The sequence below is a fragment of the Schistocerca gregaria genome, chromosome 5 (assembly GCF_023897955.1).
Source record: "Schistocerca gregaria isolate iqSchGreg1 chromosome 5, iqSchGreg1.2, whole genome shotgun sequence".
NCBI lineage: Eukaryota > Metazoa > Arthropoda > Insecta > Orthoptera > Acrididae > Schistocerca > Schistocerca gregaria.
This window is the reverse complement of record NC_064924.1, coordinates 192399963-192544141: the sequence shown is the minus strand read 5'-3', so window position 1 is coordinate 192544141 and position 144179 is coordinate 192399963.

The window sequence follows — 144179 nt, the reverse complement described above, 5'->3', positions numbered from 1 at the left end:
CGCGGGATTGAACCGCCGCCCTCCCGAATGAGAGTTCAGTGTGGTAACCACAGCACCACCACGTTCGGTACAGTTTCAAATCAGCCATCGTTTTTTTTCCCTAGACACAGTCCACATCTCTAACCTCCTATGAATTCATAGAAAATCGTTATTAGTGAGTCAATGATTTTTCAGAGAGTGATTTGCAAACAAACTGGGTTAAGTTAGTCAGTGTGGGACTACGCATTCTACTGTAAGTTTCGTGAGCCACATAATTTTGCTAGGTCACCACCCAACTCAAATAAATCGGGAAAATTTAATGTAAGAATTGAGTTAATCACTGAATTGTTAAGCATACCTAACGTGTTAATATTAATAAAAAGATCCAACTGAATATATGGATTGAGCATATGGGAAAAACTGAAGTACAAACGTTAACTCAAATACACTCCTGGAAATTGAAATAAGAACACCGTGAATTCATTGTCCCAGGAAGGGGAAACTTTATTGACACATTCCTGGGGTCAGATACATCACATGATCACACTGACAGAACCACAGGCACATAGACACAGGCAACAGAGCATGCACAATGTCGGCACTAGTACAGTGTATATCCACCTTTCGCAGCAATGCAGCCTGCTATTCTCCCATGGAGACGATCGTAGAGATGCTGGATGTAGTCCTGTGGAACGGCTTGCCATGCCATTTCCACCTGGCGCCTCAGTTGGACCAGCGTTCGTGCTCGACCTGCAGACCGCGTGCGACGACGCTTCATCCAGAGCCAAACATTCTCAATGGGGGACAGATCCGGAGATCTTGCTGGCCAGGGTAGTTGACTTACACCTTCTAGAGCACGTTGGGTGGCACGGGATACATGCAGACGTGCATTGTCCTGTTGGAACAGCAAGTTCCCATGCCGGTCTAGGAATGGTAGAACGATGGGTTCGATGACGGTTTGGATGTACCGTGGACTATTCAGTTTCCCCTCGACGATCACCAGAGGTGTACGGCCAGTGTAGGAGATCGCTCCTCACACCATGATGCCGGGTGTTGGCCCTGTGTGCCTCGGTCGTATGCAGTCCTGATTGTGGCGCTCACCCGCACGGCGCCAAACACGCATACGACCATCATTGGCACCAAGGCAGAAGCGACTCTCATCGCTGAAGACGACACGTCTCCATTCGTCCCTCCATTCACGCCTGTCGCGACACCACTGGAGGCAGGTTGCACGATGTTGGAGTGTGAGCGGAAGACGGCCTAACGGTGTGCGGGACCGTAGCCCAGCTTCATGGAGACGGTTGCGAATGGTCCTCGCCGATACCCCAGGAGCAACAGTGTCCCTAATTTGCTGGAAAGTGGCGGTGCGGTCCCCTACGGCACTGCGTAGGATCCTACGGTCTTGGCATGCATCCGTGCGTCGCTGCGGTTCGGTCCCAGGTCGACGGGCACGTGCACCTTCCGCAGACCACTGGCGACAACATCGATGTACTGTGGAGACCTCACGCCCCACGTGTTGAGCAATTCGGCAGTACGTCCACCTGGCCTCCCGCATGCCCACTATACGCCCTCGCTCAAAGTCCGTCAACTGCACATACGGTTCACGTCCACGCTGTCGCGGCATGCTACCAGTGTTAAAGACTGCGATGGAGCTCCGTATGCCACGGCAAACTGGCTGACACTGACAGCGGCGGTGCACAAATGCTGCGCAGCTAGCGTCATTCGACGGCCAACACCGCGGTTCCTGGTGTGTCCGCTGTGCCGTGCGTGTGATCATTGCTTGTACAGCCCTCTCGCAGTGTCCGGAGCAAGTATGGTGGGTCTGACACACCGGTGTCAATGTGATCTTTTTTCCATTTCCAGGAGTGTATTTATTGTTAGGAATCAGAATTTGGTGACAATACACATCAAACTTCTCCATGTCCTATTTGTCTACGTAGTCCCCATCACGTTCTATGGCCGTACGACAGCGTTTTATAAGAGACTGTATTTCTTGCTGGTAAATTGTCTTGTATGGTAGGCATAGCCATGTTTTCGCTGCATGACTGACACTATCGTCATCTTCAAAGTGTGTTCCCCGTAGAGAATCTTTAAGCAGCCCAAAGGGATGGAAGACCATGGGTGCCAGGTCTCGACTGTAGGGTGGATGAGACAGTGATACCCATCCCAATATGGCGGTGCTTCCCCGGCTTCTCAGACTTGTCTGTGGTCGTGTATTATCGTGCTGGTGCAAGATTTATTCTGGATTCTTGTCCGATCGAACATTTCATAAACAGTTCTTTAGTTGAGAGTCCTCAGGTATTCTCTTGAGTTGATCGTTGACCCTCTTGGCATCACTTCCACGAGAATGACGCCATCAAAATCCCAGAAGACTTTTCCGACATAGGAAGTTGTCTTCAATTTCTTTTTTTGTGGTGGATGAGGATGATGCCACTCCATGGGCTGAGCTTCGTTTTCGGCACAACGTTATGCACCCAGCTTTCGTCCCCTGTAACGATCCGTTAAAAAAAAGGCCGCTCCGCCGGTCTCAAAACGCTTCCAAAATTCTGATGAAATGGTTTTTTAATATCCGGAAGTCTCCATCAATGGTGACGCACTTCCAGTGCTGACCGACAACGTTAGAACCTACTGTTGTGATCCGGTCGGCACGAATAATGGCATCCGCACGATTCAGCATGTCTGGAGCAGTGGCTGTGACAGGACGTCCCGACCGTGGCTGATCATGGAGCTCTGTTTCTGCATTTCCTGAGACCGTAACTTTCGTTGCTCCATCAACTGCAGCATCGCCATACACTGGACACAAACGTTTGTGGATGATCACCACGGTTTCTTTTTCTGCACATAAGAATTCAATAACAGCACGATGCTTATCATGTGAGTCGTACTTAGACGCCATTTTGACGCTGTACTATGGCTCTGCCAACTGCAAGAACGGTTCGAAACTTCAACAGCGCACAGAATAATCATCAAATGTGAAGCACCGAAAAGGACATTTCTTTATATATACTTACTGAACGACCCTCGTATGTTCTGTCTATGCCAGTTACTTAATTAATCAATTCACTTATATTATTATTGTTGTCATTATATTAAGTGCTGAAGTACATTGCAGTGATAAAAGAAAAGAAAATCTTAGGCGCGCATGGGAAAAGTTCACACGAAGTTACTAGTTTCACACACAACCAAGAATAGAGATAAAAAGAATTCTGCCGTTGTAATAAGTCAAAGTCTCAGGTGTTCGCCCTTATCATTATCTGGATATGAGCGCTATGAAACAGTTTCCGACAAAGAAATTTATTTGTATCACCTTGCACATGAAACTAAGCTACGCTGGCGTGAAAAACCCGCAAAAGGCCGAAGAATACTCATGAACAAGGCAAAATTACTAAGACTCGTGAAAACTTCAAGAATACAAATATAAACCCTATAGAAACAAATAGCAATAAAATGTCGCTCGGGATTAAGAATAAAACATAGTCAGGACGGTACTGAAATTACACGAGATGATATCACCACCACGTGGTTTGAAAAAAGATACACCATCTTAAAACTGAAACGAAATAAAGGTTGAATAAATAAAACACATGCACACAAGAGAAGTCCACATATATACTCCAGTTAAAAGAGAAGTTAGACAACGGGATTTTAAACCCGTGGTGGAGTAACGAACTTCCTACATTACGTAGTCTATTTACATAAAGCAAGAACCGGAAAACTTACAACATACAGATAAATTTACTCCCTACCACACTCTGAAAAATATAAGAATTCGACTACCCAACATGGCAATGAACTAACTGTCCTGTACATTAGCTGGAATAGCTACACACCCATCACACACTAACACACACACACACACATTCACACACAGACACACACACACACACACACACACACACACACACACACACACACACACACACACACACCAGCATCAGGTCGCTCTTAACAATCCCAAGTGCCGGGAGCATGTTCTCCATGAAACGAAGTCTCTCCGCTATCCGGAAGAGACCACAGGGGTCCTTTCTACCACCAATCTAACTACTGTCGAATGATTACCGAAACGGTACAAAATCTCTTTGCTTCGGCAGATAATCCTACGTCGCCTAGACTGTAACTATTAAAGCAGAGAGCCAAATGCTGTACTTCTACCATGTAAAAAACGAATTCACATAAACACTTACCCGCACTTTCATACAGATAAAAAGAGAGAAAGGAAATTTGGAAGCACAAAGCTTAGGTCATGTACATAGGATTATGTGCTTACTGGAAAAACTGATACTTTAATTATGGGGACAAACACGAACTACAAAAGTAAATTACACATGATTGAGAGTGACAGGGCGAAATACAAGTTAAAGTATGAAACGAGTGTAACAGAGATGTTTAAATGATGCTTAAAACAAATGGGTATAATTTTTAACAAATTTATATCGCAAGTACATAGTGGTTTCATTTCTAACCCACCCTTAACAGCACCACTACGAACTCAAATTTACGTTACAATAACATCAGGTTACCCTTTGTTTCAGTGTTAATGATCTCCTCCTCATCGTGAGGAATACAAAGAAAATCCACATGTTACACATCTACAAACATCTCATAGCATTATCTCCGCGCCGACTGTTGCTTTGAACGTTGTAACTGCTACAATGCACTACATTCGTAGAAGTACCTCAGTCTACCACTAGATGCATGTGTCTAGCAATGGCATTGCTTGTTTAATGCAAAAGACGCTGGGAACTCAAAAAGTTAAGAAGATGATGGTTCCCAGCAGAAACTGCTGGTACTCAAAGGGTTAAACGTGGATGGAAGAATGAATCGCCTATGCAGACGCGTCTGTATTCGTCAGGGACATTGAGCTAAATTCGTTATGTCGGCCAGTAAGAGCTGCAACGGAAATCCTTTGAATTACGGACTGTAACAGGAGCTACCCAAAGTCGCACAAAGATTACATAAGCGGCATTGCAACTGTATGAGTGTGGTTACACAAATAGGCGGGCGAAAAGCGGGATGCGATGTACCACGATACACCCATCTGATATTTATCAAACTTCGTTAAGGTGCTCCTCACATACAGATATATATCTGGTGATGAAATTTCACCCATCATCAGCATCAGTATAAGCTGTGACTCCAAGGGATAAGAATTCACTCACGCTTTCGTTGTGACATGGAAAGAAGCTGCTTCCGAACGTCATGTACAGTAATTTCTTGCCTTACCTCAAACACGTGTTGTCAGCTCACGAAGACCGCTGATAGGGGGATTTTATGAAACTATACGTCTTCTCGTCATATCCTACACTTTCCCTACTTTTGACAAACCAGGGCGCCGATGAGAACTGCATTGCGGGGTCTTGGCCTAACCTGTTGGAATACTGAATTTGCTTCTCTGGTCATGAAGCGTAAGGCGAATAGGGTTTATCAGTGTTGTCACTTATTGGCTACTATTTAATATCTCTTAAACAGTCATAAAGCATATGAGTAAGCAGTCTCACAGAAAATCAGAAAGCTAGTGACATACGGCAGTTTTCTAATAAGTTTTAGTTTGTCATGTATCTAATTTGTATTACGTTCATTTCCTTTGCACATATTTTCATTTTTGTAGGAGTCATAAAAAACAGTGGGTTAAATGTGAAGAATCAGAACCTTTTAAATGATTTAGTCCAGAAAAAATGAAGTTTGTTCCTCTGTTCCGAAAGCCGTAAGAATATCAGGATCAGTTTAGAGTCACAGTTACCCGTAGGAGCTGCTAAACTAAAATAGAACGTAAAATTTTTTAAACCTATTTTTTTTACTTCCATGTAATATTTAATGGCAATATCTAATGGAAGTTCATCTCACTAATATAAGCACACAAAATGCAATGAACTGTGATTTTCAGACTATTTATGATTAACACAATAAACATTCGTCAGTGCACTACAACTACCCATTACTGTTGACGTTTATTAGCTCCATTGACACACCAAGGAATAACTAATGTTTAGAAAAGTAAGCAGAAACGTATAGTCCACTTGTTCGTGTCCCTTCTCAACACTTAGATTGTACGCTTTCTGACGTGGCTATGTAGTGAAGTGTCAAGAACGTCAAATCCTAGTACGATGAGCTATCTCGATGAATTACAATCACTTCTACTGCTCAACACTGTTGCCGATTTCATGCACTGATTGGCTGGATTAGCGCTATACGAACGAAAATATAAGTACACAGTGTATAGTTTGACCACATTCTCTTTCCAAGCATTTATCCCGACTGGCAGGGTCTGCTGTTATGTTTAACCAGACTTATCGTGTTAATTTTAAGTGATGGCCAGATGCCCTTCCTGTCGCCACTCCATACTCAACTCCCCCCCCCCCCCCCCCCCCCCCCCAGGACAGAATGTGTGTGTCTGCATCTTGAGTAATCTATGGAACAGTGCGGGTCGTGTAACTGAGGTGGGGTGTGAGGACCAGAATGGTATTTACCTAGCAGGATGTGGAAAACGGCCTAAAAACTTCATCCTGGCTGGCCGGTACATCAGCCCTCGTCGTTAGTCCGCCAGGCGGATTCGATCCAGAGCCGGCGCGCACACCCGAGTTCAGGAAGCAGCACGGTAGGGCTCTCGGCTACCCTGGCGGGTTGTAGTCTGAACACGTATAATCAAATATATTTCGACCTTCATACATTCTACATATGCAAATTTTTTTGCAGCACTGAAAGCTGAAGTGATATCTTGAGAGTCCTTATGTCTTCGCTTTCGTTCTTTATCCGTGACATTCACTCATCATGATGATGACAGTGATATGATTGACCCCATAAAACACAATATCTGACAAGCACTAGAGATTTATATGTAACCAGAAATCATTTCTTCTGGCTAAGTCCTTCTATGTCATAGATATTTTTTGAAGCTTGGTAGCGTTACAAAACAAAATCAATAGCTTTATGTGTAATTACATGAATATGACTGAAAAGTAATATGTCCATTAATGTTTAGGTCACTACGTCGTTTACCAACTTGTAAACCTCCAACAAGAGGCGGTCCACTGAAACTAATCACATATACATATCCATACGATACATCGTTACCATAAATAAATTCATTTCCAATGATCTGTGGGAGATTTAACTCACTAACCCAACTGAAATAACTAGATGACACACCTGGTGAATCTTTTCCGACGTGCTCTGGGTCTAATGAAGTAACGTCTCGCTGCGGAGAGCAAAATGAAATACGACTGTACGTAAGTATCGAAAACGTCGTGCATGGGAATTGTGCCAGATGTGGCTATGCGGCAAGAATGCGTTATTAACGCGGAGAAAAGGATAGTTACGCACTCCGTTTACAGGTGAGAAGAATGTAGCACCGTGTGTAACCCTGTGTTAGAGAGCCGTAAAAGGTTTCTGCTGTGACGCAGCGCGGCTCCGCGTGACGTCATAACGAGCGACCACGGGGCTAAGTGCTGTCTGGGCCTGGAGGGGAGGCCGTTAAGTACCCTGGGCAAGCGGTTTAGATTGCTTCTCGCCCGCCGTTGCTTGGAGACCAATTAAATTCGCTGCCGTGCAGCACGGGGGCTCCAACAGGATATCTCCAATTTGCATGTTTATTACTCTGCTCCTTTGTAATTATATTAAGAGCTTCTCCACGTTGGACGGAAAGTGACCTGAAATTAGACTAGCGTGTAAGTGATCACTTTGAAGAGGTAACTTTCCCGTGTCCCTCGCCACAAAAACGTGAGATGAGCATTACCGCCCATAGCGTCTTCTTTAATTGCGGTGCTAAAATCATGGACACTGTCCAAGAGCCTCAAAAGTATAAGCTGATATGGGTTCGACAAAATTAATGATATGATTCTATAAAGTAATGTTCTAGTCTCTTGAGTAACACCGCAGTAATAAAACAACTAACTTAAAGAGCGAGAGCAGCAGCGTTTGAGTACAGTTGTTTCTGCTACGACACAAGCAACGTTGCGTGAAATAACAGTAGAAATCAATGTTGGACGTACAGTTCATTAGAAATCTGGTGTTAATGGCCAATGGCAGCAGACGATCGAGGAGAGTGCCTTTGCTAACAGCACGACATTTTCTGCAGCGCCTCTCTGGGGCTCGTGACCATATTGGTTGGACTGTACACGGCTGCAAATTCCTAATCTGATCATATGAGTCCCGATCTTAGTTGGTACGAGGCAACGATAGTGCACTAATGTGGCGCAAACCCTACGCAGCTGTCGACCAGGGTTGTCATTAAAGCACTGTAAAAGACGATTTATTATTTTTTTCTTATTTTATTGATTTATTTACTCTGGCAAGATTAGGGCCATCAGGCCCTCTCTTACATCTAACCAGGCATTCTATTTATTTTACATTCATATGTTTTATCAGGCATGTTAAACTACATCTACTACAAGTACAATTGAAATAAACAATTACAAAGGCACACTTGGAAAAATACATTCATATAGAGTTTATATTCGTAGATGATAAGTGCTGTTATAATTAGACATTATAAAAGAGACAAATGGTTCAAATGGCTCTGAGCACTATGGGACTCAGCATCTATCATCATCAGTCCCCTAGGACTTAGAACTACTTAAACCTAACTTAACCTAAGGACATCACACAGCACCCAGTCATCACGAGGCAGAGAAAATCATTAACCCCGCCGAGAATTGAACCCGGGAACCCGGGTGAGGGAATCGAGAACGCTACCGCACGACTACGAGCTGCGGACTAAAAGAGACAGATTTTAGATAGGAGTGTTAGCAGCAGGGAGTATGAGGGATACTGGTAGTAAAGGGAGGAGAAGAATAGAGAGATGACGAAACATAATTAAGGAAATATAAAGGAAAAGAAGATTGCGTGGCTAACAGAAATAGACGAAGAGGAAGAAGAGAGAGGAGCAAGATTGGAGACACCAGCTTTGCTATTTGAGAGAGGAGAGGCTGGCCTTGTACATTAGTTTTGTGGTAAACATTATGAGGATGATACCAGCAACAGTGGATTTAATTTTGCGAAAGGTAAGGGGCAGTTTGTTCCAGAGGCGGACAGCGGTAACTGAGAAGGAGATTGCAAAAGTTTTTGTTTTGTGAGTGGGCACATTTAGGATACCAAATAAGATTGACCTCGTATTATGATTTTGATGGCATGAAACGTATTTAATCTCTGAAGGAAGGTACTGGGGTGCTTGCGCGACGAAAAGTCGGTGAAGTAGACATAGAGAGTGGTAGTCACGCAATTTGTCCAGCTGCAGCCACCATATCTGGGAGTATGAAGCACTAACATGATCATATCGGCGAATGTTGCAGGTGTAACGCACACAGGCATTCATGGTTAGTTCTAGACGTCTTTTGTTTTCACTACTCATGCCTTGTTGAATTACATCACAATAATGGAGGTTTGGTAGAACGAGTGCTTGCACGAGCTGGCGTTTCAAGTCCTGTGGAAATATGTTCCCAAACTTTTTGAGAGCATAGAGGCAAGCGGACGTCTTGCGGCACATTGTGACTGTATTCTCCGCCCAAGTGAGATCCTCATCCAAATGTACACCCAGGTTCTTAACTGTTTTCTGACATGGTATTGGAATATCGTCTAGCGGGATAGGAACAGCCGTTCGCGGAATTCTGAACTTATTAATTTCTGATGGGCTGTTAAGATTACTTGTGGTTTTTTTGCATTTAGTTTAAGCCCCAGGTTTTCGCCCATGTCATTACTGAAGATAGATCATTATTGATCTGAGCGACTGCAGTGCTTATATGTTCAGGTCTGATGCTTAGGTAGAGCCGGAGGTCGTCGGCATAGAAATGATATTTACAGGAAGACAGAATAGTCGACATATCGTTGACATACAAATAAAACAAAAGTGGTCCTAAGACTGATCCTTGTGACACGCCCAGGGAGACATGTTTCCAGGATTATTTTTCATTTACGCAGACAACACATTGCTGTCAGTCTTTTAAATAGCTTTCAAACCATCTCATTGAACTATCTGAGAAATTAAGCTGTTGCTTAAGGTGATGGTAGCTCCGTAATGATGTGGTCTGTGTTTACATGAAATGTACTGGGTCCTCTGGTCGAACAGAACCCCTCATTGACTGCAACTAGTTACGTTCTGCTTGGAGGCCAGTGGCAGCCATCCATGGATGGAATTTATTTGGGTGACAGTGCGCCATGTCACAGTGATTCAATTGTTCGCGATTGGTTTGAAGAACTTTCTGGACTATTCGAGCACAGGATTTGGCTTCCAGATGGCCCAACATGAATCCTACCGATCATTTATGGGACATAGTCGGGGGTCTGTTCGTGTACAAAATCCTGCACTGGTTACACTGCCCAATTATGAGCGGCTGTACAGGCATCATGGCTCAGTATTTCTGCAGGCCAGTTCCAACGACTTGTTGAGTCCTTGCCAAGTCGAGATGCTGCACTATGCTCGGCAAAAGGACGACCGAAACGATATTAGGAAGTATCCCACGATTTCGACCTCAGTGTAGTAGCTGTACAAATATCTGTGTTTTAAAATGCAAAAAGTTCAGTTTATAAGCAATAAAACATCAACGAACAGAAACTATTTTGACGTAAGCGAGGAATATGTTGAGTTCCTTCTGAAATTCTATTCGATAAGTCACGTTTTGATTTTAATTTCACATATGGTTCATTTAGTAAATCTAAAATAAATGACACACTGTCTGCATCAACAATGCATGTACCTACCAAATCTTTGATTGCAGGTCCTTTGTAGTAACTGCTCCGTACTGACTAGCGAATTCGGGCATGGTCGCTGGATTACAAGTACTTTGCTGGAAGATAAAGTGTACATTTATTTCACGAAACAAATTCTGTGATTAACGAAAGTGGTAGAAATAGAAGGATAGGGAATCAGAAGAAGGAAACGGAGAATTACTTTCAGGTACACACCTTTAGAGACAGAAGTATAAAACTGGTTTGAATTGAACTACCGTAGGGAATTTAGTTAATACTGTGAAGAAACACGGAAACACAATACCAGAACCAGGACCAGGTCAAATATCTCCTGACTACTGGCTAAACACTGTAAGACTTGTTCACAAAAACATTACTTTCCTCAGAAATGGTGTTTATTTTAAAACAAATGAAATGTCTTGTGTAGATTATAGATTACATTTCATTCAAATCATTGCAAAAAATGTTGTCACCATTTATATTTAAACAAATGGGAACATAAAGTTCTTTCGGTGAAACTATCCACGTTAAGAAATTTGTGTTCGAAAGAAAACTCTCTACTGAAAAACTACTTTTTTTATAATAACTGATATCTACGAACTTCAACCTAGTCAACAAACGAGGTCTGTTTAGACACAGCTGAATAGTAACGAAGTGGGAACGAAACTTCGGATTTTGACTACTACGCCATATAATAGATACGTACTTCCTAAGAATAATAATCTGAGGAGGGTTAAGTAGGAAAAGCTCAGTAGCCAAGATGGCAATATACGGCATCCCCTGAAATCAGTTTCGCTGCCGCTCTATTCGAGCAGAAAAGGGGATATTCTCTGAAAAGAGGACTCAAGGGTAAAAAATCTCAGATGGTACAAAATGTATTCTTTCGATTGATTCTTGACACTCAAATATTGCTAAAAAATTAAAAATTTAAGAAAAAATTTAAATCTATGCCTATCTAGAGACGACTAAGGAAAATACAATGAGACTTCTCCACAAGTAGCGGAATATGTGTCGAAATTTTTGAAATCGAATGCTGCCAGTTGTGGTACCGACTTTTTAAAATTATCCATGTAACTGGAAGGAGCTTTCGAAGAGAATCACTGACATCACACATAAGGATCTAGGACATAAAGTAACAAGCTAAAAGCATTGCAAAGCACTATCATACCGTCAGGAGATAAGTCCCCACAAGTCCAGTTAGTTCTTTCCACCATTATAGGACCTGACGTGGGTGTATTCTAAGGCCTCTGTTGCTTCAACCAAACAAGCTACACATTCTCTAAGGCTTCGTGAATAATCATTCGCAAAACATTTTCTTTCTGGATCGAAACGACTACATTCAAACATTGCCATAATTGGATCTCTCTCTCTCTTCTCTCTCTCTCTCTCTCTCTCTTCTCTCTCTTTCTCTCTCTCACTTTCACAAAGTAAAGATCGCAATGATAGCCTCTTTACAGATTTCCGGTTTTGACATACGTTTCCGAACAAGTGCATTAAGTAGCTACATATCGGTTTTAAGCGAAATGGCTGCTTAATTGTGCCTCAAATTCTCTGTCATAGATAGTAAAAAGGTGCAGTACCTTTGCTCAAAATAAGGAACACAAAATAGTATTTACAAAAGAAAGTCAAATATCGATACAACCTCACGGGTATCGCAACAGAGTCGCAAGCTTCCTTCTGATGCCGATAGCCGTCAAGCGGGATCTGGCGGACCACTGGGATGTGCCCCCAGAGAAATAACTCCAGTGGCTCTCGAATATGATCGCCCTCTGCTGCTGCAGTACTGGACAGTCGGTGGTAACCGAAAACTTGGACAGCCTTCACTACAAGACTATTGTTCGTGCTGAGTAGATCCAGCCTCATGCTTGTTGACCATGTAATGGCTAGACTCTTACTTGTAATGAGTCTTCTTACACTTAAAGTCATATAAGCGAAGTAAGGCTTCTGGTTACTGTGCTATCTCGTCTGCTAAACATTTCTGCTCCTGTCCAGCTTTCCTACAGCGACAGTGGCGGCACCACTCTGTATTTTGTGTTGTGTCGCAAAGCTGTCACACCGGGCAGTCAAGAAGCTGGAAGTCGGTACCCCTCTTCTCTGTTCATGTTGCCGGTTCGCTTGGCTACTTCTATAGCCTCTCCAATCTTACTCCTCAAACTAAACGGCTGTTTCGCTAGTACGCGGGCTTCTCAAAATTCGATCTTCAGCCTGCACTTTTCCCGGCGTTCTGCCACCGCTGATTTGTTTTATTGTTTGAGGGGTATATATCTCTCGTGTTCAGTTAACCTTGTGCTTAGTGGAGGTCCAGTAAAGTACTACTGCACACAAAACGTGGAAACTTGTGGTAATTGGCGATGCGCTTGACACTACAGATAACATGTAGGAGATGGAGTGAGAACCCGTTGTTTGATGCGCCTTTGAAGGGCAAGACGCCATCGAATGTTTACTTTACAAAATCTAAATATTAACGCAGTGTAAGCATTCCCAAGACTGGCTAATATACAGGAGGTTAGATGACGAAACTCGACTGTGTCGGCAGTGACCCACCTCACTGACAACATATGGAGAGAGAGAGAGAGAGAGAAAAAGAGCGAGATGGTATTTTTCAGCACCAGATGGCAGGAGGTGCGTTACTGGTTAACCACCCGAAGAAGAATTCAGTGAAAGAAACCAGCATTTCCTACGGAATATTTTTAGAGGTCCGTGCTCAGAAGAACCGTACGCCAGCAAACCTGAACAGAGTAAATAGCGCGAAACGCATAAATACCAGTTTTCCTTGTAGCAGGCATTCGGCGGAAAAGTACTTGACGAGATGCCTCCACCGCCAGATATTTCCTACGCCATAGTATGACGCCGCTGAAACAGATGAGCTCAGGGACGTAGATATCACACTGATACTAGCCGTTGGAGAGAGTTATTTATGTGCCAGCAATAACTGATTGTGCTGCCATTTCAGCCTCCACCTACAGTTCAGTGTGGTGTGGTCAAGCCCCAAACGCGAGATGATGAGTAGGGGCAGTAAAGTGACTTGAAGCTCCACTTGTAAGATTTACATTCTGTGTAAAATAGATTCTGTTTAAAATGGATATCCCACGCATTCTCTTCTTTCGTAGTAGCTACTAACATAATGACAATCACGGTACAACTTCGAAAGCGCAATTGTTTCATTTATGCGATCTTACTACATATCATCTTCCCAGATGTACTAAGTTACGCTTGTCAAATGTTTGAAGGTTGAATTTAATGGAATAAATCGAATTAACTGTAATTCTTGCTTAATTTAGTTGACACTGGATTCCAGTTATGTGTTTTGGAGCTCTGCCCCCTTACATTTCCTCGGTATCATTCAAAAATTAACTTTTGTTTATAATTTTGAAATGTACCTATTTAGTATTTAATAGTAAATTTAATTAGTAACGTTGTTGTAACCAAAGATACAAAGATTTAAGAGTGAATATGGTTACAACCCACAAAATTTTTCTGGATGTAAAGTGAGGAACTCTAATGTATATAATACATTTCCAGTGAGTCTCGATCGAGAAGCTGTTGCTACGTTCGCTGACTTGGTAAAAACGAACTCCATACTACACTTACTTTCTTTGATCTACTCTCAAAACGTGGAAAGTGGGCACAACAGTAAGAATTGGCCACGGACGGATGTTCGCCTGGATCGTTGGCAGATGGGGAGCACAATAAGAGCAAATAACATTGCCGCCGTGTAGAGAGAGAACGTGAGATAGGAAATATTTAATTATTTCCGTTCAGAGCTGACAACTCACGCGTTCGCACACCTCGAACCGGTCAGCAGCCGCGTATAAACTACAATACGAGTAACAAGGTTTGGTGAAATCATTTCTAGAGGCCTTTGTGTTCAGACAAACACGTGTTACTATTTGTTTCTGAACTGATAGACACAAGACACAATTGATTATATAGAATTAAATGGCGGTATATCCATAATATATTACTAGAATAATTACCATTAGTTGATTACTAGTAATTAATTGCCCACTCGTAGGGGAAGACAGTTGCAGTTCAGATGGCGCGCTGACAGTCGTATTCAGATAAGTCGCACCAAAAATGTGTTAACATTGTGTTCCAGGTTTTGATAAGATGCGAGTTCGGAAGCTTTCCGTCGAATAACAGAGAAAGGGTGAGTAATTAATCTCTTGATTCGTGGACGGTGTGTTTAATTGTAAACGAAATCGGCGTACGAATCAGCATCCTCGTTCTAAGCCAGTAGCACCCTTGGCAGGATATTTTGTTGCCTGAACCATAATTAAGGCTTTCATGAACCGTTGTAACACAGTAGTTTAATTTGGAAATGGAATATGGTACACTTCGGTGTTAAAGTAGAACTCAGTTTGATTGCTCATATGTGCATGGTTGAATCCAGCCATTTTTCGTCTGACCGTTACTTATGGATTCAATAAACTATGTAAATCATATGGACTGTTATCCTTCCAAAGCATACTTTTCACATAAAATCCCTGAGTTTCAATATTCCTGATGAAAAGAGACACGTTTCGGGTTTAGGCGAAACGCCAGGTGTAGTACAGTCTGTGGTCTCTCTCTTAACCTTGCCTTAGCCAAATCCGATCGCAGCAAAGAAAATTGTTTCAAACAAGAAACAGCATATTACAGCAAGAGGCAGTCACAGTGTGTAACGGCTATTGTTTTCCATCGAAATGTCTGAACATAGGTTTGACAGTGCATAGGAGACGTGTAAGGGAAAACCAAGGCTGAGCACATAATTTTTCCTTAAGAAATCACAAATTTATTTCCAAATAAGGTAACAGTCAGAATGACAAATAAAACCCCATTCTCTTGCACCTCATACATAACAGTGAACAGCAAGTTTCTTTTACATAACTAGTCTTTAACACGAGAGAAGTATCAGTTTGAACAAGCTTCACTTACACAAGTAAATTTGAAGTGGGGAAACAATAATTGAAATAATCAGTAGTTACCAAAATAAGTAGGCCGAAGCCACGCTTACCCCCACAGGGGCGACTCTTATAAATTAGTAGAAAACACATAAAAATCACCCAAAATTTTAAGCGCTCGTTAGGCCACGAAATAAAACCCATGCAAATATAAGAGTGACATTAACTAAAGGTTACTAAATTAAACCACACAACAACGAAGAACAATAATCAATCCTCCAAGGAAATGGTCAAATGTACAACTTTAACTCTTGTAATCTTACAATGAGTGAAAAAAATGTGCAGCCAAATTAAGTCAATCTATCAAGAGCAGGTAGTTACAGATGGAATTTATACTTCCAAAATCTGATGTACTCACAGTAAATGTTCGTAAACTCATCTACAGAAAATAGACTCTTGGCTTCGTTACATTAGACACAAGACAAGAGAAACTTGAAAAGGCAATAACTTAAAACCACCCATTAAATAAATACCCGTGAAACTTATCTTGTTCAGCAGCTGCAGCTAAAATAATATCTCCAGCGAAGTTAACGGCCACCGGAGACGCCGTCGGGGTACATGCAGAGGCCGAAATACAGAATATATGAACACGCGGGCAAGCGCCTCGTCAGTTAAGATGTTACGGCTCAGAGGGCAAGGTTCTCAACTATTTTCATACGTACTACGGCACCAAAGACAAAAGATCCGGTAATGTGTTCAGGTTTTTCAAGAATTAATAAAGTCCTTAAGTAACGTAACGTTCGTTAACCAATTACCAAACCCTGTTGTTGTGGTCTTCAGTCTTGAGACTGGTTTGATGCAGCTCTCCATGCTACTCTATCCTTCTGAATCTGCTTAGTGTATTCATCTCTTGGTGTCTCATTTCCTAATCTAATTCCCTCCGCATCACCCAACTTAATTCGCCTACATTCCATTACCATTGTTTTGCTTTTGTTGACGTTCATCTTATATCACCCCTTCAAGACACTATCCATTCTGTTCAACTGCTCTTCCAAGTCTTTTGCTGTCTCTGACAGAATTACAATTTCATCACGTGCTGGGATAAGTGGAGGAAAATTTGTTATAGCGGAAGGCGGGAATTTATAAAATACCTTGTCAGTGTGGTATGGTTTATATAGGACAAACAACACCCACAGCAGGACAACGTTACATAGACTATAAACATTGCACTCGGCTTTGGCAACCAAGCAAGTCTGAAATTGCGGGACATTTTCTCTCCAACGGACATTCAATAGATTGTGCCAAAACTTAAACCTTGGCCACAGCAACATATTTTTAGGGCTCCATTACAAAAAATTCCGTTAAAATACGCATAATGGAAAATCTAGTTAACCGTGACAGCGGCTACCACGTGGATAGTCCATGGAATCCCTTCATCTCCGAGACCTGCTCCAGACAAAGGCACCAGAATGCATGGATGGCTGCGGCGACCGGCAACGCTGAAGATAGCTGATCTTCCACCAGCGAGGGCGCTGCCGGCGGCAGGGTGGTCAAACCGTCACAAAAACTCCGACGCTTGCGCGGCAGTCAGCGACCTACATAGGGCGAGCTGAAATCATCTTCGTCAGTTTTCTACAGCTCACCTGAAGATGACTGAAAGGTGCCTAGTCGAAATAGCGCGGCATGAAGTTCACACGACCGGCTGCAATCCCGAAATCTCTTCGAACCTGTAACTTCGGTTCATGATCGTATGGCGCAATCATACATTGTATTAGGTACATTAATGACCAACAGGTGGCTATGGAATTCCACAGTAAATGGTTAACGCAGGAGATGTCTTTCTGGGATTTTGTCAGAATAAATTTATTTTTTCACCTACCTCGTGATTCTAATGCGTCAGATTCGAATTGTCTCTCCAGAAAGAAAATGTTTTCGCCACATCCTCTGTGAATATGAATACGACTAATCAGAAGAGAAATATTTAAATATTAACAGAGAACAATATACAAATTTAAATGTGGGAATATAGAAATTTTTCATATATTTGGTTCACAAGGTTAATGTAGAAATTATCAGTGATTACTTGATTTTTTGTAACGTGTAAGAAGGATGCACTATGCTTCTAGGAAAACACAAGCTATACTTCCACGGCAAAAGTTATCGTCTCTTTTCATGCCGGAGAATCAGTTTCCACACCCTGCACTGATTGCTGTTTCAGGACCGTTCTTTCTACATTCCCCCATTTAAATTTGTATACCGTTATCTCTTAATGCTGATATACTTGTCTTCTGTTTGCTATTCGCATTCATATTCACAGATAATGTAGCGAAAACCTCTTCTTTCTGGAGGGACAATTCGAATCTGGCGCGTTACAATCAAGAGCTAGAAAAGAAAATAAATTTAGTCTCACCAAACACCTGAAATACATCTCCTGCCGTAACCATTTACTGTGGAATTTCGTGGACTTGCTTTATGTCCACAGGGGCCAGAAAAATGAATTGATCTGTTTTTAAAAATGACCAGATACAGATGAAAAAATGATTTTCGATTTTATCTTAATGAACTATTCAACATCTGGAAGAGTCTTGTTCTCAATGCTTTCTAACGGACTATTCTTCACGTATATTGTCCCGCACCATTTCTCCTGATAGCCTTTGGCATTATGTATTTGATACGCCTTAAATAACTGAAACCTCTAACACGGCAGTCGCTTATTACAAAGTAGTTAGTTTTGATGCTTTTAAACGCTTAAATTCAGTTATTTGTGACCTGCTACTTCATTATAATGTGTTGTGGTTACCTCGACGCAACAAATTATCAGTCCCACGAAAAACGAGGCAGTCGTTTACAGAAACAATGGTTGATATCATTCCTTGGAAGGATTATAGGCGTTGCTTATTACATAGTGACTTATTTACAACCCTATATGTTTCTATATGTCTAAACGTTACCAGTCTCAAATAAATTATCCGGGTGAGCAATGTTGGGAAGCCCTTGCGTGTGTTACCTTCAAGATAAAGCGGTTGTGTTCTGCTTGTGTACTGACTGTTGAAAATGAAGCCGCGGAGACATCATACACATTCGCCACATTTGATTAAATTTCAGTTGATGATCAACCTCTAAAAACATAAAAATTTATAACGGTATTCCAGTCATATTCATTCGAATAAATCACACACAACGCGATTACTAAAGAAAAACCTTATAACGCTATTCTGTAGATCATACTGCTACTAGAGATGTTGATGCACCACAAATACTAGTAAAACAGGAGTACAATGACATACGTTCGAACGGCATCAGTCCAGTCCGCAAGAATTCATCTTGCCAATATACGTACTTTCTCTGGTAAATTGCTACAGTATTATTTTATGTGGTTACACAGTCACAAAAATTGAGCTGTAGGGGAACACTATGGTTCGTTATCTATAGCAGAACATGGCTCCTTCCCTGAGGAATAGAACCGTAGCTATACTGTAAGAACGCTTAAGGCTATTCCAAGGAAACTTGTTTATTCGTGAATGAGGATGGTGGGAAGACAATTTAGGACACCTATAATCGTCTAGTTTGAAACACATTGACAAACTGCGAGGGTCTTGTATCATTCTATTGCATGAAAAATACATTAAATGAAATAGTTCGGAACTGAGCTGTGAATAGAATTTTTGTAGACTAATGTGACATGGAACAAATCATACCGATAGTGACAGCAGATGTGGAGGTGGGAAGGTAGTTTAATCTGGACCGCAAAGGACAAAACAAGACGTAGCCAGAATATTTCTATTTGCTCCAAAGAATGCTACAGCTAAGGAAGCCTGCAGTGGCATGTTTAAATGTTCATTGGCTTTGGACTTTGTATCTAACTGCCCACGAGCAAAATGTGAAAAAAGACTAGAGTAGCAAGGCTTTTTTAAATTCTCTTGTTAACAACAGATACTTTAGATATACGTATGCAGCTTGTAAGCACATACAGACATTTTTATGCTTTTTGTTGTAATATCAGTAATTATTGATAATGTTCTAAACTTGATGTTTGTTTCATTTTGATTGTAAGACAAAGCTGGTTTTTAAGTACTGTTGGTTTTAGTGTTGTAGTACTTTATTTCTGGAATATATTTAATGGCAGAGTAAATAAGAGATGAATTACATATGCTTTGTGTACTCAGAAGCAATAACTTATAATAGAAACTTAAGAATAACAGTTAGTATGCATTCTTCGCATTAAGTTTGAAATCGTACAGTTTTAGTAGAGTATGACCAATACAGGTGATAGTTTGTTTACTGAGGACATGGTTTCATTACAGTCCGCATGTACCTATGAATATTTGATACTTCCTGGCAAAATGGAAGGAGCCGGCCGCGGTGGTCTCGCGGTTCTAGGCGCGCAGTCCGGAACCATGCGACTACTACGGTCGCAGGTTCGAATCCTGCCTCGGGCATGGATGTGTGTGATGTCCTTAGGTTAGTTCGGTTTAAGTAGTTCTAAGTTCTAGGGGACTAATGACCACAGCAGTTGAGTCCCATAGTGCTCAGAGCCATTTGAACCATTTTTTGAAAATGGAAGGACATTTGAAAGCAACAGCCACTTTTCAACGAACGGCATGATAAACGGACTTGTAGCAAGACACCTTCATTGAATGGGACACTGAGCAAAGACTGCCATTAATGAAGTGTTTTAATGTTCTCGAAAATCTATTACAACTTTGAGATAAATATTTTACATTTTTAACTGTGTACTGCACTGATAACGAAACTATTTCGCCTTCAGACTGTGCATTTCTGTACTACTGAAAGTTGGTGAAATATTGTCCTGTAGGCCAAGATATGAAATGTGGACTTCACTTATACTTGTAACATTAGTCAATTAATAAAATATGCAAATTTCTCTGGACACGATTAAACACTAGATATCTATCATAAAGTATATTCAGTTACAAATGTTTTGTTAGTATGTGGAAGGTGGCCGTTTTCCCACATGTCTGCTTTCTGTATGATGGCCCCACCATGCTACTAAATGATCAAATGCATGACACATATGGCCATAGTGTCACCACAAAGATACTTGCCAGAAATCAGTGCAGCGAATCAAATCACAAGTTACCACAATGCTATTGACTATATCTGAGGCGCTGCTGAGCGATGTGCTGGCACCTTGCAGATGTGGTGGTGCCAAAAACATTATAATCGTAATTAATAATAATTACATGATTACTTGATGGGATTTTCATTTCAATTACACATTCAGTAATTGCTCAAAGTATTCACCGTTGCGGAGTTGTTAAATACTGGTGGGGTCGATAATGATGTCAAATTGTCGCGGGCCTCAGCTGCAAACAAGTGTTAACCCATAAGCCGTCGCCACACCGAACGAGGCCAACTTCGACGTGTACGCAGACGGGATATGCGACCTCACGAGAGACAACGCCGTCTCCCACACGGGACGATCTGCGTAACGTGATTTGCGCTATCAGCACTGTCCAGCGTGCGTTGTCGATTTTATTTGGCGACCAAACCCTACATTTTTTTTACGAAAATGACCGCGCTGAATATAGCTGGTTAATTCTGTTGTCTGGAAACAGCGAAGAAAATCTGGAAGAAGATTCTGGACTCGTCGATGGCTTGAACAGGGAGCTGCTGGTAGAGAATCACTGTACAACAATTTCAGATATATATAAGGAGAAGTTATTCGTTAACTCAATCGAATTTTCTTCCCATTTTCGGTTTTAAGTAGAAAATGGTTGAGATATTGTGTCTAATATCAGTTTGTGCATGCATGAGTTTCATATTCTCGATGTAACATTAACCACCAACCCTCTTAAGTAACGTGGTTGATCACATAGATTTCAAGATCGAGATTTGTTTTATAATTTCGTTCGAATAGAGGCGAAGATATTGTCGAAGCTGCTCATCATCATTGAATAAGATGTTTACCAGCAAGATTCAAACATGAGTCAGTGCATAAACCCAGAGGTGAGTAGAAACATTTCACATAAAGTTCCATAATAACAAAAACTTCCAATGTGTAACGCGGGTTGATCTGCAGACGTAGACTAATAGTTCAGATTATGCCCAGTGGGGTAGCATTCCAGTCGATGGCGTTAACAATAAGAAATGGCTCATTATAATAAAGACATCGACTTTACAGACAATACTTTTACTAAATGAATGAAATAGACTCGGAATCTTTTAGAAAGCAAAAGGTTACAAAAAGTTTCGAAGGAGATCAGTTCGGTCATGTGCAAGAAAATCGTTGTCTCATTGTTTCCCTCCTCAACTGTCACACTGCTTGGTACCTTTCTTGAAATGTGATCTTGTCAGAGACGGTTGCTACTCAAATCTGAATCTGTATCTCGGTGGCAAGATGCGAGTAATAATATTGTCGAAGAAATAAGTTTAGCCTGTCGTTCGAGGGGATCGACCAGAAAATCTGGCGAGGATACTGTATGGAATCTTCAGCAACGTAATTGGAGGTACTACTATGGGTTAGGGGTTAGATGGTCACTCTATGGTGGTCTTCGATGACTCGTTGTATACGACAGCCATGTTCCACAGCGTATTAGGTTTAATAGTGTCTGCTTTATTGTTGTCTTGTTGATTGCCGGTTGCTGCACGAAAGTGGGTGAGCTTAATTTAGCGATAGCCTTGTCCTGCCCTGTGTTTACTTCGAGTACTCTCTTGGTAAATTTCTTATTTGTAGTCCTCTACCACATACATGTCAGCGGATTTCTGTTAGGCCGAAAACGTGTTCTGATCAGCGTGTTGCTGGAGAATTGCCGTTGTGTGTTTTAGTTGGTTCTAAGGCAGTATGTCATTGTCTACTGAGTTTTGTGAATTTTAGGTGACTTTAATCTCAGCAACATTACCAAGTGAGCCCTCTAGCATAAGTAGTTGTGGATATAGTTTAGAGAGCGGGAGCGGCTATGCCCCCAAACATCTAGTGACTGTTATTATTAAAAGGGCACGTGAAAAAATCATGTGTAACCTCTTGATTGTGAATGTTAGTTTCTGAGCCACTGCGCAAGTTTCCAGAATGAGATTTTCACTCTGCAGCCGAGTGTGCACTGATTTGAAACTTCCTGCCAGGTTAAAACTGTGTGCCGGACCGACGCTCGAACTCAGTACCTTTGCCTTTCGCGAGCAAATGCTCTACCAACTGAGCTCCGCAAGCACGACTCAAGGCCGGTCCCCACACCTTCAATTCTGCCAGTACATGCCCGTGAAAGTCAAAGGTCCCGAGTTCGAGCGTCGATGCGCCACACACTTTTAATCTGCCAGGAAGTTTCACTCCGCAAGTTGCTATCACGTTTCTTTATTGAATGCCATTCCAATTAAGTTTTAGGAAAATGCTGAACAGCATGTTTTGGTATGATTTTAAATGTCGTCAGCCAGTGATGTTCTTGTCTGATGTGAGATTAAGTCACTAACTCAGATCTGTTTTCCGTTCATCCTATACTCTCAGAAGGTAATGGATCCGTACTGTCGTTGTTAGCGACGCAGCGCTAGACGAGATAAGGGGGGGAAGCGAGGAGGGGAGGGAGTAAGTTCTTCCATGTGGTGACAACCTCTCGCTAAAAACGTCAGGTGCCTCGAATAGGAGTGGGATCTGAAGATGTTTTTAAACAAACTTGAGTTAAATAAAGGATGCAAAAATAATTTACAGTCGCAAACAACCCGCTGCTCCTCTCTCCAACCATATTCTGGGCCGTTTCAGGGCAGTGCGCCATTTCACGTAAATATCGATGAACATGAGGTCAGTTAAGAAGGCCTAACGTAACTGACTCACAAGTACTGCATATCTTCGAACGTACCACTAATTGTACACAGAACCAATAACGGGCTGAATGGTTTTAGAACAATGCTGAGGAAATGTGGAAGAGGAGAGTGGGAGGGAGACACTGTCTTTAAGTGTGTACGCGCGTACATGTAATTGGAAGAGAAGTACCTGGCTATTTTAAGCAAATATCTTTCACATTGACGCCTAATCAAGTTGACGTTACGCTTTTATTCGAAAATACTGAGTATCTTTGAACTTGGCACTAATTCAAATAAAAGTTGGGTAATTTCACAGCTAGTTCCTTATTTCTTGTCTCATTTTAATACATCACTTTCACTCTTTGAAGAGGAGGAGGGATGAGGAGGCGATGGAAGGGAAGGCTAAGGGGACGCAAAGCATAGCTGGGGTAGCTGGGCCACCTTACTTTTTTTTAATTTCCTGCCAATGCTTTTTGATGGGGCATGCATTAAAGGTCATTGCCCCTGACACTGCATGTAGGCAACTTGCACAAGCCCATGCAATCTTGAAGATCGTTTAATTTGCGAAATGATGAAAGTAGTATCTTGATATACTACTTCTTCAAATATCACTTTTACATATTACTTGTAAGTTACAGAAAAACACACCCTATCCGAAACATCTTCAAGGGCAATCCGAAAGTAATAAAAAAATGTAATTAACGTCTTTTTCCTTCAACCATACGTATTTTACATGCTTAAGATAAAATATGTAATAGATTAACGTAATTGTAAAGCAATCAGATTTGTAAAATTGTTTTATACGTGAGAGTTCGATTCTTTAAAGAACATGGAATGGGATTACTGAGCCGGCCTGTGTAGCTGAGCGGTTCTAGGTGCTTCCTGTAACTGCAAGACTGCTACGGCCGCTGGTTCGAATCCTGCCTCGGACACGATGTGTGTGATGCCCTTAGGTTAGTTAGGTTTAAGTAGTTCTATGTTCTAGGGGACTGATGACCTCAGAAGTTAAGTCCTATAGTGCTCAGAGCCATTTGAACCATTTTTTGGGGGTTACTGGAAACAATTAGTCCTAAACTAATAGTTTATGTCGCCGAGTAAACTATTACAATAACAGGATGCCAATAACAGAGGTTCCCGGGAACGTTTTATGAGTACAGGGAAATGGAAAACGATACAACTATTTCATTACATACCTAGCTAGATGACAGGTGATATTTCTAATACACAAGGACTGAGTTACATGGGTATGACGGCTAGATGTAACACAGAGATGGCATGCAACACCGCCAGGTATTTGTCCTTGCGGGGTGTACATCGAGTCACCTATTTTTTTTTTAATTCCTGGTGTACTTCACATTAAGAAATTCTATGACGATTTTAGTGTAGTGACAACAGTGGTAGCACCCCACTTCCTTAGACAGTGCCCTCTTCTCCTTAAGTGACAGGGCTGAGTTTAGATTTCTGTCAGTATGCATAGGTGTCGGTGATTCAGGCTCCGCTGTTTTCTGTCGTAGGTTATGACGATGTCCGCGGGTATTGCTACTGCGAATTTAGTGCGTGCACACTGATAATTACACACGTAAACATGGAAATATGGGACAGATGTAGAGCGCCACAAACACATATTCGGACACTGGACGCTCTGCGGGAATCACGCCCAGGGTGTTTTGTGTGAGGGTGGGGGTGGGGGTGGAGGGCTGGTGAGGGGTGAGTCAGCGCAGCTGGTGATAAAAACCCCGATTGCCGCACCTTCCGCGCTGCCGCCCCATGGCGCGACCGCATTACGAGCCGCTGTTAAAAATGTATCAGGCGCGGGGGGGGGGGGGGGGATGGTGGCATGGTGAGGGGGGGGGGAGGGAAGGGCAGAATCCCCTCCGTAATTTCCGCTACGTAATAATTCTTCCTTGCGGTGCCCGAGGCCGATTTAACGCCTACTAATTCGTTCGTCCAAATCCCCAGAGACGAAAAAAAGAAGACGCTCCCATTGTAAAGACTTAGCGCATTCTTTGTCGCTTTAGGCCTACAACAAGAAAATTTAACTCGGGAGGCAGGCGAAGAGGCATGCAACACGAGTCTGCTGCCACTTTCATCATTTCCTGTTTTACTATGCCTGTGAGGTGTAGTGTACAAGCGACGTACCACTGGATTTCGCTGTCACTTCACGCTTGTTTTATTTTAGAGATAAATCCTATCATTTTTACTAACGATAAGCGAGGAGAAAACTAGTAAGCCCTGTTTGCAATAATGATCTTCTCGGTATTCAAATTTTAGGACACACTACAATCCTGGTGTAAGTACACTACCGGAAAATAATTGTACGCCTCTTTAGTGGTCTCCAGTTCACTCAAGATTCAGAGTTGCAACGGAGAATGAATGTTTACATTTATAGATCAATAGCACAAGTGGTTCTGAAGTACCAGGTATCGACCCAAAATGCAAACCCCATATTAGTACGTGGTGTAGCCCTCATAGAAATCCAATAGATCGCAAAGGCGGGGATACATTATGTTACGCTGGCTCAGCAGGTTCGCATTGCTCTGAAAGAGTGGTCACTTAATGGCCACACGAGTCAGTTTTTCCAACATATAGCCATAGATGTTGCTGTACGTCTTGCACAGCGCAGTGAGTTTCAGGGGCAGTGTGTGGGCGGTCTTTATCCTGATGGAACAACACTTCACCTTTATGTTGGAAGAACGGTAGAAGACCAAATCTAACAGCATTCTACACAACCGTGCGCTGGTTAATGTCCCCTCCTGAGACACCGAAGGTTGGTTCAAACGGCTCTAAGCACTATGGGGCTTAACATCTGAACTCATCCGGCTCCCTAGACTTAGGACTACTGAAACCTAACTAACCTAAGGACATCATACACATCCATGCGCGATTCAGGATTCGAACCTGTGACGGTAGCCGCAGCGCGGTACCGGACTGAAGCGCCTAGAACCGCTCGGCTATAACGGCCGGCGACACTGAAGGTGAACGACAGTTATAGCTTATCGCACCCCAGACGATAAGGCCTGCGGTGAGGCCAGTGTGTCTTGGACAAAGGCACGCTACAGGACAGCGCTCAGCAAGTATACGTCGTACGCGCAGACGACCATCGCTTGCGTGCAGACTAAATCTGACTTCATCGCTGAAGACCACGGTGCGCCGTTCCAACTTCCAAGTGATCCTCTGACGGCACTAGTCGCGCCGTGCAGATCGATGCTGTGGTGCGACTGGAAGACGGACTAGAGATGTGCATGCCCGCTGTCGCACTGCTAATAACTGGTTCTCCACAGTTCGTGTTGACACGACTGGACTTCAAGCCCTCTTATCTCTGCTGTAGTAGTTGTACGGCCTACTATTGCTGCTCTTATAATTCGACGGTCCTGGCGGACGTCACTACTGGATGGATGTCTACGGGTGTCCACGTCAGCGCTGACATTCGCATCTTTGCACAGCCGACGCAGAACTTCCCGCTTGTGTGGCAATTCTCCGAAAGGATCATCCCGCCATTCCGGAGGCCACAATTTATCCCGTTTGTAACTAAATCAGTTGCCTGTAGAAAGCACGAGTGTATCTCCGGGGCATAGTTGTCTGCTTGCTTCACATGTTTGGACCACCATTCTGGCAGCTACGCCTCTACGCGGATGACGTTGACACTATTATTATTACAAATGGGGCCGTGAAAGAATCTTACGAGAACATTACATAGCATGGGAACACGTGTTTTTTTTGGTTCCTCTTGGACGGATACTCATCCGGTGTGCAAAAGTTCAGGACGAAAATGACTTTCGCATGAGGTGCCATTGCCAAAAAAACATAGCTCGATGATCTTTGGACCAATCACAGAACGAGCTGCTGCAGTATAGTAGGATTGGATTGGACTGTTTTGGGGAAGAGACCAAACGGCGAGGTCATCGGTCTCTTCAGAGTAGGGAAGGAAAGGACGGGGAAGGAAGTCTGCCGTGCCCTTTCAAAGGAACCATCCCGGCAGTTGCCTGGATTGATTTAGGGAAATCACGGAAAATCTAAATCAGGAAGGCAGGACGCGGGATGGAACCGTCGTCCTCCCGATTGCGAGTCCAGTGTGCTAACCACCGCACCACCTCCCTCGGTCGCAGTATAGTAGATTACCGTACGAAAGGTAAGAGGAAGGAATACCCGTGGACAGGAACAGAAGTGAAATTTTAATTCAATGACAAGAATGAAACTGCTTCGGAATTGATTAAGAACAACTGAAACTTGCAAAGGAGAAGTAGCAAATTGCTACAGAACAACCGGCAGTTGCTACGGAAAACCCAGCCAACGATAGAAAAAGGAAATATGGAGGGCACGACTTGTTAATTGCTACTGAGCATGTGCGCGGACGCTCTACAAGCAAACAGTCCATGCCGTACGATGCTTCACGAAGGTTGTTATGGCGACATCCCATGTGGTACGGAGATGTATCTGTCTACGATATTGAACGAGTAGTTGCAGGGCTCCAATCTGGCGGCAGTGTCAGTACTGAGGCGACAGAAATTCGTGTGTCCAGAATTGTCGTCTCGCGATTTGAAAGGGCGCTGGAGGTAAAAATGCAATGCAAACGCATGCTGGCAGCCATAGACGGGCAACCACACATCGCAAGGGGATCTGTATGTTGCAGTATTCTCAAAAATGGACGTTACATCTAGGACCATCGCTGCAGACGCTGCAACCACTATCGGCACACGTATCACCGACAAAACCATTACACGACCATTAAATAAGGCTGGCTTGTCTGCTCGGTAGGTTTTTAAAAGCGTCCGAGTTCAGTCACGCAATCTTCGAGGATGTGTTGGTTGGGGTCAACAACAGTGGTTCGTTGTGATGTTCTCTGACAAATCCTGTTTCACTGTGCCAAGTGGTTCTAGCCACCAATTAAGTGGAAAGTGTGGAGAACATATTACACGGTATAGAAAGTTTTTGATCGTCACCAGTATGGTCTAGGCACTATGGTATGAGCACGAATTTGGACAACGGCCGAAGACTGCGTCTATTGTCCTGTGGTGGTGTAGTGGTTAGCATTTTGGCTATCAAGCAAGAAGACTTGGGTTCAAATCCGGGCTGCAGTACAAATTTTAGTTCACTTCTTCTGCTTCGAGAGACTTAAATTTAGCAGGGAAACATTTCATTATAAGATCTATAAGATCTCCTATGGTTCAGGAATTTTCAACGCTGGGGTGCTATTCCAATGTCGTAGAGCCCTGGTAGTTGTGACTACAAAGGGAAAATAAGCAGAAGATATGAATTGGACTGTGTGTTGGGGCCGGCCGGAGTGGCCGTGCGATTGTACGCGCTGCAGTCTGGAGCCGAGCGACCGCTACCGTCGCAGGTTCGAATCCTGCCTCGGGCATGGATGTCTGTGATGCCCTTAGGTTAGTTAGGTTTAATTACTTATAAGTTCTAGGCGACTGATGATTCAGAAGTTAAGTCGCATAGTGCTCAGAGCCATTTGAGCCTGTGTGTGGGGAAGGCACTCAATTTCAGTAATTCAAGAAGGGATGTTGGCGATTGTACTGTGGTGGTGTAATGGTTAACATTTCTGCCTAGTAAACCAGAAGACACGGGTTCTAGTCCCGGTTGCAACACAAATTTCAATTCATTTCTTCTGCTTCGATAATTATCGTTTAAACAGTGTATTCGCGTTTACGAAACGAAACCGTTTGCTGGACTCAGTTATTGTTTCTCCTCTCTCATTCCTACTACCAAACTCATATTCCCCTGTAAGACTATTTCTTCTGCTATAACCATATTCCAGTCTCCCATTACTACTAGATTTTCATCTCTCCTTACGTACCGAACTACGCGGTCGTTATCCTTATATCATTTTCCGAGCGTCCTTAATCCGAGTTAGTGATTCGTTTCTAATGATCTCCTGCTGGGACGTTAACCACTGATATTCCTTGCGTCCTTCTACTTCTCAAGTAAATGATCTCTCTTTTCTTTCAGAGAAGAAACTGGGCTTCTATACCCCTGGAGGATTTACTTAAGTAGTGGTAAAGATACTCTAAAAGTGACTTAGCACGTATCATATATCATAAGTAATCTACTCCCGTTTGGAATGTCTAAACTGTGCTCGCCTAATTAAATCCGTTGACTAGCAAAAAGACCCCTGATGTAGGGATAACACCAGTGTAGAATTTTCAAAATATCATTTTATATTGGCTCAAAAGATGCTTTTAACGTTTAAAAACGTGAGGCAAAATGTCTAATCTCTGTAAAAGAAATAGTTCTGTCGATTTACAAACTCCTCTTCTATAGCCTCGGATGACCCTGAAAGGAGCCCTACCCGTGCTAACTCCAAACCCCTGTAGTGTCTGGGAGTAGTTGGAAGCATTTTAAAACAATAATTTGTCAACTTGGCTCAGCTAGTTTCAGTACGTGTACAAAAAAGACAATTATTTCTCTCAGAATCTCAATTTTAGTGTGCAAATTGAGTTTTGACAATTTGTAATCTCATTGCACTGATTTTTTTCTCTCAAGTAAAAATAAGTGTTAAGGAAGTCTATTCGGAAAGAACAGCTACGAAACTACGAATACATCGTGTCCAAGGAGGTGTCAAAGCTGTATGTCATCAAAGCGTCCAAAGAGCAGAGAGAGGATGGGGATGATTCAGAAGGAGTCAGTGACAATGCGAAGAAATTGGAAGATACTGACCAGGAGTTTGATGTGAATTATGGACTGAAACATAAGTTTATTATTTCAGTATATGTGCTCAATAATTACCCCAAGTTTTATTTCTCTACGCCCATTCCTTCTGCCCGAAACCGTCAATAAAACGCTTTTGTAGGCTGTTACAATGGTGTTCCCCTTTAATTACAGTTGTTGAAGAACAAACATATCGTTCAACATCAATGGGAAATATGCATATTAGTTAAAATGTACATACGGAAAATGAAGTAGATCGCCATCGGTGGCCTTTTGAAATCAGAAGAGACAAAATGAAACAGCGTTAAATGAATAATTACTTAAATACGCAGAATCATTCAATAATTGCTACGAGCAACACGTGTGAAACCGATATTCGTGTTTGAATGGATTGGGATATATTAGTAATTAGTCGTTGTAATAATAATTGCGGCAAATGAGTAATTTGTACCAATCGCTAGTATAATTGTTCTGTATCTGGGAACGCACATTTCATTTAAGCAAGCTGTACTCTATTATGTCCACTTCCTTAGGCAGCTTGTAATGATGCAGTGTACGGCAGATAATATTAGCTGTCTTGGGAAGCAGCTAGACATAATATCATAAGTCCATTACATACTTAATCACGGATAAAATGACTAAACATAATATTTTTGAGTTATAATGCAGCGGAAATTAATTCTGCAAGGGTGGAACGATGGCTAGTATTTAATGTACCGTCGAAAACTAGGCCGTTACAGACGGAGCACAGGGTCGTGTTGTGAAGTTATCGGAAGGAAATCGGCCACTCGCTACTAAGAAACCATCCAGCCATTTGCTTTAGCCGTTCACCCCAATGCCAGTCCAGTGTACGAAGCACTAGACAATACTGCTCGGTTTCTATTTCGCGGGATACTCTATCGTTTAAATATCGTACTTTTTAAATTTTTGTGATGTTGTTATTTCCGACGTAGGCGTGCCCAAATACAATGCTCCCGGCAGATGATTACTGACAGAATCGATGCAATAGAGTATTGCTAAACTGTTCCCTGTTTTAAGAAGTAGTATCGCTCAACAGGACAGTATGTTTCCTGTTATGGAATCCTGTTTGTTTTATACCTGCTATAAATTTCTAAATGTGCAATGGCAACATTAAAAACCTTGCATTACGACAGTTTGCATGCCACATCCACCCCCAAGCACCGGTATTGCCGGCCGCTGTGGACGAGCGGTATTAGGCGCTTCAGTCTGGTACCGCGCGACCGCTACGTTCGCCGGTTCGAATCCTGCCTCGGACAGGGATGTGTGTGATGTCCTTCGGTTAGTTAAGTATAAGTAGTTCTAACTTCTAGGGGACCGATGACCTCAGATGTTAAGTCCCTTAGTGCTCAGAGCCATTTGAACCATTTTTTAGCCCCCCCCCCCCCCTCCCACCGTATTACTGGCAATATCGCCGGCAAACATGAAGTCAAGTTCGTGTTACAGTAAAATCTATTTGACGTCGATCAACATCAAACTTTGTACAGCTTCATCTGCATCTACATACGTACTCTGCAAGGCACCGCGTGGTGAGCGGTAGAGGGTACATTCTACCACTACTAGTCATTTCGTTTCCTGCTTTCATTGCAAACTAATCGAAGGAAAGACGACTGTCTATACGTCTCCGTACGAGCCCTAATTTCATTTAGCTTGGTGTTCCTTACCCGAAATGTACTGGGGTAAGTAAATTATTATCTGCAATTTAGGTATATTTTTGTTTATTTTGGTAGTACTGTCGTTTTACGTCGATGACGGATGATTTGTTTATTTGTTGCTATATTTTTGCAATTTCAAGCTGCTAGGTTAGTTTCGTTACCACTGCCGTGCTGATAATCATGGCTGCTCCGCTGTCTATTTTCACCAAAGAAAAGAAACATTCAGTAATGCGTTTGTTGTCGTCGGAACGCATGTCAGGGGCCGAAATTCATGTAATACTCTCGGTACTGTACGGCAACAGTGTTTTGCCACAACGGAGTGTTTACGAATGGATTGAAAACTTCAGAAATGGTCGCACAAGTGTTACGTACGATGAAGGAGCCGGACGACCATTTACTGCCACAAATGAAGAAACCATTGACCATTCACGTGAAATGTTTCTCTTAGATAGACTATAGACGAAGTCGTACATCGTGTGCTGATTAGTCACGCTTCTTCCTACGAAATCATTCACCGCAGACTTTGGTTTCATACGGTTTGTTCAAGATGGGTCACAAAACAACTCACACAGTTGCAGAAGTAGATGAGTTTGTACATCCGCAAAAAATATTTGGATTACTGTAATAACGAAGGTGACAACTTCTTAGACAGGATCATTACTGGTGACAAAACATGTATCCACCATTATGAGCCGGAGATTAAACGGCATAGTATTGAATGGAAACATCTATCTTCGCCGTGCAAGAAGAAGTTCAAGACCCAACCATCCGCAGGAAAACTGATGCTTATGGTTTTTTGGGACGCACAAGGTTCAGTACTGGAGCATTATGGGGAAAGGGGCACAGAAGTAAACAGTGTACGTTCCAGAGATATGCTTACTGCCAGAGTAAGGCCTGAAATTCAAAGCAAACGCCGAGGATTGCTGTCGCAAGGTGTTGTGTTGTTGCACGACAATGCCCGTCCGTATACTGCTTGCCCACAGTGCTGAAATGCTCCAGAAAGTACCGGATAATCCTCCACGAAATCCCGATCTGGCCCCTTCTGACAATCGCTTGTTTGGTCCACTCAACCAGGCATTAAGGGGCTGTCGATTTGTCTTCGGACGAAGCAGTTAAAGAAGTGGTGCAGTCCTAGAACGCAGTTCAACCTAGAACCCCCTTTAATGAGGACATCAGGAAGCTTGTGCAACGATGGACCAAGTGCGCTGAAACGCTAGGAGACTATGTCGAAAAATGGTGTACTTGTAGGTTTCCTATTTGATCACAATACAATTGTATAACAACTTTGCGGATAATAATTGACTTACCCTCGTACATTGGCAACAGTAGAATCGTTTTACTTTCAGCATGTCTTACAGTCCGCCATCTTGTATTGTGCGTATAACGTCGAAGCAATTTTTGCAGTTAATTACGTTGGCAACCAGTGACGTAATTATAATGTGCAATAGTGTAATGTCAATCATCAGCTCCGCCATTACACCAGTGATGCTAGTGAAGCCGCAAGATTATGAAATTGCTGTGATATACAGTCAACCACAATGAAGAAAACCAGCAGAAGACATCACTGATTTCGATTTCTAGCCATATACTGTCCCCCTTCTTACACCCATATGCCACACCTAGCAAAAAAAAAAAAAAAGAAAAAAAAGACTAAATGTTCTACATTAATCTAGTATAAGACTGCTTATTTTTAAGTATCATTTCTCTATGTATGCATGTATAAACGCCTGAAGATGAACAAAACATGTTCGAAAAGCGTTGCATTCTGTTAGAATAAGCGTAAAATAAAAAGTGACTGACGCAGTCTATGCCAGCTGATACCTGTCCAGTAAAATCAGGAGCAACCCAACTGTAACCCCCGGCCCTTACCACCAGCAGCTGTGGGTTTTCGCCTGAGTGAAAGCCTGTACGCAGTGAACTTTTTGCCTTTCTACCTCTACGGCTGGGTGATTTCCTTTTGATGGCTATCACCTTCCTGGTGAGCCGCGCAGTTTGGCCTGTGGCGGCTAGTGATCCAGCTAACGGTCGCTCTTCTCCAGCCCTAAACTGATGTGGACCATCGCATGGGGATGATAGACGCCATCGTAGTTTTAACTCCATCTATCCCGTAGTGTTGTAGACTGCAGCAACGAAGCAGCTAGTCAGCGATGGGCTGTCTGTCATCCGTCGTCAAGGGCTCGCTACCTTGCATGACGTCTTTGTCGCCCCGCTGACGCCAGCCTTTATGTTGAACAACAACTGACACCAACACACCGTGCGTCCGTGGCTGACACCCAAACCTACAGATGGCAGACACTCAGATCGGTAGAAACGTTGTATGTCAACAGAGTATCAGCCAAAATACCGATTTAGTTCGTGCTATGTACTATCGTCATGCGTAAACGGCAACTGGAAGTAACGGCAAAACTATGGAGCATATTCTGTGAAAGGCTTAGTTGCATATTATTCATGGGTGAGCTGATAGTGCGGAAGGTCGTCGTACCAAGGGTCCTGAGTTCGAGACCCACTGATGTCAGTTTTTTTCTTCATAGTTTACGTGCGAAACTGTTATATGGGAGAACATTTTCCTGGCATGTAAAATTGGTTTACGGCGTTTGTAGCAATGTTATTTTGGTAGCCTGCTTTCGCTTAGTTGGCTGAAAGTAGCAAACCTATAGAGTACATTTGTATAGACAGGTGTGGTATTATGTCGGGTATGGGCAATAGAACAGACAGCATTCGTGATAAAGTAGCTATATGGTGCATTTGTAGTTTCACAGAATAAGCTAAACAATCAGAACAAAGAATAAAATGCATCACAAGTACGAAAGTATTAGTAGTGTCATATAACACTTAACCCATAATACAATAAGAAAAATCATCATTGGGATTTGAACAATAGACGCTTGGTACGGCGATCTAACGCTCTAAAAGATTCCCCACATTGTAGTTAATTATGCTTTTCCTGTGCTCCTTAGTTCTGGTATTACTTTTAATTAACATTAATGCCCGCTTTGCTGGATGACAGCCTATGGTACTGACTAAATCCGGGTTTTCGTTGATATACTATCGACATGCAAAGTTTGGTAGTGACATCAGGAGGTTTGGCTATGAGTGTTACAGAGGAATACAACCTTCTCTCGTATTCAGTGTCTCAGTGTCATGAATAAAAGCCTTTCTTCATCAAGGATATCTTACGCTCCACCGTATGATTACAGTCACCACTAACTCCAAAGCCCTCGTCCAGGTGGGAAACTGCTCCGTCCTGATCTGCGGGCAGCCATCTCACATGACGCCGTAGGTGTCAAATGGCTCTGAGCACTGTGCGACTTAACTTCTGAGGTCATCAGTCGCCTAGAACTTAAATTAATTAAACCTAACTAACCTAAGGACATCACACACATCCATGCCCGAGGCATGATTCGAACCTGCGACCGTAGCGGTCACGCGGTTCCAGACTGAAGCGCGTAGAACTGCACTGCCACACCGGCCGGCGTTGGAGTCACTTCACGACCCCTGCACCTGAGTCCGTCAGTGTAGTGCATATTACTCCACATCCAGAGACTAGCACTCATGTTTGAAGGATCATGCGTGCTATTTTCTAATGCCCTAAGATAACTATGGGATTGACGCACCCTCGAATTCTCTCGAAATTGTTACGTCTCTAGTAATAGTGATATGAAAGCAGGTACGAACATCGATATTATTTACTCAATAATCGTAAGAATTGTCAGCATAAGTCTGTAAAGGTGGTAGGTCATATAAATAAAAGTCACCAGTTGTATGCATGTGAAGATACGAAGACATCAAACAGCGGATGTCGGTGTGGCACTTCAGTTCAGCCCTTCAATGTCCAGAATAATAGCTAACTTCGATCAAAGCGGAGATTTTATCAGAGTCGTAACCACATATAGAGATTAAAATAAATCAATAAATAAAATAAATATTTCTAGACTGATTCCATGGTCCTAAGATAATACAGTGAAAATTGTACAGAGTAAAAATAACCGAAAATGGTCACTGAATGATGTGCTGAATATTGTTTCAAAAGTAGCTCACAGTGCCGAGAAGGTCTGCAGTGGCAGTTGCTGTGTGAAGACACTCTTCCAGTTTCTGTCTAATTTCGCGTGATGACAAATGATTTAACAAAGACAGGTGGAACGAAGACCAAACCACTAACTTCTAGGGGTCTTCTTTAATTTACTAGGCAACAGAAATTTTCCAAACTGACAATTTGTGAAATCCGTAGGCAGCGCATTGGATTGGATTGGATTGGACTGGATTGGAGCGAGGTCATCGGTCTCATCGGATTAGGGAAGGAAGTCGATTGTGCCCTTTCAAAGGACCATCCCGGCATTTGCCTGGAGAGATTTAGGGAAACCACGGAAAACCTAAATCAGGATGGCCGGACGCGGGATTGAACCGTCGTCCACCCGAATGCGAGTCCAGTGTGCTAGCCACTCCGGTAGCCAGCAAGGAGGGAGTGGTATGGGGCCAAGCCACTAAAAAACATTACGCTTCTCAGAAAAGATGTATTTAACAAGTTGTGAAAACACTTATCACAAATATTTTAATTTTCTTAAGACATGGAATTTGACAAACTCAAATGAATTCAATTATCTGTAATAATTCAAACAATCAGCAGTGGACCTTAATTTGATGTTTCGAAAAATGACCTTTCGTAGAGCTACAACTGAAGCAGGTGGTTCTGTTTCAACATAAAATCTGTAAACCACAATAAGAAATCAGGCACTACTAAAACAGAGAGAAACATTCAGGTTAACAAATATTTCACAATCATACCCCAAATATAAATAAACATTTAGTTAACAGAGGAGTCTACACATGTAACGTACCCGATCACAACGGGCAATGAGCGACACAAAAAATGTGAAATATTGTTCTAAAATGAATCAGAGAGGACTATCTGAAATCCCATAAATAGGGAGCGGATGCTTTCGTACAGAGCTCGTCGGTAGAACAAGAGACCACACGTGTCATTAAGCAGAATGCAAATCTCAGCCACCTGAGAATGTACCAATCTGCATAGCTTGGTTTTAAGTGTGATAACTCAGACTAGTTCTGTAAAAGAATATATCCACAAAAACAACACCATCCACATCGCTTCAACTAAAACAGAAGATAGTAAAATCCAAATTATATTAATCCTGAGTACCAAATTAATCACATATATCAACACAAAATATATTCATAAATTACCAACAGACTCAAATCCGAAAGACAGAAACGGGATTAACTGAAACCTAAAAAAAAAATACGACGCATATACCGCAAAGAACCAAATGGAATGGTGAGTAGCACCGAATAAATTTCCGTAAAGTCTACACATTAAGGCTCTCATAAAATAAGTCCAAGAATCGCCGATGGCTGCTGCTATGTTATCCCACTTGGTTCGTGGACCTAATTCCTACACGCAACATCTTCCAAGATACTCTGTTTCTCATCCCCTACAGTTTCGCTGTTACATTACGCTGGAGCACCACAGGAAATGGAGAATGAATCTCAGAAAATTCGAACAGCTTCTAATGGTTACATTTTTGGGAAAAAAAATCATTGAACAAACGTGAGGAGGCTTAGAAACAAAACCGAACAGAGAATACGTGTACAAGTGGCCACGAAAATCTTACAATTTAGTACGGATAAATCTGCTAACTATGGGACTATGAGTAGGCGTTAGAGTTGAAAGAACCTCTTGTGAGATGTTACCGATGAAGGAGGATCTGTTAATTAATGCTGTAAATTATATACATAATTTTCTCCTAGGAATAAAAAGAACAAAGGTGCTTTTGTTTGGCAGACTTTGCCACAATTTAGGTACATAGTTTGAAACGCGCTGACCGATGACGCAGATATAGACGGATAAATGCGAAACGATCGAGTACACAATACGCACTTTGCCTAGACTTACATTTTCTTTAGTTATATCTCTGGCAGCAGCTAAAAATAGTGTGGGTATCGGACGTTGATTAAAAACTTTACAGAGATTCGGTACTATTTAGCAAGTTTGAATAACTGCACCAATACGTTAAATGTACAAGCAACAATTTTTCTATTTACCACCTAACTACTACACGCAACATCCTCCAGGCTCTTCTGTTTCTCTTCTCCTACAATTTTGCTCCGTACTATTCCGTATCATGTCAGGTTCATGTAATACTAGGCGACCAAACACGTTTCCGATATTCCCACCTTCTTCTTCTTAAGATATGTAATGATCCAATTTTAGATCAAAACGGTACAATGATCCTGAGCAATATGTTTAGGAACTTCTATATCAAGGCACTACCAATATTTGCTAATAGTAGAAGTCTTCGCTTTCGCCAGCATACTGCAGCTGTGGAGGTCCAGGGTTAAATCTCGGATAAGATTGGGGAGTTTTCCTCCTTCCAGTACCTCCAGGACGTCCCGAGGTCCACTTAACCTGCTGTCAAATTCAGTACCATGGATTTTCCCAGAGTGTAGAGGGCGGCCGAGCGATTTTCTCTCCACCCCCTCTTTCCCAATGCCACTTCGAATAGAAGGTTGAACTGTACTGAATTCAGGCCAACAAGCTCGTTAACAAGTTGGCCATTTCTACTATTTCCTGCCTATCAAGATTCCTTGATAAAACACCTTTTTACTACAGTAAATTTTGTTATTCTTATGGCTTTGATTATGAATAAAACTGAATAAAACATATTCTTTGCTAAACAGGCTTATTTCATTCACCAGTTTTATCTATTTCGGTTTAATTAATATTTCTGCTCAGGTTCCTAGCAGTGATATCTGTTTCTGTATCACCTTTACGATACCCTCAAATAATATTTCCGTTTTTCTATTGTATTTTCTATAGGACCCAGCCACATCAACGTGACCGCTGCATATGTCCGACATCAGCGTGAAATAACAGATCGAAGGTGGCATGTGGCAGCCCTAGCATTGGAAGGTGTATAAAGTTTGTCGGTGGGACACAGAAAACAGTGCAGTCGTTGTCATAAAACGGAAATGGAGCCATTTATCTTACGTCCACAGGAGCATGGTAACTGGATTCAGGGTCAAGGATGGAGGCATTTCCAAAATCGCTAACTTTGCAAATTGTTCGCGGGCCACTGTGTTTAAAGTGTACCGTAAATGGAAAAGCGCTACACAAATCGTGCCCCGAGACAAATGTGGTACACCACTGCCTATAAACGGCAGTGGTGAATAGCGGCTGAGGAGATGTCTACAGGCGAATAGACGTACCACTGTTGAGCAACTGAATCCTCAGATGAACAAGGGGCTACCTTTAAGTCTCTCGTCGACAGCTGAGCAGATGTTGCTGCGTATGGGGCTCTGCAATAGGGCATCTGGTTCATGCACCTTTGCTGATAGCTGTTCATCGTTAGTGAACGCTCGAATTTGCCAGTATCTCACATGAACGTCCACCGAATGGCAGCATGTGACCTTTATAGGTAAATCACGTAATGTTCCAACAGACATATGGCCGTTGGCGTGTACAGAAATGAAGCGTCTGAAGTCAAAGCGTCCAGGTCGGATGAAAAATTATTATGATCTGGAGAACATTTTCATGGCATTCCCTGTGTGACTTCGTCATTCAGGAAGGTACTGTGGATCAACACAAGTATGCATCTACCCTTGCGGACCATGTTCACCCTTTCATGCAGTTTCTTTCTCCTTGGCTCGGTGGTATCTGCCAACAGAAAATGCCTCATGTTACAAGGCTCAAAGTGTAGCGGTGCGATTGGAAGAACACCATGACGAGTTTACCGTACTTCCCTGGCCACCGAAGTCGCTGGATTTAAAATCAGTTGAGAATAAATGAGACCACATCGATCAGGCTGTTCAGACCATGGATCCTACACTGAGAAACCTAGTGCAGCTGATCACGGCCCTGGAGCTGGCAGGGACCCATTTAACCGTCTTACCTTGCAGACCTCACTGATTCTCTTGCTGCAGCGATCCGCTGTGCAAAAGGTATTTATTCAGAGTTTGACATGTGGTCACATTAGTTGGTCTCACAGCATATAAACAGACGTTATGCAACAGCTTTAATCTCAATCATGGCGAAAGAGACAGAAGGACATATATTCCTGGCTGATACCGAATCAACTTTAGGGTAAGGGATGGATCTAAAATTTTCAGAAAAGTAGTACATAGCACGTTATTTTGGACTTAGGGTCACCAAAAGAAAGAGACGTTAATATCTGGTGTTTCTCAAATGATTGTAGTAGTATTGTTGCTGCTCTCTTTTCCGGTAGTTGTTTATCGATAGCAGCAGTAGCCATTTCTGATTTTAGCAAATGGTGCAGTTCCTTTGACATTATTTCCTGTAAATATTTAAGTAATATAAGGTTAGACTTCGGTAAAGTATCAGCCTGATGGATGAACTGGCTATTACAACTAAAAGTAGACGTCTTAAAAGAATTTCACTTCAGGAAACGCAATAGTATAGGTACCGGATTACTAAATCACAACTACAGGGAATTAGATCATAGAAGTATTTTGGATATAGTGGATATGTAGATGAAACAAATAGCAGGCGGCGATTCCTTAGTAAAATTCCAGGAATTCCCATTTCCCCCCAGAAAATGAATGCAAGAGGAAAATTATTGTAGGGCTGACGTACCAACTGCCTTAACGCATACCACATCATCCCACGGCGATTTGAGGTGATGATCAACAAAACAGGACACTGACTCCTGCATCTGCACCTGCAACTGCACTTGCTTCTCAATTAAATCAATGAGAGTCAAGGCGCCGTTCTGAACACACTGCACTCTCATTCCGGATTAGGACGGTTCAGATCACCATCTGGTTTTAATTGATTTTCCTAAACGCAGACTCCGGGGTGATTCCTTTATAAAGAACACAGCTGATATTCGTCTCCACCGTCTCTAATGGAGTCTGGAATACGCAAACCGGTGTCAGGAGGGTAATATCGTGGCGTGTGTAACGAGGTGTGTTTCCGACCCCAGAGTGGAAGTTCACATCCCGTAGCTAGAGGGCACGCGTGCACGTCACGTGACTTCACAGCTAGCAGCAGCACGCATCAGTCGTCCAACGCTGCCAGTCGCATTGCAGACAGTGACACGGAGGCGTCAAAAGAAGAGCGAGAGGTGTTGTTCGCTTCCTGACAGCGGAAGGAGTAGGAGGAACGAACATTCATCGACGAATGGTACAAGGGTACGGCAAACACTGTCCCTTGCCAAGGGGCCGACCCATGTGGCCGAGTGGTTCTAGGCGCATCAGTCCGGAACCGTTCTGGTGCTGCAGTTGCAGGTTCGAATCCTGTCTCGGGCATGGATGTGTGTGATGTCCTTAGGTTAGTTAGGTTTAAGAGGTTGTAAGTCTAGGGGACTGATGACCTCAAACGTTAAGTCCCATAGTACTTAGAGCCATCTGAATCTTGCAAGGGTCAAGGTGTGGCACATGCACTTCAGGGAGGGACGGGTGTCGTTAGCTGATGATGCACGGTCTGGAGCACCACAATGCATCACTGATGACATCGTCTAGCTGGTGGATGCACTCATTACCCAGGACCGCCGAGTGATAGTGAAAAGTCACATCCACTGTGGTCGGATTGAGTGTCGGAAGTGTTCACATCATCATGAAGGGATGACTGCATATGCGCCAGGTGTGTGCCCAGTGGGTGCCCCACAGTCTTCAACCACTCCAGGAAGCATGTCGAATGGACCACTGTCTTGGTAATCTGCAACACTATGCCTGGGAAGGGAATGCGTTCCTGGCAAAAGTAGTGGCAGGAGGTGAGTTTTATTGTCATCACTTCGAACCAGAATCAAAACGACAAACTCTACAGTGGAAGCAACCAGGGTCGCCACCACCAAAAAAACCCAAGGCCATCCACACGAGTGCACGAAAGGTTATGATGAATTTCTTCTTTGACCAAAATGGCCACCTTCTCATTCACTTCCTGCAGCACGGGACAACAGTGAATGCACAGCCTTACACGCAAACCTCGACCACCCTTTGCCAAGCGATCAAATGAAAACGACCAGGCAATCTCACTCGTGGAGACATTCTGCTCCATGACAATGCAAAGACTCATACGGCAACACAATCGGGGCACTGCTGCAGACATGCAAATGGGAGGTTCTTGACCATCCTCCATACAGTCCGGACCTCTCTCCCTGTCTGATGACGTCAGGTGTGAAGTTCCATAGTGCTTCGAGCCATTTTTTTTTCTCTTTCGGTGATGACGCCAGTTTTGGTTCACCTAAAAAGGCTCTGAGGAGCTAATGATTCGGAAAAAGTTAACATCAAAGCTCTGAGAATTGTATGAGACAGCCATTCACCGCCTTGTGTCACAGTGGGACAAGTGTCCCAACAGCCAGGGTCAATACTTCTAACATACAGGTACTGGTTTCTGTAATTATGCCTCAGGATCGTTTTTTTTTTTTTTTGAACGCCTCTTATAGTTTAAAATTTAATGTTCCTTCCTTCTTTTAAACCACAACAACTGACGTAACCATTTGGTGTAGATATGGAAGCAGAGCTAGTCATTGACGAAAAAATGACGAAGTCATCTATCATATCTTCCATTCGCTGCATACCTCGCTTTATCGAACCAAATACACTTCTTGCTTTATGGACGATAAAACGTCGCAGGTTAGGCTTTCGGCTTGTTCCGACTAGCAGATTACTACCTACAAGACACATGATCAGGGTGTCGCCAATTCCATAAGTCTTTAATACCATTAGACGAATTCTAGTGATGTAGCTGCTTTTTATTCATGCACCTCCTATTTTGGGTCTAAGTGGTGGAGAATATCACATCTTCGCGTCCGTACCTCAGAAATAATCTGAGAAGTTGCCGCGAATGCAATCCGTGTCCTTCCACACCGAAGTCACCGACGCTCACCATTCGGCGACGCAGACACTCAGCGAGAGAACTGGGACTATGAAACTGGATAGTACTGCCTTTGTCAACAAAGCATTGCCGCAGACAAAACATAGTTTGCCTCAATCCGTATCTGAAGTGTCTGAATCGGTACGTCGTTTACAGGGAACAATTTCTTGGTTTTGCTGTAAAATTATTACCGTGAAAGGATGGAATTTGTGCAAAGTGATCGGGGAGGTCACCATCACGGTATCAACACTATTTCCAATCCACAAGTCCCCAAAAAGACTTTCCGAAGTTTCTCCGCTTCCTAATACTCTTAATATGTGATCCCTTTGTCCCGTTCGTTATGTTCTTGAAATTCGCATAACCCAAATCGAAAAGAGCATGGTGTATACTTCGGTGTAGAAAATGAAGTGGGGGTAAATTCGTACCTGGGACCTGTTCTGTGATCTGCAGTTTAACTCTCGGCAGGATGCCGAAAGATCGACGGTTACTTTACACATACTATCTTGTGTTTCACTACGATAATTAATGTGTGTGAAAAAGAATTACTGGAACTGTTGGATGGGGTGAACAGTCTATTGATTACAGAGTAGTGAGTGGGAGTAAACCGAAGAAATACGATAGTAACGAGTTGCAGCAGGAATGAGAACAGCGAGAAATTTCGATCTGGTCATTATGAAGTAGATAAAGTAAAGGAAATCTGCTATCTAAACAACAAAATTACCCATGATGGACGCAGCACGGAGGGCACAGAAAGCTGATTAGCACTACTAGTACCAAACAGTGGCCTTAAGCTGAGGAAGATATCTCTCAGAATGAACATATGGAGCACAGCATCGTATAGTAGCTCAATGTGGATTGTGGGAAACCTGGAACGGAAGAATATCTAAACATTTGAGATATGGTGTTGAAAATTAGGTGGACTGATAAGTTAAGGTAAGAGGAGGTTCTCCGCAAAATTGACGACGAAATGTGGGAAACATTGACAATAACGAGGGACAGAACGATAAGACATTTGTAAGACACCAAGGAATAACTTCCATAGTAGCGATGTGAGTTGTACCGCGTAAAACAGCAAAAGAAGACGGAGACGGAATAAATCCACAAACATGATGGGTGTTCAATAAGTAATGCAAGGCATTTTGTTGTGTCAGTACATTTAGCTTGAAAAAATGCGAAGTTTGCTTTGGACCATTGTATATAATTCCAGCGCAGGTCTCAATAACCTTATGAAGTTCAGACAGGTGCTAGCATATGCCTCTATAGCTTTCTAAAGTTCAGACAGGTGCAGGCGCTATGAGTAACCTTCAAAATGGCATCTGCTTTCCAAGCAGAGATCTGTGACAGAGTTCCTTTTGGTGATAAACTAGAGCATTACAGATATTCATCGCCATTTGTAGAGTTTCTGGCAGTGAACAAAAGCCCGGTGAGTCGATGTGCGAGGCATCTGTCATCACCGTAGCAAGGTCGAGCAAACAGGTCAAATCTCCAGCATACCGGCCAGCAGCCCATAGCTGAGACTCCTGCAACGTTGGGATGTGCGGACATTCTCATCCGATGGATCGCAACTGAACACTTCGCTCCACAACTCGACATCTTTCTTGGTACTGCTGACACACTCGTCAAACACGTGGGGTTGTCAAAGTTGTGTGGCCTCTGGGTTTCTCTCTGCGTAACAGAAGACCATAGAAAGCGCAATGAACCATCTGTGTGGAGGGACTTGCGTGCTACGAGACTGATCTTGATAACTGTTTGTCGTACATCGTCGCAGGCAATGAAACATGGCTCGATTCAGAAACAAAAGCGCAGTCCATGTAGTGGCCCCACACCATCGTTCCTCTGAAGAAAAAGTACAAAGCTTCACCCTCAATCGGTAAAATCACAGTGATCGCCTTCTGGGATTCTGAAGAGTTGTCGTGTTTGCTTTCCTCCATCGTGCTGAACTGTCAACTCTAAAATGTATTGCCCTGTCCTCAGAAACTAAAGACGTCAACGTGTTCGTCACCACAAAAATGCAGATAAACGTCTTCTTCTAAATAACAACACAATTCCTCTCAAAACTATGCAAATCCGAGAGGAGCTTGAAACTTCATTCCACTTCATTGTGGGGCCCACTCGTCGTGTATAGGGTGCCTAAGGTATGCCACGTTCTCGGAATGCTATACAACAATTCAAGCAAATAACATTACTAGTTTCATTTCAATAAAGCAAGCCGGCCGGGGTGCCCGAGCGGTTCTGGACGCTACAGTCTGCAACTGAGCAACTGCTACGGTCGCAGGTTCGAATCCTGCCTCGGGCATGGATGTGTGTGATGTCCTTAGGTTAGTTAGGTTTAAGTAGTTCTAAGTTCGAGGGGACTGATGACCTCAGAAGTTAAGTCCCATAGTGCTCAGAGCCGTTTGGACCATTTTTTTCAGTGAAGAAAACTGACAATACTTAACCTGGAGTACACAATAGTGTCGCAAGCAATGAAGCCGGGTCCTTTGCTATATACAATGCTCATCCAAGTTTGACACACAGTTTGTGGATCACTAATAATTGCTATTGTAGCGTTCTCTGCTAGGCCTGTCCGCATGCTGTCCAAATACTGAGCTAATACTGAGCGGCCGAGGCTGGCAGAAGCGACGCTTGCTTTGCGCTGTTGCAGAGGCCGCTCATGTTATGGTGCGGTCCTAATCAGCACGCCATTGGCCGGCGGCGTTTCACGGATTCTCGTCTCTTGCGTTTCTCATCTTCGTTCTGGCGCTTGTGGTTATGCTAGGACATTCCTCACCCAACCTACAAGAAGAATGTCGGACTTTCGGATTTCCATCTTCGTGGCTCCATGATGGATAGACTCTGCGGAAACCTGTACATGGATGATGGAGAGGTTATTTATGAAGCAAGTGATGACTGTAACGTCGAGCATTAAAGTTGTATCATGGGGGCATACAGGCACTGCCAGTAAGGTGGCATGAGGTCATGTCATTGAATGAAATTCTTTTGAAAAGTAAAGTTTTGTAGCGAAAAGATTGGAAAATTATACACTGTATTCGAATACTGAATGAACCCAATGTGCTTTCAGATACGAAGTGTATCATTGCTTACTGAATGCCTCTCGTAACTGAGGAAGTATGCTGCAAGTACTGCTCTAAGATTAGAAGGTTGGCAGAGAACAAGAATTCGTGATAGTGCCGTATAAACCAGTCAGAAGACTAACGGCTCAAAATAATAATAATAATAATACCAAAATTCGGCTGCATCAACTAAAGATGGCTAGATAGTGCTGCTCTGTCGATCTGTTGTAGCGGAAAAATATCCACCATTTACTGCGAACTTGTAATATATTTGTATCTTTACAAGTTTAGAAGACGTACGGCGGAGCCACTCGCTACACATAAAGCTGACACGCAGCTGTGATGGGCTCTATCCTATGGGAGTCCTAGTAGAACCAGTTGCGACGTAATGGCGATAAGACTGTAAAACATGACTGTAAAGTATTGCTACTCTATGACCAGTGTCTGCGTTGCAACATTCTAATTCAGGGGAAACATGTGGGCGATACTTTGGGAGGTATTCATTTTTTTCCAGTAATGTGGGGTGAGGGGGTACGTACTGAACTATGTAGAGATAGTCTTTACCATATAATTTTCTACGTTCGAACATTTATTGGCAAGCGGAATAGGAAATGTTTTAGTGGAATTATAGGTGAATTTCACGAGAGAAATTTCTGGTTACAAACACTTCATTTTTAGCCCTTGGTGTAAAAGACTTATATTGTAGACTGCTCGCTGAAGATATTTCGTACTTAGACTTTTGTTGCGAAATTTCGGATTCCGACTTTCGGTGTGCACTGTAGCTACAAGCGCATGCGCTATAGATCTCGGGTACACGTTGCCAACGCGTGCTGCACAGTATTCTGTAGGTTGTCCGGACCAAAAGCTCGCCGATACTGGTGATCAATCGGTGTTTTGAGGAAAGTACTTGTTTCACATTTTCCCAAATACCATAATGTGATGCATTATACACAGGCGTAGATGTACGCTTTTCGGTTATCGGATTGCTTATGAAAACTGGCACATTTGAAAACTCGGGCAAAATAACCCAAGACGATGAATCGAAAGGGGAGTGTTGAAAAATAAATCGCAAAAGGCTTTATAATGAATGCATTTCGTAAATACATATGTCTTGATAATATACTTAAATTATTAACTTTGTAAAGTTACAGGTTACTGTAAGTACGAGGTAAGCTATTACAAATGTGCACTCCTGCTACATTAATAACCGGTGTCACCCACACCACGTTGAATGCAACCTTGCAAACGTGGATGCATTTTTTTGCGCAGGTCAGCTTCTGGGATAGATCTCCACGCCTGTAGCACTTGGTCAGCGCAGGGACAGTTAATGCTCGTTGTCGATGACGTTGGAGTTGTCGTCCGTTGATGTACCACATGTGCACGATTGGAGTCAGGTCTGGTGATCGACCGGTCTAAGACAACATGTCGACACTGTGTAGACCACGTTGGATAACAACAGCGGTATGTGGGCGAGTGCTATCCTGTTGGAAGACACACTTGGAATGTTCAGAATGACAGAGCAACTGGTCGAATCGCCAGACTGACGTTCGAACTTGCTGTCAGCTTGCATGGGATAACCACGGGAGTCTCCTGCTGTCATACGAAATCGCTCCCCAGAGACCGATGACCTCACTGTCTGGTCTCCTTCCCCAAACAACCCAACTCGCTCCCCAGACCATAACTGCAGGTGTAGATCCAGCGTGTCATAGATGTTGCAGCGCTGGTATTTTCCACCTTCTAACCAACATAGGCCACAACTGGCACCGAAGTAGAACCAGATTTTATCAGAAAACACAACATACAACTCTCTCCTCCAATGAGCTCCCACTTGACATCGCTCATGCTGTAAATGCCGGTGGATCTGGGTCACTGGAATGCACGATACATCTCCCTCGGAGCTCTCTGGTTTGTCTTGCAGACTCAGCACAACCAGGAGCACCTCCGAAGATGTCCAAGGTGGCTTTGGACGAAACGTCAGGGATAGAAGACCTCCATGGACCACTGACATACAACCCAGAAGAATTCTCGGCAGCTGTAGAGGTGTAGCCACCGACCAGCTAACAATACATCGCGGAGCTGTGTGTTGTGTCTTTTGTGGACTCACAGTTGTGTACGAAGATGGTATCTGTTCTGTTGGACATTTCCGATACCATTCGTGATTTTTCAGGTCTCGAAGAATGAAATTAGAATGAAATCCAGACATTCAGCAGTTTACAAATGTTTGTAAATATCAACGAGGAGAGCTGCAAATGTTTGCCCCGACAGGGACTCGTGCCCGGCATCTCGTGCTTTCATAGCAGATGCTCTATCCGACTTAGCCACCGAGGACACAGAGGTCAGTGCCACTGCAGGGACTTATCTTTGGCGTGCTCCCCGTTAGGCCCACTTACCGCCCGCACACTACACTTTGACCGCCCCTGTACAGAATACTCATTTCTAGCGGCTGTCAGTCTACCGATTCCCGTGAGAGTTCGGGCAATGTGAGTGCATCCATACTGAAGAAGATCATTGGCCGGTAAGCCTTGTCTAAATGAAGATGGTATCTGTTCTTTCGGACATGTGTCATCGGGCGGTCAGACCCATAGAGCGTCTGCCATGTAAGCAGGGTCAATACTTCTAACATACAGGTATTAGTTTCTGTAATTATGCCTCCGGCTCTTTTCTTTTGAAGCGCCCCTTATACATTAAAATCTAATGTTCCCTCCTTCCGTTAAAACAGACCAACTGACGCAACGATCTTGTGTAGATATGAAAGAAGAAGTAGTCATTCAAGAAAAAAATATAGGATGCAGTCATCTATCACATCTTCCATTCGCTGCATAATCCTCCCCCCCCCCCCCCCCGCCCCCACCCTCCCCACGCAGGAAGCCTGGTCAAGACCAATCCAAAAAAAAAATTATTTTAAAAACCTTTGATAAATTGGGAAAAGCTAACTAGCGGTCAAATTAATGGCTTCCTCCTGGTAACAGATTTTTTGGCCTGCTTACATGTGGGATTCTCACCGATTTTATAAAGCCACTTGAGTGAACAGCAAGATTATTGTAATTAGTGTTCCACATATTTGGAATGACTAGAAAATGAAGCAAACAGTATATAAGAGAAAGTAAAATACAGACACAAGTGCGAAAGAAGTATTGTTTCTCGCGCCACCTGTTACTGTTGATATTCAAAATAGTTTTTTCCAAACTCCCTACGTCTTGGGTACAGAAAGAATTGTTACTGACAGAGGGAGACACTAGGCTACTTTTATAAGTGGTAGCTACCTTCTTGTTACCAAACCACGCTTTGTTTTATGTGGCACCAGTCGATCAACGTTGAGCAGACGGCATCTCCTTTTCTTTAGCAATTTCCAGTAATTACGTGCTTTTAAAACAAGAATTTACAGAAAACAATTCTTTTGACTGTGAGTAAGGTGACCTCAGGCCCACACTACGTTGCAAATTATCAGACGAAGAAATAGAACGAAGGAGAGGGAACTACGTCGATACCTTTGGGCGGTAAAGAAAAATTTCACTACGAGTGTTATTGATGTGTATTCCTGGAGCATCGTTCTTGTCGGGACCTCATTGTTTTCTAAATGTGATAAGTGCAAAGTTGTCACCTTAGTTTCTTGCAATCGAGATTCTAGCACAAGATGTACCGGTGTACCTGAGATGGCACCAGACATACACACTGCTCTAACTGTTAACGGCCATTTTACTTAACGAAATAAATAACGGGTAGGCCATGTTAGTTAAATAAATAATCGTTATTTGCGTAGTGTAGCTAATTACATCGGCCAACAGTGTAAGAAATTTGAAGCAAAATAATTATTTCCCTCAGCTCTCTACCCAAAAGAGGTGGCTGCTCTAGTGCAACTCAGTTTTAGACGAAACTTGATGACTAATTTGTTTTAAATTTGTTTGAAACCTTCAATTAGTTTAGAAGAAATTAACACTTCTTGATTTCTGAACGAGAAAACATCGAAACCTTAGCACTACTCGCAGGTTAGTCTTCGATCAGGATGTCGCCAATTACTCCAGCCTTTAATGCTAAAAGATGAATTATAGTGATGTCGGTGCTTTTTATTCAAGCACCTCCTATTTTTGCATTAAGTGGTCGAGAGTATCACATTCTAGACGTCCGTACGTCAGAAATAATCTGAGGAGGTGTCGCGAATGCAATCTGTGTCCTTCCACACTGAAGACAACGGCGCTCACCATTCGGCGACGGAGACAGTCAGCAAGACAACTGAAACTATGAAAAGTGGAAAGTACTGCCTTTATCAACAAAGCATTACCGCAGACCAAACATAGTTTGTCTCAATCAATACCTGAAATGTCTGAATCGGTACGTTGTTTACAGAGAACAATTTCTTGGTTTTTGCTGTTAAATTATTACCGGTATCAAAATAAATTTATCCCAATCCACAAGTTCCCAAAAATAGTTTCCGATGTTTCTCCTCTTCCGAATACTGGTAATATGGGACCCCTTTGTCTCCTTCGTTATGTTCTTCAAATTTGCTTAACACAAGTCTATAATGGGCCAAATCGCAAACGTCCTGGTGTATACTTCGGTGTAGAAATGAAGTGGGAGTAAAATCGTACCTGGGAGGCGATCTTTGATCTGCAGTTTAACTCCCGGCAGGATGACGAAATATCGAGGATTACTTTACACATACTATCTTGTTGTCACTACGGTAATTAATGTGTGTTGAAAACAATTCAAAAATGGTTCAAATGGCTCTGAGCACTATGGGACTTAACTTCTGAGATCATCAGTCCCCTAGAACTTACAACTACTTAAACCAAACTAACCTAAGGACATCACACACATCCATGCCCGAGGCCGGATTCGAATCTGCGACCGTAGCGGTCGCTCAGTTCCAGACTGTAGCGAATAGAATCGCTCGGCCACTCCGGCCGGCTGAAAAGAATTACTGGAACTCTTGAGTGGGGTCAACAGTCTGTTGATTACGGAGTAAGGAGTGGGAGTAAATCGAAGAAAGACGATAGGAACGAGAAGTAGCAGGAATGACAACAGTGAGGAATTTAGAACTGGTCATCACGAAGTAGATGAAGTAAGGGGAATCCTCTATCTAGGCTACAAAATTAACCATGATGGACGGAGCACGGAGGACACAGAAAGCAGGTTAGCACTCGAAAAAAGGCAGGCCTGGCCAATGTAACTCTATTACTACTTTCAACTACAGGCCTTAAGTTGAGGAAGTTACCTCTCAGAATGAACATTTGGAGCACAGCATCGGATAGTAGCTCAATGTGGAATTTGGGAAACCTGAAACGGAAGAAAATCTAAGCATTTGAGTAGTGATGCTGCAAAGAGTGTTGAAAATTAGTTAGACTGATAAGGTAAAAGCAGGTTCTCCACAAAATCCACGACGAACGGAATATGTGGAAATCATTGACAATGACGAGGGACAGAACGAAAAGACATTTGTAAGACACCAAGGAATAACTTCCACAGTAGCGATGTGAGTTGTACGGGGTAAAACAGCAAAGGAAGGCGGAGACTGGAATAAATCCACAAACATGATGGGTGTTCAATAAGTAATGCAAGGCATTTTGTTGTATCAGCACATTTCGCTTGAAAAAATGCGAAGTTTGTTTTGGAACATTGTATATTATTCCAGCGTAGATCTGAATAGCCTTATAAAGTTCAGACAGGTACCAGCAAAGCCTCTGTAGCTTCAGACAGGTGCCGGCGCTATGAGTAGCCTTCAAAATGGCATCTGTACCATAGCAGCGTTTCAAGCAGAGAGTTGTCATACAATTAATTTTGGCGATCATCCAAAGCATTACAGATTTTTATAGCCACTTGTAGAGTTTCTGGCAGTGAACAAAAGCACAGTGGGTCGATGGCGAGGTGCCTGTCACCACCATAGCAAAGTCGAGCAAACCTGCCAATCTCGGCATGCCGGCCAGTCGCCCATAGCTGTGACTCCTGCGAGGCTTGGATGTGCGCACATTGTCATCCGATGTAATCGATTGATCACAACTGAACACCTCGCTCCACAGTTCGCCATCCCTGATGGTAGTTCTGACTTACTCATCGAACACTTGGGGTACTCAAAGTTGTGTGGCCGATGGGTCCCTCTCTACCTAAGAGAAGACCATAAAGGGAACCAAGAATCATCTGTGTGGAGTTGCTTGCGTGCTACGAGACTGATCGAGATAATTTTTTGTCGAACATAGTCGCTGGCAGTGAAACATGGCTTCAACAGTTCGAATCAGAAACAAAACGACGGTCCGTATTACGGCGCTATACCACCGCTCCTCTGAAGGAGGAGGCATACAGGCCCTCCCAGTAAGGTGGCATGAGGTCGTCTCAATGAACGAATTTCTTAAGAAAAGTAAGGTTTTGTAGCGAAAAGAGTAGAAAATAATAAAGTGTATTCGAATCCTGAATAAAACCAATCTGATTTCAGATACGAAGTGTTTTGTTGATATCTGAACGCCCCTCGAAACTTGACAGGGGATAAGAGTTCGTGATGGTGCCGTATGAAACCAGTCAGAAGACTGACGACTCAAAATAATAATAATCATAATAATTCCAAAATTCGGTTGCATAAACTAGAGATGGCTAGATAGTGCTGCTCGGTCGATGTGTTGCAGTGAAAAAATATTCACCATTCACTGCGCACTTGTAATGTATTTGTATCTTTACAAGTTCAGGAGACGTACGGCGAAGCCTCTTGCTACACACAAAGCTGATACGCAGTTGTTATGGGCTGTATTCTATAGGGGTGCTAGAAGATGCAGTTGCGATGTAATGGCGATAAGACAGTAAAACATGACTGTAAAGTATTGCTACTCTATGACCAGCGTCTGTGTCGCAGCATTCCGATTCAGAGGAATGATGTGGGCTATACATTGAGAGGTATTTTTTTTAAAGTAATGTGGGGTGTGAGGGGACGTACTGAAGTATGTAGAGGTAGTCTTTACCATATAATTTTCTACGTCGGAATATTTGTTGGCGAGCGGAATAGAAAATGTTTTTGCGGAATGACAACTGAATTTAACGAGAGAGATTTCTGGTTACCAACATTTCATTTTTAGCCCTTGGTATAAAGGACGTCAATTGTAGACTCCTCGCTTTCGTACGTAGACTTTTTTGCGAAATTTCTTGTTCCGACTTGCGGTGTGGCGTGTGGCTACAAGCGATACGCTGTAACTGATGGTTACACGTTGACAACTTGTTTAAGTTGCCATCTTGTGCTGCACAGTGTTCTGTACGTTATCCAGACCAAATCCTCGCCGATACTAATTCTCAGTCCGTGTTTTGATCGAACTACTTGTTCCATATTTTCCCGACGACCATAGTGTGATGCATTATACGAGGTGCGACAATAAAGTAATGAGAGTGATGCGAAAAAAAATTTGCTTACCGTTTTAGTCAAGTTTAGTGTTGTCTCCTTCAAAGTTGTTCCCTTCTGATTGCACGCCCTTTTTCCAGCGCTTCAGCCATTGATGGTAACATTTCTGGAACTCATCTTCTGTAATATCCCCCACGACCCTCGTTACAGATTTTTGAACATCTTGTGTTATTTGAAAATGGTGTCCCTTGACCGACGTTTTGACTCTTGGAAATAGAAAAAAGTCTCACGGAACGATATCTGATGATCAAGATGGCTGTAATTGTACTGAAATTTATTTTGAGGTTAAAAATTGCGGTACCGACAGAGCAGTAAGAGATGGCGCATTATCGTCATGCAGAATGCAATTATCAGCAATGTTAGCACGGATACGAAGACCTATTTTACGAAAGCTTTATAAAATTTCTTTGTAGTAATATTTGTTAACTGTTTGTCCAGGAGGCACTCACTCTTTATGAACAATTCCCTCGGAATCAAAGAAGCACACAAGCATCCATTTCACTTTTGACTTTATCATGCGAGCGTTGTTTTGTCTGGATGATCCATTTGTTCACCACTGCGAACTTCAGCGTTTTGTCGCTGGATCATACTGAAAAAAAAAACTTTCATCGCCAGTGATAATACGGCTCAACAATTCCGGATTGATTTCCGTTTGCTCTAACAGATCGGCTGTCACATTTTTCCGTGTTTTCGCTGTTTGGGTGTGAGATTTTTGGGGACCATTTTTGCATAAATCTTTCTCATACCAAAATCTTCAGTTATTATTAGACGAACCATTTATCGATTGATGTTCAGTTCGCCTGCAATCATTTTCACGGATAATCTTCTATCAGATCGTACGAGTTCAGGCACCATGGCCAAGCTGACATCCATCCGTGAGGTTGATGGTCGTCACTGCAGTCAGTCTTCATCTTCAATATTCCTTCTGCCTTCACTAAACATTTTATACCAACAAAAAACTTGAGCTCTTGACATAACCTCCTCTCTAAAAGCCTTTTGAAGCTTACCGTTAGTTGTCGTCAGGTTTTCACCTAGTTTAACACATAAAGAAATGGCATACCGTTGCGCAATATTATGAAGTTCCATTTCCATGACGAGAGACACAAACACGTGTTAACTTATTACAGTACAACTCACGACTGAGCAGCTGCTTCGATGAGCCGCTTGGACTACAAGCAGCATGTAGACCAAGGTCAAAGATATTGTGCCTACGGAAGCCTGAAGGGTTGCCACATCTTGCAAAGAAAATCAGTCTCATTGTTGTCGCACCTCGTACATAGGTGTACGAGTACGCCTTTCAGTTATCAGTTTGCTTATGAAAGCTGGGAGATTTGAAAACTCATGCAAAACAATTCAAGATGATGAATCGAAAGGGGAGTGGTTTTATGAAACACACTCTCGAAAAATAAATCGCAACCCCCCCTAAATGAATGCCGAGTAATGATATTTCTTAAGTACACATGTCTTTATACTATTCTTAAGTGGTCAACTTTGTAAGTTCACAGTACAAGATAAGCTATTGCAAATTTGAACTGCTGCTACAGGGTGTTTCAAAAATGACCGGTATATTTGAAACGGCAATACAAACTAAACGAGCAGCGACAGAAATACACCGTTAGTTGCAATATGCTTGGGACAACAGTACATTTTCAGGCAGACAAACTTTCGAAATTATAGTAGTTACAATTGTCAACAACAGATGGCGCTGCGGTCTGGGAAACTCTATAGTACGATATTTTCCACATATCCACCATGCGTAGCAATAATATGGCGTAGTCTCTCAATGAAATTACCCGAAACCTTTGACAATGTGTCTGGCGGAATGGCTTCACATGCAGATGAGATGTACTGCTTCAGCTGTTCAATTGTTTCTGGATTCTGGCGGTACACCTGGTCTTTCAAATGTCCCCACAGAAAGAAGTCACAGAGGTTCATGTCTGGCGAATAGGAAGGCCAATCCATGCCGCCTCTTGTATGTTTTGGATAGCCCAAAGCAATCACACGATCATCGAAATATTCATTCAGACGTCGGCCGTGCGATGTGGCCGGGCACCATCTTGCATAAACCACGAGGTGTTCGCAGTTTCGTCTAAGGCAGTTTGTACCGCCACAAATTCACGAAGAATGTCCAGATAGCGTGATGCAGTAATCGTTTCGGATCTGAAAAATGGGCCAATGATTCCTTTGGAAGAAATGGCTGCCCAGACCAGTACTTTTTGAGGATGCTGGGACGATAGGACTGCAACACGGGGCTTTTCGGTTCCCGATATGCGCCAGTTCTGTTTATTGACGAAGCCGTCCAGGTAAAAATAGGCTTCGTCAGTAAACCAAATGCTGCCCACATGCATATCGCCGTCATCAATCCTGTGCACTATATCGTTAGCGAATGTCTCTCGTGCAGCAATGGTAGCGGCGCTGAGGGGTTGCCGCATTTGAATTTTGTATGGATAGGGGTGTAAACTCTGGTGCATGAGACGATACGTAGACGTTGGCGTCATTTGGACCGCAGATGCAACACGGCAAACGGAAACCCGAGGCCGCTGTTGGATCACGTGCTGTAATAGCTGCGCGTTGCCCTCTGTGCTTGCCGTACGCGGTCGCTCTACCTTGCCAGCACGTTCATCCGTCACGTTCCCAGCCAGTTGAAATTTTTCAAACAGATCCTTTATTGTATCGCTTTCGGTCCTTTGGTTACATTAAACCTCCGTTGAAAATTTCGTCTTGTTGCAACAATACTGTGTTCTAGGCGGTGGAATTCCAACACCAGAAAAATCCTCTGTTCTAAGGAATAAACCATGTTGTCCACAGCACACTTGCACGTTGTGAACAGCACACGCTTACAGCAGAAAGGCGACGTACAGAATGGCGCACCCACAGACTGCGTTGTCTTTTATATCTTTCACATCATTTGCAGCGCCATCTGTTGTAGAAAATTGTAACTAATGTAATTTCGAAAGTTTGTCCGCCTGAAAATGAACTGTTGTCCCAAGGATATTGCAACAAACGGTGTATTTCTATCGCTGCTCGTTTAGTTTTTATTGGCGTTTCAAATATACCGGTCATTTTTGAAACACCCTGTACATTAGTAACAGGTGTCACCGCCATAACGTTGATTGCAACCTTGCAAACTTGGATGCATTGTTTTGCGCAGGTCACTTTGTGGGACGGATTTCCACGCCTGTTGCCCTTGGTCAGTCAGTACAGGGATGGTTAATGCTGGCTGTGTATGACGTTGGAGTTGTCGTCCGTTGATGTATTACATGTGCACGATTCGAGAAAAATCTGCTGATCGAGCAGTGAAAAGCAAAATGTCGACACTGTGTGGACCACGTTGGATTACAACAGCGGTATGTGGGTGAGTGCTATCCTGTTGGAAGACACCCTTGGAATGCTGTTCAGAATGACAGCGCAACTGGTCGAATCGCGTAACTGACGTTCGAACTTGCTGCTGGGATAACCACGAGAGTCTCTTGCTGTCATACGCAATCGCTCCGCAGACCATAACTGTAGCTGTAGGTTCAAATGGTTCAAATGGCTCTGAGTACTATGCGACTTAACTTCTGAGGTCATTAGTCGCCTAGAACATAGAATTAATTAAACCTAACTAACCTAAGGACATCACACACATCCATGCCCGAGGCAGGATTCGAACCTGCGTCCGTAGCGGTCACGCGGTTCCAAACTTAAGCGCTTAGAACCGCACTGCCACACCGGCCGGCAGCTGTAGGTCCAGCGTGTCTACTACGCAGACAGATGGGTTGCAGGAGTGCACGTTGGCTCCTTCTAACCAACATGCGACTATAACTGGAACCGAAGTAGAACCAGCTTTTATCAGAAAACACAACATATCAATAATGAGCTCTCACTTGACATTGCTGGTGGTTCGGTGTCACCGGAATGCACGCTGCAAGGCTTCTGCCTCGGGGGTCTCTCGTTGTGTCACTGCGGTGTCAACTTCTGCTCGAAGTGCTGCTGCAAATGCATTCGATGCGCTAAAGCTATATTCCGGAATATGGCCGAGGTAGTCTTCCATCTTGATAGTGCCAGGAGGCCGTCCGGTGGCCGGTCTTTCTGCGAACGTGCATTTTCGTGAGCACCGCAGCCAGCAATCATCTACAATGGCTACATTCCTGCCAACATTTTCTGCAGTATCGTAGAAGGAACAGGCAGCTTCTCGTAGCGCTGCTGCACGTCTTCCTTCAAACGCAGCTGTGAGTTGGTAATAGCGTCTTTATCACCTTAAAGGCATTCTTGCCTAACATCAACTCACCAAGTCAAATCTCAAAGGCAACTAACGGTCTCGACTGTTACAGTGTGTATTTAAAGAAACCTGATTTGGATCGTCATAGTTGCTCTACTAGTGCCACTTTTATGCGACTGACAGGGAATCTGAATCGACATAGTCTTTTAGATGTAGAAACACACTTACCAAAATTCACTTACACCGAAGAGCCAAAGAAAGTGGTACAGACACGCATTTTCAAATACAGACAAATGTAAACAGGCAGAATACGGCACTGCGGTCGGCTCGCCAAGTTGTTGGATCGGTTAGTGTTGATACAGTGGCAGGTTATTAACATTTAAGTGAGTTGGAAATTGGTGTTATAATCGACGCACGAGCGATGGGCCACGGCATCGCCGAGGTAGCGATGAAGTGGGATTTTCCTTTGCGACCATGACACTGAAACGTCCCCTTAGAAATATTAATGAATTACTGTGCTGCTAAACCACTTATATTATTTGATTTTCAAACAGCTGAGCAGAATTGAACGTACTCAGACATTTCGCTCTTTCCCTATTCTGATCAACACTAAACTGACACACAATATTTTAGTGCAACGCAATCTGACTGTTAATAATGAATGGCCCTGACTAACATTAACATATACCTTTCACAAACCACTTACCTCACAACAATCTTCGTTACTCAAATTACTGCAATAGAGCGAGCACCAATACTGCTAGCTAAATGAAAACATCGTACAATATGCGTTAGATGAGTATGTGCTAAACAAGATCGTAAGAGATGGAAAAGAGCCACCGTGGTACAACAACCGAGTTAGAAAACTGCTGCGGAAGCAAAGGGATCTTCACAGCAAACATAAACATAGCTAAAGCCTTGCAGACAAACAAAAATTGCGCGAAGCGAAATGTAGTGTTAGGAGGGCTATGCGAGAGTCTTTCAATGAATTCGAAAGTAAACTTCTATGTACTGACTTGGCAAAAAATCGTAAGAAATTTTGGTCCTATGTCAAAGCGGGAGGTGGATCAAAACAAAATGTCCAGACACTCTGTGACCAAAATAGTACTAAAACAGAGGATGACAGACTAAAGGCCGAAATACTAAATGTCTTCTTCCAAAGCTGTTTCACAGAGGAAGACTGCACTGTGCTTCCTTCTCTAGATTGCCGCACAGTTGACAAAATGGTAGATATTGAAATAGACGACAGAGGGATAGAGAAACAATTAAAATCGCTCAATAGAGGAAAGGCCGCTGAACCTGATGGGATACCAGTTCGATTTTACACGGAGTACGCGAAAGAACTTGCCCCCCTTCTTGCAGCGGTGTACCGTAGGTCTCTAGAAGAGCGAAGCGTTCCAAAGGATTGGAAAAGGGCACAGGTCATCCCCGTATTCAAGAAGGGACGTCAAACAGATGTGCAGAACTATAGACCTATATCTCTAACGTCAATCAGTTGTAGAATTTTGGAACACGTATTATGTTCGAGTATAATGTCTTTTCTGGAGACTAGAAATCTACTCTCTAGGAATCAGCAAGGGTTTTAAAAAAGACGGTCGTCTGAAACCCAGCTCGCGCTATTCGTCCACGAGACTCAGAGGGCGTTAGACACGGGTTCACAGGTAGATGCCGTGTTTCTCGACTTCCGCAAGGCGTTTGACACAGTTCCACACAGTCGTTTAATGAACAAAGTAAGAGCATACGGACTATCAGATCAATTGTGTGACTGGATTGAGGAGTTCCTAGATAACAGAACGCAGCATGTCATTCTCAATGGAGAGAAGTCTTCCGAAGTAAGAGTGATTTCAGGTGTGCCGCAGGGAGTGTCATAGGAACGTTGCTATTCACAATATACATAAATGACCTGGTGGATGACATCGAAAGTTCACTGAGGCTTTTTGCAGATGATGCTGTGGTGTATCGAGAGGTTGCAACAATGGAAAATTGTACTGAAATGCAGGAGGATCTGCAGCGAATTGACGCATGGTGCACGGAATGGCAATTGAATCTCAGTGTAGACAAGTGCAATGTGCTGCGAATACATAGAGAGATAGGTCCCTTATCATTTAGCTACAAAATAGCAGGTCAGCAATTGGGAGCAGTTAATTCCATAAATTATCTGGGAGTACGCATTAGGAGTGATTTAAAATGGAATGATCATATAAAGTCGATCGTCGGTAAAGCAGATGCCAGACTGAGATTCATTGGAAGAATCCTAAGGAAATGCAATCCGGAAACAAAGGAAGTAGGTTACAGTACGCTTGTTCGCCCACTCCTTGAATACTGCTCAGCAGTGTGGGATCCGCACCTTCACACAGAAGCATACCGACAATGCTTATTTCCACGTACAATACGAGACTGGAATAGAAAGGAGAACCGATAGAGGTACTCAGGGTACCCTCCGCCACACACCGTCAGGTGGCTTGCGGAGAATGGATGTAGATGTAGATGTAGACTCAAACTACTGAAGGCACTAACTACTGATAGGCATAGTTAGCAAATGAAAGATTTTGATAGAGAGGAAGCAATGTACTATTTTCCTTAATTGTGTTCAAAAGTCATAATATATATCACCCGCTCTCAAAAATCCGCCATATCACTTCCCCACATCCACCACTGCTGGCGGCTCACCTCCAACTGCGCAACGCTACGCGTTGTTAACATCCAGCTGCCCAACACTACAATGGCAGACAACAATGCAAACTAGCCACAGACTGCACACAGCACAGCCAGGGATTTTCAAACAGAGCGCTACGTGGCGTTACCAATAAGAAAACCTATACAGCCTCTTTACATAGCCCCCATGCTCCCTATAAAAAAATTTACAAATAGTTTTTGTCAGTGTCCAATGCAGATTTGAAAAGATTTTTCATAATTACATTAACAAAGAAATCAAATGCACACACTTATTGATACACAGTTGGTTAAAAGCAAAGATTTTCGCACAGTCCATAAAGACAGTCCTGATCATTCATCACAGTAGTAATTACAGTTTTTTCACAAAGTCTCATTAGTAAAAGAAAATACACATGGAAGTAGTGTATTTCCATGCAGTCTTGAAAGTAGTGTTGTCCTTCCAACGGAAAGACAGTGCTGACTCTTGAGATGTAGACAGGGATTGGGCCACAACAGAGCAAACTCACAGCATAATAATTCGAAGTTTTGAAGAATACTAGTAGGTAGGTCATCACAGAGCAGACCCACTGTAGTCCTGCTCGAGATTGTGGTATTGGTGGGTCATCAAAGATGCAGACCGACTGTAGTCCTTGTAGAGATGGTATTGGTGGGTCATCAAAAGTGCAGATCCACTGCAGTCCATGTAGAGATGGCTAGCAGCCAACTGTTCCGACTGTGCAGGTGCTCAATCACCATCGAAGAGTCTTGCGGAGAATATAGCAAGTCCATAAACCACCACTTGTCTATTCACAAAGTTTTTGGAATTGTCCTTAGAACCAGCAATGCTGTTAATCAGTCCCTTGCTGAATTATTAACACACGTAAAAACACTAACAGTCCCTACTTCTCACATATTGTCCATATACTATGACCAACAGAAATGTGTGCAGTGAAATGTAACTTACAAGTTACTTAATTTGATGAACTTGTGTCAATTACAATTTTATAACATAAGAATACAATAACAAAGATACAGAAAACATCATTAAAAACATAATAATACAGATAACATTTGTAGTAATAAGGGCTTTACAAAAGAATTGAACTAACATTTACGTCAGTGTTACAGGAATTATGACATAAGTAAATACATAAAAGATCAGAATAACTTTTGAAACATCAACTTCACACATGAGCATTAAAACAAAACAGAATAAATAATCTCTAAACATCTTTACAAAGTAAATAACATATTATCAGAAAAATTCTACAACGTAAATCTTATTAGCTAAACACATAAATATAGGAAGAACACAAATTCACATATCATAATAACACAGAAATACAGGACAGAGTTTGTTTTCAGTGTGACATTTGTTACTGCAGTCCAACCCAAAACTTCATTCCATAGATCTTTCGTCTTATTTCAACATTTGTTTCTACTAAAAAAATCCTCTCCAAGTATGCTTTCTGTATTTATATGTTCACATATTTCTTACCTCATTATTTACTTACCATTATCTTACATCATCATTTATTTCCAAGAAAATCCTACGTAAACCTGTTGTCCCTAAAGCCAACTTTTTTTATTCATATCCTCTTTCAAAACACTTTTTGGCCAAACCATTTTCTTATAGCTTCTCAATGCATTTCTTCCAATTCATCGCAATTCGTTCTCTTATATAGCCTACCCCATCTTAAGCTAACTTAAATCTACTGAACTCAGATGCATACACTAAGGGACGAGGCAGTGCAGCAGCACAAAACAATTAGCGCAAACAGCAATGACAAAAAATGTAAATTGGCAAAGCAAGCAGCAAAAATATAAATTAGCAAAGCAATTGTAATATCACAACTAGTATAAGGCAATATGCAGCAAACAGGAAAAATAAATCAGTAGCAAAACTGGCTTCACAGAGTAATACAAAGCGAAATTCTGTAGCACTATGCCTGGCACACAGCAGCAGCAAATGCAATAACTTATATCTAAACATGACATAGCTCAAGCAGAAAGAATATTACAGTAAAGATGGCCATGTCTAATACCTATGTCACATCTTAAAACTAGAGTGATGCATCACCTTGACTTACTCTAGTAGACAAGTTACCAAATTGTTAAAAAATTATTTGTGCATTTCCTGTGAAGGGAAATGTCTATTTGTGCTCTCTTTTCTACGAAAGTACATCATTAAATTATTCTTTACTGGGTCTGTAGACAGAAAATAGTGATATTAGTACATCTATTAAATTTAACTTTAACCAATGCTGCTGTGCAGATAGAAACTAGATATTAAGCAAAATGAGCAATCTCTCAACTACAAAGACAGTAGATGTAAAATGTTTCTCATCATTTCATTAGGCATTTTAGTAAATATCTTAAATTAAGAGCTCCACAGTGTAATCATGTTTGAACGTGTCGTATTTGCGATGCTTTCTACAAGGAATGTCGCTAGCGAGGTTAATAGCCTCTTTTTCTTGTTGTACCTCTGAAAGGCACAGCTTTTTCTACAGGCGACTCACAGCTGGGCGTCAACGACGCATTACGTCGAGATCACTTAGCTTTCTTACCGAAATTTACAACGCAAGTTTCCGCTACAGTTACAGTTTGATACAAATAAAATTTCACAAGTCGAGAAGTTACAGTGGAAATGTGTAGAAACAAAATCCTATAAATATAACAGTGTCCTAAAAATTTTCGCCGACATTGTGATACATTCACGCATTTACACACATTTCATAACTCTTAAAGTACGATTCTTGGTTTCCAACAACCTTTTTCACAAACCAGAGTCCATAATCACTATACATTATTCCTTACCTTATTACACATATACATATTCGTCGACACTTCTTCAATATTTCATCATAACAGATACGCAGCATTATCAAATTCGTCATACAGCATCAGGTTATTGATCATAAACATACCTCAGCAGCATAACACACATCGTCATCGTAATAATAACATCATAAAAACTCAGTCAAATCTCAAAAACGTCGTAGCTTTCTGCAATAATTTCAAACCCTAAAAAATATTCCTGCTCATTTCAGTAGTGCGATTTACCTCAAACGTACTTTAAAAATAATGATCCCATACCAAATACATCATTCAAAGCTCCCACAGTATCACAATGGTTCCGAAAAAATATGAACAGTTCACAAAGTACAGACAAAATACAATTTCATAAGTGTGCAGTTATCCAACTGTGTAATTGCGTAAACATCTGTCACTGACGTAGTAAAAAAAATTTTGATTCTCTGTTAAATAATCAGGTAGCTGTGTAATTCTGTGTTGGAGAAATATGGTACCGATGTGTAAAGCTGCATAAACAAATACCACATTAGCTAGGGCTCCTTGTGCTTGCCACACACATGGTACACAAAGTAAGCGTGTAACCCCCTGAGGATTAATGTAATTATACCCTCAGGTGCTACAGATTACAGCAACGGAATGAAATGTTTCACGGAAGACTTTCTTTGTAATTCTAAAATCTTGAAAAATAATTGGTTTAAGTACAAAATTACTCACTTCAATGCTTGTCCTGTAGCGCTAAATGTGCGTCTTACTGTAAGATAACTCTGTGGAAGTGTCGTAGTTATCGACCTCTGTAAGCAAAGTTCTGCTGAAGTCAATGTACTTACCTCGTCCTAAACGAAATTGAAATGCTTTGCGTATAGATGTCGTAGTTATTACGTACCTTACCGTGATCAAGAAAGTACTATAAGGTAACGTACTGTTGTGGTAAGGAAAAAGCTGTCTCATTGTTGCAATACCACAAAAGTTACTACTAAAACATGTTTTACTTTGCAGAATAATACAGAAAAACTGTGCAGATATAAAACAGATACACCGCAAAAGCACACATTAGTAGCATCGTGATAAAATCGTGTAGCTGTCACATAAACTAACCACTGTGTCATCTGGTATCTCACAGAAAGTACTTTAAATCCAGAATGTATTTTCAAGTAAACCAAAATGGTGTTTTAAAGTCTCATTAGCAGTGCCAGTATATGTTCTAAGTATGTAAGCCTTATAGTGGTTATGTAATCGTACAACTAACAAGCAAGAATGTACACACGCAATAACAACACTGTGTCGTCTGTTCACTATAAGAATTCAATCGTAATTTCTGTTTAAATAAGTTCTCTTGGTTCTTCACTGGATAATTAACTTCAAACATTGTTGCATGTTAACAGTTTCTAAGTCTGACAAAGCATATTAAAAGTGTGAAGTGAAAAGTTTTATAGCAAAGACAAAGTTAAAAAGCAGATTATCTCTCAATAAACGTTTTTACATGTGAAATGTGGTGTAATCCTTTACTCTTCATAGTACTCTGAGTTTCAACTTGAACGAAATTGTCATGCAGTATATGGTACATCGGTAAAGAATGCTAAAACTTTCTCAAGGCTACTACTTCCGCTTTTCTTCTGGCTGATCTGCTTCAGCTTGGTGGTGCAGGGTTTACTTGTAAGCATTTCCTACATCTCTCAGGGGGGTAGGTTTGTGTTGAACATCTTTATTTGTTTAGCGTCTATGTTATTTTCCTCTGAGCTCATCGGCGCACGTGGCTGCCTGCGGTGCGAGTCATTGTCGGTCTCTGTTGGCGCGCGTCGTTATTGGTATTAGGACACCTAAGTTCTACAAATTCATCTTGTAGAGAGGGCCCTGCCCTGTTTGAATCCTGCAAGTTCTGATGCAATTCAGGTCTGTCGTTACGATCATATCGTCTGTATTCATGTCGGTAGATTACATAGTTTCTTTCTTGTCGGTCACGTGGTGGAGAATTTCTCCCTGAATCGTAACTGCGCGCTGGACCGTTGCGTCTGAAGTTATTCTGTGTCCCTTGATAATAATTATTTTGGTTCCCATAGTGTATGTTTCTCTGATTGTCACTGTGTTAGTCACTAACACGGAGAGGTGATTTTTCCCTGTAATTATTACTACTCTGCCAACGGTTGTCATATGTCTGCTGTCTGTTTTGGTCACGATTTGTGTTGTGAGAATAGCCTTTTCGTGTCCAGTTATTATTTCTTTCATTGCGGAATTGCGACGGATGTGACCTGTAGTTGTTGTGTTCCTGTTTTCGCGTTCTGCGATTGTAAGTGCCAATTTCTAATTCTTGTAAGAGTCCCTGAAAAGCTTCAGTGTCGTCTTTGCAACTGCCTGCCGAAATAATATGTCGTAAATGTTCAGGTAATTTGATTAAGTTCTGAGGGGCTGTATGGGTTTAACAGGTACTGATTCTTGTGTAACATGTCTTCAAAATATTTCACAAGACCGGAGAATTCAAAATTTTCGAAATGTTTGATCATTATGATGCTGTGTTTTACTCGCTCTTGTGTAGCTTGAGACCAATATGCTGAGAGGAAGGCATGACAAAATTCTCCTTCACTATGGCAATCGTGAATGACCGATCTCATTCTTACAGCTGGTTCATTCTCTAAATAGCCACACATAAATTCTAATCTGTGCTCTAATAACCAGTCGGGAGGAAAACGATGATAGAATTGATGAAGCCACGCTTGTGGATGAATGTCGTTGCCGGAATTCTTAAATGTTTTGAATTTACGTGTAGTAATAAACAGCTTATAGTCAAAATCATCACTTCGGCGAGTCACATATAGGTCATTATTACTTCGTTTCGGCTGTTCCATCTCAAAATTCAGTGCACCTTGCCAATTTCTTTCATAATTTCCGAAGTACCCCGTGTTATTATTTTGTGGCTGTTCCGTATTTCTATGTCCCTCTTCCCGTATTGGAGCGCGAGTTTCCTCTGAAATACGTAATTCTTGTATTACCTGTGTCAGCTGATCTAGTACTTCCCGGATTTCTCTTTGGTGTTGCGTATTAATTTGATTCAGATTTTGTTTGAATTTCCTAATTTGTTCGCACTCTCCTGTTTCATTAAAGACTACCCGTTTTGTGTCATTCAGATTGTCATCTACCTTCGTAGATAAATTATTTAGCTGATCCGAAAGTTCAACTATTTTCTCTGATAATGAACTAATTTCCTCCATGTGTTTTTCTGAATCAATTTTCAGAGTATCTACTGTGTCCTTTAAGTTTTCCTGAGTTTTTGCAAGTTGCGTAACCGAATCGGTAGATGCTACTGAGTCAATTTTAGCTTGCAAGATCTCATAATTTTCATGAACAATAGTTTGCAGTTCTTTTGTGGCTGCTTCGTGATTGTGTAATGCATTTTCATGCCATGAAAAAATAGGTTGAAATTGCTTACAAATTTGTGTTTTTACGTCATTACAGACTTTTAGACATTTCGATTCGATTTTAAGTTACTCAGCAGTTAAATCTTCACGTGTTTGTTCAAGCATTTGTTACAATGAGTCTAACTTTTGAAGCTGTTGCTGTGTTTGTCTCTGATTTTGTTCCATCGTGTCTAACTTTTGAAGATTTTGTTCCATTGTGTCTAACTTTTGAAGATTTTGTTCCATTGTGTTTAAGTTTTGGAGATTTTGTCCAATTTGTTGTATTAATCGTAACAACAATGCACTGGTGTCTGAAACATGTTCCTCAGTGGTTTTCGGCATCGAATTTGCACCGGCAACATTCACCTTTTGACAAGCAGAAAATGTGTCTTGACTTTTTTGAGAAAACGGTGAGGACCCAAAACCTGAATCTACAGTAATTGCGAGATTGTGTCCTGTCATTTCCGATTCCTGAGGCGAGCTGTTGCCGACCGATCGATCGATAATGCTTCCCTGTTCACTAATTGTTTCACAGTCTACGCCATTATTTGCCGCCCTCTGCAATTCCCTATGCGTAATTACCAAATTACTACTTCGAATGTCTGTTAATTCATTACACAGAGGTGCTGATAAGCTACGCTCGTCGTCACTATTATTTCTCAGTATACTTTGGAGCCTAGTGTTACGTTTTTCACACGCCATTAATGTCACAATATTTCACGTGATAACCTAGAAAAGCACAATTTGAAGTGCAAAATTAAGAGAATACATTAACTTAGCACTGAAAATAATATCTAGTTACTTGCAAGCACAGCTGCGAAATACTTGGTGCAAATCTACATGCATGTCACAACTGTTTTTCTGTACAACAATGAAAGACCCACGAGCGATGGGCCACGGCATCCCCGAGGTAGCGATGAAGTGGGATTTTCCTTTGCGACCATGACACTGAAACAGCCCCTTAGAAAAATTAATGAATTACTGCGCTGCTAAACCTCTTACATTATTTGGTTTTCAAACAGCTGAGCAGAACTGAAAGTAGTCAGACATTTCGCCCTTTCCCTATTCTGATCAACAATAAACTGACACACAATATTTTTAATGCAACGCAATCTGACTTTTATTAATCCCTACAAAAGAATGGCCCTGACTAACATTAACCCATACCTTTCACATATCACTTACCTCACAAAAATCTTCGTTACTCAAACTACTGCAATACAGTGAGTGCCAATACTGCTAGCTAAATAAAAGATTCAAACTACTAAAGGTACTAACTACTGATAGGCAGAGTTAGAAAATGAAAGATTTTGATAGAGAACAAACAATATATTTACCTTAATAGTGTTCAAAAGTCATAATATATATAGCAGTTCATTACATCCCTTCGTACAAATGTACTGTTTCCGATGGACACACACCAAGATCATCCGCTCTCAAAAATCCGTCATCTCACTTTCCCGCATCCACCACTGCTGGCGGATCACCTCCAACTGCACAACGCTACGCGCTGTTAACATCCAGCTGCCAAACACTACAATGACGGAGAACAATGCAAACTACCCACAGACTGCCCACAGCACAGCCAGTGATTTTCATACAGAGCGCTACGTGGCGTTACCAATTAGAAAACCAATACAGCCTACTTACAACACAAGTGTACCGTTAATATCAGGAATCGGGTAGTACATCAATCTCCGACCTCACTATGTCCAGAGAAAGATCCTGCAGGTTCAGGGTAAACGACGACTGAAGAGAATCATTCAGCATGACAGAAGTGCAACCCTTCCGCAAATTGCATAAGATTTCAGTGCTGGACCAGCAACGAGAGTCAGCGTCGAACCAACCGACGAAACATAATCGACAATGGCTGTGGCAGCCGATGGCCCATTCGTGTACCATTGATGACTACACGATGCAAAGCATTACGCCTCACCTGGCCCCGTCAACACGTCATTGGACTGTTGATGACAGGAAACATTTTGCCAGGTCGGACGAGCCTCGTTTCAAATTGTATCGAGTGGATGGACGCGTGGGGGTATGAAGGCCACCTCATGAATCCATGGACCCTGCATGTCAGCACTGGACTGTTCAAGCTGGTGGAGGCTCTGTATTGGTGTGCAGCGTGTGTAGTTGGAGTCATGTGGGTCCTTGAGACGTCTAGACACGACTCTTACAGGTGACAGCTACGTAAGCATCCAGTCTGTTCTCCTGCATCCATTCACGTCCATTTTGCATGCTGACGGACTTGGAAATTCCAGCTGTACGATGTGACGCTCAACACATCCGGAATTGCTACAGAGTGGCTCTACGAGTACTCTCCTGAGTTTAAGCACTTCCGCTGGCCATCTAAATCCTCAGTTATGAACATCATTGAGTACATATGGGATGCCTTGCAACATGCTTTTCAGAACAGTATGTGTGTCCCTTCTACTGCCTCCTCAGATTCTCATTGAGGCAGGAGGTCGCGAAGCGGGTCCTTTCAGCCTTGCGAGGCGAAATGAGAAGCTAATTGAACAGAGAAGCAGCGGAATCATTAGGATTCATCTGCAGGTAGTAAGGGTTGGAGAGGTAGGAGACACCCTTATCAATGTCCCACGATTATAGATCATCCTTGTAATGACTTTTAGGCAGTAGTCAGTCGGTACAGGCAAGAGATGTAAAGCATTTGTGGATTTTGTACGCTTTATGGTAGTATACCTACATTCCAATCTTGCACACTGAGTCCCCAAACTTTATGCAGTTTGAACCAAATACGCAGTTCTAATATTAAGGAGTAAGAGAAGTGCTCGGACAAGTGCTTAAATACTATTTAAAAAACTCACTTATTGTACTAAACACGAAGTACAATGAATCTTATTATTACAACACCCTGAAGTCTCTTGCAATTCAGGCAATGCATTATAACAATTTTACTACAAAGCCATGGCAGTTCATTTCGTCTTTTTGAATTTAAATGAAACCTTACGATGGACAAAATACCAAAAGCTTTAGTAACTTCAAAATTATTTGAGTAATACACAACTGGCCGTTAAAATTGCTACACCAAGAAGAAATGCAAATGATAGACGGGTATTCATTGGACAAATATATTATACTAGAACTGATATGTGATTACATTTCCACGCAGTTTGGGTGCATAGATCCTGAGAAATCAGTACCCAGAACAACCACATCTAGCCCTAATAACGACCTTAATAAGCCTGGGTATTGAGTCAAACAGAGCTTGGATGGCGTGTACAGGTACAGCTGCCCATGCAGCTTCAACACGATACCACAGTTCATCAAGAGTAGTGACTGGCATATTGTAACGAGCCAGTTGCTCGACCAGATGTTTTCAATTGTTGAGACATCTGGGGTATGTGCTGGCCAGGGCAGCAGTCGAAGATTTTCTCTATCCAGAAAGGCCCGTACAGGTGCTGCAACATGCGGTCGTGCATTATCCTCCTGAAATGTAGGATTTGGCAGGGATCGAATGAAGGGTAGAGCCACGGGTAGTAACACATCTGAAATATAACGTCCACTGTTCAAAGTGCCGTCAATGTGAACAAGAGGTGACCGAGACATGTAACCAATGGCACCCCACACCATCACACCGGGTGATACGCCAGTATGGCGATGACGGATACACGCTTCCTGTGTGCTTCCACCGCGATGTCGCCAAACACGGATGCGACCATCTTGATGTTGTAAACAGAACCTGGATTCATCCGAAAAAATGACGTTTTGCTATTCGTGCACCCAGGTTCGTCGTTGAGTGCAACATCGCAGGCGCTCCTCTCTGTGACGCAGCGTCAAGGGTAACCGCACCTATGGTATCTGAGCTGATAGTCCATTCTGCTGCAAATGTAGTTGCACTGTTCGTGCAGATGGTTGTTGTCTAGCAAACGTCCCTATCTGTTGACTCAGGGATCTAATGTGGCTGCACGATCCGTTACAACTATGCGGATAAGATGCCTGTCATCTCGACTGCTAGTGATACGATGCCGCTGGGATCCAGCACGGCGTTCCGTATTACCCTCCTGAACCCTCCGATTCCATAGTCTGCTAACAGTCATTGGATCTCGACCAACACGAGCAGCAATGTCACGATACGATAAACCGCAATCGCGATAGGCTACAGTCCGACCTTCATCAAAGTCGGAAACGTGATGGTACGCATTTCTCCTCCTTACACGAGGCATAACAACAACGTTTCACTAGGCAACGCTGGTCAAGTGCTGAATGTGTATGAGAAATTGGTTGGAAACTTTCATCATGTTAGCAGGTTGTAGGAGTCGCCACCGGCACCAACATTGTGCGAATGCTCTGACAAGCTAATTATTTGTATATCACAGCATTTTCTTCCTGTCGGCTAAATTTCGCGTCTGTAGCAGGTCATCTTCGTGGTGTAGGAATTTTAATGGCCAGTAGTGTACTTCACAATACATTTAAAAAAGACGTTTCCGGATTATGATAATAACTCACATTAAATAGAAGCAATGAGATATCAGATTTACATAAACCAGTTTGATAGTAAGGAGAAGTAAGGTTCCTCGTAGCCAAAGAAGGTTATTAACGTGGCAGCATCAACGCTAAATTGAGCACCGTTCTCGCATCAGTTATACATGCCACCTGTATGTCCACCAGTTCTCCGTTACCTGAATTAATTTTTTCAAATTTCAGTACATACGAGTAGCTCCTGCAATATAAACGCTGTTAGGCACTGCAGGGAAGCTAAATGAGTATACAATCTTTTAATACTGAAAACCGCCAGGAACTGGCATTATTAATTGATGCTTACTTCATTTCATTTCAAAAAAAGATTGTACGTCACCAAGAATTTTTATTAATTAATAAGAAACAGTACCCAAATTAAGAATAACGATCAGTTTAATCGGCAGAGGTACCTTGCGCGTTACCGTTGCTTTAGTTAAGAGTTGTACCGAATGGCTATAACGATTACAAATAACGCGTTGGCAGTAACTAACAGCTGACACCACAGTTTACTTTCCATAGTAAATCGGGTTAATTCATTAAACTTAACAACTAGTAAATTTAAATATTGTTAAACAGCACCTAAATCACTTTGCGTTTTGCCGTCTTCAAAATTAGTAAAAAGTTTGTCTATTGCGTTACAGTTCAAACATTGAAAATATCACTTAACTGAAAAAATTATCTATAGCTAGTCACCAGGATGGAGAACCTGACATACCTTTACTAGAACATGTATATTTAGAGCATGGTAAGTACGTACCAATAATCAGAACCCGAAACCGGTACATACAACCATGAGTCTACGCAGAACACAACACACAGCTCCGCAAAGTACTGTTAGCCGTTCGGCGGCTCCACTTCTACTGTCAACAGGTAACAGCGCTAACTCCCTAGTCGCACCACGCGCACTGCAAGTCACAGCATCTCTCCAAGCCTCTGGTCTCATTACCTCTGCTAACGCCACAGTGCTCTGCCTTTTAACTAGCCACACCAGAGTTTCTCTAGTAGTCAGGTGTCGAACCAAGATAACTGAGGACACTGAAGCGAAGTCAACTGGGCAACAGAACACTATTCGCAACCACTTCATGATTCGATCATTGACAAGGTGCCTTCACTTTTTTAAGTATTTGTACTCAATGAATGTAATGATGTACTTGTGTACTTGTGTTTAATTTTTATTCCAAACCAAACTATAATAAACACCGTTTTATCGTTACCATAGCTTCATTCAGTGTTTTCATGTAGCTCCCTATTTCATCATCTTGTGATTCGCCGCATTAAGCTTTCACATATGCTAGGGTCACCCTCGTTCAATAGATTAAATTCATGGGGCTACACCAGTAATAATATAGTGAAAAGGCTTCATCAGACATAGACTGTGATGTTCGTGTGAGTTGCTTTTGTGTGTGTGTGTGTGTGTGTGTGTGTGTGTGTGTGTGTGTGTGTGTGTGTGTGTTTATGTGTGTGTGTGTGTGTTTGTGTATGTGGGTGGGTGGGCGGGAGGGTGGCTGGGTAGGTGTGTTGTCTATCTTCGACGAAGACTTTGTAGGCAAGAAGCACCCCTTCCGACTGACTTTTTCTTGTTCCTGTCTAAGACCCAACATCTCCGCAGTGATTAGCAACTATCCTTTTCACAATATTGTTACTTTCCATCCCGGATTTTCCGCTCTTTCATTACACCTGTGGTTAAATTCACATGATTCTATTGGGAGCTAAAGTCACCCACTACAGCTCTTTCTGATATCGATAGCGGTATGTCGATGGTTCAACAGTAACCACACAACGCAAAGTTTATTAAATAGTCAGTATTTCATCTGAACATCCAATGTCTATAAAGGGTTACTGATTTGTTCCACGAGAGGGCTTAGGCAGCACATCCACTTACGTATCGTTTGTTCTGCTCGTATTCAGTCGCCCGTTTGCAGTGAGAGTTCCGACATGAAGGCTCCCCCTCTTCTAAACCTCCGTCATTATGCGGAGCTTTTATCGATAGCAGGCCGCACTGCTGCCTTCCGTTTATCCTCCGCGTCGTCTAAAGGTTTCCCCCTACCCATTTTTCTCTACGACTCTTATCCCCGCACGTCTCGCTAATATTCATTTCGCTTTATCTCTTCCACTTACTCCCCTTAGGTCATTTTTCACGTTTATGTGTCAGCTGCTGGGAAAGGCTAAAGGCCTTACCGATGGCATAAGTGAACCAATACTTCCACAGATGATACTTCTGCCCAAGGTCAGACATTACTAGGTAACACTTATCTGTTTTCTGTCTAAACAGTAAGGAATAATTACTGCATATTATTGCAGAAGGGAACAGTTGGCATCTAAGGAGTCGTTTTAGAAAACAAGAGCTTAATGTACAATTCACTACAGATTTCGACTGCATCAATTTGCCCCTACTTGATGCAACATTTTAATGGCTTTTCCGTTTGTCAAAAATGCGCTGTAAATCAGAGTAAACAGTGCATTGAGGAGATGCCATTTTCTCTCTGAGCAAGTAAGACGAGTTTCTTCCATTTCTGACCAAGTTACTCCACCTACTCAGTATCTAACTGCATGTAGCTTCATTCAAAATTACGTATTCTACAGAATAATCAAAACTATAAAATGTAACATAAAATGACTCGCCATAATCCACATATTCTAACTGCGGAATCTAGAAACTTCGATGCTCTGCAAAGTCATCAACAGATTATAATTAATTTCGTGATTATATATTAGTCCTTTTTTAATCGCTACATTCCCAGGTTTCTACACACTCTCGAACAGTTAAACATCAGCTAATCACTAGTAATTCGATAAACAAACACTGACAATAACACAGTGAACAACAAATTGAGAGATATGGCAATGGACTATAACTCCCAGTAATAGCGCTGTTGTCGGTCACGCAGAAACAAAATTTGATAATCCGAAATATATTGGTGCTCTACGAGGAGAAAATAGGATCATTTTGTACTGAAAATTTTTCTCTAGATGTGGCAACAGAACCAAGTTACATCCATAAACGCACACATACGAGGAGCAGCATCTCGACTCTAACATAACTGCCCAACAGAGGAAACTGTTCTTATGTATTATTACCAAAGAGATGTTTTATTACCAAAGAGACCCCCCCCTTATGAACCATGGACCTTGCCGTTGGTGGGGAGGCTTGCGTGCCTCAGCGATACAAATGGCCGGACCGTAGGTGCAACCACAACAGAGGGGTATCTGTTGAGAGGCCAGACAAACATGTGGTTCCTGAAGAGGGGCAGCAGCCTTTTCAGTAGTTCCAGAGGCAACAGTCTGGATGATTGACTGATCTGGCCTTGTAACAATAACCAAAACGGCCTTGCTGTGCTGGTACTGCGAACGGCTCAAAGCAAGGGGAAACTATAGCCGTAATTTTTCCCGAGGGCATGCAGCTTTACTATATGGTTAAATGATGGTGGCGTCCACTCGGGTAAAATATTCCGGAGGTAAAATAGTCCCCCACTCGGATCTCCGGGCGGGGACTACTCAAGAGGACATCATTATCAGAAAAAAGAAAACTGGTGTTCTACGGATCGGAGGGTGGAATGCCCTTAAACGGGCAGGTAGGTAAGAAAATTTAAAAAGGGAAATGGATAGGTTAAAGTTAGATATAATAGGAATTAGTGAAGTTCGGTGGCAGGAGGAAAAAGACTTTTCGTCAGGTGAATACAGGGTTAGAAATACAAAATCAAATAGCGGTAATGCAGGAATAGATTTAATAATGAATAAACAAATAGAAGTGCCGGTAAGCTACTACAAACAGCATAGTGAACGCATTATTGTGGCCAAGACAGACACGAAGCCCACGCCTACTAAGTAGTACAAGTTTATATGTCTACTAGCTCTGCACATGATGAAGAAATTGATGAAATGTAAGATGGGATAAAAGAAATTATTCAGGTAGTGAACGGAGATGAAAATTTAATAGTCATGGGTGACTGGAGTTCGAGAGTAGGAAAAGCGAGAGAAGGAAACATAGTTGGTGAATTCAGATTGGGGCTAAGAAATGAAAGAGGAAGCCGTCTGGTAGAGTTTCGCATAAAGCATATCTTAATCATAGCTAACACTTGGCTCAAGAATTATTAAAGAAAGTGGTATACATGGAAGAACCCTGGAATACTAAAAGGTTTCAGATAGATTATATAATATTAAGACAGTAATTTAGGAATGAGGTTTTAAATTGTAAGATATTTCTAGGGGAAGATGTGGACTCAGACCACAATCTATTGGTTATGAACTATAGATTAAAACTGAAGAAACTGCAAAAAGGTGGGAATTTAAGGAGATGGGACCTGGATAAACTGAAGGAACCAGAGGTGGTACAGAGTTTCAGGGAGAGCATAAGGGAACAATTGACAGTAATGGGGGAAAGAAATACAGTAGAAGAAGAATGGGTAGCTCTAAGGAATGAAGTAGTGAAGGCAGCACAGGATAAAGTAGGTACAAAAAAGATGGCCAGTAAAAATCCTTAGGTAACAGAAGAAATATTGAATTTAATTGATGAAAGGAGAAAACATAAAAATGCAGTAAATGAAGCAGGTAAAAAAGAATACAAACGTCTCAAATATGAGATCTACAGGAAGTGAAAAATGGCTAAGCAGGGATGGCTAGAGGACAAATGTAAGGATGTGGAGGCTTATCTCACTAGGGTAAGATAGATACCGCCTTCAGGAAAATTAAAGAGACCTTTGGGGAAAAGAGAGCCACTTTTATGAATATCAAGAGCTCCGATGGAAACCCAGTTCTAAGCAAGGATGGGAAAGCAGAAAGGTGGAAGGAATATATAGAAGGTCTATACAAGGGCGATGTACTTGAGGAAAATATTATGGAACTGGAAGAGGATGTATATGAAGATGAAATGGGAGATACGATACTTCGTGAAGAGTTTGACAGAGCACTGAAAGACCTGAGTCGAAACAAAGCCCTGGGAGTAGACCACATTCCATTAGAACTACTGACGGATTTGGGAGAGCCAGTCCTGATAAATCTCTACCACCTGGGAGCAAGATGTATGAAACAGGTGAAATACCCTCAGACTTGAGGAAGAATATAATAATTCCAGTTCCAAAGAAAGCAGGTGTTGACAGATGTGAAAATTACCGAAATATCAGATTAATAAGTCACAGCTGCAAAATACTAACACTAATTCTCTACAGACGAATGGAGAAACTGGTAGAAGCCAACCATGTGGAAGATCAGTATGCATTACCTAGAAATATTGGAACACGTGAGGCAATACTGACCTTACGACTTATCTTAGATGAAAGATTAAGGAAAGACAAACTTACGTTTGTAGCATTTGTAGACTTAGAGAAAGCTTTTGACACTGTTGACTGGAACACTCTATTTCAAATTCTAAAGGTGGCAGGGGTAAAATACAGGGAGCGAAAGGCTATTTACAATTTGTACAGAAACAAAATGGCAGTTATAAGGGTCGAGGGGCATGAAAGGGAAGCAGTGGTTGGGAAGGGAGTTAGACAGGGTTGCAGCCTCTCTCCGATGTTATTGAATCTGTATATTGAGCAAGCAGTGAAGGAAATAAAATAAAAATACTGAGTAGGTATAAAATCCTTGGAGAAGGAATAAAAACTTTGAGGTTCGCTCATGACATTGTAATTCTATTAGAGAAGCAAAGGTCTTGGAAGAGCAGTTGAACGGAATAAACAATGTCTTGAAAGGAGGATGTAAGATGAACACCAACAAAAGCAAAACGACGATAATGGAATGTAGTCGAATTAAGTCGGGTGATGCTGAGGGAATTACATTAGAAAATGAGACACTTAAAGTAGTAAAGGAGTTTTGCTATTTTGGGAGAAAATTAACTGATGATGGTCGAAGTAGAGAAGATATAAAATGTAGACTGGCAATGGCAAGGAAAGCGTTTCTGAACAAGAGAAGTTTGTTAACATCGAGCATAGATTTGTCAGGAAGTAGTGTCTCAAAGTATTTGTATGGAGTGTAGCCATGTATGGAAGTGAAACATGGGCGATAGCTAGTTTGGACAAGAAGAGATTAGAAGTTCTCGAAATGTGGTGCTACAGAAGAATGCTGCCGATTAGATCGGCAGATCACATAACTAATGATGAACTATTGAATACAATGTGGGAGAAGAGGGGTTTGTGGCACAATATGAGAAGAAGAAGGAACCGGTTAGTAGGACATGTTTTGAGGCAACAAGGGATCACAAATTTAGCATTGGAGGGCAGCGTGGAGGGTAACAATCGCAGAGGGAGACCAAGAGATGAATACGCTAAGAAGATTCAGAAGGATGCACGTTGCAGTAAGTACAGGGAGATGAAGAAGCTTGCACAGGACAGGGTCGCATGGAGAGCTGCATCAAAGCAGTCTCAGGCCTTAATACCACAACAACAACAAGAACAACAACATCCAAAGAGAGCGTTATGGTGTGTTAGCTAGTCCTGTTGGCTGTCTCTTTTCTCTGTACTGAGGAATAGTCTCATGTAGTAAATAGACTTTGAATTGTGGGGCTGCGAAGAAGTTGTCGAATGAGTTGTTTGAATGTTCATTTCACGTAACAGACTATTGCCGATGCAACATATGTGGGACGGCGAAGAAGTCGTTGTTTAATGTTGAATGAAAGTTGAACATTGCCACCTTAAATCACGCGAGCCTGGCAACTAATTTGGTGGCCAGTCAGAAAGCGAAGGGAAACTACTGACCTTAGTTCCCAGTCTGCACGGCCACATTCCTGTACAGCCCAGCTAAACGAAAAATATCCATAGTTCTTCACGGGATTAGGGCTGCTTCAATAAAATTTAAAGTTCCAAACAAGATTTTATTATCTTAAAGGCTCACACAAATTACTCGAAACTTCTGAAAATGCTAAAGACATTAAATATTGTTAATTCAGCCAATCGTTTAATAGTTCAGAGGCGACTTCTACAGCAAGTTCCTCCCGAATAGTTCATTACTCTAACTAACGGTGCTCTATTAATAGTTCGCAATAATGTTAAAAAAAAAAAAAGATTAATGCTCGCCTTAAAAGTGGAGTTAGTCACCACTTGCCACGCGGAATTATACTTCACACGGACGGCACAATAACAGTTTGTTACCGAAGTCTAAACGATCCAGGACGGTGTACAGTCCTCGCGATTTTCAATGTCCGTTTACATTGCTAAGTACGCGCATGTCACAGCCCGCTATGACGTCACCCGAGGCGAGGCGCGATCGGACGTTAAGCTCGCGTGGACTAGGCGTTGGTCTAATGCGGAGTGAGCTTCCTACTGCCTCTGCCGCTCTTTTTATATAGCTCCGGCGCGTACCGCCAAGAGAGCATCTGTTCCTTCCGTTCCTATGCAGATGCCTGCAGCCTCCAAATGATCGCTATCTCAGGCACATAATCTTAAATATCACATTTAATAATAGCTTTACAAACTTCTCAATTTTTGTATACATACATCTGAGCAGTACAGAAGCACGTAGAAAATCTCAGCCCGCTAAAATTAAAATTTTACTCTCTAGAATTTTTACAATGGAACTAACGGTAGATTGTTACCTCTGAACCATAGCTTTATCAAGACTTGTATCAGCTGTTAATTACGCTACAAGACTAAAACTTGGTGTAGCTTTGTTAATTGTCCTATCTGATCATTGGTCTTAAAGAATTTGTTTTATCATTAAAATTTAAAGTACTTAATCTATAATGCTTATGTACATTTTACTCACAAAAGTAGTTTTTACTAAATTACTAAAAAACTAGAAGAGGTAACTGATTGTGGTATTTCCATTATTATTATTAGGGTGAACTGAAGCATCCTACCAATTTTCAATATTGTAGCTCTATTATTTCGCGCCTCTGATTTTTCCGAAAAACGCGGATTCTGGAGTCAATTTTAGTTTTATGGTTTTGGAAACCAGCACCACTCATTAATGACTTCTTACTGCACCTTCTCACCAAATTTTGGCTTCCTAGCGTCATTAATTAGCGCCTCCTATTTTTCTTTCAAAACGTGAATTTTACGTAAACTACTAATTTTATAACATTAAGATTTGTTACCTGAAACATTATTACATAGAACTATACTTTAACAAAGTTTTACACACAAATCTTAATTTTTACTTTTATGTTAAATGTGGTGCAATACTATATGCTGGCGCGTTACGATGACGTGACGCTACTAGCAGTGAACTAGGGTAAGTCCCGTGCACTCGCTCGCCTCTGTATCTTATACATGATACAGCGCTTGCTTTGCTTCATCACCCCCTTTTTAATTTTCGTGAAAATCTATTTTTGAACAAAATTAAATTTCTAAAAGAACAAACAAGCGATGGATTACTATAGTATACCTCTTTCAACTTAAGTTGCTTCTTCTTAGGAAATTCCTTATTACTACATACACAAAATAACCATACTCATATACACACAGAAAACCTAGTACAGAAGACATTCACAAATTATTTACATACATTTACATGGAAATATAAATTTTTCAATGGTTACAAAATAGTTATTTTTTTTTCTTTATAATCAGTCTCTTCCTGAAAAAGAAAATACACACGACTTTTATCACTGCAACGCACTCACATTTTTCTTTTACTATAATACTCGGCACTGTGGTGGGTGTCCTATTGTAACACTCATTTAATTTCACTGATTGACAAAATTGTGGGAGGAAATTGTATTCACTGTGGTTTGCGTCTCTACTTCCAATCTCCCTACCGCTTGTTGTCAGTCATTCATGCAGCCTGCATGTCCCTGAGAAACAGACAATACAGTCTAAGTTTCTGTTTTCAACTTATATCTAAGGTAGGACAAAGTACATTTTATAGTTTATATTCTGGCACTATTTTACTAATTGTGAAGTTGTCAGAAAGACATTTAGCACTAAGTCGTATCTGATACAATAGCTCCTACTTTCTTCTTTCATAAATAATCTTTTAGGTTCCTAAATAGTGAAAATTCTTTTAGCTAATTAATATATTAAGATCTTGCTTCAACTTAGAAAATTGAGTAACCTTTTAGTTTTAATGTACTCTGGCTTAATTATCGTATGGATTAGTTCATCAAAGAAGTCATTTGCTGACCAGCACTTTGCTTTATTGTATGAATTACTAAAGAAATTAGTTATTTTCAATATACCGATTCCAAATTTCTGCATTTTCCAATATTTGTGTGTTTCTGTTGTCTGTTTAACTATTTATTTGCCTCAAGCAAGATTTAGCGTTTTTCACCATTTCACGAGACGTGAGGGAATTATTCTTTAATCCTACATCATTTACTTCAATTTACTTACTTCACTTCTTTACCTCATTCATTTTCTCCCTTTTCTTCCAGATTCAAAATACTTCATTTCTCCACTTCTTTCTCCCTTTTCCTTTTGTCAGCCTATTGAGGTCCTGTTTCTATATATTTGGTGCGATCCTCACACCACTTCCACACATCTCCATTTATTTAATTCTAAAACGCCATTGCTTGCCTCTATGAGCATTACCTTCTTACGCTGTTTTCCTTCAAACAACCTTATTTCTAGCAACATACTATCTTCTGCATAATCTCATGGATTATTCATATTCATACCGTACTTCGTATACTGCAAAGTGTCTCTCTTAGTTGTAGTTTCTAACCCTTTACAATTACATGAAATATTTTAATTTATTTATTTTAGCCATGTTTGCCTCTTATTGGTACTCAGACTTTTGTTTTGCCATTCACTAGGTAGATCCTTACTAAGAATACTTAAAACCTAATAGCATATATACAACATGAAGACATATGTGATTCTTACCTGTTATGATAGACCAGAAGAAGGGAATGAAACTTGAAAAGGAAATAAAGTTTCACCCAGCTGGGACTGCACGGTACGCCAAACCGTGTATCCGCCAAAGAGTGGCAGACTCCCTACAGTAATTAATTACTGTTAATTTTAAATTCCTTTAGATCCACAATATTTCTTAGACCTAGTTCTCTCTTACTCTTTGGATATTCCAAACGATAGGCATTTGCATGAGGTTTACTTACTATTCTAAATGGTCCATGATATACATGCATAAACTTTTTATTTTCTGCAGAAATTTTCTTTGATTTTTCTTTTGTTTTGACCAGCACTAGCTCATTTTCACTGAAAACCAAATTTTCCTGCAAGTATCCTTTATTCTTTATTACTCTAATAGGCAGTTCCCAAGTTTCATTACTACCGCCTATATGACTTCCTATAAAAGACTCTCTTATCACTTTAGAGTCAGGTAAAGTTAAAATTAAGTTGTTCTGATCAAAATTGATCTTTCCCTGGTACTTTGATAAGAAATCAGTACCAATCAACATATCAACACTTAAGCCTAGCACAATCAAACAAGGATGATCTATTACTACGTCATTTATACCAATGGGTATCAAAGCTTCGTGTTGAACTGGTCTAGAGACTTTTCCAGTAGCACCTATAATCTTTAAGCCACTTACTTTCATAACTGTTAACTTCTCTTTATTGGGTATGGTGTCAAAAAATGTTTGTGATAAAGCACTTGCTTCACTGCCACTGTCAAGCAGACAACGCACAGTGACTCCTGATATGTTTACTTTGATAACAGGGTGAGTTATTTTACATTGAACAGGTTGCTCACACACCTCGTCTAATAAATCTCGTTCTATGTTCTTCCAGCTAAAGTAATTCTGATCAGTTGCAATTACATTTACATTTACATCCTGGGGCTCATCATGCTCTATAATCTTAGCTGCTTTCTCTAATCTGTCCACTAACTTTAAATCGAAGCATCTGACGACTTTTTCTACTTTTGTTTGCTGCACATCAGCCAAACTATCCTCTACCTCTGAGCAACTGCGTCCCTGCGCAATATTGCTGTTCATAAGAATGTCGTCACCTTCAACCATTTGTGGTACGTTTACACAGCTACTAGATTCTTTCACCTCGTTACTATTTCTACCCCCTTCATTCATCATTTCCTCCTCTCTAAAGTTTTGCAGTACTGATTCTACTTCTGCTACTTCTACTTCAGCTTTTAGATTGCCATTTTCATCGAAGATGTAAGCTTTTACTTCATCATTATTCCCATCAGACTCAAACCCATTATCTATTTCTTCCCCATTATCTACCTTGAGTTCCTGTTCTTCCTTGACCCATTTTTCTAGTGTATCCAAAATACTATCCACTATTTTGTGAGAGTGGCTTAACACATCACTGGTATTATCTGTATTTATTTCGTCATCCATGTTGTCTGTCTGTGTATGTTGGCTGATTGTCTGTGTTTCCGTTACTGGCTGTGTTACTGTTACCGCCTGGTGAGCGCCAGTTTCCTCATAGACGGGATTTAGTTTCCCACACGCGGCCTGTTGTGTTCATCTGTGACACCACTAGATATAGTAGCATCATGACTCCCTTCTTGTCTTAATGGCATAGTATTTACTTCTCCACTTTCGTCATAGTAGTTGTTACGAAAGCGTGGTGAGTATCTACCCCCTCTTCCTCTGCCACAGCTTTGGTTTCGATAGTTTGTTTTGGTGTGCCTAACTTCCATATTTCTAACGTTCACGTTTCCATTATTTTGTACGTGATTGTTAGAAGATTTGTTATTCTGCTGCACCTGCTCCTCAGCAGCAGCTACTCTTTCCACTCTTTCCAGATATTCAATAAATTTGTCTATATTATCTCTTGGGGCGGAAATGATCCTCTTCTGCCAGTACCACGGCAGCTTACCTTCTAAACCCATAATGATCATATCTGGCTTCATCTTTTCTGTCAAATGTGACAGTCTTGAAACCCACTTCCTAGCGAAATCCTTTACTGATTCAAGCCCTGGGAAAAACTTCTTACCACTCCAGAATTCCCTTAACACATCATTTTGTTTGTTATGTGACCAGTATTCGTTGAGAAATGCAGACTTAAATTCAGATAAAGTTTTACATTTGATCATTACATCCGCTGACCATCGCAAAGCATCACCTGACAAATGACTTCTTATAAATGAAATTTTTTCTCTTTCTGACCAAGTGTTGGGGAGAACATCCTCAAAGTCATTCCAAAATTCAAGAGGGTGAATGTACTTATCAGGATCAAAGAGCAAAAACTGTCGACACCCTATAAAAGCGGCGTCAACTGAAGTCACATGCTGTACAGTAGAATGACTAGAATTAACAGAGGTTACTCTATTTTCTAGGTTAGCAATGTTAGTATTTAATTCCTCTACTTTTAACTCTACTGCTTCTATCCTGGCAGAACATCTTTGTTCCACTGCACCACGAATTTCGGTACAGGTTTCTTTTACTTTCTCAATGTTTTTCTGACAAGTATCTACTTTAATTTGTACCTCTTTAACTTTGTCAGAGCAAAGTTTGGACTCGTTGCTCAATCTTTCGGACAACCTCACTTCCAAAAGTTCATCTGCCTCTTGATAATTTTTTTGAATTTGATCTATTTCACATTTGAAAGTACTATCCATTTTAGTTAACTGTTGCCCTACTTTTACTTGAATGTCATGATGAATAGCATCTATCTTATAATTCAAACTATTCCATTTTGATTGCAGTTCTTCTTTTAGTTCTTTATTATTATCCTCAATTTTAGCCTCAATTTTATTTTGGTTTGATTCGAGTTTGGCAAACAGTATTTGCATCAAATCCGGAGCTTCTACCTTGATACTTTGTATCTCTTGACTTGACTGAGCTGGAGATATATTGAGCTCAGTTTCACTACCTGACAAAGTTAGCAACTCTACTGGCTCCCTTTTGACTTCTATTTCACTTATTGATTGCATCCCTGCACTCTCATTTAAATTAAAGTCATAATTTACTGGTGACAAATTACGTTCTAGTTCAATATTTGAGGGATTAATGGAACCATCCTGATTAAACTCAATTCCTGATCCTGAGGATTCTTGGTCAGAGACCGGTTCCCTTCTGAAATGTACACTACTTTCCATATCTTTTAGGTTGTTAGCAGCAGTTAATAAATATTTTAAAAGTCTTTGACTTAACTTAAATGCTTGATTTCGACGAATGATGTCGTCGCGGTGTACCAGCAATCGTGATGCGACGCGTCGCGACGTATTGAAGGCAGCAGCAGCAGCTGTAGCGTCGAGTACCGCCACAGGAATCGCCTACTGCAATAGCTCCAGGGGGGGGCAGCAAGGCACCGTTGACCGCTCGGCGCAGCCGGCAGCTGTCTCGCAGATCAGCGCAGCTCCGCGATGACGCACCGTCTTCCTTTAGTCTCAGCGCCGTCGGCAGCCGCGATCCAGCATCGTCGCCTTCCTCACCATCGTCACTAACCAACGTACCGCGGTAGACACTTATTGTTTATACACTACACCCGCCTTTACTGGTAACACTGTTCCCACACTAGTTCAATTCAGTGTCCTGTTATTGCCTACCGAGTTCGTTAATTTATACCAATCGCTTTCACACATCGAGCACTTTTATTTGCTTTTAATTCAGTTTTCCCGGCCGATAAGCACCATATGTGGGGCGGCGAAGAAGTTGTCGAATGAGTTGTTTGAATGTTCATTTCACGTAACAGACTATTGCCGATGCAACATATGTGGGACGGCGAAGAAGTCGTTGTTTAATGTTGAATGAAAGTTGAACATTGCCACCTTAAATCACGCGAGCCTGGCAACTAATTTGGTGGCCAGTCAGAAAGCGAAGGGAAACTTACTGACCTTAGTTCCCAGTCTGCACGGCCACATTCCTGTACAGCCCAGCTAAACGAAAAATATCCATAGTTCTTCACGGGATTAGGGCTGCTTCAATAAAATTTAAAGTTCCAAACAAGATTTTATTATCTTAAAGGCTCACACAAATTACTCGAAACTTCTGAAAATGCTAAAGACATTAAATATTGTTAATTCAGCCAATCGTTTAATAGTTCAGAGGCGACTTCTACAGCAAGTTCCTCCCGAATAGTTCATTACTCTAACTAACGGTGCTCTATTAATAGTTCGCAATAATGTTAAAATAAAAAAAAAAAAAAGATTAATGCTCGCCTTAAAAGTGGAGTTAGTCACCACTTGCCACGCGGAATTATACTTCACACGGACGGCACAATAACAGTTTGTTACCGAAGTCTAAACGATCCAGGACGGTGTACAGTCCTCGCGATTTTCAATGTCCGTTTACATTGCTAAGTACGCGCATGTCACAGCCCGCTATGACGTCACCCGAGGCGAGGCGCGATCGGACGTTAAGCTCGCGTGGACTAGGCGTTGGTCTAATGCGGAGTGAGCTTCCTACTGCCTCTGCCGCTCTTTTTATATAGCTCCGGCGCGTACCGCCAAGAGAGCATCTGTTCTTTCCGTTCCTATGCAGATGCCTGCAGCCTCCAAATGATCGCTATCTCAGGCACATAATCTTAAATATCACATTTAATAATAGCTTTACAAACTTCTCAATTTTTGTATACATACATCTGAGCAGTACAGAAGCACGTAGAAAATCTCAGCCCGCTAAAATTAAAACTTTACTCTCTAGAATTTTTACAATGGAACTAACGGTAGATTGTTACCTCTGAACCATAGCTTTATCAAGACTTGTATCAGCTGTTAATTATGCTACAAGACTAAAACTTGGTGTAGCTTTGTTAATTGTCCTATCTGATCATTGGTCTTAAAGAATTTGTTTTATCATTAAAATTTAAAGTACTTAATCTATAATGCTTATGTACATTTTACTCACAAAAGTAGTTTTTACTAAATTACTAAAAAACTAGAAGAGGTAACTGATTGTGGTATTTCCATTATTATTATTAGGGTGAACTGAAGCATCCTACCAATTTTCAATATTGTAGCTCTATTATTTCGCGCCTCTGATTTTTCCGAAAAACGCGGATTCTGGAGTCAATTTTAGTTTTATGGTTTTGGAAACCAGCACCACTCATTAATGACTTCTTACTGCACCTTCTCACCAAATTTTGGCTTCCTAGCGTCATTAATTAGCGCCTCCTATTTTTCTTTCAAAACGTGAATTTTACGTAAACTACTAATTTTATAACATTAAGATTTGTTACCTGAAACATTATTACATAGAACTATACTTTAACAAAGTTTTACACACAAATCTTAATTTTTACTTTTATGTTAAATGTGGTGCAATACTATATGCAGGCGCGTTACGATGACGTGACGCTACTAGCAGTGAACTAGGGTAAGTCCCGTGCACTCGCTCGCCTCTGTATCTTATACATGATACAGCGCTTGCTTTGCTTCAGAATACAGGTTCATCACAGACTGTAAAATCGTGGGAACAAAGCCGTTGGACAGTGGTTATCTTCAACCAGGGCTCTAGCAGACCATAATACGGGAGACATGCCTGAGTCTTTCGTCACGCTTTTTTTTCGAATTCTTATTAGTATCGGTAGCTTATGCGTATGAAATGGAGTACTCAATTGGAGAACAAATTGATATACTTTTATGTTAGGATGAATTCGGAATAATAATGAAAAAAGACACCCCTCTTTATTTTTAATATCTTTTGACGAAAATGTCTCGTATTACTGCACTGTAAAAGACTTACCATAAGTAGAATCTTACACACAAAGAAAAAGACACTTAAGAAAGCCATAAGTAAGAAGAGAGACTGCATTGTAAGCTGCTGTTGATGTATGCCTTTACGTGACCTTGTCACAGTTAGTGTTATGATATAATTATGGCGAGAAAAATTTCACCAACTTCAGATTTAGATGTATCAAGAATTCCATGACCATGGTTTTCAGAACAACTACATGTTTTGTCAATAAAATAGTGATTTCAATTTTTTCGCAAGGCGCGTGTTTCTGAGGTGAATCTGCTTTCATGGATCACATAAAAAAAAGTCATTACTGGAGCCCAGTACACAAAATCCGAGTGAATGAAACCTGCTACGCTTCTGTTAATTGTACATTTAGCTCACTATTCCACAGTCGAATTTGTACGGGTAAGATAAATGGCGCCAGCCCACTTGTACATTTCGGATCTCTTGGAACCACTGTTTAAACGTTACAGTGTCCCTTAAAACATACGTTGAGGGTTCTTATTTCGAAGTTCCGTTTGACAGTCTCTTGGATCTCTGAAATCACGTTAATAGCATCGTAACAGCATTATGTAGGTGCTTCGAAACCTACAGGTTTCAGAATGCAGAGTTTTAGTACAGTTCTCTATTGATAATCAGTGGTGTATCGAACTCTATATAATCCAGGGTAACAAATTTACTTCACTAAAATCTCATCTTCTTTATGTTGGATTTTTAAGAAAGGAAGAAACCAGTTTACAGAAATACTGTAAATTGTGCATAAGCTGAGGTTATTTGAAAATTATCTGTACCAACGTATTGGATCAGAGAAACACTTCTATGTCAAAGATGGAATTGAAGTTACCCTGTGATCACAATGTAAGGAACACATATGGGTGCGAAGAAGAGCGTCTCAGAACTAATTTCTGACGTTTGACCGTAAGTTTAGAGCAGCGTCTATAGGATCAGTTCAGCATAGGAACTCAGGGTCCTTGACCCATCACATTTCAATAACATTTATTGTACGCCTGAAGTTTCGTTCTCCAGAATGGGTTTTCGTTTGGGTTACAATGATATTCTGTCTTTATTTACCTAATGTCTTCCTTATTCTTGACGTTTACCACCCACCAGTACTTCAGCATTTTTTCCTCTATTCCGTCTTACGATCAGTCGTCAGTACCATAACCTTGCTGCTCGTATGCTCCCCCTTGTCTTATCTGAGCACTATTCTATTCACACTTACTGGTATTTCATGAAATTACTGAAAATATAAAATCATGAAGTGTAAATGTTCCAGCGTCCTTCGATGGAGAAAGAGCCGCAAAGTTTTGCCAAATTTATCCATTTTTTCTTACATTTAATTCCTTTAGTGACATCTGCTGCTGATTTAATGGCCTGGCTACAAAAAAGTAACTATCATTGTTAGAAGCAACACACTGGAAGAAAAACTAGAAACCTACGCTGTAAGTTGCAAGTAGACCTATATATTAATGAGTTTCTACCTCCCCTTTTCGTGAAATATACGTTCTTATCTTTGACCATCAAGTACAGGCCCTCCATCTCGTTTCTAGCACGATCGTGCACTACTTTTGCCCTGTGTCAGACTTTGTAGTATAATAAACTATGGACAGCCAGCTCATGTATGAACTATACTGAAATACTGTCTTAGTGAGTCTACATATTTCTATTCCGCAATGTTTCAGTTTTCACTAAGCATACGTTACACTGAAATCTGTTATATCTACCTCAGTTCTGTATCACACATAATGTTTGTGGTAATTCTTGACCTCTTGTGTATAAGCACGACACGATTATTAGGCTGTTAGGAGTTGCATCATGTCTATAAAACCCTTCGTACTTAGGCGGAGATTCTTCAGGAGATGGGGGAAGGCGCTAACGGGGCTTTAATCCAAGGGGAAGATGTAGTATTTCTAACTTCTACAGCTGCCAACCGTATTTGGCACTGGGGTGTCTATTATTTTGTGAAATTCCTTTTATTACATAGTACGAGCTATACATGAGAAGTGGCTGTAGGCTGGTTTATTGCAACGTATTCAATAACTGGAGTACAATTCACTATATCCTGAGCTATTGAAGAGTTTGGCCATTATAAATACTCTCGAATAAATCATCTCGGGAAATAAATACAAGTAAGGAAAAAGTGATAGAGTTCGCAACACCTATAATGCATTTTACATTACTTGCGCGAGCTGTTGACATTTCAAAGCACACTTGTATTTTATGAAACCGCTGAGAAAGAAATTATAAAATGAGAGGCCTATCTGATGAGATCTTTTTCACTCCAACGATAATTGTAAATCCCTTGTGTAATTGACGCCTGTGCTTCCCGTGATCAAATTCGAAGAACCACTTCCGTGAAAGAATATAATTCGACTTTCTTAAAGGCTAAGATCTTCTAGCAATACTCATAATTCATTCTCTAGACAGTTTGTGAATCAATATGCTCAAAATGCAATTTCTTTCCAGTTTTCCACTCATAATTCGACACCAGATATTAACTGAAGAAGAATAATAATATTAAGTATCATTCACTCAAAGTTTGTGTACAAGGCTCCAGTAATGAATTTTCTGTCTGCTCAAGTTAATATGAATCATGAAAGCTGATTCTCCACAGAATAATACGCCTTGCGAAAAAGTCGCGATTCCCTTGAATTTAATCACTAGATTATTGACAAAACATGTAGTTGTGCTGAAACCATTGTCATGAAGTTCTTGACACATCTGATTATGAAGTTGCTTAAACATTTCTCGCCATAATTTTTTCATAACACTATCTGTGATAATGTTGAATCGTGAGCAACACATCAACAGAAGCTAACAATGCAATCTCTTTGCTTTTATTAATTATGGCTTTTCTAAGTGTCGTTTTCTTTGGGTGTAAGATTTTACATGTGATAAGTGTTTTACAGTGCAGTAAAACGAAGCATTTTCGTCAAAAAAATATTCTGCATGAAGAGGGATAGGATAGAGTTTGGAAACATTCTTTCGAATTCATCGTAAGATAAAAATATATCAGTTTGTTCTTCAATAGAGTACTCCATTTTATCCGCGTAAACTAGCGACACCCGTAAAAATACTCGAACTAAAAAAAATCGTCAGGAAAGACTCAGGAAAGTCTACTGTATTATGGTCTGCTAGAGCCCTGGTTGAAGACCACCACTGACCAACACTTTTATTTCCACGATTTTAATGTGTGTGATGAACCTGTACTGAAAGTCTATTTACAGCATGAGACTTTTCCTCAATACTGACAAAACAGACAGTCAACAGGATTAGCTAACAGTCCATAACGCTCTCTTAGGTAATAATACATAAAAACATCTTTCTCCCTTGGGTAGTTCCGGTAGAATCGAGATACTGCCTTTCGTATGTGTGCGTTTATGCCTGTAAATTGGTTCTGTAACCAAATATAGAGGAAAAAATTTTTCAGTAGAAAATTATCCTACTTACTCCTCGTAGAGCACAAATATCTTTCGAAATATCAAATTGCCTTCTGTCTGACCGACAACAGTGCCGTAACTGTAAGGAAATTACAGACCCTTTCTTTAAAAAATACTCGGGAATTCTTCGTCACAGGAGACTGACCACTATCTCACAAAAACATCCCATGTGGGATTACCACGCAAGCAACTTCGGTGGTACCTGATACAACCGTTCTGCTTCCATACCAGACGTCACGAATCTGGTGGAATCGTTTCCAGTGAGTTGGTGTCTTTTTCTAGCACTTGCGTGTAGTAACTTCGGTCAGTTCTCGGCGACACATGGAAAATTTTTCTACTTTCCACTTACTCGTAAAAATATACAATGACACCTTAAACGCCGACGACACCGTTGAGCTTACGTAATGCGATGAGCACAAGTAAAATACAAGCACAAGGCCAGTCACTGAGTGTTCATGCGTGTACGTTAGTGTCACTCTCTCCCGGCTCAATGAAGAAAACATACTCTTCGTTCATGTTCCCAGTACAAACGTTGTATACGAAGAATCTTTATAAGTGAGAATTACATTCCAAGCGTTCGATGTCTCCTGCACCACTATATATAAATGCCCGAACAACACTGGATTTGTTAGATAGTCAGATATAAAAGAAGCACAAGGAGCATGGCGTTATCAGCAAAGAGAGGAACAGGTAAGCACGGAACGTCGTATCTCTATTAATACGTACCAAAGTGACGAAAATAAAGGTTACATACAATCTATCTCTTCAAAATCTGTACTGTACAATACAGACAGTACAGTGACAAATAGCAGACTGTACCTCGTATCAGCGGACTGAGGTACTAACTACAAGGTACCGCTAGATGGCGCTGCAGTCAGAAATGGATTGGCATACAGCATTAAACATAAGAGCTGTGAACGTGTGATAAGCAACATTAGAAAATTTTAACTTGTATGAAAGGCAAGAAAATTCTCTCACCCTATATATTTTATAAGAATCTCAAGTGTAATTGTATATTGTCGTATAACATGGCTCTGTTTGCTCATGTGAAAAGGAAAGGAGGAGGAATGGATAAAACTCTCAATGTTTTCTTATTCAGCTTTAAATGAATATTAGAAACATAAAAATATTTTTCAGAATTGCAGATGAACTATGCCTATAAGTTGAATAGCAGTAACTAATTACAATTCTTACATGCAAAGTGTAATACACAGGCTAAGGAAAAAACAAGAAAGACACACCGCAAGTTGGTCAAAAATTGAGAAGCTGAAGCGAAATTTCGTTGCACCAGCATTGAAGGTAACCGGGGACACATCGATGCCAAGGCACGAAGTGTTTGGGATGCGAATTTCATTGTTTGTACTCAGGTGCACCATCAGGCGCGTGAACAATATACGCAAATGTCAGCATCTGAGAGAGGACGTGTAGTTGGGCTAATGAAGCCGCTTAAAATAATAGACTAATAGCTAGAAATTTGAATAGGAACAATGCCAAAATTGTGACAACCGGGACGATTAACAGGTGGCTCACAGGAATGGAGCTGAGCCTACAGTGCTCCTTGTGCCGACTAACATTGACCTGCGTAAGCCGACAAACCCTTTTTCAGTGGTATCGGACACATAGGGCCTGGAATTTCATTGACTGGAGTAGAACTGTATGCAGAGATGAGTACCGCTTTGAACTGAACGCCGATGACCAGTGAAGACATGTCTGGACACGCTTCAGACAGCGGTGGGATACCAGCCTGAGTGTTGCCCGCCACACTGTCCGACAGCGAGGAGTGATGGTTTGGGGAGCAATTTTATTCCATAGCAGCACCCATTTGACTGTTATCCACGGCACCTTCATAGCCCAGCGGTAGCTCGACGATTCTCTACGGCCCGTTTCCTTGCCCTTCAAGCCAGGCTTACATTTCAGCAAGAATATACCCGCCAGCACACTTATTGTCCTCGTCCTTGCCAATGTCAACCCTCGCCAGCAAGGACATCAGGTCTCTCACAATTCTACACTATTTTAAGCATTTTGGGCAGGATCCTCTAACCTGGGGGGGATTTGACGATCTAACTCGCCAGCTGGACATAATTTAGTACAATATTCGTCAGGAGGACATCCAACGAGCCTGTCAATCAATGCCAAGCCGAATAACTGCCTTTAGACCAAATGATGTGCAAAATACATTGTACTACACGGTCAATACAAAACATACCATGCCGGAGCAACACACACTTGTATCCAGGCATATTAACTTATTATCACAATACGTTGCAAGTACAAGCTTACCTGCGTTGAGAGGAAAAGACAAAGTGAACATGTTCCGCTCCTCTGTTCATCTACCATTTTCCTACCAGAATGATAATATGTGCTGAAATCTTCTTCACATGTTCCTTCTCTAAGCAATCAATCATTTAACTACAAAGAATCTGCAATTAAATTAAAAACATCGTCCAACGACGGCTGTTACAGATAATTACAGTAAGTATCGTTACATCGCTATAATCATACGCAGTTAATACTACCAGTCGTGAGGTACAATTAACAACAAAAGCATTTTTGACACTTAAAAGAAGTCATTTCATATGTGGATAGGGAACCTATCAGTAGCCATCATGATGGTGTATCATCGACGGGTCACGACAGGATGTCGACTTACGAAGAGTGCATGTGACACAAACCAGATCATTGTAAGCAGCTCTCAATCTAATCTATATTATTCTCTGCAAAACACGCAGAAACCTAATGGGAGTTGTAGAAACTATTAAGAAACATCGATTTTTATCAAACGCCTTTCCCAACTAGGCAGAGTGTAAACAACAATGGTGAAAATCGAGAACCCCAATTTAATCTACATGTGAAAAGAAATGTGAAGCGCTAGAAAGGGAAATTTCTGTAGGGGAGTACAGGGGCGAGGACACAGATTACGTCGTGTTTTTTACAAGGGTACATGGGCTCACCGATTTTCTTCATAGATACAGGATTTGAAAAAAAACAGCATTACTGGGAGGGGGCTCTGGTCATTAGACAAAAAATAAGTTCATTACGGTATACGAGGCAGCTCTCAAAAAAATCGGTCCAGCAGTTACAAAAAGAATAATGCCATTTTTATCGAAACGTTATGGTTCAGGATTTATTAGCGTTTCCATCTCTTAATAAAAACGTAAGAATCTATCGACAAATTTGTTAAAAAGTCTATAAATGTGTTGTACTTAATTGTGAACGGAAATCTTCTATTCTTCAAAGGTGATTTTTCCGTCTTTCTCTTTATTTTTTTTAACATGCGTCGTACTGACTCAGGATGTAGCTATCAAGACTCTATCCTTCAAATCCTATGTGAAGAAAATCGTCTGGGTGGTCTTTCTGGTCGAGAGAAATGGAAACCTGAATACCTGACTTTACAGTATACACGGTACACAAAATGCGTTAGACATCAGTGCACCTAAAAGTGGTACAGAGGAGATTAACATCGTGAACCAAACAGCCACGGTTAAAGAAGAAGCAGTTTCGTAAGTGAAGCATTCATACAATAACAGAGACAAATGTGTAATATAATGTACAGAGGTTGAATAAAAATATGGAAACCGCGAGAAACGCAAGTTCTGATGATAGTGAAGCCTACAGGTTGCACTGTTGTATTTGACCACGAACGTAGAATGTCAGTCCTGTTTTAGCAGCGTTCGGTGTAGTTGTGATTGTATTATGTCAGAGCCAAGTGAATTCCAGCCTTGGCAAATTGGTGGTGTTCGTATGGTGGACGGTTCCACAACGGGGGCAGCTGACGTGTTTGGTGTTTCAAGAGACATCCTACTATAGACTTAAGTCGCATGAAGGGAAAGTGGCAAAACATCATCGATAAATTAAGAAGGCCGATGGAAGTGTTTGTTGAGTGATTGTGACAGACGGTCATTCGAGAAGACTGTCATGAAAAATAAGAGAACGACAGCTGCACAAAACACTGCAGAAGTCACCACCAAGACAGTACGAGGGGAGCTCCGTAAGTAATGAACTTTAGGTCGAGATGGAATTCCAAGCCGGCCGGAGTGGCCGAGCGGTTCTAGGCGCTACGGTCGCAGGTTCGAATCCTGCCTCGGACATGGATGTGTGTGATGTCCTTAGGTTAGTTCTACGTTGTGGGGGACTGATCAGATCCATCTCATCGGACGGCGTTTGTTGCCCAACTTTGATGCTGTGTTCGAAGACGACAGGCTTCCTTCCCCCACGCCTCGCATCACGCAGGACTGTGAAACACGAAAATGAATTTTTGCAGCTACACTGGCCACCACAGTAGCAGATCTAGATATTATCGAGCCTTTGTGGTCTATTTGTAGAGGAGTGTGAGTGATCTATATCCACTTACCTGAATATACCACTACTCTGCTAGAAAAATGGTGCAAGATTTCCTTCCGAAGCTGCTTGAAGCATTCCTACACCGAATTAGGCTTAGTAATGTGTTTCCACATTTTTGTCCGCCTCTGTATGTTCGTTAAGGCTACTCACTTCAGAGCTTATTTGTGTAATCGTATATTACAAAATGTTTTAAAAGTACAAGTAATTCTTACGAGTGCATTAATTACAATGAAACAGACTAATTACGATAATGCATTTGCGATCGAAGACATCTAAAGATGAGGTACGCCAGCAGCAGGAAAGCAATGAAGGTGTGCTATTTTTGTCTTTACCCGAAAATGTGAGTCTTTGCTTTTGAACAGAGGCTAACAAAGAGCATCAATTCATTATTCTGAATTGTTTAAACAAAATAATGACTTCCCATATTAAACCTAGATTGAAATGCTATCACCGATCTCTCAATATCTGACGATTTCTGTACTAGCTGTTAGTGTTCGTAGTTTTGGTGAGCAACCATTGCTCGGATTTGTTCGCGAAAGTCGTTACCGGGCGGTAATCGGTGTATTGGCGATGCGTTGAACGGCTGGGTTTCGCTCTGCAAATGAGAAAAGGTGACAGTTGTCGGACATGTATCGGATACAGCAGGACTGAACCAGACTAAGTCTCTCAGTGAAACCTATGCTCACACTCATTACCTCTGTCTTGAGTGAGCTGAAGCTGATTTCTTCCAGTTGACCACCGAATAAGAATCTCTTTCAGCAGAAGCAGAATTCGAACTATCTCCGATCTGGAAGATGGTTGAAATTCCACTGCGCAAACAAAGTATCTTTCCTTTGTCCATGCGTACGAAGCAAGAACCGTCCGAGGTGTACCGCTACTTTCGACTGCCTAACTCCGGTTATAAGTCCCTCAAATCACATATTAACAACGACCGTTGTGATCTCTGACGCTCTCTCGTCCCAAAATCATGATTGAACACCTTAACTGCAGCCTGAAGATATTTTATTTATAGTTATTATACAAAAGCCTTCCTCTGTAACAATGTCTCATTTAGATGATAAGCACACTGGTTACCCTGCCCCCAACCCCCCGCCCACACCGCCCACCACTCCCAGCCAGACGACACCGTGCTAAGGCCGTGTAACACCCTCTCCACCTTGATGACTAACTCACTGGCGAAGATGTGAGTGCACGAATTTCTTCATGTATGCCATAAACAGCTGTCGCCACTCATTGATGATTAGATCCTGTCGACATGCTAAACTGCGTAAATGTCCGCTGCTACTTTTCACCGTCTGTAGTCCCAGACATTTTGTGTGCGCTGAAGTTCGGGTGATCAGTCGAGATGTGACATGGTGCCTGAATAGTCGACAAACAAAGAATTTATGTACACAGCCCTGTGGCACAGCTATCGTAATATTGCACGACGCGTGTGTCGAAAGTATACTTATTATTAAGATATAGGTGAAATGGTAAAATTATTTTCATGGTGAGTAAGTCCTCTGAGTTGCATCTGACTAATACTTTATTTCTATAAATTCGTACACATGACCGATTTTTCAGGATATTAATCCCACCTTGATGGGATTGCGCACGAGAAAATCGTACCAGCTAAGTTATTCTTGCAGCACCTCAGGCCCACCAGCAGTTGGCCAGTAATGTGGTTGGTGGCCCAGTTCTTAGATGATCCGGTTGCAGGATTTTCCCGCTTTCTCGTAGAAGACCTCTCCACGATCCTGAATATGTCCAACAGGAGCGAGATGCGTCTTCATGTAGTAGACGAACGGAAGACGTAGAGTGGTCTTCAGACCTCGGTCCTGGAACCTATGCAGTGTAGCGATGGGTGAATTTGCGGCCTTTCCCCAAACCGCAGCTGCGTACTCTTACACTGGTCGAACCAGTGTTAAGTACAGCTTATAGCGGCTGAAGTGTCTACTGCAGACTGAGCAGCGGGTGTAGTGAGCGAAGGCGCCATATGGCCCTGCTTATGACGTTTTAAGTATGAGCCGCCCAGATTTAATCCTAGGTAATTCGCCGTCTTTTAGCTCGGATATCGTCTGGACGGCAGCATCCTTCAGTTGAAGATCAGTACCTGGTTCTTCGCTGCGTTGAACTTCAACCGCTATTTCTTTGGCCACGAACGCAAATACCGCACTCGAGTTGAAGACAGTAACGCAACGTGGGCGCGCTTGTGCGCGTTCATGTTGCGGGAATACAACTCAATGTACAGTGATTACAGCAAGGGGCCGAGTACCGATCCCAATGGCACACACAGCCTATCTGCCGGTCTGTGGATGTACCGTCATCTACCCTGATGTGGAGAGTTCGCTATAATAGGTACAATGTGAGGGGTGTGCGACGTCACCAGCACGACTGCGAAGAATGTGTACACGGGGCCGTCATGCCAGACAGAATTCTCTGCACACAGCAAGAAATATTGCTCCAAGGTATTCTATTGTTTCCAGTGGCCGGCCTGTGTGGCCGTGCGGTTCTAGGCACTTCAGTCTGGAACCTTGTGACCGCTACGGTCGCAGGTTCGAATCCTGCCTCGGGCATGGATGTGTGTGATGTCCTCAGGTTAGTTACGTTTAAGTAGTTCTAAGTCCTAGGGGGATTGATGACCACAGATGTCAAGTCCGATAGTGCTCAGAGCCATTTGAATCATTTGTCTCCACTGCTCTAATCGCTGGCTCTACCAGTCGCAGCAGCTAGTGAGATGTTTAATGGCCGCTTCAAAAGCTGAACTGCTCGTCCGAGATGACACCCTTCTGGGTGACGTATATCATCAGCGTTTTCGCGTACAGCCGCTCGAAAACTATCGAGAGCGACGGGAACATATTGATGGGCTAATAGATGGTTACCTGATAAGGATCTCCGCCGATCTTCGGGGTGGCCACAGTTTCAGGGTGTTTCCGAGTTAAAGGGAAGCAGCATGAGTGGAGTATCTCGTTGAAGACAACACAGAAGAGAGCACTGTATTCAGATCTGTATTTTGCTAAACCATGTCACGTGTGCTAGCGACATTGGCTTCTGGGACGTGCCCTTACCTCCAGCTGAATAGTGGAATGTCACTATAGACGATACGATCCTAAACACAGCACAAGACCGAAAATCTCCAACTCGGCCGAGAATCTAACATGGGCTCCTTCGCTTAGCAACCCGCCGCGGTGACCGCGTAACTACTAAGGCGAACGGAAATACACCGAAGAGACAAACAAGCTGATACAAGCATGCGCCTTCAAATACAGTGATACGTAAACAGGCAGAATACGGCGTTGCCGTCGGAAACGCATACACAAGACAAATAGCGTCTGGCGCAGTTGTTAGACCGGTTACTGCTTCTACACAGGCTAGTTATCAAGAGTTTACTGAGTTTGAAAGTGTTGTTATGATCGGCGCACGAGTGATGGAACACGGCACCTCCCAGGTAGCGATGAAGAGGGGATTTTCCCGTGCGACCATTGCACGCGTGTACAATGAATATCAGGAATCCAGCAGAACATCAAATCTCTGACATTGCTGCAGCTGGAAAAAGATCCTTTCTGGTAACGGGATCAACGACGACTGCAGAGAATCGCTCAATGTGGCAGAAGTGCAACCCTTCCGCAAATTACTGTACATTTCAGTCGATATGGGCTTTCGGAGCTGAAGGCGCACTCGTGTACCCTTGATGACTGCACGACACTCGTCTGGGCCTATTAACACCGACATTGGGCTGTTGATGACTGGAAACATGTTGCCTTGTCAGACGAGTCTCGTTCCAAATTGCATCGAGCGGATGGACGTGTACGGCAATGGAGACAACCTCATGAATTCATCGACCCTTAATGTCTACAGGGAACTGTTCAGGCCGATGGAGGCTCTGTAACAGTCTGGACACCTGACACACCTAGATACACGACTCTGACCGGTGACACTTACGTTAACATCCTGTATGCTCACGTGTATCCATTCGTGTCCATTCCGACGGACTTGGGCAATTCCAGAATTACTACAGAGTGCCTCCAGGAACACTCTCAGTTACTTACGTTGGCCGCCACACACCCCAGACATGAAATTTATGGAGCATATCTCGGTTGCTTTGCAACTTGCTGTTCAGAAGCGATCTTCACAGCCTCGGACCCTTACATTTCAGCAAGAAAATACTCGTCAACACACGGCGAGATCTCCACTTCTTGTCCTCGTCCTTGCCAACGTCAACCCTCGCCAGCAACGACATCAGGTCTCTCACCGTTCTACACTATTTTAAGCATTTTGGGCAGGATCCTCTAACCTGACAGGGATTTGACGATCTAACTAGCCAGCTGGACATAATTTAGTACAATATTCGTCAGGAGGACATCCAACGAGCCTGTCAATCAATGCCAAGCCGAATAACTGCCTTTAGACCAAATGATGTGCAAAATACATTGTACTACACGGTCAATACAAAACATACCATGCCGGAGCAACACACACTTGTATCCAGGCATATTAACGTATTATCACAATACGTTGCAAGTACAAGCTTACCTGCTTTGAGAGGAACAGACAAAGTGAACAAGTTCCGCTCCTCTGTTCACCTACCATTTTCCTACCAGAACGATAATATGTGCTGAAAACTTCTTCACATGTTCCTTTTCTAAGCAATCAATCATTTAACTACAAAGAATCTACAATTAAATTAAAAACATCGTCCAACGACGGCTGTTACAGATAATTACAGTAAGTATCGTTACAACGCTATAATCATACGCAGTTAATACTACCAGTCATGAGGTATAACTAACAACATAAGCATTTTTGACACTTAAAATAAGTCATTTCATATGTGGATAGGGAACCTATCAGTAGCCATCATGATGGTGTATCATCGGTGGGTCACGACAGGATGTCGACTTACGAAGAGTGCATGTGACACAAACCAGATCGTTGTAAGCAGCTCTCAAACTAATCTATATTATTCTCTGCAAAACACGCAGAAACCTGATGGTAGTTGTAGAAACTATTAAGAAACATGGATTTTTATCAAACGCCTTTCCCAATTAGGGTGAAAATCGAGAACCCCAATTTAATCTACATGTGAAAAGAAAAGTGAAGCGCTAGAAAGGGAAATTTCAGTAGGGGAACACAGGGGCGATGACACAGATTACGTCGTGTTTTTTACAAGGGTACATGGGCTCACCGATTTACCTCATTTACCTGTTCACAGCCTCGGACCCTTACGGATTTATGGATAACTCTGCAGGATTCACAGTATCAGTTCCCTTCAGATATTAGTCGAGCCCATGCCAAGCCGTATTGCGGCACTTCTGATTGTTCACGGGGCCTCTACACGGCATTAGGAGGGCGTACCAGCTCTTTGGCTCTTCAATGTACCTCGGTTTTCATGAGAGCTGTTTGCGCACATCTTCCTACCGGGGCAGCTGCCCGCATAACTTGTCTGGTGTGCGGTGCAATCGTCTGCTAGGTGGATATCGCTCTGAGAAAAACATTCATACAGCACAATGGAATAATTAAAAAGAGACCTCAATGTAAGGTAAACAACCACAAAACTGTAGCCACAATGCTTACAACAAATCTCGTGTAGCTACTCCCTATGAATTACATACTACAGCCATAATGCTCATAACAAATCTCGTGTAGCTACTCGCTATGAATTACAATTCTTAGATATAGTGCACTGCAAATGTTTATCTCTGCATCCTGCAACACGTGAAAGGGTTGAGCTAGTGTGACAGAGAAATATTAAGGTCTCTGAGACTGCATCATCGTGTCTTGAAGGTCCGCTACGCACGAACTTACCTATCTCTAAACGTCATTTAAAAATAATGAGTGCCATCGCTTCTGTAGATAGTTGGAAATGTAGTGAATGTGAAAAGTAGTTCTTGAGTGAAAATTTGTAGAGGTTTCACAACTGTGAAAAAAGATCGTAAGTTCCTAAACTTTATGAATACAGTATATTATACAGAACCTGAATCAAAAATATAACTTTTAACATGCTAATGGTCTTCAATGGACAACTTGACTTTACATGATTATACATCTACAAAAGACAAGGAACACCGCTCTTCGTTTGTATTAATACCCATTATATTTCTTTCTGAGTGGAAAAACGCTGAGTTACTTAACTTGCAAGCCTCGATGGCTGAACGGAAATGAGGTACTGATCGCCACATTTTACGACTGCAAAAAATCCTGCTTAAATCAACCTGATCTTCCATAATGCACAACTAGACAAGTGCAGTACAAGCAAGAAACAATCTCACCACAATCAAGACCGACGCCACTTCAACGTGGTCATTTTTCTACAGCAAGACAGAGCGTCTATACGAAACAGATCGACACGTCTTCACAATACCAAGAGAAAGGACAAACACTGACAGTACGGCTCTCGCTATCTGATTCTGCCCGCCAAACACAATACTGGATGGCTCGCCTCATACATGCTTATGCCATACCTTGCAGTTCTCGTCTTAAGGTAAGCTACTCAAGCAGATTGACAAGTGATTAAAGTCCTGCAGGACAGTGATCTGCCTATTGATGCACTTCAGTACATAGCATGGAAGGTGTCAAAAAGCAAACGACTTTCAACATCCACATCTGATACACGTTATCAATCATTCTGTTATGTCTCCACGTCGACATATTTTTCTAAGTTGATTCTATACAACTAGCTTGTACATACAAATCATTTCTCTGTCACCACTTACACCGAGGGTCATGTCACATGATTGGATGGTATCAGTTCCACGTATCAATCTGTGTCCAGAAAGTATTGTGGAGGACTGAAGAGCCACATCAGCCTGCCATCTTTCATCCCTTTTTTTTGTTAGCTACAATTTATATAAGATATTGTTTACAAAGTGACTTCAACGCAAGTGGAATATTTCATGCTATTGGCTCCAAGTACGTACAATAAAACGCAATATAACCTCAAAACTACAGAAGAAAGATTCCCTACAATTTACGAAGCAGGAGGAGTAAGAGTTAGTGCCCTGTCGTCGGAAAATAGTAGACCATAAAACCAGATACCTCTGCCGCAATGTAGTTTACTAATGAAAGCTTTTGTTTCTGAAGACTAATTCTTCATCTTCAGTAATTTTAAAATGAAGCCTCAACCCAAGTTAACTATACTAATCTTATACTTCGCGATGTGGTTACATTATTCACTTGAGATTGCCTGCAGTACTCCGAAACTAATAATATTAAAATGGAATGGAGGACATTGGGTCGAGGGGTCGACTTTTTTAACGTCATTCATAGCAGCTGTATCACACTGACGTTGTTGCTCCCCATCATTTCGCAAATACATAAATATATATGTGTAGTACTGTAGCTGAATAATTATTTGTAAAGTTCTGTCTACAGAATTTAAAAAGGTCAGTATTCAAAAAAATTGTGTAAGTTCAGCAAAATGTAATGTGTGTCTATACTGTTGTCAGCATGTTGGGTACGGAATGATTGGGACATGGTAGTGGCCTGACGTAAGCGTGAGGGACAAAAAAATGGAATTGAGAAGATCTTACACGCTAATATCTCGGAAGCAGCTCCAGATATCATTAGGACAATGCTGACAATCTGAAAGAAAATTCAAGCAATATCTGGTAACTGAGACGTAGTACAACAGCAAATCCAGGAAATTTATAAAACTTCGAACAGTGCAGGGCTGTGGAAATTTGATTAAAATTGAGGTTTTTCGAGTTGAGTTGATAGTAGATGCTATTAACAACTAAACAGCTATATCTAACTAAAAGAACAACATTCAGCTAGTCGGATGGCGGAGTCAGACGTCTAAATATGGCATAGAAGCTAGAAAATTGCAAAGTGGAAATGCTAAAGTTCAGTCAAGATATTGCATCAGTCAGCGAAGTGAAATTGAAAGGACTTAATACAGGGTATTATCAACAGCAGCAGAAGATCGTACAACGGGAATAGGATTTGTCACAGATAGTACAGAGAGTGAGTTACTGCCAACAGTTTGGTGATAGGGTTATTCTGATCACAATCGAGAATAAAACCAACGCAACAACAATACTTCAGGTGTACATGCAGACATCACAAGCAGAAGATGGAGAATGTAGATGAGAACATTAAGTACGAGGGGCGTTCAGTAAGTAACTCATCATATTTCTTTTCTCCGCAAATTTCGGTTGACAAGATTCGGAATTTTTTGTGAGACATCTTGAAATATTCCTAGCTTCAGCGCCTATAATTTCATGAAGTTACGACAGATAGCTGTGCTACAAGTAGCCTTCTAAGTGGCGACTGTAATGGAGATGCGTTCCAGCAAGACAGCTGTTATTAAGTTTCTTTTGGCGGAAAACCAGAGCATCGCAGACACTGATGGGCGCTTGCAGAATATCTACGGAGACACGGAAGTGAACAAAAGCAAGCCGTTCGGTAAGGCGGCTGGCCACATCGCAACAATGTCGCGAAAACCTGTCCGATCTTCAGCGTGCCGGCCGGTCGCACACAGCTGTGACTCCTGCAACATTGGAACGACACCAGCGTGTTCGTAGCCACCGAAATGCGAATGTACTTCTCTGTGACAACGCAGAGCCTCATACAGGTCTGTACACCCAAGGTGAGATCACAAAACTTACTGGGCTGTTCTTCCTCATCCCTACTCCATCCCGGACCTCGCACCTTCCACACTTCCATCTGACTGGCCCAATGAAGGATGCACATTGCGCGAAGCAAAGGGTATAGATTCAGCAAGACATAGACTTCTACGTCACCAGTAGTGTGGTACCATGGGGCATACAGGTCCTCCCAGTAAAGTGACGTGAGACTGTCGCACTGAACAGAGACCATGTTGAAACTAGCATGTTATAGCCAAAAGATTGGAGAACGATATAATTTATTGGAATAAGACCAATGAATAAAACCTACCTGCATTTAGAAAAGTAACTTATTGCATTACTCATTTGATACTCCTCGTAGTAATCCGTGCCGTCCGCTGTGGCCGAGCTGTTCTAGGAGCTTCAGAACCGCGCTGCTGTTGCTGCGGTCGCAGGTTCGAATCCTGCCTCCGGCATGGATGTGTGTGGTGTATTTTGGTTAAGTTAGGTTTAAGTAGTTCTAAGTCTAGGGGACTGATGACCTCAGATGTTAAGTCCCATAGTGCTCAGAGCCATTTGAACCAAGAAATCTATTGTGCAAATAGAGATGGAAATCTAATAATTACAGGGGTGAACAGAAGACACTAATTAAAGATGAAAGGGTAGCCACAAAATCGTGAAATACAACACGAAATTGAGACGCTCAGGTCGAGCAAGGAAACGATTGACGTCATCTTCGTGAAGACGAAATGGACAGATGCGTAAGCCCTTTATGTATGACAACGACAAAGAAGACGTCATTAATATTATTAAAATGTCTGTTATGAAACAACAGGTAAGCTTAATTTTTGTCAGCGGAACTGTCATCTGCGTCACTTGGTCCTCGTGACACCCTCTCAAAACTGGTCTCTACAGAGCAGTGCCTTGTAATCCCCGTTACTTCATTTCGGCGACACAGCCCGCGCCCCACGCAAGATGTAATCCGTCGGCTGACGGTGTAGCTTGCGGGCTGTGATTCACTGGCGCGTGTGTGGCGCCGATCTCGGTCCCTCACCGACCTCCACCCCCAGCGGCCACCGCCCGAGATATTACCACTGACACCGCCGTTGGGCGGCGAGGGGAGGCCCCGCACGTGACTCGTGACGTCAGCACGGCGGGCCGCGACAAATAGCCGCTGCGGAGGAGCTAGCACTCGGGGCTATTTACGGTTGGCTATCGACTGCTTAGTGCAGAATCAGAGGGTAATCCTATAGGGAGACATCCATCCACAGGACTAGCAGAACAACAGAGATCTTACTTGTACTAAGCTCTGCATCTGCTGAGGATTATACTTCCCACCGACGTTGCTTATCCTTTTGTAGTCATCAATAAAGCAAATACACTTCTACCCCTAAAATGTAACAAGCAGGGAAGATAGCGGTAAGTTTAGTCTGAGTTATTGTACGTGTACAGTGTAGTAGGGAGACTACGATGTAATTTCTATGCTATATATTGGTGTCCATTGCAAGAAATCTAGTACACAGAACTAACGCCTCCGGTAGCAACAATGCATCTACCACGTTGAGCTTATGCTCCGATGATGCTTATGAGCATGTGTTCCCACAAAGCTTCGACGCTATGCCAGAATTCATCAGCCATAGTGGCTGGCGGGCTGTACTCCCGATAAGACCTAACCAGACATTTTCGTGGTCTTGCGGTAGCTTTCTCCCTTCCCGCGTACGGGGACCAGGGTTCGATTCCCGGTAGGGTCAGAGATATTTCCTGCCTCGAGTTGACTGGGTGTTGTGTCGTCTTCATCATCATCACTCATCCCCATTGCGGTTGGAGGAAGGCAATGGCAAACTACCTCCGCTAGGACCTTGCCTAGTCATCGGTGCAGGTCTCTGCCATCGTCCCCTACGCCCCATGGAATACGGGACCTCATCACCGTCATCAGACATTTTCAAAGGGTGGCATATCAGGAGGTCAATAATTGAAAGTCTTTGCCAGGTAGCTCAACCTGTGACGGAAGAAGACGGTCTTGCTTTATGTTCAGGAAAGGTAAGCTGATGGGACGTCGAAAATGCAGCACAACGACTAACCGTGACGCATAATAAACATAACGACTGGTGTCCAAATTGCTGGCTGTTCGAAGCAGAGTTACCTTCACGCCATATGCAGGCCCTGTAAGACAATGACTAATGCAACATGCCCACATAACTTCTACTTAGAGCCCCAATACATGGGCAGGTTTATTGTGACTTTTTTTGAGTCATTAGTCTTTCTACGGTTCAGATGGAGAGCATTCTTGTGCTGTGCCAACCTCTTCACCTCAGAGTTGCACTAGCAACCTACGTCCTCAGTTGTTTTATGGAGGTACGCTAATCTCTGTATTTCTCTACTGTTTCTGTCCTCTATAGTTCCCTCTAGTACCGTAGATGTTATTGCCTGATGTCTTAAAGATGTCCTATCATAGTGTCACTTCTTCTTCTCAGTGTTTTGCATATACTTCTTTCATCGCCGGTTATATGGATAATCTGTTCCTTAGTAACTTTATCGGTACACTTAACTTTCAATAGTCTCCTGTAAACCACATATCAAATGCTTTGATTCTGTTCCAGTTTGCCCGCAACACGCGTCTCACTACTTTACAGTCCCGTGCTCCAAACCTACATTCTTAGAAATTTCTTCCTCAAATCAAGGCTTATGTTTGATATTAGTGGACTTCTGATGGCCGGGAACGCCCTTGCTGACAGTGCTGGTCTGCTTCGTAACCTCCTTGCTCTGTCTGTCATAGGTTATCTTGCTGTCTAGTTAGCAGAATACCTTACCTTCGTCTATTTCGTGATCATCAATTACGATGTTAAATTTCTCGCCGTTCTCATTTCTGCCACTCCTCATGATTTTCGTCTTTCTTCGGTTTACACTCAATTCATATTCTATTCTCCTGAGGACGTTCATTCCATTCAGCAGATATTGTAGTTCTTCACTTTCACTGAGGATAGCAATATCACCAGAGAATCTTATCACTGATATCGATTGACACTGAGTTTTAATTCCACTTTTGAACCTTTCTTTTATTTCCATCATTGCTTCTTCGTTCTTTAGATTGGGGTTGGTTCAAATGGCTCCATGTACTATGGGACGCTACTTCTGAGGCCATCAGTCCCCCAGAACTTAGAACTACTTAAACAACTAACCTAAGGACATCAAATACATCCATGCCCGAGGCAGGATTCGAACCTGCGACTGGGGGAAAAGACTACACCTCTTACTGGTCCGAGCCCTTGGTCTTCCACCGATATTGTTTTCTCTTGACTTTTCTACATATAGTATATTACCCGTTTCTCCCTATAGCTTACCCCTACTTTCCTTCGTATTTAGAACATCTTGTACCATTTTACACTGTCGAACAATTTTTTTTTTCAGCTCGAAAAATTCTATGGACGTGGCTTGATTTTTCTTTACTCTTGTTTCCAATATCAACTGCAACGTCGGTACTGTCTCAATGGTACCTTTACCTTCCCTAAAGCCAAACTGATGATCATATAACAGATCGTCAACTTTATTTCTCATTCTTCTCTAAATTTTCTTGTCAGCATCATGGATGCATGAATAGTTAAGGTGAATGTGTGACATTTCTCTTACTTGTCTGCTCTTGCTAACCTCAGAATTATGTAGACGATGATTGTCCGAAAGTCAGCGTGTTTATTGCGTCTCTTACATTCTACACGCCAATGTGAATAATCGTTTTGTTGCCACTAACCACAATGATTTTAGAAATTCCCAAAGAATGTTATCCATCCCTTTTGCCTTATTTGATCTTAAGTCTTCCAAAGTTCTTCTAAATTCTTATTCTAATACTGGATCCCCTGTCTCTTCCCCATCGAATCTGGTTTCTTCTTCTGTCACCTCATCAGCAAACTCCTTCCCCTCACAACGGCCCTCAATGGACTATCCTCATCTATCAGCTTGTAACAACAACAAAGACGCTGTACTATTGTACGTATAAGTAATTTTTTTCCATCTGATTTTTCGATAAACTAGTGTAATTGGTGTTTTGATTTCATTTCTTTTTTGTTTCATGCCATTGTGTCAAGAAAACTGTAAACGAGTTACAATTTGAAAATTAATGTTTATGTCAAATGTCAAGCAATATTGTAATAGAATAGAAATGTAACAAATGTTGAGACTGTAGTAAGATGTTTAAAATTGTAACTGTGAGTCTGGTTAAGATATGTAGAATGAAAAACCTCGGGTGAATACCGAGCCTGTAAGGGAGCGGTGAAAGGTGGATGGCAGGCGAGCGGGGGGGAAATACACACGGGCACTGCACTGCACAATGGGCTAGCAGCAGTAGTTGGAGTCTGGCACTGGTCTGAGCAACACCTTCTGGAGCGAGGAGGCTCTCCTGGAAGACGTAGTTGCACTGAGCCTCGGGTATGCTGTTCCAACGCCCACACAGCATGGCAAAAGCCCATAGGCACTAAATGGAAATGTATTGCGACGCAAAGAAGAATTAAAGAGCCGATACGTCAAGAGCCATAGCTGTGGTTGTGTGTGTGTGCTCTGTGCCTCGCCATCTCGGCCGCTCGCCAACCGCCGCATCGATGCAAGCAGGTTGAAACTTTCAGTACTGTATTCGTATGGACCATAGAGTGAACTGTTAAATAATAACCTAAGTTTTACCAGAACTTTTCCCTCATTTAATTATCCTCACAACTAACATAGACAGGGTCTTTTCCAAATGTTGTACAATCCGAGTGTCCCGAAATGAAAAATTAAATTTTGTGTTAATAATAATTACCTGCAGACGTTGTTATGTTAGAACAGTGTTTAGAACTGTTTTGTTAATGAACTAGTAAATGAATAATGAAGGTCCTACAAAGTTGAAAGATAACTTTAATATTGATACAGTAATGAAGTTTAATTATTTCGAGACAGATATAAAGGTATTTAAATGAGAAGTAAATAAGATAAAAAGATAATGTCAGTAATAAATTTTTTTAATATAGTGATCATAACAGTTTCAGGATACATCCCCCCCCTTTTTATTCACTTGAATTCTGAAGTGTTGCACATTGGTTTGACCAAAAAACGTTAAAGTCAATATATAAGTCAAAATTTATCAGTGTTTTATCTTTATCAAAATCGACATTTTGTGTTTAGCTCGAAAGTGATATTTGTAGGGTAATCTATGCCCGGTTTTAATCAGATCAATAGACAGTACGAAGTTTTATAGTATACACTATAGTGTAGTGTCATGTATTCATGGTTTTTCCATATCACTACAGAACGTGAAATTATCAGTTCAATAGATTTTCTGGTTCTAAAATTCTACTATATTATGCAGTGGTACTACTTGTTGCTTTGCACGAATATCTGCCACCTTGTACAGGGAAGAAACTCAGTTAATGCCTAATTAGGCTGGCGACCGTATTATTAACAAATTGGTGGTATCTTCTTTGTTGCTTTTTGTCCATCCTGGCGTGTTGTTGCATTTCGAACGTAAATGACGTATCATTGTTATTACAGAGTGGGTGTAAGTCTGATTTGCCACCATTCAGGTACACGCGGTCGATGTCTATACGAAAATCCTTTCCCATAAGCTGAAGCCCGTTCACTTACCATAACGCAGGCTTTAACGAGTATCGTGTGCCCCACGCGCGCGTTACAAGCTCTCTCCTCTGCATTTAAATGTGAAATTCCCATTGCACTCCTGATATTTCCTTCCTTCCAGTTTATTACCCTGAGAACTGTTTTGACGTCATTTCTTTTTAGATTCCTTCACATTTTTAGTATAGCCATTGCGCCTTAGCTTTCCTGAACTTCCTGTTTGTTTCATTCCTAAATGACAAGCATTTTCGCATTCTTAAATTTCCCGAAACATATTTGTACTTCCTTTTTTTCGTTGATCAACTGAAGCACTTCTTCTGTTATCCGAGGTTTCTTCGCAGTTACCTTCCTTGTACCCATCTTTTTCTCTCCACCAACTGTGATTTCCCTTTTTAAAGATGTCCATTCCTCTCCAACTCAACTGACTATTGAGCTATAGGAGCATCTACAGCTTCAGAGAACTTAAAGTATATCTTCTATATCCTTAGAACTCAGTATCCCTTTTGGCTGCTCATTGATTATTCCTGACTAGTCTCTTAAATTTCAACCTACTCTTCATCATCATTGTGATCTGACTCTCTTTCTACCCATGGGTACACCTTACAATAGAATATCTGATTTACGAACCTCTGTCTGACCATGATGTGAGATAGGTGGAATCTTCCTATATCTCCCGGCCCTTTCCAAGTATACCTGCTCCTCTTGTGATTCTTGAACAGAGTATTCCCAAGTACCATCTGACATTTATTATAGAACTCAATTAGTCTTTCGCCTTCTGCTACCACATCCATATTCTCCCACACCTCTTCTATTACTTCCCCTTACTCGTCTTCCGACCACTCACGACAATGTTTCATCTCCCTTTACATACTTAAGTAGACGTTCTGTATCCGCAAATACTTTCTCTCTCTCTCCGTCTTTTGTTTGCGACTCGGCATGTACATCTGAACTATTGTTTATGGTGTTGGTTTACTGTCGATTCTAATGATAACAACCCTATCACTAAACTGTTTAAGAGGGGTAGGTAGTCAAACGGGCCGACGTGGAGCAGCAGAGGCACCACAGGACATTTTAGTTTCCACTGTATATACTATTACAAATAAAATCAAAAAACTTTGTCAGCATGACCAGGAAGGATTATGGATTCACACTCGTAGCAGCGGAAATTCAAAAACATAACAAAATAATCTTTTATACTTGTGATATTTCATCATTTTCTTCACTTACTATTATCTGCATTTGTTGCTATAGGTACACTTTCCTTCATAAGTAAGAGAGACTCTTCGATGAATTTTGCACAGCATACAAACCATACTTACAGGTGTCTGAAGCTCTAACTATTTAATTTAGAAAAAAAGGAATGAGCTGTTACGTTTTAAACTTTATGTTTAGAAAAAAAATCAAATTTGTAGTTAATCATCTCAATTTTTACCACATTTTTAATAGATTTGGGAAATTCTAGAGTTTAATACACCTGTAAGTATAGTTTGTATGCTGTGCAAAATTCATCATAGAATCTCTATTTCTTGTGAAGAAAAATGTACCTATAGCAACAAATTCAAAAAGCGAGAAATGATGAAATTTCACATGTAAAAAAATTAATTTTTTTTATGTTTTTGAACTTCCACTGCTATGAGTGTGAATCCCGAATCCTTCCTGGTCAAGTTTTATGAATTTATTTGTAAAAGTGTAGACTGTAGAAAATAAAATGTCCTGTGGTGCCTCTCCTGCTCGAAGTCGGCCCGTTTGACGTCCTATCCCCTTTAAAGTAACTCAGTCTGAGTCCTACCTTCCAATTGGTAACGAGTCCTACTCGGCGATACACAATTTTTTGCTGCTGTTGAGATTACCCCAAAATAATTGAGCCAGAAATCTTTCTTTCCATTTCACTTCACCGATCCTTACTATACCTTGACCGAGTCTTTGAATTTCCCTTTCCAGATTTTCTAGTTTCCCTGCCATTTTCTAACTTTTGAAATTCCACGCCTCGACTCGTACAACGTTATCATTTCGATGGCCACTCAATGTTTTTCTCATGGTCATCGCCCTCCTGACTGCCCCCTTCCTGAGATCTGGATGGAAGACTGTTCCGGAATCTTCTTCCATTGCAGAGAATAGCGTAGGGGATGACCTATGACCAAAGATGCGGCTTCAAATAATGGTTCAAATGGCTCTGAGCACTATGGGATCGTAACATCTGAGGTCATCAGTCGCCTAGACGTAGAACTACTTAAACCTAACTAACCTAAGGACATCACACACATCCATGCCCGAGGCAGGATTCGAACCTGCGATCGTAGGAGCAGCGCGGCTCTGGACTGAAGCGCCTAGAACCGCTCGGTACCAACGGCCTTCTTCGGCTTAAAGTTGTCCGTCCACCTGGTGCAGCGTTTAGAGGGAGCGTCCGGTATGGAAGCAAAAATGCACTAGCTAAGGCCAGAGCTGTAAAAAAAAAAAAAATTGTATCATCAAATTAATCATATCCTTTAATTTCACTTGATAAATATCACGAAAATAATGTATTCTTCTTATAATCACAGAGGACCTCCCATTGAGAGTCAAAGCTGATCCCGTAGTAGAGCTGTTAGTCTTGACTGACGTTCTTCTTGCCTGCGGTGAAACTATTCCTTTGTTTCGCAACGGACAAGAAGTTCCCCAAATCACTCTGACACTTCTTCATATCTGCCAAACTGCTGCCTACAACCCGTCTGCTTAAAATTTAAAAATTGAGTTTTTGTGACCATCTGTTGTAAATTACGCCACAAGAGCACTCTGAGTACACAATGAACTTCGCAGCAGTCCCTTTCTCTTCAAAAGCAGTTCCCATGTAGAAACCACGATATCAATATGTTAGGAAGTCGTGATATTAATTTACAAACATTGTTCAACTTTCTGCTGTCTACTCGTTCAATACTCGATTGTATTTGGTGTCTGGATTTTAGCGGTGACAAAAACAAAAAATTAAAAATTAAAAACGACAGATGAGAGCCCATAGTACTTGGGCAGGCGGGAGAAAATTCTAGTTGCGTTACCTGTTCAGAAATGACAGTGCACATAAATACAGTGATGAAAAGCACTAGTGCTTCGAAGAGTCAGGGTGAACTACGCTTCAAAGGGCTGGGAATAAATGGGGAATTAATTACGGCCACTAGCTACATAAGGACATTCACATTGAAAATGTATCATGTAATAATATTAACATCGTTGTGAATTACATTGCACATTCGTGACGACGACGGTTCAATCCCACGTCCGGCCAGCCTGATTTGGTTTTCCTTGATTTCCCTAAATCAGTCCAGGCATATGTCGGGAGAGTTCCTTCCCTAATCCGATGAGACCTATGGCTTCGCAGTTTTGATCTCTTCCCCGAAACAACCAACCAATTACATTGCGCACTTAGTTGCTCTCTTTATCCTGCGCTATGAAAGCAATATGGGAGCTACAGCGTTGTTCTCATCAAATACGCTGTAAGGACTGCAGTAGCAGCGCGTATACATAGAAACTGTGACAAACGCGGACGGAGCAAAGTAGTTAAAAACATCAGAGTGCTGTTTGAAGGTTAGTCTGCTAACATTTGAGGCAGGTAATCTCGTTTGAAGGGTTTTCAGGAACAAGAATTGAAATTATTATCCGAGAGCGGCACTATTCGACGTTCAGAACACTTTACGAAATGTGACGTCTGGAATGCCGGGGTGCAGCAGGTAAGCAATTTTGTGGGTCGAGTTATCCAGCCCCTCCATGCTGTGAGTGCGCTTGTCCCTCCTGAGAGCGGACCGCCAGATTAATTCGGAACTGAGTAATCGCTGGAACACGGGCAGCGTAAAATTGTAAAACTTTGCTGAGCGCGGTACGTACTATACTCCCTCATTCTCAAACTTCCCTCACCACATTTACCGGCAGTAATTAATTACTGGCTCGTACAATTAGCTGGTTTCCGAAGCATGACTACAAAGCTTGTAACCCTTGCAGGACGTAAATTCAGAATGAAAGTTGCTGTATTGTATTTAATGAATGTCTTTGATGACATTATCTAATGAAGAATACTTTCTAGTGAGATAATTTCCACACACTTGATTGCTAAAGGAACTAAATTAAATGTCTTCCCTCAGCAGCTACTTTCTTAGACGTAAGGGATATGTCACTGATGCTCATGATGAGAAATAAGTGATTTGTTACTCGTATTTCCTCTTGACCATATTGAACAGTCCTCTGTAATGTCTTCTGGGGATAGCCTCTTGATTTGTAAGTTTCAGTTACTTCCACTCAGTACCCTGGATTGTTCTGTTAACACCTTCCAACAATTTTCATCCAAGCTGTGACGACTCTGTGACGACCTCAACATCGACAAGGTGAATAGCTCTCTACAACATAAACTTCAAGCTTCGGTCATATCGTCACAAGCTGGAATTCTATTGCAAAATGTGGAGAAGAAATGCGACATGTCGCACGGAGACGTATTAAAAATATTTTTTCATCTCTTCCAAATACATCTTGATTACTTATAAGCGCGACTGTGGGGAACGGAGGAGGCAGATTCTGCCCACCATATAAACAGCTGGGGTATGGGTCATGCCATTGCAGACAGTACCACATGAGTATTATGTACCCAGCAAAGCCATGAAAGTAGAAGTAACGAACTCTTAAATTTTCCATGAAAGTAAGGTATTTAGGACATGTTTATTCTCAATAGTTCTTACTGCTTGAAAATCAGTCATTTCTCAGAATGACTTTCTGTGTCATCATCAGTTAATTTGTGCCCTTCACTGTCTTTTTCTAGAAAAGCTCGTATGATGACTAACATGTATCTACCATCATGGCCTCAGACTTTCTTAATGGCACATTTTGAACAAACAAATCAGAGAAAACAACACACCATTGGCTATCTATTGCCAAGACTAGCAACTTTCATGGCATTGTTGATGTTTGACTTGATGCTAGACTTGACACACTAGTGTCTTGAGGTACTCAGACTAACCTCTGTCGATTGACAACTAGTGACTTTGCCTATCAAGAAAAGTTCAACAAAGGATACGGCAGTACCTCCACCAGTGGACACTTGGTCGACCGCCAGGTAAGGGAAAGAGAGACCGACAGACCTCATACAGATATAGCGGGAGATGCAGACATAGGGTCATTCTGTGACCACACGTGGGTCGGGTTGACTGGGTCCTAGTTTTGCTTAAGGATGGACATCTTGTGAATAAACTAACAGACAAGGAGGAAAGTGCTGAGAATCCATGGACCCTTGCAGGCAGTAAGATTGTGTGTAGAGGCAAAAGCAACAATAATACACTCATGCAGGTTTGTGAAACTGTGGCTGACATCAGAGGGAAAAAAAAGGAATAGAAAGAAGAAAAAAAAACAGATCATCGATGCGGGTTGCCAACTTTGCTGCGAAGTCTTGCTGAAACAACAATGTTTACAAACAAGTACCACAGTTGACAACAAAGATGTCGATGAGGCAAACGTCTATCAGAGGGCGTCAACCAGCAGCAGACTCGACGATCAACGAACTATTTTCTGGCGATCACGTGTGTGAAAATAATCCCGGAAATATGCTTCCGCCTGGGGCGAGATAAGCCGGCGCCCATCCGTTCAGCTGCCAGATCTCGAGTCGCCAATAGCGGAGAAGATCGGCTAGTCCAGCTGTGTGCCACGTCCACCATCCTCTCTTCCGCAACGATTGTGCTACATCGCTTCGACGTGGAACAGTTCTACAACTACAGGGCACTCTGATTGTAGGAATTAGTAGTTATTTGCTTGATCCGCAGAAGAGGTCCTTATTGTTTTGGAGAGTGTGTTACTGTTCGTGTTTTGTTGTAGTTTCCATAGTTAATAAGTAGGCAAAACAAGTTGGTTTTTGCTCTGCAGATTTAGCACATGGACCACTGCAGACACTGGGGCAGAGGGTAGACACACAGTGCCAAGAATTGGCACAGCGATGCGTGTGGGAAAGTGGAACTTGGAAGAAGTCAGCCTACCTAACAAAAAAAAAAAAACAAAAAAAAAGTAGTTACTGGGCCATAAGAAGATTGATGCTCATAAGCTACGTATGACAGAATATTCTTAGATGGTGCACAAACATCACACTGTTCAGGGCTCAACCGGAGACAGTCGTCATAAGGAAGTGTTCTGTGGCTGCTTTCATAGCAACTGAAGAATACGGAGAAACATGAGAATAATATCCTGGACCAACGTTGGAAAAGCTTCGACATTTAACACGTGAGAAGAAAACCAGTTCTGGAGTCACACGCTAGCCCACGCGAGATATGAAATTTTCACTCGGCATGGGAACGCATAGTCACGAAATGGTGGTCGGTCATTAGGTAGCATTGCAAATTGATTCCGCCAATGACAACGCTGGCAGGAGGAAAAATTCGACAACTTAGTGAAATACGAAAAGAGATGCGGAGGGACAGTCGGTGATACGGCGTGGAAGCAAGAGGACATAGAGGCTTATCGCCCGCTTATTCTGGTGACATGGAGTCTGATCCTTACTCACATCTTAATTTTCATCGTCAATTTGTGTCATTCTTTTCCTTTTCCATGTTAAACGGACGAACTCTTACGATCCCGTACTTGGGAATTGTTTCAACTAAGGCAATTCATGGTGAGCGGTCAATGTGGAAATCTTTCCAGGTCTTTGCCGATGAGAGCTGCTGACTCGCCGCCGATGCTACTAAGCGACACGCCATATCGCCACAGCGTCTTCCGTCGACATCACCACACGAGAAATGACATCGAGGAATGGTGAGACAATTCATTGCCCCTACTTTCCCTTGATAACTGAGTCATTCCCACATCCGGTCATGTCATCCCTGACGTTTTGTAATTTTGAATAGAAGACACTGTAATAACAACAAATATTTCATGTTTAAATCCTCTGATTAATTGGTGCCATCCGTTTATCAGTACCTAAATCTCATAACGTTTTGCTGCTTGATTTCACTGTGTTAATCAGTTGATTTTTAACTGCCAGAGTGGGGCAGTCTCATTAGTAATCTATATGTCATTTCATATTAATGAGAATTTTCCGTTCACTACATTTTCGCCCTAAACGTGTGGCAATATCATTAGTAATATCCATACTATGTCATACCACAGACTTTTCAGTGCACTACATTACTTATGGTTTCATAGCCATTACTCCAGTCCACAACTGCGTGAGTAATAGGGCAAGCTTTATGTAAGTGAAGTAAACTTCAATGAGTAATTGTAGGGCGATTTTGAAGTACGTACACCGCGTGACATAAGAAGTCAAGCAGTTAAAACGGGAAGAGAAAATGAAATGAAACTTCACAGGATGCAAAGGTATGTGACATCTCAGTGACTGAGCCGTGCAGGCTTTTATGACCATTATTATTTATAATAGTCACCTCGCAGCAAGTCTGTGCCCCATGAGACTGTGCGACCTGTCCGCCTCCAAGAATTTTTCATGGCTCACCGCACGGGTGAATTTTATTCTGTGTTTATATATGATTGGAGCGAACTGGCCATACAGGGAGGCTGGTCAGAATCGCAAGAGGAAGCAGACAAGAGTCCATTCTGCGATGACATTTGGTATTCTGAGGGCACCGATTAATGCTATGTAGAAGCTGAAAGGACTGAGGCACTCCTGCTGACTCCTGCCTTCGCCAGAGGAATTAGTATTGGTGATCACGTTTCTGAACATTTGTTTCAGGTACTTCTGCGAACTGCAGATATTGCCTGTTAAAACTCGTTCTGGCTAATTTTGTTTGGGCTGCAGCTTGTTGAAGCTGTAAACTCAGAAAATTTGCTAGGTGTGTTGATAGATAAGACAAAGCAGTTTTATTAATGTTTGTCGATGTTCAATTCATTTTCAGATACTTGTGGGACTTAAGAGTTAACGAAGCTGTTTGCCCAGTCTGTTTTCTAAACATTTGTTAGGCCTAGATTTTAATGAATCACTTTTTTAATGTTACGGTACGGCTAGTTCCTGCTGAAATTAGTCGGAGAGTTTATCAGGCTGCACGTCCAGTACTAATAATTAGGGCCAGCTCCTGGTTATATGGATTATCCAAACCGTTCTAAAAGTACACCGAAGCGCCAAGGAAACTGGTGAAGGCGTGTGTATTCCAATACAGAGATATGCAAACGGGCAGAATACGGCGCTGCTATCGGTAACGACTGTAAAGACAACAAGTGTCTGGTGCAGTAGTTGGATCGGTCACTCGTGCTCAATGGCATGTCAACAAGAGATAAGCGAGTTAGAAGGTGGTGTTATAGTCGGCGTACGAGCAATGGGACACAGCATTTTCGGGGTAGCGATGAAGTGGGGATTTTCCCGCACCACCATTTCACGAGTTTAACAGCGTGCGAACAATTCGAGGGAACATCATCGGTATGGGCTTTCGGAGAGGAAGGCCCACTCGCGTACATTTGAGGACTGCACGACAATAAGCCTTATGCCGCGTTTGGGCCGGTCACCACCGACATTGAACTGTTGGTGATTGGAAACATGTTGCCTGGTCGGACGAGTCTCGTTTCAAATTGTATCGAGAGGACGGACGTGTGCGGGTATGGAGACAACCTTATGAATCCATGGACCACCCATGTCAGCAAGTTACTGTTCAAGCCGGTGGAGGCTCTACAATGTTGTGGAGCGAGTTCAGTTGGAGTGATATGGACCCTTGATACGCTTGGATACGACTCTGACAGGTGACACGTGAGGTAAGCATTCTGTCTGATCACCTGCACCCTTTCATGTCCATTGTGCATTCCGATGGACTTAGGAAATTCCAGCAGGACAGTACGACACCCCACACGTCCAGAATTGCTACAGAGTGACTCCAGGAGAACTCTTCTGAGTTGAAACACTTCCGCTGGCCACCAAACTCTCAAGACATGACATTATTGCGCATATCTGGCATGCCTTGCAACCTGCTATTCAGAAGAGTGCACCCCCGCTCCATCCCCCAACCGGTACTCTTACTAATTTATCGAAAGTTCTGTCATAATTCATGGTGTCAGTTTCCTCGAGCATTACTTCAGAAGTTAATCGGGTCCATGCCACGTCGTCTTGCGGCAGTTCTGCAGGGTCGCGGGGACCCTACAAGATATTAGGTGACTCTACCAGTTCCTTTGGTTCTTCGGAGTACTTGATGTCTCCTTGACACTGTGTGGATTTTTGTTGTAAATCTTTCGGCATCCATTGACTACTGTTATATTATTAATGCAGTGGTAAAAATGAAATGTCGTGTGACGAGGGCCTGCCGTCGGGTAGACCGTTCGCCTGGTGCAAGTCTTTCGATTTGACGCCACTTCGGCGACCTGCGCATCGATGGGGATGAAATGATGATGATTACGACAACACAACACCCACTCCCTGAGTGGAGAAAATCTCCGACCCAGCCGGAAATCGAACCCGGGCCCTTTGGATTGACGGTCTATCGCGCTGACCACTCAGCTACCTTTTTTTTTTTTTAATCTCATTTTGTTCACTTGTGTTCGTTGCACCTGCTGGGGGCGGACGTCGTAAGACATCCATTTATGTTCGTTGTTGATCGATTGACTCAGTTTTTTTTTTTATTACAGAGGGCGCGTAACCCTCTGACCGAACACGCTGAGCTACCGTGCCGGCTATTACCGGGGCGGACAATGCAGTGGTGACCTGAGCACATAAAGGTTTGACTTCATTTAGGGAACGAAGTCTTTTTATTCTGTCATCTCGATGTCTTTCACAGTAATCACTTAAATTCTGATGCTGCTCGAATCCACGAAAAACACTTATGCACTCTGATGGCCGTTTTACCTGTCACAGGCTAACTCGCCTTATTTACATTCCCGCTGATGGTGTACAGGTGTACAATGCTACGTTCACATCCATCATATGTTGTTGGTGTTTCACTTTCCTTGTTAGGCGGTATATTTTGTCAAGGTTCGACGTAATTTATGGCGGAACTAGATTTTACTGATGTAAGTAATGCATTGCACCCCCCACCCCCCACCCCTCTCATTGCGTAGTGAAAAGTAGTGCCATAGAGAAGCACCAGATTTCATAAAGGGTTTGTGCGTTCACGATTGCAGCGGATGGTGGTTTGTAATTGGGCTGCTTCTGTGTTGGCTGCGCTGTGTAGCGCTTTGCATTGGATCTCTGACTGCGCCTTCTTTTTAAGAGACTCTGTGGCTGGTCGGACTCCTTGTTGGAAGCTAATCGCCAGTAGTGTTGGGCAGATGGAGGTGAACAGCCAGCAGTGATAGATGTTAGATGTGAAAAATTAGCATTGATGCAGAGTAGAGGTCGGAAGTGTTAGCGTAGGCTAACGATCTGGAAGTATCCGACTTGGAGACTGAGAATTATTATCATTTATCTTTGTACTGGATGTCAATGACGATTTATATTCATGTCTGAGCTGGATGTCCCATTATTAAGGCAAAAATCTTTCCTTTGCTAACAACATGCATATTGGTATTTAGTGGCTTTAGGAGTTAGAATCTTTTATTTAGCTGGTGGTATTGACGTTCCGTTTAGTCAGGGCCATTCTTTTGAATTTATTATTTGAAGTCAGGTTGCAATTTTTTTGTGCAGCCAGATTGCGTTGCGCTAAAATATTGGGTCTCACTGTTGACAAGATACGAAAAAGTAAAGAGAAAGTAGGCTCAGTACGTTCAGGTTTACTCAGCTGTTTCAGAATCAAATAACGCAGAAGTTTGATCTTCTCAGTCATTTTGCAATTTAAGTACAGACACACTCATTTAAATAAAAAAGTGTTAGGTTGCTGAAATTGTATCAATCAATAATGTAAAATGGAAACAGGCTGCGATTTGGAAGACATACGACAGGTAACAGAGTTATTGTGAAAGCAAGACAATAAGAAACAGAAAGTTTCGCCAGATATCTCTACGACCTGAGCACAGACAACAAAAGTCATCAATTTTTCAGTCATATGGTAGTAAAACTGTCAGGTTAAATTAGGCCACATAAGAGCAAGATGAAAATCTTGCGTTCCACAAAAAATAACGGCTTGTTTTCAGTGTTTCAGTAGCACTTGGTTCACTGGTGGACTACTATGTCAATTCCATTCCCAAATCTGAGTTTCTTTTTCACTGCCCATAAAAACTTAGTGTGGTGATTGAACCTCTTTGCTGAACTAGTTGAATTTTCTGGAAGTAGATGGGAGGAGAAGTGTGAAAATTGTAGCGAATACTGTGAGTGTTCACAATTTGTACATCAGAGCTCTTCGTTTTATTATTGTCAGAGCAACAATGCGAAAAGAAACATTAGGGAAAATTTCACTTTGCTGAAGCACTGTCACAAAATGGAAGTTTTGACGCCAGAGTCAGCATACCCGTTTGAATGGAACACATTACACTGCTTCATCCTTAAGTAGTATAATTTTTCCCTTTTGTTCTCTAGGTAGAATATTAATTTTTTTTCAGCAAAAGTTGACAGTTGCACAAAATTCGACCGTTAACTTATTACTGTTAACCAGGGAACTTGTATCAATAATCAGTCCAATATCGAAGGAAGCACTGGTCACGTCGTCTTCGCTTCAGGTTGATTTTACTTCTCCGCTTCTGGTATGGGGACCTACCCCTCTACCCGAGGCTATCATTAATGTTTTATTTTTGGTAGGAAGCAGTGGGCTGTCGCTTACACCACAATAACAAATCGTAAATGAAATTGGATAGACTGTCTTCTAAATGGCATTGAAATTGTTGAGTACGTTTTTAAAAGTACTACAAGTCCTCTTTCAACAAATTTTTCGTCTTGCACACAGTACTCTCGTAGTTAAATAAACGTTAAAATGCACTGTACCCCTTTTTCTGCCGTGCTGTTCAATACATCCTCCATCTTCTATAGCACAGTACCATTCCTGAACTTTCTCAATGTTTACATCTGCAATCGCAGCTTTCGGGCAACCAACACGGGTATAGTCTTGGAAAAATTTATGGAACGTTTGAATTCCACAGAAAATTTCTTATTTGCTGAAAACTGAAGAACAGTCTCTGTAAACCATAAGTTATGCATGGACATTGCGTTCAAGGAGAAAAGGGAAAGCGATATCCTATTGCAGCTAACACATTCCAACAAAATAAGCAATGTAACGAAAGTAACCTACATGTGACATGGATATTTGTCTTACTGCGTAATAGATCATGAAAGATGAGGAAAAATCATAGACGTTAGCATCGTCTCTGTGTAAGGCTACTTAACTTTCACTTTGTGTCCGCATCTAGAAGCTTATTCTGGAATAGATATTGGAATTCTTACTACAAGTTCGCCAGGGGACCGAAAGGAGAAACTTCGATATTTGAGAAACCTAGCAAAGATAAATGGTAAAGTACTGTTTTTACGTCTAAAGTAAAGAATAACCGGCTCAGAAAGCAGAGTTATTTGATAACTATTACAAAAGTGAAAATAAAGGCGATAAGGTCACAAAAATGCCCTATCCGATGTCACTGTAACGTTAGTTTTAGAAGACAGTGGTTTATTTTTTATGTCCTGTAATTTGTATCTTGGATCAGAAACCAGCTTTTCAAACTGTACTTCACCCAGCCCTCTTTTAAGTTCCTCAATACTTCCACCCTGCTCCTATTTACAAGGCATACGATGGATATTTCCTTCATTGTATACTGGCTTGTAACTTTCCCAACACAATTTTCCATCGTAGTGTTTCTCATTTAGTGACAGCAAAATAAAATTTGACAATACTCGACTGCCACGCGGAGTGTCCACGCGCAGCCTCTCCCGCGGGAGGTTCGAGTTCTCTCTCGGGCATGGGTGTGTGAAATGTTGTTAGCATATGTTACTTTACGTTTGTGTCTAACTCTATAGACCGATGACCTACCCAGTTTGATCCGTTAGGAATTCACACACATTTGAACATTTTTGAATACTCAACGGTGTTATCTTCTTCATTAAAATTTTGGTTTGGAAATCTTTATGCTGCAACCGGGATTCACAATAGTCATACCACACCGTTTTCTAGAATCACCGTCCTTCGAGTAGTCATTCATAAATACCAACTGTACAAAATACGCAGTTCGACATACACACAAGGATGTTTCGCAGAGCAAAGCTGCTGTTGTTTTTGTGGTCTCCAATCCTAAGATTTGTTAGAGCAGTTCAAAAAATGGTTCAAATTTCTCTGACTACTTGGGACTTAAAATATGAGGTCATCAGTCCCCTAGAACTTAGAACTACTTAAACCTAACTAACATAAGGACATCACACACATCCATGCCCGAGGCAGAATTCGAACCTGCGACCGTAGCGGTCCTGCGGTTCCAGACTGAAGCTCCTAGAACCGCTCGGCCACACTGGCCGGCTTAGTGCAGTTCTCCATGGCATCACCTCCATTGTTTCACCTGACCAGAATAGCAGAGCCTTCGCGTTTGCGTCTTAGGAACAGGGAAAGGAGGTGGTAACCGAGTGCAGTGCACAGGCACACTTGTAGTTTGCCCAGTATTGAAGTATGATGTTAGTTATGCCACAGTTCGCCGCCTGCCCTGTTTCATCGGAATGCCGAGCCTACGAATTCCTTCACCTGTAATGAGGGGTGGCCACCCAACACCACGAGGTCTGGACAAGTCATGCAGTTTCCGAAATGCTCGTAACGCGTCTCCAGGCCATCACAATCTGCCCACGGTCAAACTCATTCTACACACGGAAGCAGGCTCACTGATACTACATGCACCGTGCATGTGTCTGACTAGCAGTTATTCATCGACAAGTGACGATGCTATAGCCTCGACGGCTTTATATCGACAGTAAGTTGGTGGTTATAAAGTTCTAGCCGATCAGTGTAGGTCTTCTGCAACAGGAGTGAGATAAGATGTAGAGTGAGATGGGATGAATAGATTTACAACAGAAGGATGCTGGCGGAAATAAGGAGCAACGAGAGATGAAAGGAAAGTTTACTAAGATTCGATACTTCGACTTTTTTTTTGAGGATTATTACACTGACAGTTGCGTCTTGGTACCAGATATTACCAAAAATGAAACGGTCGTGTGGTATTGTTGATCGGGGAAAACCCATGGGCCTTGTTTGGCCACATGGCGGAAACCGATTTGTTTTACCGCACTTTGGTAACTTGCGCATCGGTGGTGACGAAATGATGATGAGGATAACACTTACAGCCAATCCCGAGCGGAAAAATCCCATCACCCGGGCGGAAATCGAACCCATGCTCCCGAAATAGAAAGTCAGCAACCTAACCAGAAGACCACGAACTGCTAGATATTTTCAGAAATGTTCATTACAGAATGATAAGAAATGAAGGAAATTTAATATTTAAAATCCCGTCGTTGACGTAGTCCTCGTAGACAGTCGACAAGAAAATGGCGAGGCCCATCATGACCATGTCGTTTTCAGATAAATCAATCCGTAAATTTCGAAAGAATTACTAACGAATAGCATTCGTTTATGTATGCTACAAAATGTACGTTCCTACGAATTTGTCACCAACAATCCTCGCCCACAAGTTGATAATGAAGGGACCCTGATGACACACTTCTACTATCGCTCGAAGAATTGCACCTGTCCCCAAGTGGTATCAGTGGTAATTTGTTATTCCATGCTGAGTGAATACCATCTTCCTTGAAAATGGAAGGTATGCGGACATTTAGCGCTCTAGTCGTTTGAAATGTCTCGTGTTAACATTTGCACAGCAGTCTCTGCAATAAGTAGGGTGAATAAGCGCTCGAGTGTTTTAATGTGGCGCACGGCGAATTTATCTCGTGGGACTACTGCTTCTACTCAAATTAGATCTTGCACCTTAATTGTCACTTATATGTCGGTTGTATCGCAATATGTGTCTTCCTCTACTGCTTTTACCCTCTATATCTCCTTTTGGTAGCATGGAAGTTATTTCCAGATATTTCAACACAGGTCTTATCATGAAGTCCCTTTTTTTATCAGTGTTTCCCGTACGTTTCTTTATTCTTCTATGCTGAGGAGGACATCTTCACTCCTCATCGGTGAACACAATATTCAACGTTTCCCACTGCACTACATGTATATCGCACCAAACGTCTTCTATTTTGAGTTCCCCAGAGTCCATGATTTGTTCACACTAGATCATTAACAATAGCAAATGAACAATGAACTTCAAGTGGAGAAGAGCCCACATTACTGTGTGCTGAACAACACAAGTAAAATGGCCCACATTTTAATAAAACTTTTGTTTCCGCACGTTTATGGATATGAGTTCAAAAATTGTTCGAATGGCTCTGAACACTACGGGACTTAACATTTGAGATATCCATGCCCGAGGCAGGATTCGAACCTGAGGCCGTAGCGGTCGTTCGGTTCCAGACTGAAGCGCCTAGAACCGCTCGCCCATAATGGGCAGCTGGATACGAGTATTGTCTTTTTACAGCGTTGAGGGCTATGTCATGTAAGCTACGTCTCTCGATATAAAGCATGTGTGTGTGCGTGTGTGTGTGTGTGTGTGTGAGTGTGTGTGTGTGTGTGTGTGTGTGTGTGTGTGTGTGTGCATGGTCCACATCTCCTCAACAACTGACACATTTCCATACAAAATTTGTACATACGTACCTTACTGTCAGGCAACAACCGCCGTGAGATTATGAACCACCTACCTAACCTACCAAAGGGATGCAAAAGAAGCGTACCGTGTGACGCGTGAATTTCTAATCTTTATTCATTCAGTATTTCAGGAAGAGAGCATTTAGCAACTTGCAACAGACTTAACACATAAATTCAACCGTTTATAAAATTTCTTCCCGCTGACAAGCCCTACAAAATGATGAAAGGAAAAATATTTATCGCTTAGTACTTTTCGCTGTTCACGCAGTGAATGTAGCGTGTGAGGCACGACGTTATAATTGATTAATTCGTTACAACTAATTATAGTCGCGACACATTTTGCCGGCAGTACGCACTTATACCACTGAATATAGCTCGTAACTTATATCATAGTACAGCACATAGCTGAGTAGGTATGATGTCGTGAACAGTGAGATACGTGAGAAGCGCAGCATCGTTGCTATCAGCTCCATTCGCAAAAAAATTTGCAGACAGTATTCACATATACCGCTGAATGTACCTACAAGATTATATCACTGTAGGTCACATAGTTCGGGGGATATGACGTCATAACGTTAAGCATAAGGCCAAATGCTGCGTGGCACATGTTATATATCTATACCTGAGCAATGCCGGGTTTCTCCACTAGTTCTTTTTGTAACGTTTCTATATACTAGTCGCACCTGCAATGGACTGAAAATTAGTTACAGATGATACGACTATTTTAATCACTCCGACTTTTGAGAAATATCAACATTAAGCACCATTTCTTTGCAACTATATTTCTTGTTACGGTTTCGGCTATCTTCAGCAATTAAGTGCCTGCTAATCTTATGCACAAATACGTTACCTGCATTCTGTTCCTATGCGCTACAGCTCAGAGGAGCAGCGGCCAAGCATACGAAGTTGCAGCTCACCGTGCAAATGCATGCAACACATTACCCGCAATGATGTTTGTTAACATAACACAGACCATCTGCTGCCACCTACATGGTGTCAAGCAGGCCTTGGGCGCGTAATGTGTTGCATTAGGCTGCAGGAACATCTGCCGGATGTGATTCACGCCCTGGTTACCAAAAGCAACAGTCCTGACACCTTTCATTTGCGAAGCCACCGTTGGCAAACATTACGTCACATTTACGAGCAGCGTGCTACGCACACCGGCAGCGATTAACGCTCTTGTGTTCGTGAGTCTTGCTTCATTGTTTCACGGAGTCCAGATAAACCATAGAAGAGAGCTTAAGTGTCTGTGTAATAGCGGATGACCCGGTTGTCATTCCACTGCGATGGAGGGGCGTGGGTGGAGCAGCTCGGGACGAGATATTACTGTTGACACGACGCACGCCGCCCTGGGGGGTTCCCCGCGCTCCCATCGGCCCCTTCCATCCAGTGAACAGTGGGCGTGGCCCGACACGCATGACGTAAGCTCGCATCCGGCTGGACGCCGTCGCCAATTTGTATACCGCTTCCACCCCAGCTGCTTTGCATTTCTATCACGAGCTCTCCTCCCTTTTATCGCGTGTATAAATTTCTCGGCGCTGAGGAGGAGCCGTAGCCTTTTGTGACGTAAAGCAATGATGCAATTCCCATTACATCGGCCGTTAAGGAAATTTGATTCGATGGGCATTACTACCAGGCATTACCGGAATTACCAGTAAGTAGTACTCCTGTAGACCCGTTATTCCAGATGTGTTGTGGTAGTATTGATAACAGCAAATGTATACTTGGCAGAGTTGCCGGGTGTGTACAATAGTGCTACAATTTCTATCACTAACGTATCAGGATTTCTAGTAAATAGTTACTATTCAGTCCAATTCTTCCTCAAAATGAATACACAATGCACTTTTCGTATTCTCAAATTGAAGAACACAGCATATTTACGGAAATATATTTTGTTCACAAATGTACTGTTCGCAAAGGATGAAATTTAGACAGTTCACTAGTTTCCAAGTGTAGAATTACACTTGAGTATAAAATTGAAAAAGTAGAAGATAATCTTTTGCCCTCCGCCCCCTCCCCTCCCCCACCCAACATTCATGAACCTTGCCGTCGGTAGGGCGGCATGCGTGCCACAGTGAAGACTAAAACTGAAGAAATAGAATAAAGGTAGAAAATTAAGGAAATGGGATCTGGATCAGCTGAAACTAGCAGAGATTGTTGAGATTTTCAGAGGAAGAATTAAGCTACTGTTGTCCATAACAGGGGAAAGGGTACAGTAGAAGATCAACGGGGAACGTTAAGAGCTGAAATGGTGAAGGCAGCAGAATATCAAGTAGGTAAAAAGACAAGGCTCAGTAGAAAGCATTGGCTACTCCAACTGATGAAAGGAGAAAGTTTAACAATGTTGCAAATGAAGCAGGCGAAGGGAATATTGACATTTCAAATATGAGATTGACAGAAAATGCGAAATTGCTAAGCAGGAATGGCTAGACAACGAATGTAAAGTTTTAGAAGCATATGTGAGTATGGGAAAGATAGATAACGCCTTGGGGAGCAGCTGTATGAATGTCAAGAGCTAAGATGGAAAACTAGTCCCAAGCAAAGAAGAGAAATGTGAAAGGAGCATACAGAGTTTGTATACAAGGGAGAAGAACTTTAAAACAATATTATGGAAAATGGTAGAAGACGTAGACAAAGATGGTATGGGGAATATGGTACTGAGAGAAGAATTTGACGAAGCTGATAAATATCTAAGTGGAAACATGGTCCCGAAGGTACACAATATTCCGTTAGACCCGCTGATAGCCATGGGAGAGCCAGCCGTGAGAAAACTCTGTTACCTGGTGTATAAGATATAAGATATATGCGAAATGCCTCAGACTTCAAGAAGGATGTAGTAATTCCAATTGCAAAGAAAGCAGTTGCTGACAGGTGTGAAATTTAAGGAACTATCAGTTTAATAATTCATGGTTGCGAAATGGCTACACTATATCTCTACAGAAGAAGGGAAATCTGGTATAAGCCCACCTGCATTTATCAGTCGAAGGTAGCGGTAGTCAACGAGAGAGTGAGACAGGGCTCTAGCCTATCTCCGATGTGAATCTATATATACATTCAACAAGCACTAAAGGAAAACAAAGAAAATTTTGCAATAGGAATTGAAGTTCAGAGAGAAGAAATAAAAACTTTGAGATTGGCGTTTGACACTGAAATTCTGCCACTGTCACCTAAGGACTTGGAAGAGCATTGAACGGAATGAACATTGTCTTCAGATGAGAATATATCAACAAAACCAAAACAAACATAATGGAATATAGTCAAATGAAATATGTTCAAATGGTTCAAATGGTTCCGAGCACTATGGGACTCAACATCTGAGGTCATCAGTCCCCTAGAACTTGGAACTACTTAAACCTAAGTAACCTAAGGACATCACACACATCCATGCCCAAGGCAGGATTAGAACCTGCGACCGTAGCAGTCAGGCGGTTCCGGATTTAAGCGCCTAGAAACACTCGGCCACATGGCCGGCTAATTAAATAGGTGATACTCAGATAAACAGATCAGGAAACGAGACGCTTAAGGCAGTAGCTGATCTTTGCTATTTCGGCAGCAAAATAACTGATGACGAAGTGGAGAGGATGTAAAACGCAATCTGAGAATGACAATAAAAGCATTTCTGAAGGTGGGAAATTTGTTAACATCATATATAGATTTAATTGTTAGGAGGTTTTTTCTACAGATATTTGTCTGGAGTGTAGCTATGATGTATGATACTGAAACATTGACGACAAACAGTTGAGATGAAAAGAGAATAGAAGCTTTCGGAATGGGATGTTACATAAGAATGCTGAAGTTTAGATGGGTCTATCACGTAAATAATGTGGAGGCACTGAATAGAATTAGAGAGACCAGAAATTTGTAGCACAACCGGACCAAAAAGAGGAACTGGACACATACTGAAACAATTAGTGACACTGATTTAGTGTGTGAAGGGAGTCTGGGTGGAGGGAGTTAAAAATCCTAGAGGGAGACCAAGCGATGAATACGGAAAGACGAAGAGGATGGCACAAAATAAAGTAGCATGGAGAGCTGAATCAATTCAGTCTTCGGATTGAGGATCACAACAACAAGCAACATACAAAGTGCCGGAACAAACCCTTTAACTTTAAGAGGTTTCCAGTTCGCTCAAAATTTATGCTTCCAACAGTGAATATAGAGTAAATGACATGATTACACTTAGAGATCGATAGCACAAGCAGTTCCGAGGTACTAGGTATCGATCATTGCTAAAAATAAGTATTATTACATAGCATATCCTTCACAGCGCCAATGTAGGGCCCTTAACTCTGGTACCCAGTCGATCATACAGAAGGCGATTACTGCCCTGTGATTCGTTTTGACATACGTGCTCAATCTGTTCATGGTGAGAGTTTTTGGTTTCCAAGTCGAACGACTCACGTTTAGCCCATCGTATCCTACCTACATGTACTCGATTGGACTAAAGTCCTGAAATCAATTCAGTCTTCGGACTGAGGATCACAACAACAAGCAACATACAAAGTGCCGGAACAAACCCTTTAACTTTAAGAGGTTTCCAGTTCGCTCAAAATTTATGCTTCCAACAGTGAATATAGAGTAAATGACATGATTACACTTAGAGATCGATAGCACAAGCAGTTCCGAGGTACTAGGTATCGATCATTGCTAAAAATAAGTATTATTACATAGCATAGCCTTCACATCGCCAGTGTAGGGCCCTTAACTCTGGTACCCAGTCGATCATACAGAAGGCGATTACTGCCCTGTGATTCGTTTTGACATACGTGCTCAATCTGTTCATGGTGAGAGTTTTTGGTTTCCAAGTCGAACGACTCACGTTTAGCCCATCGTATCCTACCTACATGTACTCGATTGGACTAAAGTCCTGAAACCACGCTAGCCAGGAAAGACGCTGCACGTCTTGCTGAGCAGTGTATGGGGAAGCATTATTCTGCTGGAAGAACAAGAACGCCAAAAAAAAGGCCTAACAACATTCTGCACGTACCGAGCGCTGGTTAGCTTCCCCTCCAGAAATGCCAAAGATGAACGGGAGTTGGGCCTTATCTCACCTCAGTCCATAAGGCGTATGGTGGGGTCAGCGTGTCTTGGACGAATGCGCTCTAAGAGTTGGCGCTCACCAGGTCTACGTCATACGTGCAATCGAAAATCACTTCAGGCAAAATATACTTTCATCGCTGAAGACCACGGTGCTCCATCTCATCTTCCAGGTGATCCATGGCGGACCAGTCGATCGGTAGAGGTCGATGTAACGCATGAGTGGAAGGAGGACTGGAGGGGTGCCTGTAAGTCGCCAAACTAGTAATAACCGGTCCGCAACAGTTGGTGTTGACCAGTCTCGGCTCAACAAGCCCTCCTATCTGTGCTGTGTTAGCTGTGCGACCAGCCATTGCCACCCTCAAATTACGAGGATCGTGGCGGACGTCTATGGTGTGTGGACATCCAGGACCTTGCCTACGGGTGTGAGAATGTTCATGTGACCACTGATACCACCATCGTTGCCGAATATTCATTTCGTATTACAATTCTCCGAAAAGACCATCCCGCCAGTTGGAAGGCCACAGTTTGATGCCTTTCAAACTATGGCGGCAGCGTGTACGATTGCGCCTCCGTGGCGTGGTTTCCTGCTTGCTTCACATGCTTGCTCCACACTGAGCCTTTTGGCAGTTAGCATTCCATATTAGATAAAGGAGAGACATAGAAGGCGCTCTGGTCGCTACGCCACTAGGCTACCTGTTACGGAACGATGTTGAAATTATTGTCAGTGCATATACAATTCCCTAGGCAGCGTATTCCGCCATCGGGTCAAAATCGACGTCAACTTTCCAAATCGTTCAAATGTCTCTGAGCATTATGGGACTTAACATCTGAGAACATCAGTCCCCTAGAACTTAGAACTAATTAAACCTAACAAACCTAAGGGCGTCACACACATCCATTTCCGAGGCAGGATTCGAACCTGCGACCGTAGCGTTCGCACGGTTCCGACCTGAAACGCCTAGAACCGCTCGGCCACCGTGGCCGGCGACAACTTTCCAGCCAGATTTTTCCCGTAGTGTAGTACGAACATAACTCACTGAACAAGGAAAGAAATTTGCCGAATTACCTCATTTGTTGTTATTGATTATCAGTGTCAGTCTACCCTTACTACTTTATACCCTTACTACTTTATACCCTTACTACTTTCTACACTTACTACTTTCTACCGTCTACAGATCCCACAGGAGGTTATTCCTTCACGTCCTAAGACATGTCATATCATTTAGTCCTTTCTTCTCAATACTCTACTCATGTTGCTTCCTCGCCACCCTGTGGAAAAACTTCTTATTTCGTATCAGCCAATTTAATTTTTAACGTTGTATTGTAGCACAAGAAATCAAACAGTTCGAGCCTCTTATTTTCTCATATCCCCATATCTCAAGCTGAACATAAAAATGATTTGTTCCGATCGTACATTCTAAGAAAGTTTTTCTTCATAAGGGAAATGATGGTATGGCATTGTTGGCCTTGGACCCCATTCGGGGGAATTCGGCCGCCGTATTGCTAGTCCTTTTTTAGGTGACGCCACATCGGCGAATTGCGAGTCAATGATGATGAAGGTCACACAACACCCTGTCGCCTGACGAGAATCGAACCCGGCCCCTCTGCGTGGTAAGCGGTAACTCTAACACTAAGCTACGGAGGCGGTCACGTCTTCAAAACAAGACTAACGTTCGATACCCATTGACTACTTCCGGCCATAATTTCTGTCTTTGCCTCTTTAGCCTCCTGTTTATGTCCGCCTTGCTTCGTTGGTCGTATCATATTTTTCCTGCAAGATAACGGAATTCCTTAACTTCGCCATCCCATATTTTGGAGTAAAACTTATCACTAATCTCCTTTCTACTACGCCACGTGATTTCGTTCATTTCAATAAATACGTCCTGTAATTCTCTCTCGCTTTCACAGAGTACAACAGTACTTTCAGGTCGGCAAACTCTGTCAATGTGTCTCTCCTTAAGTGCTACTTCCACAACGAAGTGCAAGCTTAAAACTGTCTTCAGCTTTCCTTAAAGTATAATGGACGTCATCTAAAAGACAGTCTGTTTTCTTCTCTATTCGTCTGTGCATTATTCTTGTTCGTAGCTTCGATGTGAGAGCTGTTAAGCATATTTTTGACGTTTCTTACGTTCATACATTCCACGATCCAACAGAGCAATGTTACCACGTCGTTGTTTCAGTTTCTTTCACATAACTGTCTCCTGGCAGATCCCTCACACAGATCCGAACCAATACGGAATCTTTTGCCAATGGAGGGACCATCACGACACTTTTTCAAATTTCTGGGCACAATTGGAGGGGATTCACACTGTAAGTACACCATAATTCCTTAATGCAATGATTTCCATTGTCTTTTGTAGCACCGTTCCGTTGATCATTGCCACTTCCCTTGTTTAGGGACAGTTTCTCATCCAAGGTAAAGAGAGCACCCTGAACCTCTATCCCTCAGCTGCCCTCTCTAGAGAGGCTATTTACAGGATTAGGGCGACTTACTTTCATCCAAAGTCTTTAGATGCCATTGCTGAGGGATGATAAAATGAGTAATGGCACAGAATCGAACACGAGACGACGCTACTGCATAAAGACAATCATTATTTAACTATAATTCTAATTCACGTAGTGAACACTTGTATTTGGTCATCAATGTTTTCACTGGTTTGATGCAGCCCGCCACGAATCCCTCTCCTGTGCTAACATTTTCATTTCAGGCCAGCACTGTATTATTTGCCGGATGTATTCCAATTTCTGTCTTCCTCTACAGTTTTTCCCCTTTACAGTTCCCTCTAGTATCACGGAAGTCATTCCCTCATGTCTTCACAGGTGTCCTATCACCCTGTCCCTTCTACTTATCGGTGTTTTCCACATATTCCTTTCCTCTCTGATTCCAAGTAGAACTTCCTCATCCCTTATCTTATCAGTCCACCTTATTTTAAGCATTTGTCTGTAGCGCCACATCTCAAATGCTTCGATTCTCTTCTGTTCCGGATTTCCCACTGTCCATGTTACACTACCATACAATGCTGTACTGCAAACGTACATTCTCAGAAATTTCATCCTCAAATTAAGACCGGTATTTGATATTAGTAGACTTCTCTTGGCCAGAAATGCCCTCTTTGCCATTGATAGTCTGCTTTTGATGTTCTCCTTGTTCCGTCCGTCATTGGTTATTTTACTGCCTACGTAACAGAATTTCTTAATTTCATCTATTTCGTGACCATCAATCTTGATGTTCAGTTTCTCGCTGTTCTCATTTCTATTACTCCTCATTACCTTCGTTTTTCTTCTATCTACTTTCACTCCATACACTGTACCTATTAGACCATTGATTCAGCTCAGCAGACCATGTAATTCTTCTCCACTTTCACTCAGAACGGCAATGTCATCAGTGAAGTGAATCACTGATATACTTTCTCTTTGAATTTTAATTCCACTCCTGAATCATTCCTTTATTTCCATCATTGCTTCCTCGATGTATAGATTGGACAGTAAGGGCTAAAGGCTACATCCTTGTCTTATACCCTTTTTAATACGAGCACTTCTTTCTTGGTCGTCCACTATTATTATTTCCTCTTGTTTGTTGTACATATTGTACGTGACCCGTCTCTGCATATAGCTTACCCCTACTTTTTTCTGAATTTCGAACAGCTTGAACCATTTTACATTGTCGAGCGCTTTTTCCAGGTCGACAAATCCTATGAACGTGTCTTGATTTTTCTTTGGTCTTGCTTCCGTTATTAACCGCAATGTCAGAATTGTGTCTCTCGTGCCTTTACTTTTCCTAAAGCCAAACTGATCGTCACCTAGCGCATTCTAAATTTTGTTTTCCATTATTCTGTATATTATTCTTGTAAGCAGCTTCGATGCATGAGCTGTTAAGCTGATTGTGCAATAATTCTCGCACTTGTCAGCTTTTGCTATCTTCGTAATTGTATGGATAATGCTTTTCCAAAAGTCAAATAGTAAGTCGCCAGACTCGTACATTCTACATACCAATGTGAATAGTCGTTTTGTTGCCAGTTTCCCCAATGATTTTAGAAATTCTGATGGATTTTATCCATCCCTTTTGTCTTATTTGATATTAGATCTTCACATGTTCTTTTAAATTCTGATTCTAATATTGGATCCCCAACATCTTCTAAATCGATCTTCTTTTTCTGTCACGTAAGACTAATCTTTCCCCTCATAGAGTTTTTCAGTACCTTCTTTCCACCTATCCGCTCTCTCCTTTGCATTTGAGGAATTCCCGTTTCTCTCTTAATGTTATCACCCTTGCTTTCAATGTCCCCGAAGGTTGTTTCGGCTTTCCTGTATGCTTAGTCCGTCCTTTCAATAATAGTTCTTCACATTTTTCCTGCAATCATTTGGTCTTAGCTTCCCAGCACTTCCAATTTTTTTAATTCCTCAGTGACTTGTATTTTTGTATTACTGAGTTTCACGGAACATTTCTGTACATCCTCCTTCCATTGGTCAATTGAAGTATTTCTTCTTTTACCCATGGTTTCTTCACAGTTACTGTTTGTACCTATGTTTTCTTTCCAAGCTTCAGTGATGGCCCTTTTTAGAGATGTATATTCCTCTTCAACCGTACAGCCAACAGAGAGATTCCTTATTGCTGTATCTATGGCCTTAGTTAATTTCAACCATATCTCGTCATTCCTTAGTACTTCCATATCCCACTTCTTTGCATATTGATTCTTCCTCTCTAATGTTTTAAACTTGAGCCTACTCTTCATCACTACTATATTGTCATCTGAGTCGATAACTGCTCATCGGCAGACCTTAAAATCCAGTATCTGATTTCGGAATATCTATATGACCATAATGTAATCTAACTGAAAAATTAATCTTCCCGTATCACCCCGCCTTTCTCAACTATACCTCCTCCACTTGTGATTCCTGAACAGAGTATTTGCTATTACTAGCTGCAACTTGTTACAGAACTCTATTAGTCTTTCTCCTCTCTCATTGCCTGTGCCAAGTCCATATTCTCCTGTTATCTTTTCTTCTACTCCTTTCCTGCAACTGCATTCCAGTCTCCCATGACTATTACATTTTCATATCGCTTTACATACTGTATTACCCTTTCAGTATCCTCATACAATTTTTCTATCTCTTCATCTTCAGCTTGCTACGTCGGCATATATGCCTGAAGTATCGTTATAGGTGTTGGTTTGCTTTCGATTCTGAGAAGAACAGACCCATCACTGAACTGTTCACAATAGCACAGTGTATGCCCTGTATGAATAAGAAGTTATTCATAACGAATCCTACTCCCGTTATTCCATTTTCTGCTGCTGTTGATATTACCCTATACTCATTTGAACAGATATTCTTGTTTTCATTCCACTTCACTTCACTGACCCCTACTATATCTAGATTGAGCCTTTAAATGTCAATTTTCAAATTTCTGCTTTCCTTAACATGGTCAAGCTTCTGAAATTCCACGCCCGGACTCGTAGGCCGTTATCCTTTCGTTTAGCATTCAAGTCTTCTTCTCACGGTAACCTCCACTTCAGCAGTACCCTCCCAGAGATCCGAATGGGGGACTATTATGGAATCTTTTGCCAATGGAGAGATGATGATTGCACTTCTTCAATTACAGGCCACATATCCTGTGGATACACGTTACGTGACTTTAATGGAGTGGTTCCCATTGCCTTCTGCATCCTTATGGCGTTGATCATTGTTGATTCTTCCACGTTCAGGCTCAGTTTTCCACCCATATGACAAGAGTGTACCGTGAACCTCTGTCCGTTCCTCCGGCCTCTTTGACAAGGCCGTCTTCAGGATAAAGGATTACTGCTTATGCCGAGGGTCTTAGGCCACCAATGGTGATTAGTAATCAAAATTTAATCAGCGGCGGGGTTCGAACCCGGGAACGAAGATGTTTTGATTATGGATCAAAGACGCTACCCCCTATTCCTTAACCTTATTTTGTTCGTTATTGTTGCGCGGACGGCTAATGACGCTTGTTCAAGTTCATCGTCGTTTCATTAACTCAGTTTTTTGTAATATTATTATTATTACAGAGGGAGACTAACGCTCTGACCGTGCCGGCTGAAATCATGATGGCCCCGGGCAGAGTCCTAACTACAGGTGAAACTCTAGTGGATACCAGTAGTACAAAATTCTCTTCTGAACAAATTGTAAGAACGGTACTTACTTTCTGCAGCGTTCGAAACTAACTAGCGCTTATGCTTTAAATGTCTTTATGTGTCTCATGAAAACACCAATCACAGTGAAAAACAATAACGCCTAACAAACAACATAACCATATTTTTACTACTGCACACCACTTGTTTGAAGTATTCCTGGTATCGACCTTTCAGTTCATTACTTCATTACATTGGTTAATAAGTCCTGTCACTCCTCAGTTTAAGCAGAGCTGCACTTGAGCACAAATTGCATTTCCAGGTTTCCCGTTTTCAAAGACGTACTGCTGTCGCTGAGGGTAGTTTTGTCCCTGGAAAAATCTCAGGGCGTTACAGGAGGGTGTCTGAAGATGGTGAGATCACGCCAGGCTAGCTTTGGTTCATTGCTTTCAAACGTTGTGGCACTCCCAGACAGAATGTCTCAAATTATGCACTTTGTAGAATACCCGGAATTCCCTTGGAGAACACTTTGCAATTTTTTGTTCAGCTCGTCAGCAACATGAATAGAAGCACGATTCAGCTCACTATGCACTTGTTGCACGGTATCCACGGCATTACACAATTATGTACCAACAGCTTCCAGTCATACGATGGCTTTTGATAATACTGGAAAGTTGGTGCTTAAGTGAAGCATGTTTCCAGACAAGGTATCTTTAAACGCCTCTTTCACAGTTGTGGTAGCTCTTAATTCACTGCTGTCAAGCATGCAAAGGACTGACTTATGTTTTGGTGTAGTTGGTGCAGTAATGCTTACCAGCATCCAACGAAGAACCCCATCGTGTAAGAACAGGCCTATGGGAGAGGTACAATGAAGATGCTAGTTAACTGAATTTCTGCACCCATAACGGAGCGTCCACATAGATTTCCTTGCCACAGGAAATTAATTTGTCAACAATAGGGTAATCTAGTCACACATTTTCTGGAAATCTGTGTAACGCATCTGCAAGAGAAATGTCGTGCACTATACTAGAGTAGAAAATCCAAAACTCGTTCCCTACTTTATCCATGTATAAAGTACCATCTGTTATCAACAACAAAACTTAGCCTCTGTTCACGTCATCCGTCCTCTGTAACTTCATAGAGTTCTCGAAAAAATGGCAATTGTCGAGTCACTTACTCTTTCGATAGCTTCGCACATTAGATGGAACATTTCTCCAGGACTGTCAACTTTTAGAACTCACCGACGACAGCATTTCCAACATAACGCTCACTCACATTGAAAGTTTCTTATCAGACACCCAGACCTTTTGGTGCATCACATCTACCGATTTTTTTGTCTTGGAGTATTCCTGCATGCCCTTCTTAATTTTTCCATCCGTCAATAGTTCTACTAAACTTTTCTTCCACTACACATCTCATAATGCATGCACATCTTGTCTGTCTCTTTGATTCGAAGTGTTCCTTATTGGGAATTTTTCTCGTTGATGAGTTTCAGAAGGTTTCACTTCTTACTAGATTCAGTTATCTAATCCTTAACTGTCTTCAGTAATATTATATTTCAGGATTGGAAACAAATTAATAACTTCAGTATAAAGATCAAAAAATAATATTTAATAGGCAAATAATAATTCCAGAAAACAAATATTATTTTCAAACCACCTTTTATCATTCATTAGCTTCTAAATGTAGCATGAACATCTCCATTCATAAGGCACTAGTCATGGCACTGAAAGGAAAATTGCCATGAGATAAAAAATTGTAATGAATTATGTAATACTGACATAGGTAACCAATATTTAGTATCTCGGCAAGTAGCTATGATAACTGATATTAGGCTCATGTGGCACGGTCGGAAAAGCCTATACCACAGATGTATGTACACAAGCATTCATCATCAGTTCGGCCTGCGTGAACTTTTATCTAGGAAAGTCCTTGGGGAATGGTATCACATAGCCAAGCACGGGGAATATTAGAGTGTCTGCGAGCTTCTTTTTAACCACGAAAGGAAAATATTCTTAATAGTTCTGTAATGAGTGAAGTTACTCTGATACCTTCTTACATATTGTAGTCGTGTTTTCGGCTCAGTCTAAATGATGTTCCAGAATTACCAATGTTCTTTGCAGAAAAATGAAAGGTTATTTCTGTGCTATTCAGAGATTATGATGTAAGAGATTCCAGACTAAAGCGCCTAGAACCACTCGGCCCCATCGGCCGGCCGGTCGCGGAAACGTTTGGAGGACTTGCACATAGAGAAAACAGAATATCGTCGGCGTATAGATGATATTTGCAATGGGAGAACAATAACACATAATGAGAAAGGAAATGATTCGAGTACTAGTCCACGCGGGATCCCTGGTACAAATATTTCCTTTACGACCGTTTCTTTCTTTCATTACACACTATTGGCGTGACGAATGGTATGAATGGAAACGCTCTAGAGCGCTTTATGAAAAATTTTGAACTGAGGTTTTAGCGTAGAAGTCGAAGTAGACAGTATCGAAAGTCCTGCTGAAATCGAAGAAGCACATATTAGTCACCTGGTGTTTATCCATAGCTTGCCTCACTTCGTCAGTCAACATGCTGCGCTTTAGCGGGAAGCCCAACTGGTAATAATTGAAACGGGTTTCTCATGTTAAATAATTAGTGAGCTCTTCGTGAACATGCATTTTGAACTGTTAGATAATGCTGGCAGAATTGAAATGGGACTGTAGTCTAAACCCTGTCTGGAGGATTCCTTTATGAGTCGCTGCTTCCAGGTTGTTGGATAGATGCTGGAGATCAGAGAATGATTATAAATGTTTGCTATTATAGGCAGTAGAGGATCGACAAGAACTCTGATCATTTGCGCTATCATATTATCGTGTTCTGCAGCTGCCAAACGAATTCGCCCAATTAACAGCCCGACCGATTTAGGGCTTACCGGCTGTAGAAAAAGGTTTTTCTTTAATGCCAGCCACTGACATTTTAAGGGAGTTCGTGATTAGTGGGGCCTTTTGGTCAAGTAAAGATAACGGAACTAGAAGCTCAGCTGCAGATTTGGGTTTTCCTGTTCCTAGACCTCATAAAGATTTCTACAGGACGCAGAACTGAAAGTCCTCAGATAGCGAGTGAGCATACCTGAGCTTAGCTTTCCTCCCATATTGACTATCTCTGATACGTAGTTGCTTGTAGTCACAGGTCGAGTGCCGTTTGCACATCGTGTGTGCACTGGTAATTAGTTGAGAGCTGATTCACACAAAAATAGACTTAAATAGAAAAAGATGGCGGGAACTTGTAGATAGAATGCATGAAAATAGAGTTCCAAACCAAGTTTTTAATTACAATCCTAGAGGAACAGACAGAGTGCAAGAGATAGCTGTATCTTGTTGATCAGAGCTGCTAAATGCTCCTACTGCATGAAGGGGAAGTGTGGGAATAATAGTTCTGATTGTCATGTTTTTGTTTTCTCTATAATTCAGTATTCTATCTCATATGGGCAATGCTGCTGAATAACCAAATGGCTCCTCTGAAAGAACGATATCCTACTCTCATTTCCGTGCCAGTCGGCGCTTGCAAACCCACTGTATTGTATTTGTCGTCGAATAGACGTAAAATACTGCTGTTCCTGTCTATTATTGTCCAAATAACTTTAATCAGGATGTGGAAACTTGACCAAGGTCTTCGGGGGAAGCAGTCTCACGTTTTCATCCGTGTATGATGAAAAAAATTCCTTACGATAGCTGATAGAAACTCTTTCTTGCGTGTTGCCTGAATATAAGAATACATAAATGAGGAGCTTCTCGTCCCTTATTTACTGACAACTGCGAAACTGCCTTCGGAAGAATGCGCAAAGATCGTAAACTGGTAGATTTGTTTCTCTTTGATGATTTGATTTTAGCCTGAAAATGATAAGAAAAAATGGCAAAAAAAGCAACAGTGAAATTCAGATACCTAGATTGATCAACATACGGCTGCAGATAGCATGGCTTTGGCAATACTACTATTGCAAGGAACTGTCACCTTACCGTTGGTAACAGCGGTTCATTCCAAACACGTGAAGAACGTATGGTATATACGTGAAAGAGTGCATCCCTCATCGTCTACCGCGGTTTGCGAATATATACAGCCCTGCCAACGCAATTCACGAATGGCCAAACACGTTTTACAGCCAGGTCGTCCGATGAGAAGCATTCACGCAAACTGTTCATTAAGAGCGATGCAATCTCGGGCGTTGCCCCTTCCCTACAGTTGACTGCTGATGTATGAGGCCGCTGAGCCACGTTAGAGAAAATGCGGTCCTTGGTGGATCAGCAAACGACATGGCGCCTAAAGCAAACACAAAAATTTTAAGCTTCTGAGTTATTTCAGAAACTCACGTAACGAAACAAGAAATTAGTGGAACAAATTCCATCTGAGTTAGCGACAACCTCTTCGGTAATCGAGGAAAGTCTCGCGACATTGCTCTATCTTTATAGTCCGTGAATTTTTAAAGTTATTTCATCGTGATTAGAGTTCGTTAAGAAGTTTTTGGATTTTAAATCGCTTGGTCCAAATGTTAGGAAAGCTTAGCAGTTACTATACTCCCTAGCCATAATTTCTTTGTATTGTCTCTTTAAACAGTTCCGATATTATTTTAATGAAACTTTTAAGCAATTAAGAGAAAGCAAACAATCAGTTTTGAATGTTGTATCTTCTTTGAGGTTGGCAGCGTAAATTAGGTTTTGAGTCAAGGCGACTGTACCATCTAGAAGATCACTTATGATTGAAGTACATTAATCCAGATATAAAGGATCTGCAGAAATAAGAGTTGGAATAAAAGACCGGCAACCAGTTCCAACAAATTGTGGTTTACAAACAACCTTGACCACGATTTCGACGGATCTTCAAATGGCTCCAAGAACTATGGGACTGAACATCTGAGGTCATCAGTCCCCTAGACACAGAACTACTTAAACCCAACTAACCTAAGGACATGACACACACCCATGCCCGAGGCAGGATTCGAACCTGCGGCCTTAGGAGCCTCTTGGTTCCGGACGGAAGTGCCTAGAGCCACACGGCCCCAGCGGCCGACTCTACCGATCTAAACCCGGCTTCGTCAGAAGGATTGATCTTTCTTCATAAACATCAGAATAAGGGTTAGACTTTTTGAAACAGATCTTGGAAATGTATCTCCCACGATTCAAGCCACTACAGTTAGACTTTTTGAAATAGATCATGGTAATATATGTCACAGGATCCAAGCCACTACCTTTATTCTGATGTTCATGAAGAAAGTTCTGTCCTGAAGAAGACGAGTTTAGATCCGGCGAATCCGTGATCAAGGTTATTTGAAAACCAGCATTTGTCGTAACCGTTCGGCTGCCATTTTTCCTACTCTTCTGAAACCGTTGCTGTAATACAGCCATGTTCAAATTATTGTAGAAATAAGAGTTTGTTTCGATTAAGAACATAGTCTGGTGCAAGGAAGAAAATAGTTATACATCTCTCTGATATGTCGTCGCATTTAGTCGTTGCGAACCGTTCTCTGTAGCACCCTCTGTAATGCAAACTGAACATCATTGTAAAGAATCATCAGGTAAGCATCACGCTCTCCCTACAACTAATCCCACCTTTTGAATCGGAGCGTCTATTTCCTTTTCCAGTAACTCCCCGGCTATCCATATCCATTTCTCCGCGAAGGAATACGCCTACACAGAGTGGATAGAAACACTGACTGCTGAGGTAGCCGTCTGGTGTGTACTTTTTTTGCAAATGAAAATATATGAGATCACGGATTCCCATAATTAATTATGGTTTGTGTGACATAATGATTTCCATTTGTCATCAGATATGAAAACCCAGCCCCGACAGGAGAAAAATTGAAAAGAGTGTTGACAGCCTTCTAGTCAAAGGAACAGTTCCAGCATTCGACTTACACAATTCAGGGACTCCCTGGGGAACCTAAAATTAGGTACTCGAATGGGAATTTGGGTCCCGCTCCTCGCCACACCAGGAGAGATGTAAAACCAGACTGAAGCTGTGTGGAAGTACGAGATACGTTAGCTGAACAGCTGAGTGCTTATGAATGCCAAGAAAAGTTATTCAAATAGCGCACCAGCACAGCTCTGACCTATAAGAGTGGTTCACGATTTTATATATTAATCTATTATGTAGGTCTCTGTTAGACTATTACTACTATACATTAAATTCTTCTTATCATCCTTCATGCGTCTGTCTAAAGAAACAGATTTCAGCCTTGGCCGGTCATTTTTGTTTTGGTATTAATTTGAGGATTCTATTTCCAAAATACACTGGTGTTCAAAATCAAAGCAACAAACGGAAATTTTGCAAGGTTGCGTTTATTTTACCACGAAACAGCTAATAGTATTATAGGAACCATGTACAGAATACAGAATGTAAACAACTCCAACATTCATAACGGTAAACTAATTTTTTTTTCACTTTTTCGAACTTAACGCATTTGCATACACATTCCGATAACTGGTTAATGAACTGAGTATGGGGTGTAACAATCTCTGGCACCAACACAAACATGACAACGTCGGGGTACATTGTGAATGTGTCATGAGTCTCACCTTGAGGCAATAACCTCCGTTCTTCCTGCGAAGCTGCTAGCAAGTCTTGGTGAGTGGTTGGTGGATGCTGACGTGATGCAACACATCTCCCTAGTGCATCTCAAACATGCTCAATGGGATTCAAATCGGGAGTGTGAACACACCACACCATGCGTGCAGTATCTTTCGTTTCCAAAAAAAATCTACATTCCGTGCTCTATGAGGTAGACCATTATCGTCCAGCAGTACAAAGTCTGGGCTCACAGCGTCTTGCAACAACCGCACATGATGTCCAAAGATCTTCTCACTATACCTGACACCAGTTACACCTAGCCGATTCGCCAGTACAGTTTCAAGATGAGCTGTTAGAGCGGTCAATGTAATCATTGCCCACACCTTTAGGATTACCCCTCGATATCGGTCTTTTTTCGCAATGTTTGGGTCCCGAAATGGTGTTCCAGATTCCTTCCAGATGCGAATCCGTCGAGGATCACTCTCCAGACGAAATCAGGACTCGTCTGTGAAAAGAACATTCGCTTCGTGGACAAGTTCTTCGCACCCTGGCTGGCGATATCGCACACTGGCCTCCTCAGATGCTCCCTACTGGAGCGAACTTTCCATGTCGGGGTAGACGACGGCACATCAACAAACCGGTATAAAGGTGGGGACTGACGTTGGGATCGGTAGTCGGCCCCTTGCTTTTCACACTCTACACTGTACACTGCTTTGTATAACCTCTGCGTGAACGCACACACATTGCGGAGGGATGTTGACGACACCACTCTAGACGTTCCCTCGTGTGAAGATGGATCAGAGGTACAGATACAGCAGGTCTCCTACAGTAAAGTCCACTCTGTTGAAGCTTCCTGTACTTCCTGTACACCGGTTGCCTCAAAACAACACGTCAAGTGGGTGCTGCAAGATCAGATGCCAGTTGCCATGCAGTAGTGGGGTGGTACCCTCCAGCCCTTACAGCCAAATTATGGTCTTCTCCCTATGATGTCACACATGGTCGGCTCTCCCCTACTCTTCGGGATACGGTTCTGGTCTCCATAAACTGTCGCCACATCCGAGAAACAACAGAACGAGTTACAGCAAGCCATCGGGCCACACCAGCTTGAGACTTTCCTGCTTCCATTCTTCCTATGACCCTCCACCGAAGAGTGTCTGCTATGTGTCTTCTCTGTGTCATACTCTGTTGTCTGTGATTAGGTACACAGCGATTGTGGATGTGAAACAATCCGGTAACTACTGCATTTGGTAGGCGCCCTGGCGTCATCGTTAGCGTGGTTGTCCGTTGACCAGAATACCATCTTCCGTGCAGGACATGGTCATACAGTTATCTATTGAAAGTTTGATTATACCATGAATTAGACACATGACTGTGAAATAGTCATTTGTTGATTTAATTTTGGACACCAGTGTACATCAGTATTGAGATACAGTATACAAAACGTGGATGACAAAATAAATCTACATCTCACTGCTATTTTGACCGATATCTTCTTCTAGTATCTTATATATATAATATATTACAAATACGAAAGTGTGTAACTCCTAGAAGGATTTGCATGAAACCTGTAATGTATGTAGATGGTACCCTGAATTAACAAATAGGCCACCTTACACAGTCACACCTACCTACCAAAGGGGTGAGGTGTAACAGATGTGTACCACATAACGTGGGAGTATCAATACTTTGTATATCTAGTATTTGAGAGTAAGAGCACTTTGTGACCTGCAACAAACATTGCACATAATATCAAACTTTTAAGGAAGTTCTTCTCACTGAAAACTCCAAATAAATGATTAAAGGTTAAAAGTTTATCAGTTACTCCATTTTCGCTGTACGTGCAGTAAAACTATGGCATGAAACATATCATTTTATTTTACTACTGTACTAGTAACTGTATTTTCGACACATTTTACAGGCAGTATGCGCATATACGAATCAAGGTACCAGGAAAGTTATATCATTGGATATACATATGACATTAATATTTCAGAGATGCTTGAAAAACTGTCGCATCATGCCTGACGTTTTATTTTTTGTCTTTTACTGCTAACTCTATTCGAAACATATTTCACTGACAAATGTCACATACACCACTCAATTTACCAGCAAAATTATATCATACTACGGCACGTTGTTCAGGACATACGACGTCATAAACATCAAGCTACGTGAAAATGAAACTGCAGTGCGAAATTCGCTACACTTCAAATATGTCTATAAGTAAATGTGAAATATGTTAAACACATGTAAATATGTTTGACATGTTCGGAAATGGGTAAAGCGACGGGTGAAGAGCGCATCCTAAGCCCCCGGAACAATTTCAACCACATATTAGTTACGACCTTGGAAGAAATACTGTGAGTGTAGTAGCATTCCGTTGGGGCGGGGGAATGACAACGTGGATGGAGAAAGGAGGGAAACGACATGGACAGAGAGGAGAATGGAGGAGATGGTCTGGATAGAAGTCTGCCTATTAGAAACTACGTCCTTCTTCGATTGTCGGATGTCTCTGTCAGTCAACAGACAAGGCCTGCATGTACGCTTTGTTTTGTACGTGTCCCTTCATGTTTCCACTAATGTTTCCTCTTCACGATCACATCGGAAACAGTGGACCTATGCGTGTTTAGGGGTGTGTAAATCTCGCATACAGACGTGTGACACAAGTGACACCCAATCACGTGACAATGTTCGAAGTCGGTGATTTCCGCAGAGCACCCCATTCTGCTCTCTCACGATCTCTATGACTAAAGACGTCGCTAATATAACGTAGCAGTAGGTGGCAGCACTATAAATCTAATATGGAAAACGTATGTTTTTGAAGTGTCCGGATACTTTTGATCACATAGTGTATTTCCGTACAAGACCCGAATTCTCTAATCTTGTATTGCAGTCCTCTGACAACCATTTCTACTGAAACACTATCGCTCCCATACAAAATTTCTCTATGTGATTGATTAAGAAATTATTCTTCCCTCGCGGTTATTGCGACTGTATTTATATAACGCTGTATACAGTGGATAATGTCGGACAAATATTCTACCTTTTTCTGGAAAGTGTCTCCCTAACCTTAATACGAAGCAGTCTGGTGCAATTCGATAACAGCAGACCAAGAGTTCTGCTGTTTTGTTGTGGTGTGGCGACAACTGGTGTCTA